Consider the following 101,671-nt stretch of genomic DNA (forward strand, 5'->3'; position numbering starts at 1 on the left):
TTGGGGAAGTAGTCAGATTTGTAAACCATTTAAGAATAGTCATAGCACTCACAACAGTTTCACGAAGCCATTGAAGGTTTTAAATGAATGACATGATCGAATTTATACTCTTAAAAAATTATCCAATTGTGAAAATAGTGGATTGGTTCACTAGTGAGCTTGGACTTTATTCTGAAGGGATAAAGGGGAAAAAGCCATTTAACATTTTAACCATGGGAGTGACACATTCAGATAAGGGTTTATAAATAGATCACTTGGCAGAAGGAGGTGAGAAGACTGTCAAAACAGTGCACAGGTAAGAACTGAGACGAGCGGGGAGGGAGAAGTGGATGTGGGGAGACATGGGAGACTGGCGGGAGGTTTCTGAGTCAGGTTTCAGGCCAACTGTCAGAGAAGCAGAAACTGACGCAGCCCAGAGAACAGCTGAGGGAGGCGGGGAGGGGGGCGCGGCCGCGCAGCGGGAGCCGCCCACGGCTCCCGGCGCCGGGGGCGGGATCAGAGCACGCACGGCGGCATGACGCAGGGCCGCAGCTGGCCTCGTTCTGGGCGCCGCCGCCGCTTTGAGGCGGAGTAGGATGAGGCCCGCGGCCGCGGCTCCGGCGTCGGCAGGGGCAGCAGCAGCTGAGGCAGCAGCTGAGGCAGCCGAGACGGCCGCGCCCCCCCCTCCTGACCTGGATTAGGCCCAGCAGCTCCGTGGCCGCCGCCGCCCCGCGGGGGGGCGGGGTGGGGAAGTGCTTCGTCTCCCCGCCCCCCCCCCCCCATTGCCGCCTCGCAGGAGGCAACCGCCACGACCCCAGCGGAGCCCGCGGCCCAGCCTTGAGCCCCCACTCCTGGGGGCTGGCATGAGCGGCCCTTCGGCGGCACCGGGGGGCGGGGGAGCCGCCGCCGCCTGAGCCCCGGCCTGCCGTCCGACCCCACCTCGCTGACCGAGGCTGACCGCGGAGCGTGCGAACGACCCCGCCACTGCTTTCTTCCTCCCCTAGATCACACATCTTAGCTCCGGAAGATGGGGAACTGCCTCAAATCCCCCACGTCGGATGACATCTCCCTGCTTCACGAGTCTCAGTCCGACCGGGCTAGTTTTGGCGAGGGAACGGAGCCGGATCAGGAGCCGCCGCCGCCATATCAGGTAGGGGAGGGTGTGTGTTGGGGAGGAGGGGGTGCGTGGAGTAGAGGCAGCTCCGGGCAGAGATTGAGGGGACTTCGGGTCTGTCACTGCTCCTGGTCTTGGCAAGGCCTGGCTTGAGGGGCGTCGACCCTCTTAGGCCAGGATCTGAGGGTGACTACTCCCTACTCCCAGTTGGGGGGGATCCTTCACCTCCCCTCAGGTACGGTGTGGGGATGGTACTCTCTGTCCTTGAGTTCTGGGATCCGAGTATGTGATCCCCTTGGCCAGTGACTGGCGGTTCGCTTGTGAATTTGGGAATGCCATTCTCCTTTTATGTTTAAATCGTGGAGTCTGAGCTGTGAGGTTTGGGGATGATTTCCTCATCGCAGCGCCAGCTGGACTGTGTGTTCTGGATAGGTGGTTGCCCCCACCCCATTTATATTATGTTGTATGTTCATCCTCTCCTCCCTCCTCTTTCCCCTGTGTGTTTGTTAATTGGATCTGGTAGGTGTTCATTTCTCCTACAAGAGAAAAGATCTTGAAGTGGTTTTATTCCCAGCAACGTTAAGAGTTACTTGTTTATATATACGTATTTTTAATCCCTCCTCCTTTTGCTCCACCCCTATGACACACCTTGTAAACGCGCTGGTTCAATAAAACTTGATTATCTTGAACTTTGGAAACCTCTAAACTTGACTTAAATGCCTTCTGTTAATCCCTTTGTGTCCAAGTCTTGCTCCTGAATGGTTTCATTGCTTTTTGTAGAGCAATCAGCAGTCCCATCTGTTTACACAATTAATGAAAAGCTAAGACCTCTTGAACTCAAAATAGATATGTAGATGTTATAGTCCATAATATATATAAAAACCTTTCCTCTACTTTTCACTTTTAAATGAAATTGTTAAAAACTTTTTTTCCAGAGGGCCTTGGATAGTTAAGTGGCTTAATTTTTTTTCTTGAAGGAGATTTAGTTTTCTAACTGGGCAGTCTCCTTTGTTGTTTCATGTGGTGACATCATTATCTAGTGTTGTTCTTTTTTCATTCCTGTGTAAACCAGTGTCTCATCACACCAGAAAAACCTGATCACATATGCTGGTTTTCCAAATAAAACCCACAGGGGCCTTTCATATACACCAGTAAAGTCCAGTCTTAAAATTGTGACATACAGAAGTCTCTATGACTTATCTCTCACTTTTCTGTATTCCAGGCCTACCAAATACACCATCCTGTTCACCTCTCTCTCTGCCTTTGCTCCTGTTGCTCCCTTTGCTAGGATCCCTTCCCCCAAGGTCGGCCAGGTGAACATCTAATCCTCTTTAAGGACTCAGCTCTCCTGTTACCTCTGTCCAGTCTCTGCATTCCCCTCCCTTCCTCTGTGAATCCATCACTCCCTTGTTTCCCTCTTTCAGACCCTCTATTCCATAAGCAGCACATACAACACTTGGGTGTTAATATCCTTGTTTAGTACATGAATGTTTCATCCTAAAGGCATTTCCCTCCTTACCTAGTGTAAATTGCATGCAGGTGGGGACCCTGCATCTGTTATTTCCCCAGCATCTGGTTCATAATACTCAGTAGTTTGAGGTAAGTGAAGACTATAAGCCCTTGAGAACAAGGACTGTGTCCTCAATGCTTTGTGAAATTACTGGCACTTAAGAAGCACTTATGTTGAATGAATTAACGAATTTGAATTCAGTACTGTGTGTTTTATAAGTTCATACACCTGTTTCTTCCAAACATTGTCACAGGGAAGTCTTAATCTTTGTGATTCTTTAAAGATTTCACTCCTCATTTCCCTCAAATACTATAGGACCGTATGCTTATTTCAGTCTCATGAGCAAATTTTTTTGAGGTATGATTTTTATTTCAAAATCTCTTTCCATGGTCCCTAATCCCTTTCCAGACAAATTTACTGTCTTGACTTAACTGCCCTTTTTCTCATCCTTATCATAATACAGTGTTATGGATAACTTCTGTGGAATTTATGGGAATTGTATTTGCCTTTTCCAGGAGGAAGAGATGATAATGAGAAGTTTTTTGGTGTCATGAAGGAACATTTTTTGAAACATGTTATTTGTGACTGGGAATTTTTGTGGTTGCCCTTTCCTGAAGTGAATGACGCACATACTGATAAGCCAGTTTGGTATCAATTGAAAGAAAATAATTTCTTTAAAAGATGGGAGCATTAAAAAAACTTGTAGAAAAAACTTTTTCCCCTCCCAAAGGAAATAAGATTTTTAGTAATGATTTATTTAGATGATCTAAGAAACACAAGTCCAAGGGCAATGATTTATATATTCAGTAGACAGAAGTAACATTTTTTTCTTCAAAAATAGTATATAATTAACAGAGCTACAGGAGTTATCAGCTTATTTCTTTAAAGAATAGTCTCAGGGACACCTGGGTGGCTCAGCTGGTTAAGTGTCCAGACTTAATTTCAGCTCAGGTCACCTCATGGTTTATGGGATCAAGCCCCACCTTGGACTCTGCACTGAAAGTGCAGAGCCTACTTGGGATTCTCTCTCTGCCCCTTGGGCGTGACCTCTCTCTCTCTCTCAAAATAAACATTAAAAAAAAGGTCTTAGCTGCAGTAGGATTTTTTAAAATTCAGAAAGGCAATAGCTGGTTGTAAGGGAACACACTTAGTATTTTTCTGTAGTTGGTAGTTTAAGAGATGTCCTTTGTAGTGCATGAGATTCATGTATGCCAAGAACTTTATATACTAAACTTCTCAGTTTAACTTATTTCCTATTAGCAGTATCTGATTTATTTATGTTTAAAAAGTAAATACTATACCATTATGATAAGTTTATAGGAAGTACCTGTTTCTTTCCTGGATTTGTTTAGTATCCTCCTAACTGGTCTCCCTGCATTCACCTTTGTCTTCCCTATAGTCTGTTCTTAACCCAGCAGCCAGAGTGATTCTGGTAAAACAGATCTTGTCACTCGGCTCAACCTTCTGTGGATCACCATTTCATTCACAGTAAAAGCCAAATTCCGTAGTGTCCCATAAACCCTACATAATCTTTATACCCCCACATATATCTCTTGACGCCTCTCTTACTATTCCTCCCCTGCTGGCTTCTCTTTTACCTTCTCTGGCCTGCTTGTTTCTAGGATACTCCAAGACGTGTGTATTCCTTGGTTGTTTTTATGCCTGGAGTACTCTTCCCCAGGTATTACTGTGGCTGACTCCCTCACTTCCTTCAAGTCTTTACTTAAATGACACCTTCATAAACCCTCTCTGAACACCTTAAGTTAAAATTACAACCTACCCCAACACCCTGGAATTCTCCCTTACCCTGTTCTATTTTTTTCCCCATAGTGTTTATCACTCTCTAACACACTGTCTTAACTATGTGTATTGCTTATTATCTGTCTTCTCCCACTAGGGCTAAGCTTCTTAAGGAAAGTAACAGTAACTGGCATACATTAGGCCCTCAATTATTGGTTGAGTGAGTGGATTTTTTTTTTAATTTATTCATTTTTTGAGAGACAGAGCGTGAGTGGGGGAGGGGCAGAGAGAGAGGGAGACACAGAATCCAAAGCAAACTCCAGGTTGTGAACTGACAGCACAGAGCCCAACGCAAGGCTTGAACTCAATGAGATCAGTCGGCTTAACCTACTGAACCACCCAGGCGCCCAGAATGGATTTGTTTTAAATGAATTAATATATTTTGAGGCCAATGCAGTTTAATGTCTTGTAGGAATTATGCATATTCCTAGTGCCTTCATTCTTTTATTATGGATCATTTTCAAGCAATCCTAAAAATAAAATTTCAGTAATATTAAATATAGGAATTGGTTTAAAATAATTATAAAATTATTTAGGGTTTTTTTTCCACTGTATTCTATAACAAAATGTTTTTTTATGAGAAATTATTTGAATTCTTGTCCTTAAAGAAATGGGAGGGAAGAGGTTAGAGCTTTTCTTGAATTATAAGGTAAAAACAAAGAAATTGGGCACACCCTATACCCTCTCCTTCCTGAATCTTTAAAAAGAATACAAAGGAAATCTGCCAATCAAAGACAGTCTTAGAACGGTTGTGAGAGGGAAGATAAATCATGAAAGGCTGGAGTATGAAGGTCCATAAGAGGAAAGGTCAGCTGGTAGCCCAATACTGAAAGGTATATATGAACAGGTTTAAGACCTCCCTCCATTTATCATAGGATAATTCAGGAGTAGCACTTTGTTAAAAAGCTTAATATTCATAGAGCAACAACAAAAGCTGCTTTACAGTATTTCTATCTTAATACTGTGTATATATTTATATAAATATAAAGATTGGTACCTCAGTTTTGCAGTGGTTAGTTTGGGACTTACTGATCTCATCATCCTGTCGTATACTTTAATTCATTTGGGATTTTAATATCAGAAGAAAATACATTATTGTTAATACAGCAGTGAGTGCAATTGTAGCTCTGAATTTGGAGTCAGATGGATCGGAGTTCCGAGCCTGATTGTCACTTACGTGTAAAATAAGTTAACAGATTATAATGTGTTTTAAGGAACTTCTTTCATGAATAACAACATTTTGGATATTTCAATTTTTTTTAATATTTATTTTTGAGAGAGTGAGAGTGAGTGAGTCTGAGTGGGGGAGGGGCAGACAGAGGGAGACACAGAATCCAAAGCAAGCTCCAGGCTCTGAACTGTCAGCACAGAGCCTGATATGGGGCTCCAACCCATGAACTATGAGATCATGACATGAGCGGAAATCGGACACTCAACCGACTGAGCCACCCAGGTGCCCCAACATTTTGGATATTTCAAATTGTGACTGAATAAAGCTTTCTTCAAGATAACTTAAAAAAAAAACCAAAAGGCTTAGATTTGTTTGGAACTCATTAAAAGTAACCCATCTCCTTTAAAAATCTAGAATATAATAAAATACTGCATTTTTAAGTATTAAAATTAATATCTTGTAATAAATTAATACCTGTAATAAAATTAATACCTTGTTTTTCTGATAACAGTATGAAGTTAAGTTTAGGTATTTGAAGATTTTTTTATGTATTACATTTTCTCTGACTCTTTGGTGGAAATTACCTCAATCTGTATTTCACACATCTTCATCTTATTATTTAACTTAAAAAAAAATTACTTTGTGTGATATTTTATCCCTCCCCTCTTAAAGTTTTCTTTTCCTTAAAGTGCAGATCAGTTCCAATCTCTTTGACAAAGCCTTCCCTGACCATTTTTGTTTGTAGTATTTTTGTTCATAATATTTATCTGGAAATCATGTATTGCTTGATTAGTTCTTAGTGCTTTAACAATGATTATTTTTCCAAATTAGTTACTTTAAAAATGAGAATGATGTGTTAAGATTTTAAAAATTTCTCAGTGGAGTGGAATGGCATTCTACACATTGTAGATACCTAGTGCCTAACTTAGAACTGTGCCTTTTCCCTTTTATACTGTCAGCATCATGATTGAAGTCCTCTAATGGTCTCCTCTCTTCCCCATTCATTTCATTCTTCAATGCTTGATAAACCTATCTAGATCAGATCCCTTGCCTCTTAATCCATAATGATTCTTCATGACTTACTACTGAAGATCTCTGTATTAGCAATCAAAGTCATGATCTGGCTCCTAACATACTTTTCCAGCTTTTTGTGTTCTTGTATACAACTTCTACTTGAGTCAGCCTGAAAAGTTTGCTATATTCTGTATATGCGTTCTGCTTTCTTGCTGTCGCTCTTCGGTTCCCATTGCCCAGAATTCTCTTCCTTAATTGTTCCTGGTATAAATTCTAGTTTTCAGGGTCCAGCTCAAATGCCATGAATCCTTTTCTGGTTTCCCCAATTTGAATAACATCTTACTCCGAACTCCTTTAGTACTTTACCACTATTAGGACACTTTACCCTTCCTATTTGATTTTATTCATAACAGTGTCATACCTCTTCTGTGAGACTACAACTCTGATTCATCTTTGCATTCCTAGAGCTGTGCTTTTCACATAGCAGGCACTCAAATACTTGAATAAATGTGAAAATCAGTTACTGGATTTTTCTGTTAAGTGGGAAGTTTTATGGTTGTTTGCTTCTATATGAATTGTTCCAGAATCCTGTGCCTTTGGCCTTTGTACTTTAAAGGATTCTGCTGTTTGTGTCTACCACATTATCTGTTTGATCTGTATACATTTTTGTTCTGTCACTTCTAATTTATAGAGTATATGAACTTTTTCATTTGAGATTGGTTTGTGTTCTGGTGGTTTAGCTTGCCTTGGTTTGTTTTTTTTGTTTTGTTTTGTTTTTAAAGATACTGCTTATTTGTTACCATTGTTGCAAACGTTTTATTTATTTGTTTATGCCTGAAACCCATTCTGGGTGTTCTTTAATTAAGGCTGATTCTTTGCCATTAAGAATGTACCTACCTTTAAGAGTAGGACAGTTTACATGTCACAGTTTAATTCTAGAGCTAATTATAGGGTAACTTGAGAAGATAGGGGTAATGAGTTACTTGTCCATAAGATCTGAGAGGTTGACTTCCTTAAAATATTGAGTTAATACTTTCTAGAAACATCCATATTTTGTAAAATTTCAATTTATTAAAATCTTAGTATAATACTTTAGGTAGAATGAGAGTCTTCTTTTTAAAGATCTTAATTTTATTTGGCTTCTAAATAGAAAAAGTGTCACAGAATGACTAGTATAAGTGCTCCCTTCAACTTGTGCCACTTTTTCTCTTTTGTCTTCTGTCTTTACTATGTCTTAGCCAAGTTAAATTCTGTAAATGAGGAGAGGAATGAAAGGAAGATAATTGTAAATACAATTAGAATTAGATGTTATATTTGTCATCTTGCCTCCAGCCATTTCTGAATATAATTATCTTCTGTGTATAACCTTCCTTCAAGCAAAGAGTTAGGGATGATCTTTTTCTGTCCTGTATTCAAATAGGCTATTAAATAGGCTGTAACAAATTTTTAGAAGTTGATTCCTTTCCAGTAACTTTTAATACTGAATATAACAAATATTTATGATAGTTAACATGCTCAGAATTCAGGATCTTTGCAATTGGTATATAAATGAAGTGGTAGAGATAATAAAGACTAAGAGTGGAAATATGAGTGAAAGAGAAGGCAAAACTGGCTAATAGCTAAAGTGTGTGTTTTTAATGGCAAAAGAGATTGCTACATGCAATTGAAAAGTAAAGTGATAACGGAGAACTAAATATATTCTGCTCTTGGATAATCTGGCTGACCTTTTGATTCTGATATTCAACTTGGCTTTATGATATGTTCCTTTTGAGTCTTAGAGTTCCTTATTTTAACTGATCAGGAATACTTTTGAGTTCAATTTAATATGAATGCATATATACGTATCTTTTAATTAAATAGCCAACATGGAGTGTGCTCCCAGAGGCCAGTTGAGTAATTATCTTGTTACTTAACCCAGAGAGCATATCTTAAAGTAACTAAGGGATATGAAATTGTGGGAACGAAGAAAGCAATCCTGCAGATATATTTGTTTCTAAATTTATTAAAACTTTTCTGAATTCTTACAAAACTGAATGGTTTTAAAAAGAGTGAAACTTGTATAACTGGCCCAGCTAGCTAAAATTACATGTAATGGGGGCCCATGGGTGGCTCAGTCGGTTAAGTGTCTGACTTTGGCTTAGGTCATGATCTCGTGGTTCGAGAGTTTGAGCTCTGTGTGGGGCTCTGTGCTAACAGCTCAGAGCCTGGAGCCTGCTTTGGATTCTGTCTCCCTCTCTACCCCTCTCCCACTGGTACTCTGTCTCTCTCTCTCTCTCTCTCTCTCTCTCTCTCTCAAAAATAAACATTAAAAACATTTCTTTTAATTCCATGTAATTTTGTATAAAAATTTCTTTTAAAATTTTTTTTTATTTTTGGAGTGGGAGCAGAGAGGGAGGCTCCATGCTGTAAGCACGGGGCTCAAACTCACAAACCATGACCTCATGACCTGAGCTGAAATCAAAAGTTGATGCTTAACCAATTGAACCACCCAGGCACCCCAACAATTTAATTCTTATATTTGTGGGGGGAAAAGCATTTTATCATAAACTGAGTAAGTAAGGCTTTAAAGATAAAAACCAGGACACTCCATAACAGTCTTTTTTTTTTTTTTTATCAGTCAGCAAGTTTATGTTACGCCCAAGGGGAAAGGAAAATGAGCCCTTTACCCCTAAGGAGCTACCATTTTATTTTAGTTAAGGGGATGAGATTAATGGATGTACAGGAAGCATTTGTTAGTCTGATGAAACAGTATATACTGAATGAAGTATTAAATTGATGTAGACTTTGGAAGTTGGGGGATCAATTTTGTGATACAGCAGTGAATCACAAATTTACTTTTTAGCTTCTGAAGATTTCAGGTGAAGTCTTACATGAACATTGGTGTAAGAAATGGAATAAAAACAAAAGAGTTGCCCTGAATAAAATATGAGTGGGGGATCTTGGAGCCAAACGAGTAATCAGTAGGTGGTGAACATGAATTTAGAGAGAGTTGTATAATTGTGTTACATTAAAGTAATAATATACGTGTGTAAATAAATTTTTTTATTTATTATGTACACTGAAGAGTATATCTTTAACAGTATATAACTAATAGTATCTTAAGTATATAGCCCGGTGAATTTTTGCATGTTATAGCCACCGTCAAGATACATAGCCTGTTTCTAACCCGAGAAGTCTCCCTCATACCTCCTCCAACAGTCAATATCCCTTTGCCAAAGACAACCACTATTTTTTTAAGTTTATTTATTTTGAGAGAGTTATCTTTAACATAACTAATAGTATCTTAAACTGTATAGTCCAGTGAACTTCTACATGTTATAACCACCATCAAGATAATATAGCCTGTTTCTCGGGGCGCCTGGGTGGCGCAGTTGGTTAAGCATCCGACTTCAGCCAGGTCACGATCTCGCGGTCCGTGAGTTCGAGCCCCGCGTCAGGCTCTGGGCTGATGGCTCGGAGCCTGGAGCCTGTTTCCGATTCTGTGTCTCCCTCTCTCTCTGCCCCTCCCCCGTTCATGCTCTGTCTCTCTCTGTCCCAAAAATAAATAAAAAACATTGAAAAAAAAATTTAAAAAAAAAAAAAAAAAAAAGATAATATAGCCTGTTTCTAATCCCAAAAGATTATACTCATATTTCCTCCAACAGTCAGTACCCCTTTGCCAAAGATAACTGCTATTTTTTCTTTTAAAGCTTATTTATTTTGAGGCAGAGTATGAGCAGGGGAGGGGCAGAGAATGGGAATGAGAATCCCAAGCAAACCCTGCAGTGTCAGCACAGAGCCTGATGCGGGGCTCCAACTCATGAACTGTGAGATCATGACCTGAGCCAAAATTAAGAGTTAGATGCTTAACCAACTGAGCCACCCAGGCGCCTGATAGCTGCTGTTCTGACCTTATCACCATATTCGTTTTGCCTGGTTTTGAACTTAAATAAAATAATAGTTCATTCAACATTCAATATATGAATAACATAAAATTCATTTATGTTATTTATGTAGCAGTAGGTTTATAATTTTCAATGCTGTATTCAGCTGTATAAATCTACATTTTTTTCAATCCATTCTATTGATGTATATTTGGGTTCTGTTAGCTTTTGACTATATAAATCTGCTGTGAACCTTCTTTTTATGTACATAATGTACATAACTATTTTATTTTGGGTATATAGTCTTTCCCACAGCATTTTATTACAGAATTTTTAAAAAATAAAGAAGTTGACAGAATTGTTTGAACACGCATATTCCTATGACTTAGATTCTGTGCATTTTGCTATTTGTTTTAACGCATATCCATCTCACCTATCAATCCATCTTATTTGTTGATGCATTTCAAAATAAATCAATAAGTAGTTTTCCAAAGTGGTTTATCAATTTACACTCCTATCAGCTATGTATGAGAGTTCTGTTTGCTCTGCATCCTTACCAGCACCTGGTAGTATCAGTCTGTTTTATTTTAGACATTTTGTTAAGTGTGTAGAAGTCTTTTCATTGTGGTTTTAACTTGCATTTCCCCAGTGAGAAATGCATACCAATATGCTTACTACTATGTGGTCTTTTGTCGCTGGCCTTTTTCACTTAGCATAGTTTTCAGGATTCATCTGTGTTGTAGCATGTATTAGGACTTCATTCCTTTTTATTGTGAAATATTCCTTTGTATGAATCTACCACATTTTGTTTAGCCATTGTTCAATTAATGAACATTTGGGTTTCCACTTTTTGGCTGTTAGAACACTGCTATGGACATTTGTGTAAAAGTTTAAAAAATTTTTTTTAACATTTATTCGTTTTTGAAAGGCAGAGAGAGACAGAGTGCAGATGGGGGGAGGGGCAGACAGAGAGGGAGATACAGAAACAGAAGCAGGATCCAGGCTCCGAGCTATCAGCACAGAGCCTAATGCAGGGCTCAAACTCACGGACCGCGAGATCATGACCTGAGCCGAAGTCGGCCACTTACCCGACTGAGCCACCCAGGCGCCCCTGTGTAAAAGTTTTAAATAAATGTCTTTTCATTTCTCCTCTTTATACACCTGTTAGTGGAATTGCTGTGTCATGATTCCATGTTTAACCTTTTCAGGAACTACCAGACCATTTCCAAAGTACTTTTACCATTTTATATTCCCACCAGCCGTGCACAAGAGTTCCAATTTTTGCACATAGTTGCCAAAGCGTATTGTCTGCTTTTATTGTAGCCATCTTAGTGGCTATAAAGGGGTATCTCATTGTGGTTTTGATTGCATTTCCCTGAAGGCTAATAATGTTGAGCATGTTGGGGTACTTGGGTGGCCCAGTTGGTTGAGTGTCCAGCTTGATTTCTGCTCACATCGGTGAGATTGAGCCCTGCATTGGGCTTTGCACAGGGCGTGAAGTCTGCTTAAGATTCTCTCTCTCCCTTTGCCCCTCTTCCCTGCTCGTACACTCACTCTCTCTAGAAAAAAAAAAAATGTTGAGCATCTTTTTATGTGCTTGTTGGCATTTGTATATCTTCTTTGGAGAAGTATTCAAATTCTTTGGCTATTTTCATTCTTTAATTTTATTATTTTTTTTGGAAAGAATGCAAGTGGGGGAGAGGGAGCAAGGGGGAGAGAGAGAGAGAGAGAGAGAATGAGAGAATGAGAGAATGAGAATATCTTAAGTGGGGCTTGATCCCACCACCCTGGGACCATGACCCAAGCTGAAATCAAGAGCCAGATGCTCCACCAACTGAGCCATCCAGGCACACCCCCTTTGTCTATTTTTAATCAGGTTGTCTTTATTATTGAGTTGCTTGCAAGAGTTTTTTATATATTCCAGTCCCTTGTAAGATATATGATTTGCAAAAAAGTTTTCTACCATTTTGTTGGTTTTTTCACTTTCTCAGTGGTGTTATTTGAAGCACAAAAGTTAATAATTTTTTTGAAGTCCAGTTTATTTTTTCTTTTGCCATTTGAATTTTTGATGTTGTGTCTAAGAAGTTTGGCCGAACCAACAGTCAAAAAGATTTACTCTTTTGTTATATTTTCAGTTCTCACATTTTAGGTATAGATTCATTTTGAGTTAATTTTTCTGAATGGAAGGACCAAATTTATTCTTTTGCAAGTGACTGTCCTGTTACAGCACCATTTGTTGAAAAGAGTATTCATCCCCTGTTGTCTTGTCATTCCTGCCCCTAATCAATCGTCATAAATACAGGGGTTTATTTCTGGACTCTTCAGTTATGTTCCATTGATTTTTATATCTATCCTTAGTGCTAATACTACACTAACTGTAATATGTTTTGAATTCAGAAGTGTGAATTTTCCAACTTTATTCTTATCATTCAACATTGTTTTGGCTATTCTTAGTCCCTTTTAATTCCATATGAATTTTAGGATCAGCTGTCAATTTCTGTAAATAAGCCAGCTGGGATTTTGATAGGGCCACTTGAACTTTTTTTTAAGTGAATGTACACTGAAACATAATTTTCATCCAAAGTCCATAGTTTATATTAAAGTTCACTCTTTGTGTACATTGAGTTTGAACAAGGGTATAATGACATAGATCCACCATTAGAGCATCATTCATAACAGTTTCCCTGACCTAAAAAAATCCTCTAGGCTTCACCTTCCCTCCCTCCTGGTCCCTGACATCTACTGAGCCTTTTACTTTCACCATAGTTTTGCCTTTTCTAGGATGTCATATAGTTAGAATCATAGAGGATGGGGCCTTTCCAGATTGTCTTCTTTCATTTAGTAATATAAAATAAAATTCCTCCATGTCTATCCATGGCTTAAGAACTCATTTCTTTTTAGCACTGAATGGTATTCTGTTTTCTTGATGTACCACAGTTTATCCTTTTACCTACTAAAGGACATCTTGATTACTTCCAAATAGTACTTATGAATGAATACAGCTGCTATGAACATCCACATGTACATTTTTGGGTGGACATAAGTTTTCAACTCCTTTAGGTAAATACCATGGAACACAGTTGCTAGATTGTATGTGGTTAAGAGTATGTTTGTTTTTGTAGGGAAACTGCCAAACTGTCTTATAGTGGCTGTGCCACATTGTATTCCCACCAGCAGTGAGTGAGATTTTCTATTGCTCCACATTTGATACTGTCAGTGTTTTGGATTTTACCATTCTAATAGGTTTTGTTTGTTTTAATTTGCAATTCTCAGTGCTTCTCAGTGTCATCCCCTTTACCCTTAGGTGGGACAGGATGGCAAGAGGAAGATGAGGTTGGATACTTCCCTTCCTCCATGTGGTAGGCTAGAACCAGTTGGATTTGAGTATTTCCATTTGATCAGATAGGTTAGGCTCTGATAAAACTTTCGCAGGTTGACTCTGGCAAAAGTTTCTCCAGAGTGCAGGCCGTGTTAAGAAGAATGCTCTGGTGTATATCAGAAGATCTTTTCCCTCCCCCTATTAGATGCATGAGGGGATTTTTCTCTGATATTTACTGTGGACCTGGTAGAGCTCTTGAAGATAAAGAGGTGGGGGCACCCCTGGAGTTTCTAACTCAGACTTGGGCACGCTAAACCTCTAGCAGTCTGTCAGTTACAATTCAAGTTTTCCTACCCTAGCACTGGTCTGCTTATGGATTTCTGCTCTGGTAAGTTTTGATTTTCTGTATACACTTGTCTGTCTAATTTTTGGGTCAGCAGTTTTCCCTGTGACCTCACTTCTCTGACAGATACAAGAAGAGTTGTTGGTTTTTCAGTTTGTTCAGTTTCTTTTGTTAGGATGGAGTGGTAGTTTGTAAGCACCTTACATGCCAGACCAGAAACTAGAAATTCTTAATTTCCATGATAATTCTATAAAAGTGAATATTATCCCATCTTACAGATAAAGAAACAGCTTTAGCAGTAGAGCCAGGCATCTATGAGATAGGAATTTTATTTTTTTTTATTTTTTATTAAAAAATTTTTTTTAACGTGTATTCATTTTTGAGAGTGACACAGAGCTTGAGTGGGGAGGGGCAGAGAGAGAGGGAGACAAAGCATCTGAAACAGGCTCCAGGCTCCAAACTGTCAGCAGAGAGCCCAACGTGGGGCTCGAACCCATGAACCATGAGATCATTACCTGAGCTGACGTCAGGCGCTTAACCGATTGAGCCACCCAGGCACCCTGAGATGGGAATTTTAGACAGTAGAAGTAATTGTACATCATGACAAAGGAAAATAGATGTAATATGCCAGATTTGGCTCAAAGGCCATGGGAACATGGGAGTCCGTTTCCAGTAGAGTTAACCTGTCAGGAGAATGGGATATTGGAATGAAGTGGCTTTCACAAGGATAATTGAAGTAATGGGGTTCCTTTAAAATGGAGTGGGTCTTCTAAAAATATTTCATAAAGGTAGGTTTCATATAGCACAACAATGTTCTGCTAAATTGACAAAAATACCCCTGTGCTTAACATCTGTTTTGTCATTTGAGGATAAGCAGCCCTGCCAGCTCAGTGTAATATTGAAGGTAGCAATGTGTGTTTTGGTGTTTCTGTGTCTTTTCTGTCAGTGATTCTCCTTTCTGTCTAACTTTTCTCAACCACATCAATATAAGAAATGGCATATTCATCACTGGTTGATATTAAGGCACCAGGTCCTGTCTATTAATTAATGCTAATTGCAGCATAGTGTGGATGTGTTTTATTTAGTGTTACCTTCTTGTCTCATGTGTCCTGGTTTCTTCTCTTTCATTGTGATATTTTTTAAATGTGGAAGTAGTAGAATTAAGGGAGCTAAGAGGGCTCTGAAGCCATAGGAACTAATAAGTAGTCAGTTCAGGGTAATAGTAATAGAGGAGCAAGGAGGTCCAGAAAACAAGTCTAAAAAAGAAATGAGTGGGGCGCCTGGGTGGCTCAGTCGGTTGAGCGTCCGGCTTTGGCTCAGGTCATGATCTCATGGTCTGTAGAGTTCGAGCCCCGCGTCGGGCTCTGTGCTGACAGCTCAGAGCCTGGAGCCTGCTTCGGATTCTGTGTCCCCCTCTCTCTCTGCCCCTCCCCCACTCATGCTCTGCCTCTCTCTGTCTCAGAAATAAACATTAAAAAAAAAAAAAAAAAAAAGAAATGAGGTAGTAAAGTCACACAGAATGTAATGGATTCAGTTGTAGAAAGTACAATTGCAATTAGATTAAAGTGAGATTTACCAGTTTAAACAGGGATTTATTTTGGATAGATAAGTCTTGGGTAGAAAACTTCCTAGAATTACACATTTTAACAATTTTGTCAAGATTTTTTGTTCTAGTATAGTACCTTTGGTAACAATGTCTTACTCTCAACTGGGTCCTTTTTCAAACTTCACACCCCTCCCTTTTCATTGTTACTCCTTCCACATAAATCACCGAAATACTGACTTCTGAGCAGATTTCCATCTCATCTTACTGATTCAAAATTATTAAAAAGATTAGTTTATTATACTCAGGAAGTAGTAACAGTATCTTCAGAGTCTTGAATTAATTATGTAGGACTGTTTGCATTATTTGATGAAACCTATTCTTTTAATTCTTGTACCTGCTTTTTATCATTTTTTTCCCTCATTTTCTATTCCCACTATCAGATGGTTCTTCATCTCATGTTAATGCATCTGCCCTTGCTGTGCCTCTCATTCTGCGTATTGGAAAACCAGATAATCAGGCTTGTCATAATATTTCCTAGCAGCTGCCAATAGAGATTCCAAAGGCAGTACTGATGACTAAAGCAGCATTTTTATTTGTTAATAAAGTATTTGGGGATTTGGATACATGGCACCTTTTTATTTTTTTATTTAGAAAATTTTTTTCAATGTTTATTTTTGAAGGATAGAGACACAGAGAGTGAGCAGGGGAGGGGCAGAGAGAGGAGATACAGAACTGGAAGCAAGCTCCAGGCTCTGAGCTGTCAGCACAGAGCCCAATGTAGGGCTCGAACTCATGAACTGTGAGATCATGACCTGACCCGAAGTTGGACACTTAACTGACTGAGCCACCCAGGCACCCCAATTTATATTTTAAATGTTTATTTAAACACTGCTTTTGTGAGTGGGGGAAGGACAGAGAGATAGGGAGAGAGAGAATCCCAAGCAGACATTATGTTGTCAGTGCAGAGCCCAATGTGCGACTCAATCCCAGGAACTATGAATGAGATCATGACCTGAGCCAAAATCGAAAGTCGGACACTTAACTGACTGAGCCACCCAGGTGCCCCCATGGCACCTTTTTTTACAAAAAAAATTATTTTACAGTTTCCATGGCTCAAATTTGTTTAAGTAAATAAACTCAATTTTAGCATGAATTCCACATACATATGAGACTAGAACAATTGAAAAAAAAAAAGGAACCTTAAATACTGAGGTAAGCTTGAAAGTGTTTCATTTTTCACATATGCCTTCTTCTCTCCCCAGCTGTTTTTCATTATCTGGAATTTTCTCTCCCTGTATTTTATTTCTTGATGCTTTTTATTTATCCCTTAAAACATGTTTTAATTAGCTGGGACTTGTTACAACATCTAAATTCTTAAGCTCAATGTAATCTTTAAGTTGATGAATACTTACCTTTGGTCCACAGATACCTATAAGGTCATGGATAGAACTGCAGTTTCCTTGGTAATACAGGTTCCAAGGTAAAACATAACTTTTTCTTGCTAATCTTACGTATTCATTCAAAAAAACTGAGAAATGGTCCATAACTTTCCAGATTGCCAAAGGTTTCTGTGCCACAAAGACCGTTAAGAATCCCTGAGAGGCCGTCTCTAGTTGCAGGTCATGAGTTCATATCACTGCTGCCAGAAACCACAAAGCCTTTGGGGTTTGAGCCACAGAGTTCTGATAGGTGTGTGGTACAGGAATTCAGTTAAATTTTGTTGTTGCAACACTGTTAGGTAAATTTTCAGACCTCATTTATGAAATGAGGCCATTTAAGAATGGCTGAAATTCTGAAATTTGTTGAGAAAATTAACTTGAAGTATCAATTCTTAAGTCATAGATGAAAAATGTATCACAAGGAAAATGACAGCATAATCTCAAAGTATAACAAGACTATGGGCTTTCAAACATTTTTTTTTTGGCACCTCACAATAAAAAGTATATTTTATTCCATACTTTGGTTTATAAAAACAGAGACAGGTTTCATAAAACAATATTGATCCTTGCTATATATTCTGTGTATTCTATTTCATTTTCTTAAAAGTCCTCGGACCTCTAACACTGATTTTACAACTCACGGTAGATTAGGACCTGCTGTTCAGAAAACATTCCAAGATGTAGAGCCAAAAAGATAAGATTGTGAAATACATTAAAATATTTTGTATGTTTGGCATCTCAAACAAGATCTCTTAGGAAATCAAACTTGCCTGTTGTAAAACAGCATTTTAGAGAAGTGGGTACATGTTTATACCCTGGGAGTAGTCATTAAGCTGCTTATGCCATGCCATTTATATTTATTATCTTAAGGATATCTTAGGGACTTTAGAGTAATGGAAAGCTAGCCACTAAATAATTTTAAATGGAGTTATGGGTGAGGTGATTATGTAAATTAGATTTGCATTTGAAAGATGTCTGAGAATAGGAAGGGGGTAGTAGACAAGGGAAGACTAGGAAGCCACTGCATTAGCTAATATTGTTGCCTAGGGTGTTGGCAATAGGGATGAAGAGTTATGAATGAATTGTGTTGATATTTAAGAAACAAACAATTTAGTAACGGATTATATGAAAAGAATGTATCCAAGAGGTCAGCTATAGAAACATCAAGAACGGGTTACTTTGGGAGAAGACTGGTTGCAAAGGGGTATGGGAATAGGACAATAATGGGATGTAAAATTGAAGGTGGAAGAGTTTGTTTTAATGAGAAACATTTGATCATGTTTAGGGGCACCTGGGTGGCTCAGTCGGTTAAGCATTGGGCTCTGTGTTGACAGCTGTGCCTGCAGCCTGCATCAGATTCTGTGTCTCTCCCTCTCTCTGCCCCTCCCATGCTCATGCTCTGTCTCTCTCTGTCTCTCAATAATAAATAAGCGTTAAAAAAAAAAAAAAAAGACTTGATCATGTTTATAAGCTGATAGGAAGGATCCAGTGAAAAGAAGAGGCTGAATAGGAAAAGCAGCAAAAATCTACAGTATAAGTTTTCTCAAAGGTGGAAACAATCCACCTAAAGGGAACAGGATTGACCTGTTTTTATGATTAAAATTTATAATTATTGTTTTAATAATTGATACATTCATGTAGTCATTCTATAAGCATATAGATGAAACATCTTATTTCTCTTTTGTAGCCACTCAGTTCCGTATCCCATAGGCAACTAATGTTAATGTTTTTGTGGATCCAAGAGATTTTATACACATACAAGCAAATACAGATAGTCTTTCATCACCCGTTTACACAAAAAGCCCACTATACACACAATTCTGCACCTTGCCTTTTTTCACCTGTCACCTATACGAAAAGCTTTATTCTTCCATAGGGCTAAATAGTATTAATTGTACGTAATGTTATTTAACCAGTTCCCTATTTGATGGACATTTAGGTTGTTATTGTACTTTTTTTATTTAAAAATTTTTTAATGTTTATTTTTGAGATTGAATGTGAATGGGGGAGGGGCAGAGAGAGAGAGAGGGAGACACAATCCAAAACAGGGTCCAGGCCCCAAGCTGTCAGCCTAGAGCTCAGCCCCGGGCTTGAACCCACCAACTGTGAGATCATGACTTGAGCTGAAGTTGGATGCTTAACTGACTGAGCCACCCAGGTACCTCTAGGTTGTTATTGTACTTTTGATAGTGCCTCTACTTTAACAAGATGGAAGACTTTTAACTGGAGATAGGTGCACACGTGGGCAGGGGTGTAGGTTTGACTCTGGGACATCTAAAGGGGCCTGAATGATCTGATTGTAAAGAGTGAGGTGGTCCATTTTGGGACCATTAGATAGAAATGGAATATTTAGGGTCAAGAGTTGATATGTGGAGATTTTTACTTGGTCAAATGAACAGAAATTCACTTAAGGAAATCTGATCTGGTCCATGAAGGTGAGGAGTCACTGGACCAGAGTTGGAAACAGCAGCCAGGAAAATTCCTGAAACTGCATAATTTGTCAATTGAAAGTCACTTTCAGAAGTCACCTTTTAATAGAGAAGTAGGACTACTTTTGGTAGCCTCAAATTGGAACTCTCTATTCAATGTTAAATGGATCTAGCCCATCTGGAGAGCAAAAACTGTTTTGGGTTTAGAAGCTGTAAGAAGACATTACTGCCGAATCTGAAGAATTTCAGTTTTCATTTATAATTTATAATATATATAATATTTATACATCATCAGTTATATAACTTATAATTTTATATATATATCAGTTATATAACTTGTAATGTTTATCTTAAATAGAAACATTGACTAAACCTAACTTAACAGTTTGTTTGCAGAGTGACTGAAGGCACCTTCAAAGTGGTTATAATTTTTTCATCAGCTTCAGTATGTGTGTGATACCACTTGCACTGGTAGATACCATGGACCAAGTGTAAGAAAAACATTTAACAGTACAAAGTCATAGTTGTGCTAGAGACAGAGAGCAAACAGGGGAGGGGCAGAGAGAGAGGGAGACACAGAATCCAAAACAGGCTCCAGGCTCTGAGCTGTCAGCACAGAGCCTGACATGGTGCTTGAACCCACGAACCGCGAGATCATGACCTGAGCCAAAGTTGGACGCCCAACCTGCTGAGCCATCTAGGTGCCCCCCCCCCCCACCATGTAAGTGTTTCTTAACCCTTTATTTGTTTAATAACTCTTGAGAAGTTGTAAACCACAAATCCTCTTTGTAGAAAGATGCACAGAATTTTGCATGCAATTTCAAGGAATTTAATAACCTCTGTTATGTTATATCAAATTTCTGTTCTACGTTCTTTCGTTGCCTTCTTCAATATATATTGTCTACCACTGCCAAAATAATAGCCTTTATGTTATACTCTTGCTTGATTCCTCAGTGCCTGCAGTTTAATATAAAGGCCAAATATTTAAGAATGTTTATCCTCTACTTTTGGAAATTTGAATAGATGTGACAAGGTCACACAGCTCTTTTAGAACACCAGACTGAGCCAGATTTTCTTGACTTAAGGTGCACAGCATGTTCTGTAATTGCATTTCATTACATAATTCTAAACCAAGAGTGGCTTATGTACTTTAAAAAGATATCTTGAAGTTTGTTAATCGTTTTTCTTTTGTAGTTTTATACTTTAAATGTAAAAAACAAAGTTAATTTCCACTGATTTGTAGTATACCTTTTGCATTCAAAATTGCATCGTTGAAACCAAATGCTGTTTAGCTAATAGTCATACCGTGCATTCAGGGGACTCTCAAAAGACATTGGAATTTACATATATATATATATATGATATATATGTGATATATATATCATTCATATATATTATATATGATATATTTGGTATATATAACATATATAATATATGTGATATATAATATATATTTGATATATGATGTATAGTATATATCATATATATGTAAGTAAATCTATATGATTGATTTACTATTTATATCTTAAAAATGAAGTAAATACAGTCTACAACTGATGATGAACCTTGAATACATTATGCTAAGTGAGAGAAGCCAGACACAAAAAGTCACATTCTGTGATTCCATTTATATGAAATATCTGGAATTGGCAAGTCCACAGGAACAGATGGTGGCCAGAGGCTGGGGAGAAAGGGGAATGGGTGGTAACTACCTAATGGGTACAAAGTTTTTATTTGTGAGTGATTAAAGTATTTTTGAAGTAGATAGAGGTAGTGGTTGCACAACATTGTGAATGTACCAAAGACTACTGAATGTTCTCTTTAAGTTGGTTAATTTTATGTTCTGTGAATTCATCTCAATTTTTAAAAAGTAGATTTAGTCTCAAAAAAAAGAATTAGACTCATCGGTGTATACCATATTCTTAGCAGAATTAAATGTACCTTGTGAGTTGTCTCTATGTTGCCTTCATTGTCTTTTCAGCTTACAAATTAGAATTTCTAACTTTTAAAATTAGCTATTTACTTAGTGATACCAACTTTTTTTACTTTTTTACTTAGCTATTAGTGATACCAAGTTTTTTTTCTTCTTATAATTGCAAATTAAATAGAATTACATAGAAATAAAAATTAACTCATATTTTCAATACTGTAATGTAACCATAGTTAACATTTCAATGGGCATGTCTTTATGATTTTTTTCAAATATAATTATTTTGAAATGTATACATAATAGCACTTAAATATTTTTGCATCCTTTTACTTTTTTAAAAATTTTTAAAAAAATGTTTATTTTTTGGGAGACAGACAAAGTGGGAGAGGGGCAGAGAGAGAGGGAGACACAGAATCCAAAGCAGGCTCCAAGCTCCGAGCTGTCAGCACAGAGCCCGACACAGGGCTCGAACCCACAAAGCGCGGCATCGTGACCTGGGCTGAAGTCAGACACTCAACTGACTGAGCCACCCAGGCACCCCTGCATTCTTTTACTTTTAATGTCAGTTTATAAGCATTTTTCATGTTGCCACAGTCTTCAGAACTCTAATTTTTAAAATCCATTAATTATTCTGTTGTCTGTATTATTCACCTGCATATTTACGTTATTGATATTCCAGGGTGAATTTCTTGATTCCTGATGGTGGTAAATGTAGAGGAGATGGTGGGGTGTGTGTCTCATGTCAAAATTGTAAAAAAAAAAAAAAAAAAAAAAAAAAAAAAAAAAAAGTGTGCTGTCAGCTTCAGTTGGAAAATAATTTGTAAATAGCTGGTCATCTCTGTTTACATAGCTGGATAACCTTGCTGAGAACAACTTCACATTTGGTTTCTAAGATTAATCTAGTAATCCTAACCTCTGTTTATTTATATTTGTACTATTGAGGTCAGGTTAGGAATCTTTGTTTTTTTGTTTTTTTGAGGTGCATTACTAAGAGGACTTAAGCACCCTGTATTCTATGTTCTGCTAATCTCCCATTTCTCTTACTAGTTAACTTTCCTGATGACCTGATCCATGGAATTGAGCTTGAGGAAGAATCTAAAGATTAAACCTAATTTTTCATTTTCAGACTTGTAGGAGCTGACATTTGGGACAATCTCAGTAGTCTAATGGACAAATACCAGCATCTCACTATGTATTCCATATAGTCTCAGCATTGAGATACAGGACATTCTCTCTATCTGTGTCTAAAAAGGATCATTGTAAGAAAACTAAGTTTTCTTCTTTCTTATGTTAGGGTGTGTTACATGAAACAACATATGAACGATTAGAAAGCAGGCATTAGGGATACTTGTATATTAGGGATATATGCTATCGAATAATGGCATTAGAAAGTAGGAACTACGGGTGGGGGGCACAGAGGCAGGGGCGCCTGAGTGGTTCAGTTGGTTGAGCGTCCGACTTTGGATCAGGTCATGATCTCATAGTTTGTGGGTTCGAGCCCCACGTCGGCTCTGTGCTGACGGCTTGGAGCCTGGAGCCTGCTTTGGATTTTGTGTCTCCCTCTCTCTCTACCCATCCCTCACTAGTACTCTCTCTCAAAAATAAAAACGTTAAAAAATAATTTAAGAAAGTAGGAACCACCTATGTAGAAGCTGCAGCAACTGACCTGACTAGAGGATGTAGAAAGTCTGTATTTGGTCAGACTAATTTTAGGCATCCTTGAAGCACCCTGGTTCTTTCATATAAAAAGTCCTGTACGATTTGTATACTCCTCTCACCTGTACCCCAGAGTATTTCACTAGGCTTCTAGGAAAAATCTCATGTAAAAATGTGAGCATTTTCAAAACAGTCTTCAGCAAATGGTGCTGGGTCACCTGCATTACCACACGGAATGTATTTGGACCCCTTTATCACACAGCATACAAATAATAACTCAGTTGTTCGTATACTTAAATATAGAGCTAAATCTACACAAGCTGTAGAAAATATAGGGACAAGTCCTCATGACCTTGGTTTAAGCAAAGCCTTCTTAGATATGATATCAAAAAGCACCAGTGACCCAAAAAATACGTAAGGGAACATCAGAATTTAAAACTTGCATGTCAAAGGACACCATCAGGAAAGTGAAAGACAACCCATGGAATGCAAGAAAGTATTTGCAAATCCTTTATCTGATAAGAGACTGATGACCATGATATGTAAAGAACTTGTACATCTCAGTAGAGACAACCCAGTTTCAAAAAAGGTAAAGGATATGCATAGACATTTCTACAAAGAAGGTAATGCAGATGGCCAGTCAGCATGTGAAAAGATGCTTAATAATCATTTGCTCTCAGGGAAATAAGAATCAAAACCACTAAGATGGCTATAAAAAAAACAAGGATTTGGTAACGGTGTGGGGTAAGATTGTAACTCTCATGCACTGCTGGTGGGAATTTGAAAATGGTACAAGTACTTTGTTGTTTTTAAGTTTTTAACTTTAATTCCAGTGTAAGTACAAGTACTTTGGGAAGGAGTGTAGCAGTTCCTTAAAAGATGGAACATAGTTATGTGGTCTAGCAGTTCTCCTAGGTGTATACCCAAGACACATGGAAACACATCCACACAGAAACTTGTTCACAAATGCTCATAGCAGTGTATTCATAGTAGCCAAACAGTGGAAACAACCCGGATGCCCACGAGTTGCTAAATACATTATATAACTGGTGATGTGTATATGCAATGAAATATTAGTCAGCAATTAAAAAGGAATGAGGTTCTGATACATGGTACAACGTGGGTAAATTTTTAAAACATGCTAAATTTTAGGCCTCCAAAGACCACATTAGTATGATTTCATTTATATGAAATGCCCAGAACAGGCAAATCTCTAGAGATACAAAGCAGATTAGTGGTTGCCTAGGGCTGGGGAATTTGGGGGAAAAGGATAAATGACTGCTAAAAGGTATGAGGTTTCTTTGGGGGATGATGAAAATGTTCTGAAATTATGATGATGGTCACATAACTCTTTAAAAATAATAAGACCAATGAATTGTATATTTTAAAATGGATTAATTTTATCTTATGAATTAGAGCTCACTAATTGTTATATTAAGTATAGGCTTTTTACTTTAGTGGTACTATATTTCCTCAGTGTGGGGAGGTACTTTTTAAAACTTTTCAATGCTTTTTGGGGGTGCTTTGGTGGCTCAAACAGTGTATGGCTCTTGATCTCAGGGTTGTGAGTTTGAACCTCATGTTCAGTGTAGAGATTTGTTAAATAAACTTTAAATACATTAAAAAAAAACCTTTTCAGTGCTTTCTGAAATCAAATGTATATTTTAATTGATGTGTGTACATTTAATGGACTGGTCTTCCATATAGCCTCAAACTGTTAGAATCCAAGAAATACACCTTTTAAACTATTTTGCAAAATTCTTACAACCGAAGTTTAGCAATCTTTGGAGGAAATTAATTTTTATTGGTGATATTAGCCCTGGTCCTTCAAAAAATAACTTTAAAAAAAGAAGGGTGAGGGTATCTGTTAGGGAACTTATTGCAGTAAATGTAATACCAGACTTCCTGAGCTCCAAGGCCAACTTTTGGCTGTTACAGACACATTCTTTTTGGAATTAGTACCTTTTTTTTAAAGCTTCCATCTTTTAACTCTTTAAAGGCTGTGCATATTCTGCCTCTAGTTGGTTTTGCAAAGAATTCTTGGGCTTATTACTCTTAGCTTTCAAGGATTCCAGTATTTTTTGGCTGCAGCAAAGACATGGTTCCAACACTAACTCATGCACTAAGTCAGAGGAATATCTCTTAGCCCACAACTACCCTGGAAATCTGTCCTACTGGTAAATAATTCTCTGTCAATAATTGGGTGCTACTTCCCCTCTGGAAACCAACTTGCTTGATGAGAGTCTAATTTAGGAAAGAAAATGGTGGTAAGTGCTTAAGAGACTCTTATTTTAGACAAAATTAACTTAGAGGATCATTTTAATGATACACATGGATTGGAAGCAGAAAGCTGTCAAGGAACCAAGGCAGCCACTCTCCCATTTCTCTTACCCAGGGGTTTAAGGATTTTTTTTATTTGTGGGCTCTCCTAATGTCTACTTCACTCGGCATCTCTAATCTGTTTTGAATACTGTCTGTTTCCTCATAACCCCAATTTATACATGCCTCTTAATTTGCTACTCGATGACCTTTTCAGGTCAGTTGATTCAGTTTTCCAATTCTAAGAGAAAAAAAGAATCTGATTGGTTCACGCTCTCTTCACCATTCAGGAGGTGCTGCAAGTCATCAAAACTGTTGGCTAGCCTATAGGCCTTTGGAATGTATGCCTGTCCCAGAAGCTGCCAGGTCATGGGCAATTTAGAGATAGTAGGAGCTGTGGGTGAGGTAGCTGTATTATTCACTTGTTTACTATTTCTGGATCCCTCTACTATAGGGTATTTAGGTTTCAGAAGAGCAGAGACCTTACTTGGTCATAGCTGTATCTCCTTTACCTAAAGCAGCATCTGAAATGTGGTTGGGTGTTCAAGAAGTATTTTAATTGGTGCCTGGGCTCAAAATGTGACCTTGATTTCAGTTGTCTTGAGCTTTAGATGAATAAGCTTGTCTAATGACTTGCTAATGCAGGGTACCGGTAGTGATAATGCCTACCAGTACCCTAATTAGGATATTGTAATTAACCCTGTACAGTAAGTGCTCAGTGAATATTATACAGTGAATGAAAGAAGTCAATCTTTTCGTTTAAAAATAAGCAAACAAATGCCAAACCACCTCCATGGAAGCAGTGTTCTTCCTTGCAGATCATTAGTTTGTATACTTTCTCAGTAAATATAACTTCATCATTTGTCAGTATCATAGATGGGATGCTGGCTCTTTCCCCCTCTCTATAAAATTGTTACCCTTCTATGGTTCAGGAATTACATTAATGCTAATCTTTGGGGTTTTTGTTTGCTTGGCTGGTTGCTTGTTTGGTTTGGTCAAGATTAATTGAACATCAGAGTTAGAATATGCATTGAGACCATCAATTCCAAATCCTCCATTTTATGGCCTTAAATTTCAGCCTGGCAAAATTCAGAGAAAACATTCCCAGTAGGAGACTGCAGCTGGGGAGGGGGTGGTGCCAGCAGCAGCTTGTGAGGCTATAAGGAGAAAATCAGAAGAGCTGACTCTTACTTCCTACTGGAGCAAAGGATACAGCTTTTGGTGACAAGCTGCATTCTTTAGCAGTGACTTTATTTTTCCTTTACCACAAACCAGACTTGTACTATTTCCAGCCTCAGCACATTATTTAGGCACTTACCCACTGCATTGTTTTAGTTTCTGAAAACTCAATTCCCTAAATTGAGTCCAACTTTTAATGCACTGCATTTCAAATAGACATGTTTACACTTTGATATGTTTCTTTCTTGGCTTGTACACTCCCTAAGATTAGTGCCCTTTATATTTTTCTGCCTTCATCATTTTATAGATGGTTCATTATATATTAACAAACAACTGGAATGCTTCAGAGATTTTTCTCATCAGAAGGTCAAACCTTGCTTTTTTATGTGACCGGCTCTGTGTTTTCTCTTTGCTCTGTCTCAGCATATTTTGTAATCCTTTGTTCTTTTTCTGTTCTACCCCCTTCTGTGATGCTGCATTTCTTTTCCTAACACACTTTAATTTTAAATTCTTTTTCTTTATGGCAAATGCTTTTTTTTGGCTCTCATTTTGTTTTTGTTTTGCATGAAGGCGTAGAGAATTAAAGTATTAAGGAGAAAAATAGTGTTTAAATTTATTTGAAATATATTTGCTTCTTATTGTGAATTCCCCCTTTATCAAACGTTAAGCTCACAGGGAAAGTACACGTGTGTCTCCTAACAACATTGAGAGAATGGTAGTTATAGATGATAGAGATAAAGGGAAGGGGGGAAAGTCAGAGGAATTAGGAAGGGTAGTGATGTTGTTATAGGAAGGCCCAAATTTGAGTCCCTATGTTAGTAGGTACTTTATTTATATTTTCTTAGTTATTCCTTGAAAAACTCTTTTAAGATAGGTATTCTATTCATTTTTTCTGAGGAGGAATCTTAGGCTTGGAGGTATTGAATAACTTGCCTAGAGTTGCATACCTGATAAATGCCAGAGCCGAGATTAAATGAGATGTCTAATCTCTTTCCACTGTGCTTCTCTATCAATAACCTATAGTAGGCATATAAATACTGAGTATGAGAAGGATTGTGGAAGTAGAAAGAGATCATTAGTTTGGTTTTGAACGTATTCAAGTTCCCATGAGATAGGTAGGTAGAAATTTGAAAGGGGCAACAAACTGGGTATTGTTACTTGGAGAAGGAATGTTGGTTATAATTCGTATTGAGTTTTCTTTCTGGTTTTATTGTTGCTTAATCCAAATCATTAGACATTTTTTCGTAGCATGTTTACAAAATCCTGGTATGAATATATGACATGGATTACAGGAACATCAGTGCTTTGATATAAAATATTCAGTTTTCCAATAAAGTCTGTTGAATCCCTACTATGTGTCAGATGCTGTGCTGAGTAAATAGTATATATTGGTAAACAAAATAGACACATTCCCTGCCCTTATCAAGCTTATATTCTAGTGATGAGGAAATAAAAATAATACACAGATAATCACGTACATTTTTAATTTTTAGCCTAAGCACAAAATACCTCATTAAGGCACCAGCATTTATGTTAATTAGCAGTTTAGTGATTGAGATTTTAATAAACTGATTCATAGTATTTATTTCTGTAGTAAGTGACTTTATACATTGGAAATGATTTTGTGAACATATTTCGGGAGGCATTCAAAATCATTGAGGGTTCACATTTCAGGAAGTGGTGAAGTAGGTACTATTATCAGTCATTCTTAGAGAATATACTTAGCAAAACAAAAACAACTCTAATCCCAATATTATGGCATATACACCAACTTTATTAAGTATTAAACACTTGGCTTTGGTGGTGGGGAGCACCTGGGTGGCTTGGTCGGGTAAGTGCCCAACTCTTGATTTCAGTTCAGGTCATGATCTCACAGTTCCTGATACCGAACCCTGTCAGGCTCCGCACAGATAGCATAGAGCCTGCTTGGGATTCTCTCTATCAAAATAAACTTAAAAGAAGCACAATTGGCTAGGGGTTCCAGGAAATGTAAAGAAGCACTAAAATGAAAAAAAAAAAAAACACTAGAGTAAATTAATGGGTGACTTTAGCTATTAGTATGTAAGATTTTTTTAATAGACCTTTCATCTGCTGGTTCAGTGAGGAGCAAAAACAATTCCTGTTGTGGATCTTATAGTCTGGTGGGAAAGACAGATACTCAAATTATAACAAAATGTAAAATTACAACTTTGACAAATGCTGTGAAGAAATGTTACTTGGTGTATAAAAGCCTCTAATAGAGGAGAATGGTTAGTTAGGTTTCTGAGAAAGTAGTTGGATTGAGCTCTGAAGGAAGAAGAGGCATTATTTACGCAGTGTGGTGATGGAGGAGAGTATTTTTTTTTTTTTTTTTTATGTTTGTTTATTTTGAGGGAGAACATGCAAGGGAAGGGCAGAGGGAGAGAATCCTAGGCTGGCTCTGCTCTGTCTGTGCAGATCCTGACACGGGGCTTGAATTGTGAACCATGGGATCATGGCCTCAGCTGAAATCAAGAGTCAGATGCTTAACCAACTGAGTCACCCAGGTGCTCCGGAGGAGAATATTTCATGTAGAGTACAGCAGGTACTATGACTCTGTAGAGATGAGATCATGGCATTTCAGAGGAGCTGAAGGAAAACCAGTGGGGCTAGAAAGCAGTGAGTTGTTAGATGAGGATGGAGGGCCAGCTAGGTAACCAGAATATGTAGGGCTTTGGAAATCTTTTAAGGACTTTGGCCTCCATCCTAAAAGCTATTAAATGTGAAGGGGTTTTAGGTATGTGTGAGAAGGGCATAGGGTTAAATTGGATCTCTGTAACTTCTGGATAGAGAACAAATTCAAGTTTTGCTAGCTAATACTGTACACCAGGGACAAAATGGGAGCTTAGGGTATTGGCAATAGATATGAAAAGACATAAACAGATTCTATCAGTATTTCAGTAGACAACTCACTAGAACTTGGTGATGTACTGTATATGGAAGAGTAATGGAGAGGGAGGTACGAAGGATGCCTCTGTCTTACAGAACTAGAACGATGTCATTTACTGACATAGGGCAACCTAAAAAGAGGACCAGATTTTGGAGGGAGTTCGTTTTGGACATGTTGAATTTGAGGTACTTTGAGCACATTGAGTTGAACTGTCAAGTAGGGACTGGAATTTAAAAGGGAGGTTTAGACTAGAATATAAATTTATGAATCATTTGTATCAAGGTGGTAATTTCCATTGTCAACATGGACTTAGTTATTAGGTGAAGACTATAGGACAGAAGAAGAGGCCAGGACAAAACCAGTCACATTTGTGATTCCAAATACAGTCACGTTCTAAGATGCTGGGGATTAGGACTTCATCATAAGAATTTTATAGGAGACACAGTTCAGCCCAAAACAACATCTCCATCTCCCATCCAAGTAGTAACCAGGCCCGGCCCTGCTTCGCTTCTGATATCAGACAAGATCGGATTCAGGGTGGTATGGCTGTAGACAACAACATCTCTATCTCAAAAGTGTTTATCTTTATGATAAATAATGTTCAAAATAATAGTTCCCTCAGTCTTTTTAAATATGAGAAAAGGAATAAAATGCAAGTACTGTGTAACCACCATTGTCAAAATGCACCTTTTTTCCTAAAGGAGAATTTCTTTTTTTCTTTTCCCCACAAAGGAGAATTTCTAATGAACATGGCCAAATAAACTTTGAAAACAAGAGTCAATGTGGGGAACTCCCCATCACTCTAAAAACATTTATCTAGATTATTCGTCAGTTGCATAGGAGGACTCACAGAATATAGTTGGAGGACAGAATATAGAGGAGGACTTAGAATATAGTTGTAATCATAGCTCTGATTTATTATGGCAAAAGAATACAAGTCAAAGTCATCAAAGGAAAAGAGGTGTGTAAGTCCATAGGAAACAGGCAGAAGCTTCCAAAAGAATCCTCTCGTAATACAGTCACACAATACACTTAATTTCCCCAGCATTGAATTTTGCTAGTATGTGTGAAGGGTTGTCTACCAGGAGAACCTGAAATTCTGAGTAGGCACCCACTGCCTACTACATACCAAGATTCCACACTCCCAGGAGGGAAGCAGGTGTTCAGTGTAAATCATACTGTTTACGCAAGGAGTTTAGATACAGTGAGCCATCAATTAGGGAATGGTGAGAACTGCCCCAGAATACAAATCTTTTTAAATTGCTGTTTTGGGGGCTCCTGGGTGGCTCAGTCGGTTGAGCATATGACCTCGCACTCTGGGAGCTCGAGCCCCACGTCGGGCTCTGTGCTGACAGCTGGGAGCCTGGAGCCTGCTTCAGATTCTGGGTCTCCCTCTCTCTGCCCCTCCCCCACTCATTCTCTGTCTGTCTGTCTGTCTCTGTCAAAAATAAGCATTAAAAAAAAAAAAAACATTTTGCCAACTAGAAAATACCATCGGATCCTAGTCAGTAAGCAGTAACTCATACATCAAGCCATTTTAACAACTATAATGGGATTAAAATTAGGTGTATGTGTTAAGAAGGGTGAGGCCATAGCATCTTTAAAATACCAGCAGTTCTTAGTCATTTCCTTTTCTCTGTGGCTTTCTGAAGAGTTGTATGTAAATTGAAATCAGAATGTTGAATCATTTTAAATATCTCAATGGTGCTTATTAGAGAGTTCCATTTGTTTAACAAAAAATAACAAAGAAAATACATTCATAATATGAATAATTAAAAGATAGGGTTTTAATTTAGTTTCTTCATAGAGCTTTCCTTTTCTGTTCTTTCTTTGTTCTCCGTACACATGTGAACCAGAAGACCAAGGAAATCTAGCCTCTTAAAAAGTACATGCTTAGAAATTACTAGTTCTAAAACAACTTAGAACAATTTAAAACAATTCTTTTTTGTTCGTAGTAGTAGGTACGTGCAAGGATTTTGGAGACCATTATTACCCATAGTCTTATACCAGTTGTTCTAGTGTGACTTCATATGTGTCATCTTGTGCCAAATTAGATGGATTGGGACTGAGAGTTAGGAGTGTAGCCTCACCTGGATGGAAATGGTAATCCAAGGGTAAAAAACTGAGCTGGCAGGGGTCACAAGAGAGGTCAAAGAATTTCTTGTATTCAGGGACAGGCTAGAAAGCCAGGACCAAAGCCAGGGGCAATAACAGCTTAAAGTCTGCAAACCAGAGTCATTTGGTGATGGGGAGAAAACAAATGGTTAGAATAACTTAGAAATGTTGACATTTACAAAGCTCTTTGATGTTATCTTATGATTGCATCATCACCTTCTAAAGTGGTGCTGTTACCTTGATTATTCAAAGGTTTTAAGGGACGATTAAAGATATTAACAGTCACCACAGTAAGTAAGAGTCCAGTCTTATGATTTAATTTTTCAGACTAAAAATTCCTTATTTTTAGATAGCAGCGTATGAAAAACTGTTCTGTTGATTTGTGTGATTCTGCAAACATGCCCCAGGTAGGGGGGTGGAGATGGGGATCCTCATCCTTCCCAGGTCACATTTCATCCCAGCCCCATTCCACCATAGTAGCTCAGTTTCAAATATTCTAATTATAAATAAGAGTACTCTGAACGAGATAGTTATATGGCTCATAAAACCCATTGGATTAGTATGCCATGTTACCTTTTTAGAACAGGTAGTTTAAGAAAGTGACACCAGAGAAAAGATATCCCAAAGTGAGAACAAGGAGAAACTGTCCACTAGTAGCAGAATTTGACATCCCAGCCTTATGGGAAGAACTACCTGAAACAGCCCTCAGGAGTGTCAAACAAAGGACAGACAGGAAGGTATGATCAGACTTAGGAGTTTATTTTTCTATCAGTAATAGAACCTATACAGGCATAGTTTCAAAGATGGATTTGATATTGTTTGAAATTCTTAAAATTTAGAAGTTACAAAAATTATAAAACCTTTATCACAGATGAAAAACCTTTATAGAACCATTTATTAGATATGCCTTTTTTTTGTGGCTTTCTTAAAATGTCATTTCAGTGTACTGTTCTTCAAAGTAATGTGAATAGTAATGTAAATAGACACAAGCCAAATCATTTAACTTGCAGAATCTCCTTGCTGTCTGGCAACCAGGAATGGTACAGTGGAAATTAATGACTTAAAAAGGAGACCAAAAAAAAAAAGGGAGACCTGAATTCTAATTCTGTTATTGTTAGTAATTATGTGATTGTATGCCAGTTTAGACCCATAAAATGAGAGTTGGTCTTAGTTGAATTCTTAGGTTCCTTTTTGAAAACTTTACTTAGCTCTGCCATAATCCAATCCATTTCTTCTTTTTTAAAAAATTAAATTTTGGGGGCGCCTGGATGGCTCAGTCAGTTGAGCATCCGATTTCAGCTCAGGTCATGAACTCCCACTCATGGGTCTGAGCCCCAGCTCTGTGCTGACAGCTCAGAGCCTGGAGCCTGCTTTGAATTCTGTGTCTCCCCCTCTCTCTCTCTGCCCCTCCCCTGCTCGTCCTTTGTCTCTCAAAAATAAAACATTAAAAAAAAACCTTTTTTTTTTTTTTAATGTTTACTTTTGAGAGAGAAAGAGCATGAGCAAGGGAAGAGGCAGAAAGAGAGAGAGGGAGACACAGAATCCAAAGCAGGCTCCAGGCTCTGAGCAGTCAGCACAGAGCCTGATGCGGGACTTGAACCCACTAACTGAAATCATGACCTGAGCCTAAGTCAGACGCTTGACCAACTAAGCCACCCAGGCGCCCCACAACAACAACAAAAAACAATTTTTTTAAAAATTAAATTTTACTTCAGCTTTGTTGAGGTATAATTGACATGTAAAATTGTAAATCCAATCCATTTCTTAAAATACTGGAATGTTGTTCCATAGTCATAATAGTAGAGCTACAGTGATAATAGCTAACATTCAGTTAGCTTTTTTATGTATCTTACTGTGCCAGGAATAATACTTGGAATTCCTATTGTATTCTTACAGTGGTCCTAGTACTTTACACATGAAGACACTAAGGCTCAGAGAGGTTTAAAAAATATGGTCAAGCCTTTTCTTATAGCTAGTAAGTGGCAGAGCTTTTTCACATTGAACCATGAAACTTTTATGCTATTTTAAGTTTGCCTACGAGGTAAAAAACCTTGAAAGGGTGAGTATTTAAACCAAAGATGCAACAGTCATATTTATGAGCAGTAATAACCACAGGGTCTTAAGTTTTATATTCACTATAAAGCCTGATCAGTTATTTTTCTAGTGCATAAACTGTGAATTTAATATACATGTTGCATGTAACAGATTCTGAATTTGGGCTATAGACTGAAAATTTTTTGTATATGTGCAAAGCTCATTTAAAAGGCAATACGCATTTAGGGGTGCCTGGGTGGCTCAGTTGATTAAGTGTCTGACTCTTGATTTCAGCTCAGGTCATGATCTCATGGTTCATGGGATCGAGCCCTGCTGTCAATGCAGAGCCTGCTTGGGATTCCCTCTCTCCCTCTCTTTGCCCGTTCCTTCCTCCGCTCGTGCGTGTGCCCTCGCTCTCAAAATAAACATTAAAAAAAAAAAATAGAAATATGCATTTAAAAAAATGTCTTTAAAGCAAAAATTGCCTGTGCTCGTAGTGCTGTAGATATACAGGGCTGAAAGAAAGCTTTCGAGCTGTACTAGAGAAATGCAGTCAGCTTGGTACTTACTGGGAAAGATGGAAGAATGGACAGTCTCTTTTTTTCACTTGATGACTGCACTGGTTAATTGACATTTTACTGTAATCTGTATAATCTTCCTATTTCTCTTATAGGTAGACAACACCTATGTAATTAAGCTGGGCTAGAGACAGACTCTAGGTGGTAGGGAGGAGGATTGGGGAAGGCTTCATGTCAATAACCTTCTGGGCAAGGCATAATTTGGACCACTGGACTGCAGGGAAAGGTAAGGGGAATAGCAAGAGCAAAGGCAGTAAAGTGGAAATGCATGGAACTTACAGGAAACAGCTAGTTTGCAAAAATAGATGATAGTTCTTTGAATGCACTATTGATAGTTATAATACCTACCATTTGAGTTCCTGCCATTTCAAGGCTGACCATTCCTCATTTTAAGCCTTATAGCAACCCTGTATTGTAGAATCTAATCCAGATGGGTTAAATAGCTTAAACGTGGTTACTCTGTTAAGTGGCATAGAGACAGAGTGTGAGAGGGGGGAGTGGCAGAGAGAGAAGTAAACACAGAATCCAAAGCAGGCTCCAAGTTCTGAGTTGTCAGCACAAAGCCCAACACGGTGCTCGAACTCACGGAACATGAGATCATGAACTGAGCCGAAGTTGGACGCTTAACCAACTTAGCCACCCAGGCACCCCTGGGTTTTGAGATTCTTAATTAAACATTTGTTCTGAATCTCAGAGAAAAGAATATTTAAAGTCTAATGTTGAACTGCCTTTGATAAATTCTAACTACTCTCAGAAAAGGGGCCTTATACGAATAAGGCCAGTTTAAAAGGACAAAGTGGTATGTTAGGAGACACTGGAAAAGTCTTTTTCCTTGAATCAAATATTCAATATTGGAGCCTAATTTATATGTATCTGAGACTTTCCACTAAAATTTCTTTTTTATTTCCACTAAAGTTTCTGTTTGGAAAGGATATTTATACTTGAGCCCTTAGAAAGTTTCTCATTATGAGTGCTCTCAATTATTTTATTTTCAACCAGAAATGCCATTAGTTCAAAGCAGTCTCAATTGATGCTAGTTCTGGATAATTATGGAGATCATTTCACAGAATTTTTTTAAGCTTAACACAGATTAAGCAGTTATTCCTGGAGGCATAATCTCACAGTTGCAAATATTAGTGACCTGGTAAACAAGTGCTTAAATTATAGAGATGAGGAGTGATCCTAAAGGATGAATGGAGGTAACATTTTCTAAAGTGAATTGGTAGTTGTGATTTGACGTAAAATTTCCCATGAAACCTCCATACATGGATTGGAAGTTGTCTGTCTATTCAGTAGAGATGTTCTCTGGAAAACCATTTTAGGTGGCTCAGAAATGGTGCCAGCCACAATGAAATCATTAGGTCACAGATGCACCATCTTCCTCATATTTCATTGAGGTCTCTTCTCAAATGTTGAATCAGAGAGGTTTGTTGTGAGCATCCTGTCTAAAGTAGCATCCCCTGGGGCACCTAGGTGGCTCAGTCAGTTGAGAGTCCAACTCTTGATTTCACCTCAGGTCATGCTCCTATGGTTTGTGAGTTCGAGCCCCACATGGGGTTCTGCACTGACAGCTCGGAGCCTGCCTGGGATTCTCTGTCTCCCTCTACCCCCTCCCACTTGTACTTTCTATAAAATAAAAGTAAAAAAATAAAATAATTAAAAATTAAATATAATAATTGGTCAGATATGCTATTAAGTAAAGGCAGGGTGAAATAATCTCATACGACTGCACACTAGCCCAGCATACCTCTCCCCAAGGTCCCCTTCCACCCACTAAGCCAAAAAAAATAAGAAATGGAAAACATTACCCCAGAAAACAGTGTAAAAAAAATAATCATTTTCTCCTTTTTTTAAATTTAGGAACAAGTTCCAGTTCCGGTCTACCATCCAACACCTAGCCAGACTCGCCTAGCAACTCAGCTGACCGAAGAGGAACAAATTAGGATAGCTCAAAGAATAGGCCTTATACAACATCTGCCTAAAGGAGTTTATGACCCTGGAAGGGATGGATCAGAAAAAAAGATCCGGGAGTAAGTTTTAATTTATACATGTTTCAGAGTTCTAGCTCCAGAGATTTGCTTTTGAAAAATATTCTCCTACATTTTATTTTTTTTTTCTCCTACATTTTAGAAGATGAATATTTAATTAGTTCATGCAAGAGACTATTAAGATACAGCAATTAAAGGGGCGCCTGGGTGGCTCAGTCAGTTCAGCATCCAACTCTGGCTCAGGTCGTGATCTCACGGTCAGTGAGTTTGAGCCCTGCGTCAGGCTTTGTGTTGACAGCTTAGAGCCTGGAGCCTGCTTCAGATTCTGTGTCTCCCTCTCTCTCTGCTCCTCCCCACACATGCCCTGTCTCTCTCTGTCTCAAAAGTAAACATTAAAATATTTAAAAAAAAGATACAGCAATTAAGAATTTTCATTAAAAAAAAAAAATAGCTATGAAATGGTGTGAATTCTGACCATGTTATATGTTGTCCCTGTCCATGTATCACTTAAAAATGATTCACCTGTGTAAGTGTGCTGGTGGCCTTGTCTGCTGGGAAAGCAGTTTGGCAATATGTCAAAGACTTTCTCAGGTCTATACCCTTTGAGACAGTTAATTCTAAAGCTCTATCCTAAAATGTGTACCTCACTCCAACTCTTAGCACTTTATACACAAGATATTCACCATGGTTTTATTTAGAGTAGAAGTATAGCTAAGTAAATTGTTTTATAGGAATACATTGGTAGATTATGCAGCCACTAAGATGGTTAAGGAGTTTTAGTGATAATTTGGAAAATCTTACACCTATTCTTAATTCGTGGAATAATTTTATTATGCCTGATGAGTTGAATATAAAATTTTACTTCTGGGAAGTTTTTGTCCTCAGAGCTCAAGACATAATTTAATTTACTATGTTGATGCTTGGCTCTTTGAGCCATAGCACTATTTAGTACTAGTACCTAAGATAATAAACTGTCTAGAATACGGACTTCTGAAATATTACAGTATTCGGTTGCTTCTTAAACCTGTAGAAAAATGCAGTGAACTTGAAACTAGGGTTAATGAAGAGATCTTTAACTATAACAGTCCAGTAAGTAGGCTGAATTTAGTGTTTGTTTTTACATATAGTTATTAAAATGAAAACTATCTTACTCTTGGGCTTACACTAAAAGCTGAGTTCAGGTACACAAATTTGATCTGATGGCTTCCTACCTTGAAGCATCACATTCTTCTTCAGGTGTCTTCTATAATATGTAGCTGCTTTATAAATGCAGTTCTAGGAATGGATTTGATCCCCATGTGGTCCATTCCTCTTTGCTCTGTTAGGTCTCAAACTTGGCACATTTCCAGGGGATCAAAGTAAGAGATTGTTGATGGAATAATGCTTATTAGGAAAAAATTCAGTTTGCATGCTCAGGTGGTAGGATTACAGGCAAGCCATTTTCATCTGTTCAGTTTAACACTGTCTTTGTAATGAGATTTTAAAGAGTATTTTAGATGACTTCTCTAAACATGCTTTTTCTGATTTCTCTCCCTGACCCCCAACAGGTGTGTGATCTGTATGATGGACTTTGTGTATGGGGACCCAATTCGATTTCTGCCGTGCATGCACATCTATCACCTGGACTGTATAGATGACTGGTTGATGAGATCCTTCACGTGCCCCTCTTGCATGGAGCCAGTTGATGCAGCACTGCTTTCGTCCTATGAGACTAATTGAGCCAGGGTCTCTCGTCTGACTTTAAGTGAACCATCATTTTTGGTGGTTTTGATCTTTTGTCACTGAGCCCAAAGAGCCAGGGATTAGGAATTAAGATCATGCACAAAAGTTTCCTAAAAATTCCTGAATGGCTGCAGATGTTGGGGAAAAAATACGTGATATTTTAGAAACTTAGGGGGAAAAGTAGGATGGTATTTTTATGTAAAGCCTTGACCCAGTGTTTAAAAACATAATTGTACTTAGATCTTGTTATTGCTCCAGTACATAGGAATTGTGTAAAGTGTTACAGCAGCTGTATATGTTTAAATTGTGTGTGTTGAAGATTAGGAAAAAGATAGTGGTTGTTTTTCCTACATGAAATAATTTTCTTTTTCCCCCACCAAAATTCTTTTCTGAAGTTGCTGGCATTTGGGTCAAGGTTTTATTAAAAGCTACATTTTATAACACTGGCACAAAAAAAAGTAGTTTTAAGCTTGTTTGCACAGTTCTTTTTTTCCATTGGAAATGGAATTCATTGCCTTAGGTCTTTTTAAATAGTGTATTATTATCGTTGGGGCTGGCTCTATGCTTGAAAACCAGTTTATTTATAACCTGTTATAAGTGCTATATCTGTTTGCAGTTAGGAAATGCAGAATTCAAAGTGATCTCCTAGCTTGTAAGCAAACTGAGATGCACTATCCCTTTTCTATAAAAAATGAGTTATGTCAAGAAACCAACTCTAGTAAAGTGGGGTTTACTATTACCCTTTCCTATGTGTTTTATCTAATTATTTTGGTTGTTAATATGGTAATAATTAAAAGTCAAGGTAAATTTTAAATATTAAGATTTCTGATTTATTGAGCTTGACTTATGCCACCACGCTTATGTAAAATGAAAGTGGCACCATGGTGAAACTGAAAAAAGTTGCTCAGTTGTAACCGTTTTGATTTATTCTTTCTTGTGACCTCTTTCCCTTATTGTCTTGAACCATAGCAAAAGGATACTGCATCTCTTAATAATTGTAGTGCTGAGGTTATTGAAGTTATATAAAACACATCTCAGTCTCTGTTTCTTAGAAAGGACAGTCCTGCTAGCTGACTGACAAGTCTAAGTCTAAGCAGGGAGAATTAAGATAAATGTATTTCATGTTTTGCACACAAATGCAAAATTTGTATAACCACGTGACTTCATAGTTGTGGTCTCAAAGAAGGAATTTTTCCTTTATCTTTTTCTTGCAGTTAATGTAAGAGCACTCTGAATCTCTAAGCTTCTGAAGTGTTAGAGGTAGAGATGGTCTAGTAAAGATGTAGTTTGTAATGTTTTATCCATTTAGCATGTGTTTATTTTTCCTTATGTACTCAAAGGTGACATTTGTTCAGCTCAGTGATATTATAGTTAAGAATCATTCATTAGCAAAAGGAGAAGCAATCTCAGTCTAACAAATCAGAAATGTTTATTTTATATTGAGTTGACTATTTGACTCTAACACTTTTCTACATACAAAACACAAGTATCTTGAGGGTTCTCCATTATTGCATTGTAGAGGAATTCAGTATGTCATAAAACCTTCTTAAAGATTTGACACTAGACTGTAGTATACATATGTTGGTTAATTTTCTTATGAGCCCCATGATGGAAAGACTTAAAGATGAGATTGAGAAAAACTGAGAGAAATTAGATTATCAGGTTCTTTTAAATTGTTACACGTATCTTGCTTAAGTTTTTGTTTATTAATTTATATCCACCCAATTACATAAAGCAAATTTGGAGGAAACACCTGAAGTTGTGCAATATTTTCAGTGATATATTACTTTTTTTATCCTGTGTTTTCTACTTAAACATGTCTGTGTCATCAAGTATTATAGTCAGACTTTCCTTTTTTTCTACATTGTTAAAAATGGTAAGTGAACTTTAAAAATATCATCTAATATGTTTCTGTTAGTTTTTATTACAAGGCTTCTTTCACAGAAGTTTGGCAGTAATATTGAAGGAACTAGTATTGAGCTGAAAATTTTAAGGTACTTTGTATTCTTTAATTTTGATTTCCATACATCATGTTAAGAACTATCAATTTTGGCTTTTACTAAAGTTAAATAAAGTTATAATACAGTTGTAAAGGGCTAGAGTTGATTACATTAGAATATTATTCAAATTATCTAATCTTTCTTTAAAACAGTGTATAAATTTAAAACAATGTACACATTCATAAATTTAATCTCTAGGTCTATATACTTTTTGGGAAGTATTTTTTATGGTGTGGCATTTAATACCATCTGATCATAACTTAAGCTTGATAGCTTCCAATTTTCTATAGCTAGAAATAATAGGTACAGCATTTAGATTTAGGCAAGATGTGTCCAGGGTTGGCTATAGGATTTGAAATATCTGAAAAGCCTGATCAGGAAAAAGTAAGATTCTTACCCTTTTAAGTGTAAACACAACAAGTTGTATTACTTTCAAATACTTGTGTAGTTGGGTAAACAAAAACTTTTTCAATTCTGAGTGTTCTTTATAGGAAATTTCTTAAACCAGGAGAAGATTCCCCTTACTGTTCGTGTCTCCTGTGTGATATAAACCAGTATGATTTTACAGAATACAGTGAGCATCGAGGTGACAAGTTCTTTGCGTACCACAAATCTCATAAGGAAGCATGCATTTTACAAAAGGAATAACAATAGTCAAGAGCAGACCTGTGTATACTCCCGAGACTGAAATGGTAAATAGTAAAGAAGGTAAGTTTCTTTGGCATAATTTAGAAATGTAGGCAGTTTGGTTACCTCTGCTTACAAAGGCATTATAGCAGTTTCCCATAGCCAATTGGTTACACTTGCATGTAAGGGCACAGTGGCCACTGTAGTAACCCCAACTAATTTGGTGAGCCTTTAATTTTGAAATTAGTGGACATGAGAGAAGTTGGATTGGTTACTATCTTCAAATATTTTTAAAGTTACTCACTGAATATAAAGATCATCTGCTCCTTTTTCTGGGTGGGAGAAAGAAGATTATAACCCCCTCTTTCTGTACCCTCTGTGCAGCTCCCTTACTCTAATCTTACACTCTTCAAAAAGCCACAGACCTGGCTGAGGATGTCCCCCTCATGGGAAGCGTGGGTATAAGAGCCATTAGCACCCAGAGCTGTCTTCCTGACAGCATTTATATTAACCCTTTGAGGACTTAGCTAAATTCCTTCTAATTTCTTCCCTTTTGGTCTTAGTTCTAAATTTTTTACCATTGAGGTCTCAATTCCATCAATTTCATACCTCTTTTATTCATGAAGGCTACTTGATGTTCCTGCTTCCTTCAGAAATGAATCAATAAACTATAGGCTAGCCTGCCTGTTAGGAGATTGGATCTACCCATTCATCTCTTTAAACACATTTTTTTCCTTGAAGACATACACAAATCTAGTTGCCTAATAAATGCTTGTTTAAAATATAGAGTAAAATGTCCAATTAGGAGATTTTCATTGTTGCTTTGAATATAGTGATTGACCTACTATTAGATGTGATTTTCCTGAGAGCCATTAAAAATGGTCTCTGAAATGATTTTTTCTTAGTTCTGTATATGTCAAAACACGTGGGGTGCCTGGGTGGCTTAGTTGGTTGAGTATCCAGCTCTTGATTTGGCTCACATCATGACCTCACAATTGGTGAGATAGAGCCCATGTTGAACTCTGCTGGCAGAGGGGAGCCTGTTTGGGATTCTCTCTCTCCCTTTCTCCCTCTCCTCTGCTCTCTCAAGCATTTAAAAATTAAAAAAAAAAATGTATTTGCCTACGGTCAGGCATTGGTGTAATGCTCACAACTCAGATTTAGGGCTTTTGTTAGTAGTAATTCAAGCGAAACATAAGGAAAGGATTTAATGGAATAACTGTAAATGATTGTATAACAAACATCTCAAAATAGTACTTTTTCTAAGTGGTTTGAAAGCCTAGAGTAAGTTGATTTTATGTATTTAGGGGAAGTTAATTGGACTGTTTATTAGCTCTGCACAAAGTATTTTTACTAGAGAAAAATGATTTTTTTTTAAAGATCCTACAACACATTAAGGCTTGTATTAAAATGATATATAGATGTTAGTAAATGAATGAGGCACATATATTTTGGCAATATTAATTTAAATATACTTCGTAAATTGTTTCCTGAGAGCCTATGGATCTAATAAAAACATCCCACCAAAAAATTTAAAAAAAAATTAGCCCACTTAATTGTACCCAGTCCTTTTATAAATTATATAGTGGTAGTTTTAAAAATAACAGCACAACTGGGTACTCACTGATTATTCAGAAGTTGATTGTCCAGATAGTAACCATACTTTGCTTTTCCGTTTGTCCTTTGGCTATTTTCCTTGCTTTTTAGCAAGTAGATAATCCACGAATCCCTTCACACCCATTTCCTGATCCATAAAATTGTTGATAGGTGCTTCACCAAAATTGTACAAAAGGGATTTGGATTTATCTGCTTAATTGTCCACATTGTTTTTTGCTTTATCACTCTGAGCAATAGGCATTAGTTCAGGAGCCATCTGATTAATGTTGCTGATAGACTAAAACCATTTATTGTTTTCATAAAGTCTTTAAGGCAACTTTAAGAGAGATACTAACTTTCCTTTACATTTTTTTTTTCTTGAGAGAAGTTTTTGTCCACTGGAAGATTTAGTCATCTTTGGATGCTTCCACAAAGTTTGTTTTTCTCTGCATATGAACGAAACAGCATTATGAGTAACGTATAGACTTTAAGCATCTGAAACTGATTGTGATCAAAGGAGGAACAGGACCTGTTTGGTTTGGACCCCTTCTGTAACATCAGGGCTTGTAGGCTCCAGATTTCTTGGCCTTGAGAAAAAGTTGAAAAGGTAACTGAGGGTTTGTCTTAAGAGTCTGGTCCTAGTGGTGAACCGTGAGATTTGGTTGATTTTGAAAAAGTAATGAACCCCATTTCTCAATTGGCCTCATAGTACTTAATCTAGGCCTTCCAAAAGCAAGTTTTAGGCATTGTGTAAATTCGGAAACCTGGATTATGCTATCAGAAAGACATAGGAAAAAGAAACCATTGAGATTGGCCTCTGGCACTGTCCATTCTAGAGGTGTGGTAATAGGCTACATTCTGCCAGTTCCAGAACCATGTCACATAGACAAAATGCTCCATGTGTTCAAGCCAAGGATTCTGGTGTTTGAGCTATTATCCAGTACTTTTTCCACCCTTAATAGTGGCCCAGGGGCCAATATAAGTCAGACCCAGCTTTAAACTGATAATTTTACAGTTTGACCAGCAGTTCAGCAAAGGATGGGCTTTAGAATTCAACTGCCTGGCTTTAGATCTTTCTATTGTATAATACCTGTGTGATTGTGGGCAAGCTATTTAATCTGTGTCTCAATTTTCCCATCTGTAAAATGGCAGCAATAGCCCCTTATCATAGGGTGGTTATGAGGATCAGATACACGTAAAGTGCTTAGACTAGCAACTGGTAAATAGCGAGCACTTGATATTAGCTGTTATTCTTCCCAGAGCATATGGTATCTGGTGTTCTGACCAGTTTGCTAATGATGTGAGGAAAACAAAACCCAATCCAGTGAATTGTGAGGTATTGCCTGTGGTTTGTCTGATTAAACTTGAATGTCAACTTTTAGAAGTCCATAGCAACCTTCAATAACTGTCTTCCCAAAGGAAGGGCTCTACTGTATTTTGTCACTTAACAGTTGGCTTTATACAGTAGAAGCAATTCATAGATTGCTCATTTAGAAATGAATTTCTCAAGGCCTAGATTTCAAAAGAGCTTTGCTAACCTAAACAGAAAGGCGTTTTCCAACCTTGGAAAGCTGCATCTGAGAGGTGTGTGTGTGAGAGAAGTTCCCTTTTTTGCCTGGTATCCAGGTACCTCTCATTTACAGTGAATTAGTATGATGGTGCTAAGGATATAGACAGTTGTTGAAAAGGCACACTATTAACGCTTTAAATTTAAAGCAAAGGAAAAGACTTGTCTACTCACCATGATCTAAGAAACTTAGGAGTAACTCCAGAGAACTCTCTGGATGTTTTTTTCTTTGATTCTAGCACTCAGCAGGCCGAGGCTTTCTGAAAACCTCCTGGGTGCTATTCTTCAGTTGCTGGGACTCTTCCACCTGGGCCTCAGCCAAGTCTTGGGTTGGCATTGGCTTTTTAAGGGTCCTGGCTTTGCTGTCAGGTTATGACTTTTTGCTGTGAATGACGAAAGCTGTCTTGGAAACATTCCCATTCGGACTTGAGAGATAAGGCTTAAGGAATCCTGCCAACACATGGGAGAGCTGATAGGGACCAGCATACTGCTGGAAGCCACTTTGCCAGTCCAAAGGCCTATGACCAGTGAGAGGCAGAGGTAGACTTTCCATTCCCAGGGGCCTGTTTAGATCATATTAAATAGTTACTACTTCCTAACAATGGAGTTCCTTTGTGTAACAGGATTTAGGTTTTCCCAAAATAAAGATTATTTGCTCTCCAAGTGTGCTGGGCTATTACAGAGGTCTTTGATTGAGAAAGCCAGTCATTCCTGGTTAAGTTGCTTGGGGATACAAGGCTTTGGCAAAGGATGGGGAGGTATATATCTTGCCTCATTTTGGAGATGAAAAGCCAGAAATGTACTTGACCAGAGTACTGTTGACAGCAGGAAAGAGCTTTAATCTAGTGCAAATTACTAATTTTTAGAGGATCCATGACTTCCCAAGGTCACTCTGAAAATTGGTAGCAATCCAGGGACTAGAATTGAGGTCTCCTTCTCGGCCAGAATTCTCCACCTGATGTCTGCCTCTCCAGGGCAGATGTGCTGGAAAGCTGCACTACTACCAACCAGAAATGGCTCAAATAAGACAGAATGAGATGCCCAGGACAGAATTTTCACCTTCAAAGCCTCTGTACAAGGATATGGTATTAGACACCTGATGTTTTCACCCTACTTCCCAAACATGTTTTTAATAGACTATCTCAAGCCGCAGGGGGCATAAGGGAGACAAAACCCACTGATTTCACTTACTAGTCAGACTGCAGCCGTGGCAACAGAGATAAGGTGATGTAGGCTAATTAATGAAGCTCAGCAGGAAATCAGTAATAACATTGACAAGAAAAACATCCTGGCATAATTTTAAAAAAAAATAAAAGTGCCTAAAATGAAAAGTTTTTGTTTTGTTTTTAACTGCAGTTTTTGCCAACTGTGCTTGGTATTCTGTGACCAGTGCTGTTTTCTTTTTATACAGTAGTATTAGTGTTCTAATATGTGAGGGAACCACAAAAGGCCACCCTCATTCAGTAGCCTGGTTGTAGTCACCCCTCTCACACTACCCTAACAACCTAGAAATAGGCTGATCTCCCAGAATCCAGGCTGTGGAGGAGAGAGAACCTACAAAGGACTTGCTCTTGGTGTAGAGCATTCTTGTGTCTAGTTCTAACAAAAAGTTTTCTTTCATGACATTTCTGCTTTGACAGCACTAAGTGCTGCAAGATGATCTTGAATGAGGGTTTTCCGCTTTGTTTTTCTAATGACAATCTGCTTTGCTTAAAACCTAGGACTTCATTCGTATTAGTCACAGAAGACTGGTTGGCTGTATGTTAACCTGCCCCTGGCAAGTGTTAAGTGTTTACTAAAAATCCAGCAATGCTGGAAGATTGGAAAAGCTCTGTGGTTTCTCCCTTACAGAAATTGCATTCATCATGTATTTGAGGAGTCACGTTTCACAGATGAATATTTTTACTGTGTACATGATTTTTCCCTCCAGGGAAATGGTTAAGTTGAAGTATGCTGTCATTAGCTTGTGAATAGTTAAAACTTGGTGTTGGTCACTAAACTTGAATTCTCCCTGTAACAGTCCCAGAGTTTGAAAATTCAGATGCTTTTAGGGGCCAGAAGGGTAATATAAGTGTTTAAAGCAGTCCCTACTCAGTTCCAACTGATTGTTGCCTTATTTTCTTATAGGGATGAGCCCAGTGTTGCTAGATTGGATTTTCTTTTTAAATAAGAGGCCAGAAACCAGATTTTTAGTGAAATCTCCCCATTCTTAAATGTTAATAACTTACTCTAAAACATTTTAGACATGTTGTCTAAATAAGACAGACCTGGGCCACATGGCTTCTGATCCAGACTTTCTGCCTTGCCCAAGAATTCAAGCAACATATTTTACTGAAATAGATGTTGCATGATCTCTTAAGTTGTGTAAGTTTTATTAAATATCTTTTTTTCTCTTACTAAAAAAATCTAAAACATATACAACAGGCCAAGAATAACCATTCTAAGAAAAATGCTGTCAGTAAATAAATGTACCTTGGAGTGAAATACAGAAGATTTTTGTTTCGTAAATTATTCCCAGTTGTTTCAGTTTGGCATACAGTGAGGATGCAGACTTGTGTCTGAGAACCTCCCCCCAACAGAAGGGCCACACAGCTCCCCTTCCATCCCCCCGGGCAACCCCTATTTCTTACTGGTGAATATTAATATATTTTTTTCCTACAGATGGACTCACATGTCTTTTTAGTGAGACAACTTTCATTTTTTTTAATTGGAGAGTTACTGAGGGAATGAAAATGAAGTGTAAGACGTAAGGTAGAGGGTGTCTGTATGCAACCTCTATGCCCACCCCTCAGAAGCCTTGAAGCTTTTGAGGTACAGACCCTCCGAAGGGTCCTTTCAGCCCTGGAAGCTGAGACCTTGCTGAATTTTGAAAAGCAATTTGGTCCTGGACATCATAGATTTACCTCCAGATTAGAATGGGTTAAAACAGATTTACAGGTGGTTGGTTACTTTTTTTTAAGCCAACTGTGATACCATTACTGTATTTCTAACATGTAAACTCTTCATACATTCTTTTAAACATCACAGTGAAAAACAAGTACCCGTATGTGTGATAGGGCAGGCAGAGGGCTCCACCTGCTCTGTCCTTGGTAAAGGCCCTTGGCCACACTGGTGAAAATGCCGACTTCTCTTCTGCACGAATACAAATGTTGTGCCATCCCACTGGAGCACCGGTGGACCCCGAAGGCAGGGCAGGGGGAGGGGATCTTTTTGAAATGTTTCCAGCTCTGTCCAGCTGTCTTCCAGCCTGGGAATGCTGCATAAAACTATAAGGACACTGATGAGACCATGGATCTGTTGCCATTCTCTAGGGAAGACTTGGCTTGGAGTATGGCTGCCTGGATTCTAAAATGTGTCCTTGACTCCATGGAGTAATTCTTGTAGTTTTGCCTGGAAGAGACCAGAGAATCAAACATAAAAGGCTGCTCGAGGAAGTACTTTTCCTTCAATCTGAACTATAGGAACCTACTAGGCCAAGGAAGATTTTTAGAAGCTTAAATCCTGGTCTAAAAGAGTTGGGCCTTGCCCAGTAGGGATTAACAGAAAGGATGGGTAGTCCCTCACCCTCTGGAACCAGTCTTATTCCTGTTGAGTCCCCAAGCTTGAGGGAATGATTTGAAGAAGTAAATCCATGAGGCTGGAAGGCAGGAGACCTGGGTGTGACCAGGTAGTTGTGCTGTGACCCTGGGTAATTCACTCCCTACTTCTGGGATTCCAATTCTCACTGGCAGATAATGAGGGAATTGCCTTCTACACCAGGTGAGAGCTGGGTACCCAGGGACACAGGCCTGGCTTCTGGACTGCCATAATGCCCTTGCCAGCACCCTCTCTTCCTGCGCCTGTGCTCCTCTGCCACCAACCAGGGTGAAGCTCCTGAGGGGGTAGGAAGACCAAGGCTATTCAAGCCTCCAGCCTTACTTGGCAGTTTCCAAGAGTTTGACAGCCTCTTCGTTTCTGCCTTGCTCCATGAATAGCAGGGCCAGCTCCAGCAGGGCATTTGGGATCAAGTAGTGGTCATACTTAATCTTCTTTTCACTGTGGGACAGAGGAGGACATGTCTTATAGGCTCTGCCCTTGAGACATCCTATAGGTTCTTGAGCCTTCCCCCAGAGGGAGGATCTAATCCATGCCCTCAAGTGGAGTTCCTGATAATGAATTCTGGTTGGAGAAGGTTTCCCTTCATAGCCATAGAAAGGCTTAAGATTCACTGCAGAGGCTTCCAGTCCTCTGCACCTAGAGCCCCCAATTCCCTAACAACTTCTGGCTCATGCCATGTATTGCCCATGCCTGCCTCTGTTCCCAATGCCCTTTGTCCAGGTTAAATGATTTACTAAATTGGGAAGTCTGTGGTCTCCATTCCGGCCCTTCTGACTCACTCTCTTTGGTCTGCCAGAGATATCCTTTTGAAGCCCAAATCTGCCCTGCCCAGTCACCTTCCTGGATCTTTTCTGTCTACAGGATTAAGTTCAGCCATGTAAGCAAAACATCCAGGACTTTCTCAGTCTAGTCCCCCTTATTTCATCTGTACCTTTTCCCTCTATAACTTCACCAAGGCAGCAGAGGACCTAATCACTGTCACCCCAACCTCAGGTATTTTTCCTGTGTCCAGGCTTTTTTGCAGAATGCTGTACCTACTCTACTTAAAACTCCTGCCTTTCTTTCTCTGCCTGATGGAACTTCCCAGTTAAAATGGCATCCCTGAAAAGCCTTTCTTGGTATCTTACTTTACGTATAGGTCCCTCCTCAGGGCACCTGCTGTCCTCTCTGCTTTCCTGTAATAGCCCTGGTCATACCAGATTGAGTTGCCTATAGCTGTCTATCTGTAACATTTGTGCTCCTCAAAGGTGGAATTGAATTACAAACTCCAGGAGGCACCATTCACCTGAAACTTTTGTGTGGATGCACCCCTGTAGTTGGGCAATCTGGTGGCCCTAGGGAATGAGGTCTGAATGATCTCTGCCCAGCAAGGATCCTGGCATAGAAGAGACACTAGTAAAAGTGTAGTGAATGGGGGTAGGCTAGGGTCAAGCACTGGAATGCATGTGAGGAAGGAGAAACCCAATTCTACCCAGGAGATGTGGGCCCAGCAGTAGGCCATCTGGAGTGGGAGCAGCCTCAGAAGCACTTACTTGGAAGAAATGCTCCTGAAGTTCTCCTCAGCCTCCTGAACACGGCCGAGGTATTTCAGACAGAGGCCTTTCAGCAACTTCACCAAGCATTCATCATCCACTGAGTACTCATTCTCTAAGAACAGGGGAGTGAGGGAAGACAGGCTTGTTTATTTCTGCAACAGTTCCTGCATGGAGCCCCTACTCTGCTGGGCCTTGGGGACAGAGAGTTAACTCACACATGGTCCCTGTCCTCAGCAAGCTCACATCTGGGAAGTAAAGACAGATACTGAGACAATGACCGTACAGTGAGATTAGGATTGACTGAAGGAGGCCCAGGGGTTGTGGGAGCCCAGAGGAGGCCTTGACCCTACCTGGGGGACAAGGGACAGCTCAGAGGAACTGCCACTGAAGCTCAGTCTAGAAAGGCAAAGGTTCATTACCTGGGTAGAGGAGGAAGGACATTTTTGGTAGAGGGAAACTTTAAAGACCTGTGGTCTGACTCAGCCTAGCAAATTCAAGGGCCTGAGGGTAGTCACCTGGGCCCTTTTCCAGCGTCTCTTCAGCTTTGGTGATAATCTCAAGTATCCCATCTGTGAGTTCAGGCTGCTTCCCAATCACAGCGTAGCCATTCCAAATGTACATCATTTCCTGAGGGTAGGGGAGCAAGTCAGTCAGGTTTCCTCCCCAGTGGAGCCTTGGTTTCCCCAGCTGTAAAATGGGCAGCTCAGATTAAAAGCCCTTATAGTTTTAATCTTTTATGCCAAGTCTCAGCCCAGCCTATGTAGTTGTGGACTTGAAGGGATCATGGCAGGGAGCCTCATCACTTTTTGGGATCTCACCTTACACCAGTGTGGATTTAAGATGGGCCCATATCCTTGATGTTCTGCTCACAGCTGCACATAGGTTTCAATTACTCTTCTGTTCATAGCTTCCCTGGGTGTTCAGCTCTTTCCCAAACCTCTCTGTCAAAACTCTTTCCCCATACTTTGAGGACCAGGCCTTGACCCACACTCTCCAGGAAGTCCTCCCTGTTCCAGCTGGCAGGATAAATATTGGAGGAACCATACTTACTTAAGCACTTCAGGATTTCCAATAGCTCTTAAGACTGTGTCACCTTCTCTTTTCCCCCAAGGCACTGGGCTTGAGTTACCCACATAAATACTATGAAACACATCTGGATTCCTTTCTTTGCCTCAACTCTCAGGAAGCTCAGAATACTAAATTAAATATTCATTTATAGTAAATGTGTTAGCATTTCCTAAACTATGAAACCAGGGAATAGATGTGGAAGTGATTTGTATACAAAAAGTTCTATAAAGATGTTATTATGTTTCTTGTTATACTCCAGGGATGGAATTTAAGTTTAGAACCAGTATTCCTCAAAAGGTTTATATGGTCCCAAGTTAGCAAATATTCCATTAAAAAAAGAGGCCTGTGGCCAGTTAAGTTAGGGAAAAAATCATCTTCATGCTTATTCTTGAAGACTTACAACATATTATTACATAAAGGCTCCAAAAGGTATATACAGCAAATAAACTTTTTTAGACTGTCTTGAATACATTTAATACACAAAACTATTTTAGGCATAAATAAACATTTTGCAGATTACAGTTTGGGAAATTCTAAATTTTTGGTATAGTTGCTTCCCCATTCCTTTCCTTCCCATACCCCCCCATATGATAGTTTTATTATGCATTTCAAACTATAAGCAGTTTCAAAATTTGTTTAAAGATATCCAGGATATAGAAGTTCTGTATTAATATTCAGTTTTTTTTATTTATAAAGTACTTAACACATTTTATCAGCTAATTCTCTTAACTGCTCTATGAAATGGGCAAGGTATATATTTTACATTAAGGGAAAGGGAACCCTATCCAAGGTCACACTGTCAGTGAATAGTGGAGCCAGGACCAGAAAAAAGCAGTGCCCTTTCTACTTTTCGGGTTACCTTAGTATTTAAACAACACTCTTAACAAGCTGGAAACTTCTGATGCCAGCTCAGATCATGCATGGAATTAGCATCATACAACACTGGTTCAGAATATGGGCTCTGGAACCATTCTAGATTTAAATTCTAATTCCCAACTCACTAGCTGTGTGACCTGGACAAGTTATTTTTATATTTATATCTATTTATTAGACATCTTTCTATTTATCTATTAGGCATTATTATCCCCGTTTCTAAAATGAGGATAACACCAGCACCTACTCTGAGTTGTTTTAAGGACCAAATGAGGCAAGGGGTGTAAAGAGCCTTGATCACACAGCAAGTGCCCAATAATACTGTCAGCTATTGTTATTTCAGAGGCGAACAGAACACGGTCCCAGGCCTCAAAAGCTTGGTCCAGTGAGGGGGACAGTGTAAACAATTATAATCATGTGACAAGACTGAAACAGACTGGGTGGGAACAGAAACAGCTGAGTGATGCCCCTGCCTGGGCACAGGGGTGTGAGCCTGCTCTTTCATCTTGAGGCATCTGAAGCCTGCTCACCTGTTTCCCTAGCCCCACCAGACCAGTACTTTCTCAGGCAGGGGATGGCTCAGACTCATTTGTATGCTTCCCAAACAGTCTCAGATAAACTGAAATCCTTTCCAGGCCCCTGAGGTATGAAGGTCTTGCTTCCTCATCCACTTCCCCCTTGTCATAGCTGTATCTCTGGCTCTCAGATAATCCCCACAATCCCAAACAAGTGCAGAGACAGTCAAGACCTTCCTACTTACCAGAGCAGGGATTGGCAACGAGATTGGTTTGGGAGAGAGGTAGCGTCTGGACTTCCGGATGGCAAACTTCTCTGTAGGTAGAGATTTCCCAGCAATCTTGAGCTTCAAGCCTGGCACTGCTCTGTGAAAGAGATGAGGAGGGTGAGAAAAAACTAAGGACCGAGATCCTCAACCTGCCCAGCCTCTGCTTCGCTCCTCTCTGGGCTTTGGTTCCCCAAGTTTATAGGATAGTGTTGGACTCAGCCTGTGGCTATGGCCTGCCCACTTCCTGAGGCTAGGCAAGGGGCCTCCTCCACATCAGCTGGCAGACATGAGAATGTCAGCAAACTCCCCAGGCCTGCTTTGCTAGTTGTCTCACCACTCCCAGGCCTCATTTCCAGAACGCCAGAGAAGCCTGACCCCAGTTTCACAGGGAAGACTAATACCCAGAGAAAGGGAAGGACCTGCCCAAGACCACACAGCTCAAACCTTTAATTAAGTCCTGCCACGTGAGTTGTGCCCTCAGCTGTTTCCAAAGGCAGAATAAAATGTGTGCAGCTGGGCAAGCCTCCACATGGGGGGGCTGGGGGAAACCTCACCCATTCAGCTCCATCCCACACTCCTGATTTGTGCCACAGGCACTGGGCGTGGCTGTGACCCTCAGGCTTCAGCCATCCAGGCCCAGGAAACAGCTGGATCTAGTTGTGACTGCCCTGCCAAACACCTCCCCTGCTTATTCACTATGGAACCTCTCTGGGCCCCAGTTTTCTCATCTCTAATTGGAGATAATGATATGAAGGGGAGTAGAATTTGTTACCCCAGAATATGCCTGTGTGACATAAGGATTATTTTAGGCTGATTAAGAGACAGCAGATACAGGAAAAGCTCTGAAAACTGAGTAGAAATTTCTCTTTTGTAAGAGATTTTTTTTTTTTTAAATTTTAATGTTTATTTTTGAGAGAAAGCACATGCATGAGTGAGTGGGGGGAGGAGCAAAGAAGAGGGAGACACTATCTGAAGCAGGTTCTAGGATCTGAGCTGTCAGCACAGAGCCAGGCATGGGGCTGGGCTCAAACTCACAAACCATAAGATCATGACCTGAGCTGAAGTCGGACACTTGGATGTTCAACCTAGTGAGCCATCCAGGGGCCCGAGACAATAACATTTATAAGGGAGACCTCCATTTGTAGGGGCATCTCCTCTGTACCTGGAAGAGGAGGAAAAGCCCTAGAAACTCTTAAAGGAGGCAGAGACTTAAATCTGCATAACAACCTTATCCCTCCTTTACTGTGCTTTGCCTGGAAACCTCCCATAACTGGCTCCCTGTCTCCAACATCTTTTATCTTTAGCTGGAGATGGTTTGGGTGATTTCAGTTACTGTTTTTCCAGAAAAACTGGGTCTCTCCATGTGTATAGGAGGTATACATGTTATTAAACTCTGGTTTATTTTTCTCTTGTTAATCTTTTATTAATGGGGGGCGGGGGGGGGGCGGTGGTCTCAGCCAGTCTCTAGCTAAGAACCTAAAAAAGTAGAGGGTAAAAAAATGATCCTTCCTCCCCACAGATACTTAACCTCACAGGCTTTCTGGAAGAGTTATGAGATTGAGAAGTGGAGGCACTGGATAAATGATAAACACCCTACGACTGTGACAACAGTAGCTGAAAGCTCAGGTTACCACAACTTCCAGGTCTGCAAATTAGGGTCAACCCTCACCCATGGCCAGAGGAAGGCCCTAGGCTCCATCCTCAGCCTGCTGAGGCTGAGCCCTGCTCTAGACACTTCGCAGAAGGCAAACAGCAATACAGACTAAGAAAAACAGCCAACATTTAGTGGCTCCAGACCTTACACCAATGTCTTAAATATAGTCTCTATTTCATTCACAAAACAACTCTGCAAGGCAGAAGTTGTTATTCCCATTTTATAGCTGCTGAAATGGTTCACAGTGACAGCTAAGAAATGGCAGAGGGTGGATTTCATCCTGTTTGACCTCTTTGGACAGCAGTGTCCACATCTGTCCCATTGACCAGAAGAAAGAGACTCAGTGGAAAAGATGTTGACAAACCACTTTCATGAAGTGGGGGGAAAGGCCTCCGAACAGATTCAAAGAGCTGGAACAAGCAGCAGCAGGAGATGGTGGTTATGGAAGGGAATGGGGCACATGGGGGAATCCTGAGTGAGGGTCAGGGAGCCCAGAGCCAGGGGAATTAAGAAGCCCACCACCACCCTCCCTAGTGCCTACAGCTCAGGGCAGCTGTGGGCAGATGTGGCTGAGGCGTAGGATAGAGTGCGTTGGTAGGACCCACCTAAACAACTCCACTTCATCATCCCCGAACGGCTTGTAATCCTCCTTCCCAAACATGCTGAGGTAGGCGGCCTTCATGTAGATGTAGGTGGCCTGTGCAAGGCAGAGCAACAGGTGTGAGCAGCCGGCCTTCCAGTCAGCCCCAGATTGGCACAGATACCTCATTCAGACCTCACTAGGCCAGCACAGTAGCCAAGCCCCAGGGGAGAAACTGAGGGTAAGGAAGCTGAAGTACCTTGAGGACTTGAGCTGGGAGCTAAGTCCAGGAAAGGCCCATGTCTACTTAAAGTAGCTGCCCTCCCTCTGAAGCAGTGGAAAGAAGGACTCAAGCAACTAGTGGATGTGCAGTGCAGGGCAGGGCAGGGCAGGGCAGTGCTGAGGCAAGGATAGATATACAAAGAGGACAGTAAGAGCTTTGGGGAAGCAATTACTTTAGATTGGACCCCTGAGAACCATGGGAAGATTCACAGAGATCTGAAAAAGGACCTTTCAGGCAAGGGCAACAGCCTCAGCAAAGCCAGGGAGGGGCAGAGATGTGTAGTAAGAAGCATAAATCATAGCATAAATCATAGAATGTGTAAAAGAGATGTGAGGCTGCAAGAGTGTGTCAGGGGTCGGCTCAGGGTCCCTGCCTTTCTGTGTGCCAGGCACTGTACATACACCACCCTACAGGATTCAAAAGACCATGTTAGAAAGGAATCTTCACCTCACCTCTGCTTCCTGGGACTGCAGAACTTATGGGGGCGGGGGGGGGGGGGCAGCAGCAGAGCTGGAAATGACGCTAAGTGTGTGTGGCTTTAAGGGCCTTGCCCACTGGATCCACAGCCAACCCAGACAGGGAAGATGCAGTTGTGCAGAGACCCCTATCCCCACCTCCAGATACATCCCTTCCCCAGAAGTCCAACACCAGAGGAACCTGGTTCTGTACTGCCCTCCAGTGGCCAAGCCTTGAACCTCAGCTCCTGCTAGCTGGGGCTGTTGAGGAAGTACCTGCGGGTGGTCTACAAAGAAGTGTAGGGGGTGGAGAAGGAAAGGGAGCAGAAGATCCTGGAGTCTAGTCTCAGGAGAAGGCAGAAAGCAACCTCCACCAGGGGCACCTCCCAGGCTGAAGCCAGGGTTACTCCCAGTTGCACTCTGCCCTCCACACTTTCATCCACCCTTCAAAAAATGAGGAAAAGCTGGTCTTTGAGGGGGTATGGGAAGAATCTACCCCCTCTGAAACTGTTGCCCATCCTGTCTTTAGCCTGGTGTCATCCCTACCTTCTCCCTCTCTGCCCTGGAACTGAGTCACCAAGTCATGATGATCTTACCTCCTATAGCTCTTGAATCCCACTTACTGCAACCAGCCTCCACCTTGGGTCCCTGCTCCAGGCCACCAGGGATGTCTTTCTACTGCCCTTGTCCATACGGTCTCCTAACCCATCTCCTTGCTCCCACCCCTGTCCCTGCAAGCCATGTCCACCCCATTGCCACTCTGATATTTTAAAGTCAGATCATGTCAGTCCCTCTTTGAAATCTTCATATCCCATCATGCTTAGGATAAAATCCAGACTCCCTGTCAATGGACTATGAGCCCTCACCCTGTCTTCCTCAGTTTCCTCTCCAACTTTATCTCCTGTTGTTTCCCCCTCACACACATCACTAGCCACAATGGCCCCGGGGCTGTTTCCAGAACATATCAAACACACTCAGCTTCCCCCTCCCTCACGCTTGCATTTTCAGTGTCCTTGGCCTGGAATGCTCCTCATTAAGATACCCACATAGCTTTCTCCTGCACTTCATTCTGGTGTCTTCTCAGACAGGCCTTGCCTGATTTTTCTTTACTACACATACCAGCCTGACATATTACACTGCACATCTATTTGTATGTTTCTTGTCCCTCTTCCCATTAGAATATGAGCCTTGAGATGGAGGGGTCTTTGCTCTGTTCACTGCTGGATGTCTTCGACCTGGCACATGGGGTGCCAGCAACTGCAGGAGGGATTCTTAGAGCACAGATCCAAGCCACACACATCAGGGGCTCCCCCACTGTTAGACTAAAGGCCTAACAGCCACTTAAGGCCCTCTGCTTGTCTGGCTCCTCTTGTGCCATTCCTTCCCCATCAGTCCTGTGCCATCTCTCTGCCTGGGAAGCCACTCTCTCTTCTCACCAGGCTCAGCCGCGGGCTTCCTCCAAGAGCCTTCTCCTACCCCTCAGCCACCCAAAACAGCTTACCCTCACTGAATCACCAGAAGTTAGGATGGATAAAGTAACCTAGAGTTCTGAGACCCACAGACATCCAAGTTATCAAAGGATGCTATACAGCCACACCGCCGCCTCGCCTGCTGGGAGTCCTGTCTCCCAGGCTTATCTGACTGCCCAGTGACTCCACACATTTATTTTGCTGCATTACTCTACCAGGGTCTGTGTAAACAGACAGTACTTGTCCTCAAGAAGCTTACAGCCAGTGGCCTGGGGGAGATCCCTTTGCAGCCGCCTGCACTCCCACCCACAAACCCCTTCATCTGGTGACACAGAACCTCTTGGCAGCACCCTAGCTCCTGAGCCTCTGTCCTTGCTGTTCTCTTGGCTCCACTTCCTCCACTCTGCCACCCTAATTCCTCCTCCTCTGTCCTCTTGGCTGGGCTACCCAGGGCTGCCTGTGAGTTCCCCTTGGATTCCCCCACTACAGCCCTAAGCACACCACTGTCACAGAGCACAGGAGTGAAGGCTCCACAGGGATGACTTGGCACAGTTCAGGCAGAGGAATGCAGAGCAGAGGGGCAGGTGCATATGGCAGTGACCATAAGCTTAAGTACCTAAAGCTGGAAGTTGGTGGACTCTGATGGCCAAATGCTGCAGATTAGGAATGAATGAGGCCCCGAACTCGAGGCGCTACAACCCCCACTCCCAGAAAACACTTCTGAGGGAAGCACTGGAGAGGGAAGGGGACCAACCACCTCAAAGTCACACAGCAGGCTGGAGATGGAGCTGACTCATGTCCAGATTTCCTGACACCTGGGAGGCTGGCGCTCTCTCTGCTCCTCACAGCAGCTGTGAGGCCACCCCAGGCCTCTTCCCTATGTAGGTGAACCCAGCTGCCTGCCTTCCACCATAGGAAAGCTTCTAGGTCACTTCAGTTCAACAAGGTTCCTTCCCTGATGTTGTTTTTCTCATTGGGAGTGGGAGGTGAAGAGGAATGAATGTCAGGCCCACAAAGGCTGGGTCTGAGAGTACACCTTCAACAGCAGGGTGGTCTCAAGGCAGGAGGGGCCTCCTCCGTGGGACTTAAGGAACAAGGGAAAAGCAAAGGCCTCTGAATCACACAGAACTGTCTTCAAATCCAGTGTCTGTCACCAACAGCTGTGTGGGCCAGGAAAGTCACATACCCTCTCTTGGCCTCCAGGTCCCTTGTGCGTCCAATGCAGATAACTTCTACCTCAGTGGGTGTAGTGTGGAGGAAATGGCAAATGCTGGGCACACAGAGCTCAGTGAAAACCTGCTCCCTCCTCCAGCTCTGCCTGCCCCGGACCTAGAGAATTTCCTTTCAGCTTGGTCTCCAGGCAGGGGTACTGAAAAGGGACTTCCATGCAGAGGTGGGGAGGGATGAGAGACAGGGATTTAAGGTCACTGAGACACAAATTCTATATATTTGCCAATACCAGATTGGACGCTCTCTGATGATCTCTATGATTCTGACTCTTGGTTCAGAATTCTGTGCTATCGTTACTATGATGGTAATATCTAGTACTTATTTTACCACTTACACTAATGTAAGTTTTCACCTATGGTAGACATCTATCTGCTTTGCTTTACTTTGCCTTCATGGTATCTTTTTAATGCTTCCCCCCAAACCAACACTTTTTATAGGGACATCACCTCATTTTTTTCCGGAGAACCACCCTTCTACTCTTGATCCATGAGGAGTCTTCCCACCCCTGTTTCCAGGCACTGAAATGTGATCTATGCTAGACCCAAGAGCCTCTGTTGTGGGACTATGGTTGAAACTGAAGGGAAGATGTTGAGTTAGGAGCAGGCAGTCCTTGGCCACCCTGCCTATCACATGGAGAGAACCTGCCTGCATAGCAAAGATGTCACAGAGCAGAGGACAGCCACAGATGGAAAAACGCCAAGCTGAAATGACATAATTTGAATTCCTGGATCCAGCTGTACCTGAAATCAGATGTGCCTAGAATGTTTAGTTCTATGAACCAAAGAACCTTTTGTGTTTTTTACCTGCATAGTCCAATACAGTGGCTACTAAACCCATGTGACATTTTAAATTTAAATTTGAACTAATTAAAATTAAATAAAATTGAAAACATCCAGTTTCCCAGTTGCACTAGCACACTGCAGGTGCTCAGTGTGCCCATGTGGCTGGTGGCTACCACAGTGGACAGAGCAGAAATAGAACATTTCCATCATAATGTCAACGTTCTGTTGGACAGCACTCACCTAGACAGTGTGAGCCATGCTTCTGTCCCTTATGACTAAAACTGTTGACTGATGCTTTGTAATTCTAAACTTTATCTGCTCCTCATGGTCTTTAGTTCCTTCCAACCTATTAGAATTTATGGTTCTATTTAAAATTCCAGCTGATTTTCAGGTTTCAGTTAAGGGTGTGGCTCTTATGGTCTGGAGTCTTATGGCCAGGCTGTGTTGGCCCGGTCCCCCAATGACCCCAACACTTGGTGTCAGCCCACCTTAGACCAGGAGTTCTCCTTGCTGAGCAGGTCGGCATAGAAGTAGGCCATCTTCCACTGGCCCTTGTAGGTGAAGCACCACATCAGCTCCCAGTAGCACATGTGGTGGAACTGCTTCCAGTGCTGCTGGGCCTCACAGCACTCCTCGAACCGCTGGATGGCCTGTGGGCACCTGCTGGTCAGCCTCATGGCCCCACCACCCCACCACATCGCATAGAAGACCCAGCCTTTTCCACAGGTCTAGTCTAGCCCTGTGCCAGGCTTAGGGAGGGAGGGCAGGCCGCAGCACTGGGGAGATGGGACAATTCTGGGCTCCAGTCCTGGTTCTACCCACTAAGTCTCACTTCCTGCCCAACTCTGGGACTCTAGTCTTTCAGCACAAAATGAAAGGATGGGATAGAGCTATAATGGAAGGATAGGAGACAGTGGAAAGTTATTAATATTAAAGCAGCATAATAATGTCTGCGCCTCAGAGCAGACTCCAAAGTTTCCAGTAGCTCTCATGAAAGGAACTGGACCTAGGGCATCTGTCCTTCTGCTTGAGGAATCAGATCCAGGGCCAGCTGGAGACCCCAGAACGCCACACTGTAACAGTCCATCCTGGGTATTCTGCCAGACCCATGACCCTCCCCCTCTAATCCCTTCATTGGCTCCATCCCACCTATGGAGTCCAGACTCCTTAGCCAGGCCACCAAGGTGCCAATCTCACACCCTGGCACCACTACTGTGCCATTCACAGTGCCCATTGTCATGCCCTGAGTAGGCCTTCCCACCACTCTGCCTCACTCAAGGACCTCCCTCTGCAGGGAGCTGCAGTCTTACAGCTCCTTGCCAGATCCTACTCACCACAAATGCCACCTCCTCCCTCATCTTCCTAGACTGTCTGATTCAGAATTGCTTCTCCTACCCTGCTGTCTTGTTGGTTCTCCCTTGGAGCACTCCTCCCAGTCTGCCCTGTCTCTAGTGTGTCTGTGTCTGTCTGCTTACTGGTCTGGGAGACCCCAAGGAGTCGCCAGCACTGGCCCAGACTCCCATTACTCACTGTGTCAACATTGCCTTTAATGGCTTCAATCCGCCCCGCAAAGAACAGGAAGATGGCGCCCTGCAATGACACGCACGTGGGTCTGTGTGGGTCCACAAGTCACACATTGGCTGGGGGTGTTGCAGCAGGAAGCAGGGGCTCACCTTAGGATATCGCTTCAGGTAGGGGTTCAGGAGCTTCTCTGCCTCCTCAATGTTCACATTCCCAGTACCTAAAGGAGGTTGAAGGGACAACACACATCACCACCACCGGCTCTTGTAATCCCTCCAGCAACCCACTAGGAGCTTCTCAGGGCCTCTATTTCCCTCTCTGTGAAATGGGGATGATAATTCTTCTACCTCCAGGATGATGTGAGCATTAAATAAGATGATACAGATATCATCCTGGGACATCACAAGATTCAATAACAAAGAGCCATGCCTGCCAAGGTGGTGCCCAGAACCCCAAGGACCTAACTACAGTGCCCTCACACCCTGCACAAGGTGGGCATGGCCATCCCCATTTCACAGATGAGAAAAATGAAGTTGGAACCTGGTCACATTGTGAGGAAGTGAGTGGTCAGCAAGCCAGGCCCGAAGACAGCTGATGCGGCTCTGTTGATTCTGGTGTCAGCGCCCCATCCCCAGTCTTGTGGACCCAGCAGGGTCTGCAATCCCTTGCCATCTCATCCCCTGCCCTTAGAGCCAACCAAATCCCAGAAGCCCCAGCTTTTGCCCAGGAGGCGCACCTACCGAGCACAAAGGTGAGGAAGGTGTGGTAGCAGAGCAGCAGCATGACACAGAGCACAGCACGGAAGCTGTGCCCGGATGCGCCCTCCTCCAGCTGCAGCAGCCCGTAGTCCTGAGGGAAGAGACCGACAGGCTGAGGCCAGCCCCAGCGTGGGCAGGGGCCTGGGAGGTGGCTGGACAGCCTTGAGAGCAGTGCTGCTGGAACGGGGGTGGGGGGGTAGTGGGAGGGGACAGCGCTGGACTCCAGACACATCTGGAATCCTGATGGCCAGGCCTCCTCTAGGGGCCTCAGCAGCCTTCCTGGGGGGCAGGGGACACTGCTGCCAAGGCCAGGGCAGAGGCCTGGGTCTAGGTGTTCCCTATTTCTGCAACAGCCCCTTCCCTGTTCCTGCCTTTGTTCACCTGCTTGCCCCATGGTGGGTACTGAGCCCCTGAGCAGCCCCTGGTGGGGGAGGAGGAGGAGGCCAGATTCCATTTAGGCAAATAATCCTAACCACAGTCTCAGGGCATAGATGGGGCCAAGATGACTGCAGTCTGGGAAGGCTTCCTGGACAAGAAGACTCTAGAGCCTGGCTGGGGAAGAGGAGAAGCCAGATTCCACTTGTATCCCTTCCTGTAGTCTCTGCCCATCCTGTCTGTTCTCCAGGGTGTTCTTGTTCTTTCTAATACACAAATCTGACTTACCTCACCCTTACCTCAAACCCTCCAAAGCTTCCTTGCCTTTAGGATAAGACAAAGCCAGAGCTGGTGCCTGAGGGCCCTCACACTCTGACACTGCCTCCCTCTCCTCCTGGCCAGGCAGGCCACATTATCCCACCTCTTGGCCTTTCTCATCCTCTTCCCTCCTGTCATCATCCTGAAATCCTTCTCGTGACCCAATGGCCTTCTTAAGAAAAGAAAACTAAAAGGGACCTTCAGAGCCTCTGGCTGCTGTTTCCCCGGACCAGGGCCATGGACCACAGATGGCAACCAAGATTTTAAAGGTCTCCAGACAGACATGAGGCATGGAGTCCCAAGTAAGGGTCTTCCCCTCTCAATTCTCTGTCTTCATGGCATCAGGGAGAAAGCCTCAGTCCCATGCTGGTGTGCGTTCAACATCCCTGTTGCTCTAAAAACCTCTTCTCACAGGAAAACAGCCTCTACAGATCATACAACCTGCTTTTGCAAGATTGCTTGGCCCTCACCATATCTATGATTATGTTCTTATCGTGCCAAATAATGTGGGTTTTCTATGTAGTAATGTTTCCTTTAGATAAACTTACATAAAAAATATGAACCATTTTTGGGAAGAATAATACATAAATAATAATACAGAGGTCTGCAGACATGGCAAAAATCAGGAAAGGTCAGAGGAAGTTCAAGTTGAGAGGCAGTGATCAGTCAAAAAAAAAAAAAAAGTCCCTTGTTACACCCAAAAAAGGCCCAGAGGAGGTTGGTTTTTGCTCTAAATCACAAGGAGAAGGAGATGAGGCTGGAATGACCCAAGGCTCCTAACTTCCAGGCCACTGTTCCTTCTGCCACATGGGGCCTGCTCCACCAGGGAGCTTCCCCTGATCTGCTACCTAGTACTTAGACTCCTGCCCTTAGCAGAGCCTCTGGGTGCTTCAGTCCTCTGGTTTCTGCCCTCAAGGTCTGCAGGGCTTCCCTCAGGCATTTCCCACACAAGAAAATGGTCCCAAGGGAAAGAACCTGCTTAAGGTCTTCCAAAGGGAGGTGGACCAGGATCCTGACACCGGTCAGGCTGAGAACATGATTCCAGACCACTGCACGAAGCTGCCCTTCATACCCACCCTTACCCTAGAGCCTCTTCACTCTGTGTGAGGCCAGGCAGGTATCACTGGCCCCATCTGATTGGAAAGGAGACTGAAGCTCAGAAAGGCCTGGGCCTTGTCCAGGGCCACATACTGAGGGGTGCTGTGCCATTACTGGCACACAGATCCTGCAGCCCCTCAGCCTCACCCTGTTCAGCTGAGCCACTCAGAGGTCCCAGAAGTCAGGTGGTTACCTTGTTTCCTGAAAACCCCACAAACTCCAGCAGCCGCAGGATCCTGGTAGGAAGCATGGACAGCGTCTGCAGGAACAGAGGCAGGTGGGCCTGTGGAGGGGCTGGAGCTGTCCCTCCTACTCCCCAAGCCCCCAGAGTCCTGGGGGTAATCCTGGGGGAGTAGAACCTATCTCCAGAATGCCCACAAGAAAGCCCCAGGTTTCCCATAAAGCCAACTTCCCTAGATAGAGAAGCACTACAGTGTGACATTTAGAAGCAGACTGTGTCTAAATCCTAATCTCACCATGCCCACTGGGTCACCCTGGGCTAGCTACATATCCCCTCTATGACTCAGTTTCCTCATCTGGGAATAATAATGCCCCCTACCTCCTCGGGGTCCTGTGAAGATGGATCAAATTAATATATGTAAAGCATATAATGGAGCCTGCACATAATAGTTAGCCATTATTGTTGTTACAAAGAATCCCTGCTCTGCACCAGGGCTCCATCATTGCATTTGATCCTCAGAACAGTCCTGCAAAGAAAGATTACTGCCCCTTTTGACAGATGGAAAAATAGAGGCATGGATAAGTGACAGGACATGTCTAAGGCCCCACAGCTCATCAGAGGGGAAGCCAGTTCTTAAACCCAGGACAGTCCAGCTGTAACATGCTAAAGCATCCAATGAACTCTGCCGTTTGTACTTCTCAGCACTTGGGCCAAGATCCCCGTTCTCATTTTACATATAAGGAAACTGGAACCCAGAGTGGGGCAGGGACACCCCGCCACCCAAGGTCTGCTCTTGGAACAGGCTTTGCCTAGAGAGGAGAGAGCCATCCCCTGCCACACACACTTCTGGACAGGTCTGTGGACACCCAGGGCCAAGAGTCTAAATTTTCAATGAGCAACTCCTCCTCCCAGGAGTAGGCTCAGAACCTCTCTCACATTCCTTCTGCCTAGGATGCCCTTCCCCACCTATAGATCCTTCAAGATCCAGCTCAGATACTCCTCGCTTCTTGAAACCTTCCCCAGCTCCTCTAGGAAGGGGTCTTGGCTCTGTCCCTGCAGGTTGCCTGCTGCTTCCAGGCCTGTCTCCCTCCCCACTACTGGTCAATGTTTAACCACCAGCTCTCCAGGATGGAAAAGGCCCTGATTTATTGTGTTTGTCTTTTTCTGGTCCTATAAATACTGCCACCATGGTGCATTTCAAGCTTTCAACTTGACTTGGGAAGAAATGCACAGAGAGACTCTGAAGCACCTCCACCCCACCTCCATCCCAGCTCTGAGCTCCCCATGACATTGGCAATGCGTCTGCTTTATCACTAGGTCCCAGGATCAGCTCAGCGCCCAGCACGGTAGGCCAGCAGAGACCACGTGAAGGTGAATTCCCACTCACCAGGTTGAAGGCTCCCACGCCGAGCTTCACCCCTCCTTCAAAATGCCTGTGGTTCTCTCCCTTACAGTATTGTGAGGACTGCACGAGGCTGTCCAGCTCCCTGTGGAGACAGGCAAAGTCCTTTTCAACCACATAACAGCGGCTAGGTCCCATTCCAGCTGGGACTAAGGTTGTCCCCCACTCCCAGCTGATCTCAGAACTCCCTGGTGGTAGGCTGATAACAGTTCTGGCAATCAGAGAGCTGACATTCAAGGAATTTCTGACCCCGTCTGCCTAATAACATAGTCCTTGCCCCTGAGCGTCAGCTTTATCAGCCCCAGCACACTTGCCTTGTCCAGCATCTAAGCATTTTCACATGCTCTTCATTCTGTCTAGAACAATTTCTCAACTTTGGCACTACTGACATTTTAGGCTGGATAAATTCTTTCTTCAGGTAAGGAGGGGGCTATCTGTATATCATAGGATGTTTGGCAGCATCCTTGGCCTCCACCCACTAGATGCCAGACACAACCTCCCCCCAGGTTGTCACAACCAAAATGTCTCTGAATATTGCCAAATGTCCCAGTGAAGAGCCACTGGGCTAACTATAACACCCCCTCCTTCAGGAAGTCTACCTGGGGTCTCTTGGTTGAAATCCACCCTTCTTTTTCCTGGTCATCAATTACACAGAGTCCATATCCCAGCCCGTCTTGGGCAGGACAGAAGCTTTAAAGATGTGCCTGCCTCTTTCCCAGGCTATGAGCATCTTGAAGCCTTTCAATCATCAAACACTGACTGAGGGCTCCCTGTGTCAGGCACTGGACGACAGCTAGAAGCAAAGCCACCAAGTGGTTGCCGTCACAACTCTCCCACTCTAGGGAACAGATCCTCCCCAACCCCACCATCAAGTCACTGTGGGGATGCAGGGGGGCTTCAAAGGAGAAGACTCCTGGGGTTTTACCCAGTCTGGGGTTCAGGGAAGGTTTCCCTGAGAAGCCGACACTTGAGCTGAAACCCTAGGGATGGGATGGTTAGCCTGGCACAGAAAGAGTGTTCCTAGCAGAGATATAAGCATGTCCAAAATCCCTGAAGTAGGAATGAGCTCAGCATGTCTGAAAAACTGAGGGAAGGCACAAATGTTTGAGGCAGAGTGGGGTGGAAGCTGTTGCTAGGAGGGCTAGGAGGAGCTCCCGGAATGACTCGGGACTTTATCCTAAAAGCAAGAGGAGTGTCGGGAACTGGTAAGGGGGTGACCTGACAAGGTTTGTGCTTTGGAAACATCGCTTTGGTAGCTGAAGAGACTGGAGGGGGCAGAGCACAATTCCAGCACAGACCCACAAGGCCATGAAGTGTCCATATACTACATGGTGTGTTATATCCCAGTGGTACCTTGAAATCACACTCACAATCTCTCTCCAGGGAAACAGTCACATTAGATGGAGAAAATAAAGATGATAAGTAGTCTCAAGTCAATTCAACTTTTAATAGAAAGTGAGTTTTAATGCCAAACTTGGGGGAAGAAACTGGGCTTTCAAAGCTTTTTTTTTTTTTTTTTTTTTTTAATTTTAGAATTAGAGACAAGAATTGTGGTGCCATGTTGAGTAGAAGTGTTCTGGACTGAGTCTTATTTCTTTCATCCCTAGACAAAGCCTGTGCTTGGCCCAGTGCCGAGATGGCATGGAAATGATCTGGCCCTCAGGGAGCTCCCAGCTTGGGGAGGCTGTGTGTGTGGACACCATCCCTGTGTACTAGAGGGGTCCAAGGAAGGCTTCATGGGGAAGGTGGCATTTGGATTGGGCCTTAGTGGATACACAGGGGTTCTGCTGCTGTTCTCAAAATTACTGTTCCTGTGTCTGTCTCCTAGCCTCTACCTCATCAAGCTATTTGTGCAGAATCTGTCTTATTTTCCCCAGGGTCAGGCATAGACTCAGGGGAACCAAATGAACAGATATACCCAGGAAACCACGTAAATAATATTCTGGAAAACTGAGGTCCCGAGGGTGAAGAAATCTGCCTGAGGTTACATGGCATTCTAGGCATCCAGCATCCAGCCAGTGCTACCTCCCACAAAGCAGCCTAAGAGGCACAGGGTAGTAGATGCTGTGGCCCCACGTTCCCCCAGACCAGCCCCACTCACTTGTAGGTCTGGTAGCTGTTTCGAACTTTGATGCCGCCCTTGATGAAGCTCACCATGTTCTCATCCTGCAGGAGGGAGAGACGCTAAGAGTCAGGCTGGATGGGTAGCCACAGGCTTGAGAGGGATCATACAAGGCTCTGGGCCCGGCCTGCCCCACCTTGGGCCCAGCTCTATGAGGGGTTCTGGGTGGCACTCAGAGGTTAGCCAATCCAGTCCTCTGTAACCCCTGGGACTTGAGATGAGGATCTGCTTGCCAAACAAGACCTCTAAAACGTCCAGGGCCCGGAGGAGGCACTCCCGGTGGTTAACAGTGCCTCCTCCAGGTAGAGGAGTTGTGGGAGAGCAAGAAGGACACTCAGTTTTGGACTATTTGTGTTTTCTACAACAAGCATCTATTTGTCACATTTGTAATTTAAAGCACTAATACCTACAGCCCACTTGTAGTTCCACTCCTGGGAGTACATGAGTATGCCCTAGAGAAACGAACAAACATGGGCTACAGGAGTTACCTTCAAGAATGTTCACTGCACTACTCTTCACAGAGTACAGAACCAGAAACAACCCCAATGCCCTTCAGCAGGAGACTGGATGAACAAACTGCTATACCCATAGAAGGGAATATTATACAACTACATAAGGTTGGGTAAAGAAAGCAAGTCCCACACAGCTTGAGGCCTTAAGAAGCCTGAAGCTAACTAAAATGTAACAGTATGCTCCTCACACATGAATAGGAAGCTGAGAAAACTGTTTTTTAAAAAATAGGTTGGGGGATAATAAAACTCTAGCCAATGGTTTCCCCATGAAGGAAGCAGGGGACAGGGTGGGTAGAAGACTCGCCAGCAGTATTCTGTTCTCTAATTGGGTGGGGGAATTCATGGGTGTTTATTATGTGTAATAATAGAATAAAAAAGGCCATACACAATGCAATTATTAACAGTGATCCTAATGAAGAATTAGGATTATCTAATTCTAATTATGTGAGGTACAAAAAGGGAGGACAGCTAACAAAAGTAAACAGTACCCCAATAAAATTCTTATGTGCCTGTATACCCCAACACACGTATTTACATGATGATTGTTATGTTATAACCCAGATTTTCTGGTGAAATCATGAAGTGATGGTTCTCATAATTACCACTGTGTGGTGAGGAGCACAGGCTCCAAGTCAACCAGACCTGTATTCAAATCCCAGCTCTGCCATTTGCTGATCACGTGACTCTGTGAAAGTGGCTACTCCCCTCTAATCCTCCCCTTTACAAGCCTATGGTGAAGATTTAACAATATATGTACATTTATGTAAAAACAACATGCAATGTGTGTAAGGTATGTAAAAACTACATACGTACAATATACGCATAAAGCCTGGTATGTCGTAGAATCAAGTTTGATTCATTCAAACTTGTTTGTTGAATGAATCAAGTACAAAGCAGGCTTTGTGCTAATGCTGGTCACCCCACGTGACCCTCAGCAGGAAAACAGCAGTCGTGAGGTGGAAGCACATCCTAGTAGTGGACGGAAACATGTGTGCTGAGTGTGGAGGGGGTAAAGCCCATCACCTCTGTCACTGAGCCTGGCTAGGGTTGGGAGTGTTGGGGTGACTGAGCCTCAGTCTTCTCCCGAACCATAAGGAGGCAGACTGTGGCTGCTTATAGACCCTCTGGCTTGTATTTGGTGACTGATCTTCTGAAATCCCCAGGCTGCTTGTACAAGAAGAGGGTTCCTACCTGTAGAAAGGTCAGAGCTGCTCTCTGCAGCAGGCACTCTGCATAGCAGACTTCAGCATGGATTTCCTCTGCGGGGAGAAAACCAGCCCTGAGGCCTCCTGGGACTCTCAGCAGGCAGCACAGGCCAAATCCTACCCACTCTGGGAGGTGGTCTGGTTCCTTCACAGCTATCAGCACTGTCTAGAATTTTCTCACTCCTTGCACTTGCCTTCCACCTGGTTCCCCCATCCCACCATCCAGAATGTCAACATAGGGCCCTAGACCTTGTTCTCTTGTTCTCCACGCATCACAGTGCCAGGCAAGGAGAAGGTGCTGGGTTGAACGGATAAACAAAGAAGATCCTAATCCAGGGAAGCCCACAGGCTGTAGGAGTAAGGGAAGGAGAACTCACACAGCCCAGGGAGTCAGGAGAGACTTCCAGAAGAAAGGACATTTGAATTGAAAAGGAATGGAAAGGCGAGGCAAGAAGAGCTTTCTAGGCAGAGGCCTGGGAGAACCAAAAAACTCTGATGTTTGGGGACAGCCAAGCCACAGAAGGTCGAAATGGGGTTAAGGTAGGGAGAGACTTAGGGGACAGGTAAAGATGAGGGGCAGAGGTCTGACTGCAAAGGGCCTTATACATGGGAGGGGGGGTGCAGATTTGGCCCTGTGGGTATCAGGGAGCTATGGAAGGCAAGAAGGAGGAATGGTCTTGTCAGGTTCATTGTCTTATGTTAAAAACTTCAAGGGCTCTTGAGGCTAGAGAACACCATTTGCTCCTGCACTGAAGAGCCCTACCTTGCTCCAGCTGGCTGCTGCTACTTCCGCGACTGCTGCATGGGGTCGCTGCACACAGGCTCTGGCAGCCTAGACCATCTCTCCCACTGCCTTCAGCTATCTGATCCCAGTGCAGGCTCCAAAACCATATTCCCCTCCAGGGCACTTGTGATCACTATGATCATCAGGCCAGTAAACCTAACCAGACACACAATTCTAAGCCCACCCTAGCCTGAAAAGCAAAGCTAATGACCTCGTGATGGCATTTTCTCTCCCCAGCTTCCAGGTCCTCAGCAGGTAATGCCATCAGGTAAGTGAGCCTCCCCTGCTCCCCAGCTCACCTGAGAGCAACTTCTCAAAAGGGCCCAGCCCACTCTGTGAAACTGGGAGATTAACCGCCCCTTTCCCCACCCATTCCTGGGCTGGGGACAGGGCTGCCTGGGGTCAGCGGGGTTGAGAGGACATTGAGATGCCACACCTTCCGTGAATTGGTCCATAGTGGGGCGATGCACCAGGTTGCTAAAGGAATCTGTTACAGAGGACTTCTTCCGGTGCCTGAAGAGGAAAAAGGGGCCTCAAGTCATTCAGTGAGGGTGAGCCAGGGGCCCAGGTGGGCTCAGATGCATCTCCCACCCTTCCCATGGACTCCACACACACTGAACTGGCAACTCTCCCAAGTCCAGGCTTTCTCACACTCTTGTTTCTGTTGTTACCCCTTCTTGGAGCCCCCTCCCCTCCTTCCTCTGCCCTGGCCAGTTTCCAGTCAACCTTTCAGGAAGCAGCTTCGGCATAACCTCCTCCAGGAAGCCTTTCCTGCTCCTCTGACAAGAACCCTACAGCCCCTGACCAGGCAGTTCAGGTGTCAGAGGTGGCCAGTGCCCACCCAGCACAGGGCCTGGCCCAGGGGTGTGCCTAGTGAAAGACGATTCCAGCTGTGCATAAACACTGAGGGTCCATTTGTTCATTCATTCACTCAAGTGGTTTATGTGTACTGAATACCAATTATGCACCAGGCCCTGTGACCTGTGTCTTCATTCAGTCCCCACAACAGCCCTACCTTCATACCTATTTTACATATGAAGAAAGTTGAGTCCAGAGAGAGACTTGCCCAAGATCAAAGAGTTACCACTTGACAGAGCCAGAATTCATCTCCTTAAAATCAGGCCTGGCCCCTGGAAGCTGCTTAGAGACTGGCTCAGATCATAAGACTCCTGAGGCAGAGCTGACAGGGACAGCTCCTAGCGCTTGGGGACACATCCTCTTAGCCAAAAGGAGCAGCATTAATAGTGGCATTTAGGCACTGGGATAGGCCAAGAAGACAGAAGGACAGACCTCATGACCCCTCGTCCCTGCCCGCCCCATGGCCCGGACCTCTGACACAGCGTCTGCGCCTCCTTCATCATGTTGCCAGCAAGCAGGATGTCCTGAGGGTCAAAAGTCATCATGGCCTGCATCTCCAGGATGGTGGCATATGTCAGCGAGTGGTACATGCTCTCCTTGGTTCTGCCAGAGAGAAGGGACATGAGAGCGCCAACCCCCAGACCTCCAGAGGTAGCTGGCCTGTGCCGATCACCGCCATAAACTACCCACCCAGCATGGCAGGGAAACAGAGATTCAGAGAGCGGAAGAGACTCTCCCAAGGTCTGACCCTCCCATTGCTGCTCAAAAGGCCTCAGATCCCAGCTCCTCTCCTTCCTGCTAGTGGCACCAAGTGATTTTCCAACTCTGAGCCTGTTTCTCATCCATTCTGTAGGAATGGCAGCAGCAAGAATGTTGTGTGGACTAAAGTAGGACTTCAGCAACCTGTTGGCCTGAGACCGTATGCCCAGTGCCCAGGGCCTGCCTCTCACCTTCTGCCACACCTCCTAGAGCAGAGCCCAAGTCCCTTCTATCCTCAAGCTCCCCTTCCCCACCCTGCCCCCTGAGCTTGCCCTATCCTTGTTCCCTGGGCCTTATTGGCCTCATCCCCTCCTGCCTTTCCCCATCCCATCATCTGACCATGTGGCTTTCTGCTTAAGTTCTCCCATGGCTTTCATGTCCCATGATATAATGCCTGGGCCCAAGGCTCCACACAACACAGGTTCTGCTGACCTCTCCAGCCCAGCCCTCTTGTCACTTCTGTTTCTGCCCCATGACCTGCCCTCCCTGACTCATCTATCAAGGCTCTCAACTGCCTCCAAGGCCACTGGGCATCCAAGGCTCCCTCCTCGGGGTGCATGTGTCTATAATGAAGCACAGGTCATACTGAATTTATATCAGCAGAGGCTTAGCTCTCTCCTCAGACTGAACTGTGGGCACCTCAAGGACAGAGCTTGTATGGAACTCATCTCTGTCCTCAGTACCAGCACCACAGGCCCTTTGTGAGCAGCCTCAGGAAGCCTTCTCCTCCTGCCATCTTGCTTCTTCACAGCCCAGACCTCTCAACAGAAAAGCATATGGCAGGGGCTTTTAGTCTAACACATGGAAAGAAAAGCAGGAAGGGAGGGACAAGAAAAATGCCAGTTTCCCTCTGCACTTGGGGAAGTTACAACGTGTCTCAGCCTTGATTTATACTTCTGCAAAATGGGGACAATAATTCTGGCCTGTCCAGGTCCCTATGGGATTGGCAGGGGATCACTCTTGCTCGTCACATGGTAGGAGCTACAGCAGTTTTCACTCCCTTCCCTACACATCCCCTCATTAATTATTTACAAAACTCCTCAGTGCCAGGCTTATGCTGGGAACTTCAGGGGAAAGAGATGACTGTTCTATTGTAAAATCACATGACTTCACCCCTTTTCATACCTTTCTCATTCATAAAACTGTAAAATTAAAAACGCTTTGTAAATTAAGTGTAAATTCTGGGTGACCTCTCTGCCCAGGTAATATTATCCTGGGGAGCCAAAGGTTTTTAAAGGAAACCAAAGGCTGGCCCACCCCTCACCAGCCCTGGCAGCTGTCCCAGGTCTTTGCTAGAACTCCTTAATCTGAAGGCAGTGGCTTGTGGAAAAGAGGCCACAGCCTGAAGTGGAGACAGAACTCAGGCTTCAGCGTCCCTGAGACACAGGCTGGAATCTTGGCTTTGCCAGTTACCAGTTGTGTGATCCTGGTGAATCTTATAAACTCTCTGAGCCTCAAGTTTCTCCTCTGTAAAATGGATACAATAATCATTCGCTCCCAGGGCTCTGGGTTGCTTAAATAGGACACCCAGGCCAGAGCCACATCATTGATGCTCAATAAACGTGAGTCTGCCAGGGTCAAGGGTCACTGCCCTAGAGAGAAACTCTCCCCTTCAGCAGACGTTTCCCTGGCAGTACCCAGACCCACTCCTCCAGATAATCCCCTCCCACCCCAGGCCTCTTGAGTTCTCAAGCCCCTGCCCCTCTCTTCCTCTTTCCACACCAGTGAGACCTGGGACTTAGCCCTAAGCACCCAGTCTGATACTGGGTCCAGAAGGAGGGGCAGCCCCACGTGGGCAGCTGGCAGGCAAAGTGGAATTTCTAGTCTGAGGCCAAGTGCCCAATATGCACCTGCAGCTAGGAATCCTGGCTCTTCCCCAGCCTACCACTGGAAGGCCCTCAACTGCGTTCTGGACTAGGACTTGTGGTACAGGCATACATGGAAGGTACTGAAGGTTTGGTTCCAGACCACTGCAATAAAGTGAAGCAAGTCAAATAAATTTTTTTGTTTCCCTGTGCACATAAAAGTTTAATTAAGTATGTAACAGCATTATGTCTAAAAAAAAAAAATACAAAACTTAATTAAAAAATACTTTATTGCTGGGTTATTGGGTGGCTCAGTCAGTTAAGTGTCCAGCTTCAGCTCAGGTCATGATCTCACAGTTCATGAGTTCAAGCCCCATGTCGGGCTCTCTGTCAGCACAAAGCCCGCTTTAGATCCTCTCTTCCCCTTCTATCTCTGCCCCTTCCCTGCTCTCTCAAAAATTAAAAAATAAATAAAAAATACTTTACTGCTAAAAAAATGTTAATCATTATTAACATTTCATTGAGCTGTAATAGTTTTGCTGGTGAAGGATCTTGCCCTGATGTTCACTGCTTCTGACTGATGAGGGTGGTGGTTGCAGAAGGATGGGTTGGCTGTGGCAATTTCTTTAAATAAGACACCGGGTGCCTGGGTGGCTCAGTCAGTTAAGCATCTGACTTCAGCTCAGGTCATGATCTCATGGTTCGTGGATTTGATCTCCACACTGGGCTCTGTGCTGACAGCTCCAAGCCTGGAGCCTGCTTCAGATTCTATGTCTCCTTGTCTCTGTCCCTCCCCCACTCATACTCTGTCTCTCTCAAAAAAATAAATAAATAAAACATTAAAAAAAAAGATGACAATGAAGTTTTGCTGCACTGGTGGACGCTTGATTTCACAATTTCACAATTTCTCTGCACATGTGATGCTGTTTGATAGCATTTTACCCACAGCAGAACTTCTTTCAAAATTGGAGTCAATCTTCTCAAACCCTGCTGTTTTATCAACTAAGTTTATGCAATATTCTAAATCCTTTGTTGTAAGTTCAACAATCTCTACCAGGAATAGATTCAATCTCAAGAAATCAAGATCTTTCTTTGCTCATCCACAAGATGCAACTCCTCATCCGTTCACGTTTTATCATGAGATTGCAGCACCTCAATCACATCTTCAGGCTCCACTTTTTTTTTTTTTAAATTTTTTTTTTAATGTTTATTTATTTTTGAGACAGAGAGACAGAGCATGAACGGGGGAGGGGCAGAGAGAGAGAGAGACACAGAATCGGAAGCAGGCTCCAGGCTCTGAGCCATCAGCCCAGAGCCCGACGCGGGGCTCGAACTCACGAACCGCGAGATCGTGACCTGAGCTGAAGTCGGACGCTTAACCGACTGAGCCACCCAGGCGCCCCCAGGCTCCACTTTTAATTCAAGTTCTCTTGCTCTTTCTGCCACATGTGCAGTTAACTTCCTCCCCTCAAGTCTTAAACCCCCCAAAGTCATCCATGAGGGTTGGAATCAACTTCTTTCAAACTCCTGCTCATGTTGATATTTTGACCTCTTCTCATGAATCACAAAGTTCTTAATGGCATCTAGCATGGTGAATCCTTTCTAGACGTTTGCAACTTACTTTGCCAAGATCCATCGGAGGAATCACTACCTATGGCAGCTCTAGCGTTATGAAATAGATTTCTTATGTGGTGAGACCTGAAAGTTGAAATCACTCCTTGAACCATGGGCCACAGAATGGATACTGAGTTAGCAGGCATGAAAACAACATTAATCTCATTGTACATCTCCATTAGAACTCTTGGGTGATGAGGTGCATTGTAAATGATCAGTAGTATTTTGAAAGAAATCTTTTTTTTCTGAGCAGGTCTCAACAATGGGGATAAAATATTCAGTAAACCATGTTGGAAACAGACATCTGTCATCTAGGCTTTGTTCTTCAATTTAAAGAGCACAGGAAAACTAGATTTAGCATAATTCCTAAAGGCCCTAGGATTTTCAGAATGGTGAAGGAGCACTAGCTTCAACTTAGAGTCACCAGCTGCATTAGCCCCTTACAAGAGCCAGCCTGATCTTTGAAGCCAGGTCCTGACTTCTCCTCTCTAGCTATGAAAGTCCCAGATGGCATCTTCTTCCAGTATAAGGCTGTCCCATCTACACTGAAAATCTGTTGTTTAGTGTAGCCACCTTCATTAATGGTCTCAGTAGAGCTCCTGAGTGACCTGCTGCAGCTTCTACATCCTGTCACTTCACCTTGCACTATCATGTCATGGAGACAGCTTCTTTCCTTAAACCTCACAAACCCACCTCTGCTAGCTTCCAACTTTTCTTCTTCAGCTTCCTCACCTCTCTCAGCCTTCACAGAACTGAAGAGAGTTAGGGCCTTACTTTGGATTAGGTTTTGGCTTAAGGGAATGTTGTGGCTGATTTGATCTTCTATCCAGACCACTCAGACTTTCTCCATATCAGCAATGTGGTCAGCAATCACTTTGTTATCATTCTGTATATTCACTAAAGAGCACTTTTAATTTCATTCAAGAACTTTTCCTTTGCTTTCATAACGTGGCTGTTTGGTGCAAGAGGCCTCCCTTTTGATCTGTCCTGGCTTTCAACACATCTTCCTTACTAAGCCTAGTCATTTCTAGCTTTTGATTTAAAGAAGGGACATGCAACTCTTCCTCTTACTTGAATACTCAGAGGCCATTGTAGGATTATTAATTGGCATAATTTCAATGTGGTATGCCTTTACAGAGGTAGGACAACTCCCCAAACCTCAGACACCCCAAGTTTAGTTTATAATCCAAAGTTCTTGTTTGCTTACAAAATCCTGACCCCTGAAAATAAGAGTCCCTCACCTCTGAGCTAAACCCAAATCTGGGACATGATGCCCATTGGGGTCCCACTTTCTGGGCCCAGACCAGCTGTCAAACTGGAGAGGGCACTGGAAGAGCCATCAGAAAAGCACAGTGTTGGGACCTGGGGACTCCTTGCCCATGTGGAGATCAGCTAAGCCTTGGGGCCTCCAGCTCTTCCCTCCTCTACCAAAGACAAAGTAAAATAAAGCTACTCAAAGAAGTGACAAACACAGAAAACAAATGCCCAGGCTGGGGAGGAGTGGGTGGTGGGGCTGGAGCTTGATGAGCCCATTACTCTCTGAGGGCAAAGTATGAATAACAATTAAATGAGACACTGCATGCATAATGAGGAACAGTGAATGAAACTGGACCCCAACATTTTTTGAAGCTTCAATGGCTACAAATGGAGAGGAAAGGTCATTTTTTAGCAAGAATTATTTCCCCTAGGGGCACCTGGGTGGCTCAGTCGGTTGTGTCCAACTCTTGGTTTTGGCTCAGGTCATGATCTCATGTTTCATGAGTTTAAGCCCCTGTCGGGCTCTGTGCTGACAGTGTGGAGCCTACCTAGGATTCTCTCCCTCTCTCTCTTCCCCTCCCTGACTTGCTCTGTCTCTCAAAATAAATAAATAATTAAAAAAAAATTATTTCCCCTAGACCAATGGTTCTTAATAAAAATGGGGAGATATTTTTCCTGTCCTCCTCACCCCAAGCCTCCATCCCAACCTCTAGCATCTGCCAAATTTCTCAAAACATGTTTTGGTTGTCACAAGGTGGGTGTGGGTGAGAAGTGTGTTAATAACATCTACTGTTTGGGAACAACACTCTTAAACTGAAAAAGAAAGAAAAGATTCTTTTCTGGAATGGGACAAGAGCTAAGATAAAGAGTAGCTTCACTACCTTAAGTGTGAAGTTAAAAGATACCCTCATGGAAAAACTGGTTTTCTCCATGGTGCCTCCTTCAGGGCAAGAATTTCCTCTTTGAGGCCTGAATTGTAGGGCCTGAGGTGTAGGACTCCTGAGGTGAGGGAATGAATGCCCTACTGAGGTGAGGGAGGATGAGGCAGCCCCTCAACATGCAGTGGCTGTGGGGAGGGGGTGTAGAACATGTGGGGGAAGGTCGGCAAGGAAGGTGGCAGGGAAGAGCCTGCTTAGGGACAGGTAATGACCAGAAGGGAGGTGGAGCTGGGGAGTCTTCCAAAATACTGGGAGGGGAACCTAGATGTTCAGGGATGGAGCAAGACAGAGCTTGGCCTGCCTCAGACTGTGGCCACACTCTTGCTGCAGACCCAACCCCTACCCCACCTCAAGCCCAGATCCCCTCAGAGGGTGGGGATGAGGTGCGGGGACTGCTGCAGAGGGATCATTATAAGACTCATGATCATCACATGCTGGAATCCCCACTGCCCCCAGAAACTGGGCCATTAACTCCAAACAGGACAACAATGGGTCAGTCAAGTCTACAGAAATTGAACAGGTCAGGCTTGTGAACTCAGGGGAAGCAGTCCCCGAATCAGCATTTGCCTTCCCTCAGAACTTGAGGGAACCAGATGTGGCAGAGGACAACCACAACCTAGAGCTGAAAAGAAGGCGTTAGGCAAGTAGGCAGCACACGTGATTAGCCCCCAGGCCCCTCACCCCTACCCCAATCCCAGAATTCAGGCAGCCAGGGGTACTCTGACCAGGCTGCGGAACAGCTTCTCTGGAGAAGCTGACATCTGGGGCCAGGTCATCCAAAAGCCAATCCCAGCAATTACAAGGTCAAGGAGCCAGGTGCTTCCCTTCTGGTCATTACCTGTCCCTCCTCCCTGCCACCTTCCTTGCCCACCTCCCCCAATATCCAAAAGCCAATCCCACCAATTACAAGGCTAAGAACTGGCTCTTAAATATGACCAGACAGTCAGGGACCATCAGGCATTTGAGGAAAGCCCCCACCAGAAGATTCTCCCATTACATAGAAAAAGGGAACCTGGAAAAAAATGGAGATTATACAGGAAAATAATAAAGCATTTAAAAGAGAAACATATTCTGTGATAAAAATAACAACAAATACTTACTAGAGTGCTCACTATATGCCAGGCCCTGTCCTAAGGACTCTCATACTCCAAATATAGATATAAAGAAGAGAATGCACCCAGAAACCAAGAATAAGATGTTGTAGGGAAAAAAAGAACATTCAGAAAACAATGAGTCTGAGGAAATTAATCATATGATCTCAGAAAAAAAGAAAATAGAAGGATCTCTTCTAACTCAATAGAAGGATTTAATGATAAGGTTGAGGAAATCACCCCCAAACTAAGAGAAAACAAAAAGAGAAAGAAATGCAAAACTGAGCAGAAGGTAGGAGGCTTAGAAGAGGACTAGCCCAGGAAGTCCAATGTTTGACTTAAAGAAAGCCTGAGAAAGGGAGACAGAACATGGAGGGGTTGTGCTAGACAATGTCCTAGAACCAAAAGGCAGTCTCCAAATTATTTTTAAAAATACCTACATTTCAGCACATTATCATGAAATTTCAGATTTGCAAGGATAAAAGAGACGATTCTAAACATTTCTGGGTAAGGAAAAATGATCACATGCAAAGTTAGAAAAAATTAGGGTTCCTGTGGCTATAGTAGATGCTAGAAAACAGGGATGCAATGCCTTCAAAATTCTGAGGGGGGAGAATTATATTCATGTAACTCCTTCCTAGGAAGTTTCTAAAGCATATGCTCTGATAAAATGAGGGAGGGTACCAGAGAAAAAGCCAGGTCAAAGAAACAAGAGAGAAGTAAAGAAGTAAATAAGAGAGAAGTTCCAGGAGATGGCTGGGAGATGCCCAGTAGACACAACTATCCTCCAGGGGACAGGTTTCCAGGAAAAACGTTATAAAGAGTTCAGGATGAATGTACAGTAAATTAGGCCAATGAAAAGACAAGGCAGGGGTACCTGAATGTCTCAGCCAGTGGAGCATATGACTCTTGATCTCAGGGTTGTGAGTTTGAGCCCCACATAGGGTGTAGAGATTATTTAAAAATAAAAATAAAAAATCTTAAAAAGAAAGACAATTAACTCCAAAAAAGAAATGTAATCTTACAATGTATGACTCATCTCTGTGATGAGCATTAGTTACCTAATTATAATAATGTAAATACTATAAATTTTTCCAGACACTGTAATATAAAGATAAGAGAAAGGATGAGGGAAGGGGAAGGGAGGTAGAGCAGGGGTGTAAGAAAGCTAAATTCTTGTCTACCAATAAATGTTTAAAAGTAAAAGGTAAAAAAATTAAAAATGAAAAGGAAAAAAAGAATTTTATGGAGTATAAATTCTTAATGTTTTTAAAAAGTAGAAAAAAGTGATAAAGAGCAATATAAGCATATCATTTAGAAATAAGGCAGCAAACACTAGAAGAAATGGCTAAAAGACTTGAGTAAAAGCAACTCAAATCTTGGGTATTCTGGGGAAAAATGAAGAAAAGCAGCTGTGTTACAGCTGACAGGGGAAAAACCCCGAGTGGATTCAGTGGGAACAAGAAATCAAACTGGGAAAGGCCATAAGAACCCAAAAGTAAGGAAGTCACAGTGACCTTGGGGAGGACTGGGCTGCTCAGGGCTGTAGAATGGGGAGCCCGAGCCCCTATTTTTATGGGACTCCCAGGGGTCATGGTGACCCAGAAGGCTGAAGAGATTCAGTTACATGGAGTTCCTCTTACATAAGACCTCTGGTTCTCCATGACCAGACACTACACGTAGGCTCCCGTGTATGTGCACACGCGTGTGCACACACACACACCCGCCCCCACCCCCAATCTGGGCTTAAGCCTCACCTGGGCTTGAGGTAGCTGAGTGCTTCTGAGAACTGATTGGTGAGGAAGAGGTCCAGGGCAGTCATACACTGGTCCAGGGCCTCATGGAGGCTGCTCACAGGAGTCCTGCTGGGAGAGACACGGAAGTGACCAAGAGCCCTCAACCCCTGTCCAGGCTAGAACAAAGCCCCACAGGGCCCATGCAACCTCCCTGCCAGCCTTGGATGCCTGTCAAAAGCTCCTCCAGGGGAGGAGACACAAAGACACAAAGACAATTTGGACATACCTCTAAGTGTTCCTAAAGGTGGGAGAAAAGAAGAATGGGGGTGTCATCTGAGATCTGGTGGAGGGGTTTGGGGACACAAAGACAATTTGGACATACCTCTAAGTGTTCCTAAAGGTGGGAGAAAAGAATGGGGGTGTCATCTGAGATCTGGTGGAGGGGTTTGGGGAGGAGCAGAGGATGGAGAGCAAGGAAGCCTCAGGAACAAATTTATCTTACCCCTCACAAGGTTAAAGGGAGTCTTTATGGCCCTTCTGACCCATCAGGCTTTTTTGCCCCACCTCCCAGGGGGGCACAGCCCACCCTCTAAATCCCACTTCAGTCCTTTTCCTCTTCCTCCTTCTCCAGGACTTCTCCTGCCCATCTTGAGCCTGCACTCTAGAACTCCAGAGACACTGTCACAATGGGCTGTGGTGTGCAGGCCTCTCAAAGGCCACCTTCCCTGTACCTGACCCTCTTCCAGCCCTTACATTTCTCTATAGCTTTTATCACTCTCTGACATACACATATATATTTCTTTCTTTCTTTCTTTTTAATTTTATTTTATTTTGTCTGTCTCCCTCCACTAAAAATAAGCTTCCTGAGGGCAGGATTCCTTCTTCTGTTCAGTGCTGCATCCCCAGAATCTAGCATCTGGTACAAAGTGGGCTTTTGATAAGTATCTGTTAAGTGAATGAAAACTGATTGAATGAAGAGTCTCAGGCTGGAACAAATCCCTGAGCTGTCTGGGTCTCAGCTTCCCCAACTGAAAAATGAGAGATTAAACTATGAAATCCCCAGAGTCCTATCTTGAGGATGTCTCTTCTCAAGGAGTCTCTTCTGAGTGAGAGAAGGTTCCAAAAGGGGCCTTGATGACCTCACTGAAAGGAGATCCTTTCCCCCAAAGTTAGTTAAGAGAGTCCCTTTCCACCTGGCAAACATCTACACATAACTTTCCCAGTTCTAATGTCTCTTCCTCTCTGATGCAGCAGCAGATCTTCCTGGCAAAATGAAACAAATTGAAACATGTACCTTGTTCAAAATTGAACTCTTGTTCATTCTCTCAAGCCTGTTCTCCCCCAGTCTTTGCCATCTTAATGAATGACATCCCTCTACCCAGTTTCTCAGGCCAGAAATCTGACAGTCAGCCTTGATACGTCTACCCCATCACTAAGCCCTATCAGTTCCGCCTCTGGAAAATCTCTTAGCCCAGCCCCTTCTGTGCCCAGTGAAGGCCACCAGCACCTTCACCCAGGGCTGATGGAAGACTGGCCCTTCCACTCTCACTCCTCCTGCCCCTGTTCTCTCTCTGTTAAATCGTTCTGCTCAGTATTTCAGGTCTCTCAACTCTCTTCTTTGCAATCTGTTTGAATCTGTTACAGTCTAAGTGATTTCTTCAGATCTTTCATTTCACTAATTCTCTATAAGGCATGTGTGATTTGCTATTTTTCCTGTCTACTGAGTTTTTAATTTCAATGATTATATTTTACATTTCCAGAAATTCCATTTGCTTCCTTTTCAAATCTGCTTGGTCGTTTTGGGCAGTATTTTGTTCCCTGTTATTATTTCAAGTCCATCTTGACTCCTTTACTTGTTTTAAAAACATTTATATTCTAGATCTCATAATTCTAGCATCTTTAGACTCTCAGTGAAACAAATTCTGTTGTTTCTTGCTTTTGGTGTCTACTACTCACAATGACTTGTTTCCTTGTGTGTTTTGTAATTTAACCATGAGTTCCTATTTGGCTGATCCCAAAGGGATCTTAGGAGAAGGATCCATTCCTCCAGAGAGGATTTTCATTTACTTTGGCCAGATTCCCTGGGCTACTACCATCCTATGATACTTAAGTTACTTTTTTAGGTTAGTATTTCTAGGACCACAAAAGGAATAGGTTTTCAAACCCAAAATTTGTGTGAGGGCAGATTAAAATTTATAAGTTTCTAGGGAGCCTTTTTTCTCCACTAGACCTGTCGTCCCCCTTTATGAAAGGGTGTCTACCTCTTTCTGGTCAATATTCCTATTTGTTGGGGGGATAGCTCTTTGGAGGTCCTAGATTCATGTGGTGGTATAAGGGGGACAAGTTTCAACTCCTCACACTATCACTGGGCTGGTCCATCCCTTGAATGGTCATTAAAACTCCAGGCTCTACCAACTTCAGCTCAGGTCATGATCTCGCAGTCCAGGAGTTCAAGCCCCACATCTGGCTCTGTGCTAACAGCTCAGAGCCTGGAGCCTGCTTTGTATTCTGTGTCTCCCTCTCTCTCTGCCCCTCCCCACTCGTGCCCTGTATCTTCCTCTCTCAAAAGAAATACACGTTAATTTTTCTTTGTAATTAAAAACAAAAACAAAAACAAAAACGAAGTCCTCCAGGTTTTAGATTTCTGGAATTTATAAATACCTTCACATTGCTATGGCTTCATCTCATTTATCAGCATGATTTCAGCTTTTCATTCTTGGCTTTAGAAGATTTGTTACTTTGTGGAAACTCAGGAATGTATTTTAAAGCATGTTTGGAGTAACCCATCCAGCCTCTAGGTAGTTTTTATAAGGGAGAATATTGAAAGCATTATTGCCTCTAACCCATCCCTCTCATAACAGCCAAAGTTCTCTTTTTAAAACCTGAATCTGACCATGTCACTTCTGAACTTGAAATCCTTCACTGGCTTCCAATTCTCTTAGGTAAAGACCAAGTTTCTTTCCATGGCCAAAAAGGCCCCATCAGAAACAGCCCCTGCCCCTCTCTTCATGAGAAGGGCACAGTGTCTTCCTTTGTGCCCAGGGCTTAGCCTAGTGACTGGTGTTCAGTCTGCCTATTCTGTGAGCACTTACTGCCCTGGGTGTTTAACTGGCATTCTCTCCTTGAGTCTTCACAAAGCCTGTGAAGTAGGATTATTATCCCCACGGTAGATGAGGCACCGAGGAGAGGTGACTAGGCCAAGATCACATGCCCAAGCATGGGTCCTAAACAAGTTTCTGCCTGAGCCAGTGCCCTTCAGCTCAGCCCCAGGAAGACAAGTCTGTTGTCCTGGCTTATGACTACCTCTAAACAATTCCAGAGCCAAGAGCCTACCTCCCATTTCTGTATAAACACCACCACCACTACCACCACCACATCCACCTCCCATCAAGAAAGAGGTTCTGGGGGCACCTGGGTGGCTCAGTCCGTTAAGCATCCGACTTCAGCTCAGGTCATGACCTCGCAGTTCATGAGTTCGAGCCCCACGTCAGGCTCTGTGCTGACAGCTCGAAGCCTGGAGCCTGCTTTGGATTCTGTGTCTCCCTCTCTCTCTGCCCCTCCCCCACTCATGCTCTCTCTCTCTCTCTTTCTCTCTGCTCTCAAAAATAAATAAACATTAAAAAATTTTTAAAAAAGAAAAAAAGAAAGAGATTCTGCCTGCTTGGTCCACATGGAGAGAAAGATGCACAGACAGATGGACATAGAGCACAGAGGTGAATTCCCTCCCTTGGCAACGCTAGCACCTCTTCTGCTGAACCGTAGTGAGGTGATTCTGAGGTGACTCTCCAGACTGGGAGCTGCTTTGGGGTGGCCCTGGGGCTGATTTTCACCTTCCTTTTCTCCCACAAATACCCTCTAATCTCTGGTTCTGGCCCAGCCCTGGCCCTGCCCTTGAAGACTTCACGGTCTAGCAGAGAGACAGAGGCAGACAGAGGCATTGACAGCCAGAATCATCAAGGCTGCATCATGGGAATCACTGAAGGCTAAGGACGCCCAGAAGTGGAAGGGGAGCACTCAACAGAAGCTTTCTGGAAAAGATGGCACTGAACTGAGGACAAGATGGAGAAAGAAGTCCATGAAAGGGAAAAAGCCGAGCAAGGAGCTAGAGTCATGATACCACAGTGACAAGGAAGCACAAGCTATAGGGGCAAGGTGGCAAGACAGGCTCTAGAAAGCCTCCTCTGGAGGGGTGAGGCAGGGGTGTCCTGGCTGGCTGGGGAGCTCAGGAAGGCTGGGGACACTGACCCCATTTGACTTAATGACTGCATTAATTCACCACCACTGAGAATATCACTCCAAGTTCTCAATCCTCCCACCAGCCCAGAGGCAGACACGCTTATCTGCATTTGACAGATAAGGAGATAAAGACAGTGAGGGCAGGGGCCTAGTCTCCTCCACCCAGGAACCTAGGAGAAGGCAGAAATGCTTTCCATAAAAACAAACTGGCCAAAAACATTTTTCTTCCCCTGACTGTGACTGAGGTCCCCACCTCTCTGCAGGCTGTCCCCATGTCTTCAAGACCTCTATGCTCCAAGTCACCTTGCCAAGCCCAGATTAACACATTACTGAGCTTCTGAGGGGTTGATGGTGGCCTTTCCACTGTGCCTTGGAGAACCTGAGGCATGGAGGTGGGGAGGGGGGCGCTGAGCTAGATGGAGCATAGAGCAGGGCTGGTAACCGATGCCAGGAGCTTTGGCATCACAGGGGAGGGATGTTTGAGGCCGGAGTGAGAAGGGAGGTGGAGTAGGGGAAGGGGTGTCAGACAGCCTGAAGTCACCCCATTCTCCCTTTTTTTAGATTTAAAAAAAAAAAAAAATTATTTTTTATTTATTTTTGAGACAGAGAGAGACATAGCATGAGCAGGGGAGGGGCAGAGAGAGAGGGAGACACAGAATCTGAAGCAGGCTCCAGGCTCTGAGCTGTCAGCACAGAGCCCGACGCGGGGCTCAAACTCACAGACCGTGAGATCATGACCTGAGCCAAAGTCAGACGCTTAACCGACTGAGCCACCCAGGCACCCCTCCCCATTCTCCCTTTGCCTCCCCCTCCCCACTTTAGTCTGCCTGGAAGCTGCTACCCTGACATCTGATGGGCAGAGCTGGATGGAGCAGAGGAACCTCTCATTCCCCACGGGGGCAGTAGAGGCAGTGCAAGGAAGTCACTTAGGGAGCAGAATGGAACCACAGCTGGCTTTTCCTCCCTGCTTCACCATTCAAGGGGAACTGTGGCTGAGGGGAGCAGGGGGATGATCTGTGCATGGGGACCTATCGCTTCCAAAGTGACCTTTCTTCTTTTAAATTTTTTTAGAGAGCACAAGCTGGGTGGGGAGCCGGAGGAAAGGGGCAGAGAGAGAGAGAGAGAGAGAGAGAGAGAGAGAATCTCAAGCAAGCTCCATGCTTAGCGCAAAGCCTGACACAGGGCCCAGGCCTCAATCCCACCACTGTGGGATCATGACCTGGGCTGAAATCAAGAGTCAGATGCTCAACCGACTGAGCCACCCAGGTGCCCCCCAAAGTGACCTTCCCAAATCGCATATATGATTGTGACTCTCCTTCCAGAGAGTCCCCTTAGCTGTGAATAAAATTGAGCATGATGTGGCATGGAGGGATGTGACGTGGCCTAGTACAGTGTGGCCTTCAAGAGTATTGAAGGTGGATAACCCTGGTCTCAAACTATAGCTCAGCAGTTACTTGTTGGAAAAAGTTAGGAAGGTTCTTTAACCTCTATAAGCCTCAGTTTTCTCATCAATAAAATGAGAGTGGCAGTACCCACCTCCTAGTGTTGTTAAGAAGAACAACTAAGACAATGTAAAGCACAATAAGAAGTATTCAGGAAATGTTAGCTGTTGTTACTTTTTTTCTACGGTTATGTATTTCCATCATGTCTGGAGCAACATTACGTTTATTATTTTTTTTTAATGTCTATTTATTTACTTTTGAGAGAGAGAGAGAGAGAGATAGCAAGCAGGGGAGAGGTAGAGAGAGAGGGAGAGAAAAATCCCAAGCAGGCTCCATGCTGTCAGCAAAAGCCCAACACAGGACTCCATCTCACGAACTGGGAGATCATAACCCAAGCCGTAACCAAGAGTCGAGCACTTAACTGACTGAGCCACCCAGGCACCTCTGCAGCAGCACTACTTTTATAATGAAACCAAATAACTTCAAAATACTGAATGTCCATATCCTATAACCCAGCAATTCCACTCCTGTGGGACAACCGAAAAGATAACTCACGTGTGTACAAAGGACAACCCTATAAGAATATTAACTGTTTGAATAGCAAGATGCTGGGAACTACCTCAATGTCCATAAAGAAGGCCGATAAATAAATGGGGGACTCTACATCGGGTGGTATGCCATACATCAGGGAAAGTGGGGACGAGAGCTGCAAGAATCAAGAAGGCTACATCTCAGAAACCTGAAGCTGAGTGAGAAAAAGCAAGCTGTAGAATGATTCATGCTGTATTTATATAAAAATTTTAAAGTCAGAACAGGCTACATTTTTTTTAGATTTATACACACTCAGCAAAAGAATAAAAACATAGAATGACAAAACCAATAATACTGTAACAGTGTTGTAGGGTGACAAATGGTAGCTACACTTGTGGTGAGCACAACATAATATAGAGTTGAATCACTATGCTGTTCACCTGAAACTAATGTAACACAGTGTGTCAACTATACTCAAATATAAAACATTTTTTAAAAATAAAAAAATGGAAGTAACAAAACCAAAATTCAGGACGGTGGGAGAAGGAAGAGGGGATGGTCCACAGGGTTTTCAACAGTCTCTGGTATAATTTATTTCTTAACAAGAAGAATATGAAATAAATGGGCATGATGTTAACATTTAAAAAGTTGGATGACAAGGGCATGGAGTTCATTTTATTATTTGTTATATTTTTCTGAAGGCTTAAAAATATTTCATAACTTCTGAAGTGGTGGAGATTTAAAGTTCAGTTTGTTTACCACTGACCCTCATATACTGGGTTGGGCCCAGAGCAGGCCTCAGGAGTGTTTGTTGAGTGACTAAATGAGTGTCTATGGTGTAGGTGGAACTGCTTTGCCTCTGCTCTGCTCAGACCCCACCAAGATGGCACTGACCAGGGACAGGGGCAGACAGACCTGTGTGGCCTCAAAGAAGATTGGGACCTGGAGAGCATGCAGTGGAGGCAGGTATGGTTCAGTATGAGGAAGATCCACTAGTGCTAGGAGACTGAGCTTGCTGCCCTGGAGGCCCACGGAGGGGCCAGAGGAGCCTGGAGTTGTAGAGTGGACTCAGGCAGGGATATAAGTGTGCAAGGAAGAGGATGAATGTGGCTTCTAGCCTGGGAGTTCAGGATTCTTTGATAGGTACCCTGTTCCATGCCCGCCTTCTCTCCTGGAAGCTTCTTTTCTGGGCCCAGTAGGGTGGTGCTTAGTCAGGGCTGGGCAGAAGGGACCTAACCAGACTCCAGATTTACAGACTTCAACTCAGAGCAGGAAGAGAGCAGCCAGGCCTGGACTCCCTGTATTTTCCAAAGGAGGGACCAGAAGTCTAGGGAGGATACAGAACGTGGCCAAAATCATACAATAAACATGGTCAAACATGGCAAAACTCACCAGGCAACCGTCCCCCAGGCTGGGTGGGGGGAGGGTGTCCCCCAGTGACCCAACTTCTAAGCCTTCACCCAGGATGCACACACAGGCCCTATGGAGGCCTGCAGCTGCAGCTGGCACCAGCCTCACCTTCCTGTTCATGTGTTAGTCCTGAGGCCCTTGGCAAATATTGTCCCTGGTGGTGAGGCTCCAGGTAGGGCAGGCACCTCCCAGCTCACCTGAGCCAGATCTCCACCCAGCAACCTCCTAGCAGTCAGGGCTTCCAGCAGACACCCCCTACCCACCCAGGCCCAGGAAGGGGAGAGCTGCTTCACATCTCCCAGCACCTAACATCTATCACTGCTAACAGGGGCAGTGCAGGGATTCTACACAGTTCCTCAGTGGGGTGGGGATGAGCAGGAGAGCCATATTGAAAGTGACAACACCCACCTTTACTACCCCAGTTCCTGCTGCACCCAGTGGGCACAGCTGATTCATATCTTAGCTTTTCAATTCCTTCAAATATCCCAGAAGATGAAACAGTATGGCATGCAGGTGGGGGCTCTGGAATCAGAGAGAGCTGGGTTCAAATCCCAGGTACACCCTTCACCTCCCAGGTGAAGGGATGCAGGTCACCCAAGAGTTATGCCTCAGTTTCTTCATCTGTAACGGAGATGATAATAACACAGCCCACCCACAGGTGTAAACGCCACGAGGGGAGGGAGACGGCTCTGACGTGGCCGTTACTACAGCCAGCTTCGTGCGAAAGTTGGGACCCAGAGCTGAGTGATCGCCCCTGGGTCCCCGGCGCTTCCACTCTCCTCGCGCGAGTGTCCGCAGCCCTCTCCCACTCCCCGGCTCCCGGACGCCGGGCGCGACGCCTGGCAGGGGTGAGGGGCTGGAAGCCGCAGTGCGGGCGGTGGGCCGGTGGCAGAGGGAATGCCCGGCCCGCGCCCGTCCCCCAACCACCCACCCCACCCCGGGGCCGCCCCCACCGCGCACTTACCCCGCCGGCAGGGCGTCCGCGGCGCCGGCCGAGCTCATGGCGGAAGGGGGCAGGCAGCGTGCCCCCGCCGGACGCCAGCCGCGCGGCCCAGGTGCTGCCGCCGGAACCCCAAGGCGGGCGCTGTGCGGCCCAGCCGCAGACGCGGCGGCCGGGGAGGGGCGCGCCGGGGGCGGGGAAGGCGGCGGGGCCGGGCCGGGACTCGGTCTGCCCGCCCGCGCAGTGGGGCCACGGCAGCCGCCCGTCTGTGGCCGACTGGACGGTGGGGCTGGGCGGGGGGCGGCCTCGGAATGCGACCCCCGCCCTCAGCTCTCACAGGGTAGAGGCCCGGGCACCCCAGGTCCGCCGGGCCCATGCCGTGTGCCCTCCGTGCGCAGCCCCAGGGGCCGGAGCTCGCCCCTGCCTCACACAGCCCCACCTATCTGTGGCCAGAAAGTTCGTAGGCCCGAGGTCCACCTCCCGGCCGCTCTCCCCTCCCCCACAGCTCCCGCCTCGCTGCGGCCCCCACCTGAGCCCTTCGTCATCCTACTGCATTGGTGGGGGGCATTCACGCCAGGAAACACGCGGCCTCCGGAGTCAGGCTTAGGTTTTAGCACTCCCTTTTGCCCGCTGCATGACTGTGCGTGCGGCAGCGGACAAGAAGATGGAAAATAGCGTGGTTTAACACTCACTAGTCAGTAGTTCACACTCGCCTTCTCAAATAGTCCCTATAGCTGCCATTTTACAGACAGAAGTTGAGGCACAGAGTTTATGTGACTTGCTCAAGTCAATTCACCTAATAAGTGGCTAGTTGTGATTGGAGCCTGGCCCTCCTGACTCCAAGGTGGACACACTCTTGCCTTTTTTCCCCCTTGGTGCCCTCCCCTCTGGGTCCCCAACCCGTATATGGGATCATCCATAACACTCCTCAAATTCTGTGTGCTTAGCCCTGAGGCATATGTCTAGGGCCAAGGTTGAAGCCCACCTGGCCTTCTGACAGAAAGAGCCACTGGCCCATGAAGAGTTAACCAGCCACGACTTCCAGGCCCCAGATGCTCTTAACCATGACTCATCAGAGCACGTGGCTGCCATTAGAACTGTCCCTTCACAAAGGCAGGGGACAGGAGGAGGAGGGACTCCAGGCCCCTGGATCAACCCTTAGCTCCAGGATGTCAGAAGAGGAAGCAGGAGGAGCCTGTAGAAGCAGCCATAGTAGGAAGATGGCTCAGACTAGGTTCAGGGAGAGCCAGGAAGATTGGGCCTTGCGGCAGAGGGGAGAGATTAAGGAGATTACTGTTAAATCTAGACGGGCTTCCTGGAAAGGTAGTGAATTCTTATCCTGCCCATATGTGAGCAGAGGCTAGATGTTCACTTTCAAGAATCATTCTACCTCTCTGATTCTCAGGCACAGGCACAGAAAAGGTAATTAAATACAAGAAGCAGACTATAATGACATCCATAGACTGGAGGGGTGGGGTGAGGGTTTCTTGGAGAAGGTGGGCACAGAGTTGAGCCTTCAAGTTTATATTGTTTATACACAATAAAGTCGTGGAAAGGGTGTACCAGATGGAAGCACAGCATGGGTGAAAGCAGGGAGGTGGGCAAAGGCACACAGATGTCAGCTGGAGTTTGTGAAGCTTGTGAGAAGACCAGCAATGTGCATGAAGAGGAGACTCAGTAAAGAGGCTGGGGCACCCTATCACACATCATGTCCTTTCAAGTCTCTGGGCACGTGTACACGCTCTTCCCTCTGCCTGGGACACACCTTCCTCCCTTGTTACTTATTATTCATTCATTTAATCAGGGTTAGATCCAGAAACTTACAATTGGAAGCCTTCTTTAAAAAAAAAAAAAAAAAAAAAAAAAAAGAATACAAATTTACCAACATACAACTTCCAGGATCCTGTGAGAGCCCTGGAAAGGGCCGAGTGAGGGGTTCTGAAGCTTTGTGCTACATTAGCTACAGGTAAATCTTTGTTGTATTTGACCAACATTTATTAAGGGCCTGACATATGCCAAAACTTCTGGCCCTGCAGGTTTCAGTTCAGGCACTACATCTAGCTGGGTCAGGGGCTTCCTAGGCACACACTGCCCCAACCCCCTCTGACCTGCCCTCATCACCCTGGGCTGACACCATCTGTGTGTGAGAGTGGTAGAGTGAGGTTTGTATGTGACTGTCTCTGCCATCAGACTGGGAGCTTTTGGAGGGTCGAGTCTGGTCGGACATCTCTGTATCAGTGTCTGATTAATCACCAAATACCAACACTAGGCCTAGCACTTTACCATTTCCCTCTGAGGTAATTATAATAATGACTGATGTTCACCAAAAGCTTATTACATGACACACATGTTAAGTGTATAACATGGATTATCTCATTTAATCCTTTTAACCATCTCTCTGAGCTTCAGTTTCCTCATCAGTAAAATGGAAATACTGCCTGTGTCAAAGGGTGGTTGTGAGGATTAAGAATTCATGTATCTAAAATCCCCAGCACGGTGCCTGATGTGTAACACAGTTACATGCAGTGCTCTGATGGTGGTGATGGTGAGGTGGATGCCATTATTCTCAACCTTTTACAGATGAAAACTGAAGCTCAGCAAGATAAGCAGCCATGCTGCCTTTGGAGCTGGAGCTGTCCCCACACAACAGTGGCAGTGATGCTAGAGCCACTCACCTCATGAGTCAGAGCAGCAAAGTGGCCCACCCCTCAGGAGGGCTCCACCCAGGCAGCTCCCAGCCCCCAGGAGCTCTGGGCCCAGCCGGAAGCCTGAGCAGCCTAGGAGTCATCATTATTTCTGCCTCCCAACCCAGGTGACCTGCCCATCCCCACCTGGAGCTGACAGCCAAGCTGTGGGGACCAGGAGAGTAACCTGAGTCCTGGGTCCCTTCCTTCCTTGCTGGGAGAGTTTCCTAGTGCTTTGTGCATGCAAGCCGCCAGGCCTGCTTCCTCTCTTATTTTCTCCCTAACGTGCAAGAAAAATCACTGGGCTCACCACACCTGAAGGCCCTGAGAACCATCTCTCAGCTTAAGAAGGGCCCCAATAAATATCTGTTTCATGAGACCTCCTCAGGATGCTCCAAAAAGCTCCACAGTGGCTTTATCTCCCATCCCACAGATGAGAAAACTGAGGCTTGGACCAAGTGTGATTTGGAATCAGGTCTTGACTCTTTATCCTGTAGGAAAAGTATGTGGAAATGGGAGGGGGTATCATAGAAATAAGGCTGTGAGCATGTGAACAGTGATGCCATTGTTGTAGAAACAGCTTAAGTTGTGAAATCTGCTCTGCCTCTCTCTCTCTGATCCTCAGTCTCCCCATCTGTAAACCTGAGATAACAGTGCCAGCCTTTCAGGGATGCTGTGAGGCTTACTGAACATTCCTTGGGTTGACCCTTGGCACCTTCCCCTTCATCCCCCCTTCTCAGTCCCTTCCTCCAGGCCTTTCCCTGGCATGAAGCACCTGTCCACTAGCTGTCTCTACCAATCCAGAACTAGCCAGTGAGACTTCAGAGCTACACCCCCCCAACCCAGCGGGCTAGTGACTGTAAAGCGGGTTTTCTTAAAGTGAATGGGCCCCACCCAACAGATTACAGGCTTGGGCAGGTTAATAATTCACAATCAACAGGCCCATCAAGAAAGGGCCCTTGAACAGGTCTGTGACAGTCACAGTTCTGAAATATTCCTTGGCAGGGACTCTTAGGGAGGACCTAGGCCTACGTGTTGGGCCAGCCTCCTCCCTCTCCATGAACTCTGACTCCCGCTAGCTTGGGAGTAACCTCGGGCAAGTTACTACCCCACTCTAGCCCTTAGGTTCCTTTTCTCCCCATATAAAGGGGAGAGAAGGATGGACCAGGAGCTCAAAGCCCTTCCTTGCTCTGACGATCTTGGTTCTGGGATCTGAGCTCTTCTACCAAAGTCTGGTCTCCAGGAGCTGCTGAAAGTGGATCTAAGGAAGGAGTCACTCATGAGGGACCAAGAACTGTTTTGATTAAAAAAAAAAAAAAAGGAGGCAGAGCTCTAATGAGGTGTTTCAGGCATTGACTGGCATCCTGTCGGGGGTTAGAAGTTGGACTGCAGAGCCAGGAAGATCTGGCTGGATTCCTGGCCCCACCATGTCCTAGCTGTCCAGCCCCAAGAAAATGACTGTATGAGCTTGAGGCAGGGCAGGGAGTGATTCAGAGAGCAGGTGAGCACCCCAGCTCTGACACCCTGGATCAGTGACTTCAGCCCTGAAAGGGGGATGATGACAGCACCAACCTCATGGGCTGCTGCAAGGACTGAATGACGTAACACACACAAAACACTTGGAACAGGGCCTTATTATTGATCTTTGAGTTTTAGTTTCCTCCCCTATAAAGCAGGGATAACAGGATTGCTGTGAACATGAAATGAGCAAATGGACCCAAAAGAGCTTTGGAACCATATAAGGCTGTCCAGAGAAGAGGGATTTCTTCTAAGATGTGTACACAGGCCTGGCCAGGACCACAAGGACATCCAATTGGACGCTTACTACATACCTTCACGGCAAATGTGCTACCTCACACACTGCCAAAGGGAGCAGAAACTGGCAACATCTTTCAGAAGGGCAACTGGAATTTTGTCAACGTTTTTTTTTTTGTTTTTTTTTTTTTTTGTTTTTTTTTTTTGGGACAGAGAGAGACAGAGCATGAACGGGGGAGGGGCAGAGAGAGAGGGAGACACAGAATCTGAAACAGGCTCCAGGCTCCGAGCCATCAGCCCAGAGCCTGACGCGGGGCTCGAACTCACGGACCGCGAGATCGTGACCTGGCTGAAGTCGGACGCTTAACCGACTGCGCCACCCAGGCGCCCCTGGGGCAACTGGAATTTTGAATGAAAACCTTAGAAAGATGATACAGTAACACCTAGGTAACAAATGTGTCTTTTTTGTTTGTTTGTTTGAATTTTATTTATTTAAGGGCGCCTGGGTGGCTCAGTTGGTTAAGCGTCTGACTTAGGCTCAAGTCATGATCTCATGGCTCGTGAGTTTGAGCCCCACATCGGGCTCTGTGCTGACAGCTCTGAGCCTGGAGCCTGCTTCAGATTCTGTGTCTCCCTCTCTGTCTGCCCATCCCCCGCTTGTGCTGTCTCTGTCTCTCTCAAAAATAAATAAACATTAAAAAAAATTTTAAAATTTGTTTATTTTGAAAGAGAGAGAGAGAGAGAAAGTGTGTGAGCATGCAAAAGCTGGGGAGGGGCAAAGTGATGGAGAGAATCCCAAGCAGGCTCCCCACCCTGGGCCCAGAGCCTGACATGGGGCTAGATCCTAAGAACAATGAGATCATGACCTGAGCCAAAATCAAGAGTCAAGTGTTCAACTGACTGAGCCACCCAGGTGTTCCAGACAACAAACATGTCTTAAGAAATAGTCATGGATATAAAGATTTCTGGTACAAAGATGTTCATCATAGTGTTTTCTATAATAAGGACACAACTGGAAATAACCTAAATGCCGATCAATAAGGAATTAATTCAGTGAATTATAGTGAATTTGTAGGGTGAAATATTCTGCAGATATTTAAATTATGTTTATAGAGAATTTCCTTTTTTTTAAGTTTATTTACTTTTGAGAGCAAGAGAGAGAAAGAGAGAGGGAGAGAGAGGAAAGAGCATGCACACATGGGGGAGGGGCAGAGAGAGAATCCCAAGCTGGCTCTGCCCTGTGGGGCTCAAACCCACGAACCAGGAGATCATGACCTGAGCTGAAATCAAGAGTCATATGCCCAACTGGCTGAGCCACCCAGGTGCCCCATTTATAGAGAATTTCTTTGTCTGGATTACTACATTGTCTCCCAGGTAGTTTCTCTGCTCCTTCCCTGGTCCGCATATTATCTTTTCCACATAGCATCAGACCCATTTGATCTGATCATGTCACTTGTTTGTTCAAAACTCTGCAGTGGCTCCCCATGGTGTTCAGTGCAAAAGCTAAAGTCTTCACATGGCCCGAAGCCCTGAATGACCTGCACCCCCATATCTCTCTCTGACATCATCTCCCTTTACTCTCTCTTCATATTCAGCCACTCTGGCCTCCTTGCTTTTTTCTAAATATGCCAGGCATGCTCTCACCTCAGGCCCTTTGCACTTGCTATTCCTTCTGCTCTTCCTGCAGATATTCATATAATTACTCCCCCACCTGCTTCACATCTCAGCTCAAATGTCACCTTCTCCATGAGGCCTTCCCTGACCATTCTATTTAATGTAACCTTTGCCCTCATGGTCCCTATTCCTTTACCCTGCATACTTTTTTCCATAGCACTTGTTATCTGACATCCTGAATATTTTGCTTATTCATTTATTTTCTGTCTCTCCCCATTAAATTCTATACTCCACAAGGGCAGGGCTGGTATTTTTCTTTTTTTCATTTTGGTTCTCTAATATATTTCCAGTGCCCAAAACAGTGCCTGGCACACAGATGTTCAGTAATTATTGCCTGAATATGTTTTCTGGAAGGTGGGAAAATATTTAAAAAGCAGAATACAAAATTAGTACTAAAGAAAAAAACCCCAGTGTGTATGCATTTGAGAAAGCACACAGAGGCTCTATTTCCTCATCTATTAAAATTGCAGACAACAAGACCTCCCTGGTCAGAGTTGAGGTGAATGGAAGGTGATGATGCATGTCAAATCAGGGCACAGCCAAGCACAGATCTCGCTGTTATCAGATCACTGAGGCAGCAGGGTGGCAGGGGATGGGGATGTTGTAGAGGTAGGGGCCTAGTTCAGAGGGTGCAGGGGAGAGAAGCTGTGGTTGGAGGGAGCAGTAGTAAGTGAGGGAGAAAGGAGAGGGTAGTGCTGGGCACTGAGCCTGTGGAAAGATCATCCCTTTTTTTTTTTTTTAAGTTTATTTATTTATTTTGAGAGACCATGTGTGAGCAGAGAGGGGCAGAGAGACAGGGAGGGAGAGAATCCCAAGCAGGCTCTGCACTAACAGTGCAGGGCTCAATCTCACAACTGTGAGATCAAGTTCTGAGCCAAAATCAAGGAACGCTTGGAATGCTTACCCAACTGAGTCCCCCCCACCCCCCCAGGTGCCCTGAGAGGTCATCTTTCTTTGACTGGCCTGTCTTGTGCTCAGGGACAGTGCTTTTTTGTGCCCTTCAGTCACCTACGTATAAAGGAAGTATCCAACCATCCATCTACTTGGAAAGGCAGCAGAGTTACCTTCAATCTGAGACTTAGATACTCTATCTGGGGGAGGGTGTTTATTAGTTGGAGATGGATTCTTGCAGGGATGGGTCTTGCCAGGGCAGACTCTGCGAGGGAGTAGAGGGACACCTGAGGCTGTGGGAGGGAATGAGCAGGGACAAAGTTCATTCCATGAGGAAAAAAGGGAGTCAAAAGGTATGGAGCATCTAGCACAGGGCTACCTGGATGGGGCACCTGATGTCCCACTCACTGTCATAAGTCCTAATATAATTGTCCTGCTGAGGGACATGGGACAAATCCAGCCACTTAGTAGGGTGGGGGAAAGATTTTACCTAAAAGCAATAGATTTCTTCTTTGCTGTTCATCTGAAGAGGGCTGATATTGGGAAAGGAAAGGAAGGCCTGGGAATCTTGGCTTAAGAGAGAAATTTCCTCCTCTCTCCTGGGAAGGAAGATGTGGGAAAACATATACTGCACCATCACAGAAGTAGAAGTTCTATAGTCAGGCTCCTATCAGGATGGTTGAGGGACTTGATGAGGGGCCACAGAATCATAAAAGTCCTCTGTTACTGATTCCCTGAAGTGTTTTTTTTTTTTTGTTTCTTTTTTTTTTTTTTTTTTTGAGAGAGACAGAGAGAGAGCGTGCACGCATGCATGAGTCAGAGAGGAACACAGGGATAGAGATAGAATCTTAAGCAGGTTGTATACCCAGTGCAGAGCCTGATGCAGGGCTTGATCTCACGAACCATGAAATCATGACCTGGGTCAAAATCAAGAGTTGGTCACTTAACCGAATGAGCCACCCAGGTGCCCACCCCACCCCACACACCCCCGCCCCACCGTAAGGTGCTTTAAAAAGTTGCAGCCTTATATATACAATGGAATACTACTTGGCAATGAGAAAGAATGAAATCCTGCCATTTGCAGCAACGTGGATGGAACTGGAGGGTATTATGCTAAGTGAAATAAGTCAGAGGAAGACAGATATCATGTTTTCACTCATATGTGGAACTTGAGAAATTTAACAGAAGACCATGGAGGAAGGGAAGGGGAAAAAATAGTTACAAACAGAAAGGGAGGGAGGCAAACCATAAGAGACTCTTAAAAAGAGAGAATAAACTGAGGGTTAATGGGGGGACAGTGGGGGAGAGGGGAAAATGGGATGGGTGATGGGCATTGAGAAGGGCACTTGTTGGGATGAGCACTGGGTGTTGTATGTAAGTGATAAATCATGGGAATCTACCCCCAGAACCAAGAGCACACTGTACACACTGTGTGTTAGCCAACTTGACAATAAATTATATATATATTTTAAATTAAAAAAAAAGTTACAGCCTGGTTTTAGGTCAAGCTGGAGAGGAATCGGGAAGGGTGTGTCCCACCCTTGGGATGGGGTGATACAGTGAAGAGCCTCAGGGACCATTGCTCTCTAAGTCCCCCCACCCCTCCTGGGCCAGTGTGGTGGTGGTAGTCAGGCTGAGAATGGGGCTGGGGTTGGCAAAGTCACAACTGCAGGAGAGTGGTGGGTGGCACAGGCCCCCAGAGGGTGCTACAAGGGACTAGTTCCCAGCTCTTAGGCTGTCTTAGGCTGAGCTGGAAGACTCTCAGAGCGACGGGCAGGGGTGCTCTAGGGAAATCATATTTTGGATACTTCATGAAACTATGACTTTATTTTAAAGGCCTGCTCACTGGCCACATTTACCTTACAACACTGAGCCCCCCTAACTTGTTTTTAGGGACCTACTTCTCCTTCCCTCCTTTCTAGCCCCATTGGCCGAATGGTAGAGCCTCTTATTTGATTCCACCTCTCAGGGCACAGTGATTAGTTGAAGGAATGGCCAACTGGATATTTCCCTGAGCTTTTTCAAACTAGACTGGTGGAGAAGCCCCTTCTAGCTGAGGGACTAATGACAACAATCAGTAACACTCCTTGGTTACACTGTCTATGTGTTAGGCACTGTTCTCAGTGCTTTATTTACATAAGTTAATTCACACAATCCTCATAACCACCCTGTGACGCAAGTCCTAACATCACCCTCGTTTTACAGATGAGGAAGGTGAAATACAGAGAAGTTAAATAACCTGCCCAAAGTTACACTGTCAGAAAGTCCCAGAGTCAGGATCCAAAATCAGCCTGTGTGGCTCCAGGGTGCTTTTCACTGCTTTGTCTTACTGTCCCAAGCCTTAAGCTTGGAAGCTGCTGGTAGCCAAGCCTTGCACAGAATGGAGAAGTACAAGAGAATGACTTACAAGAGAATGGAGCTGACCGCAGAGAGAAACTGAATTGAGAAGCAGAAATTTTCAGAAGGACAAGCAACTCAAATCACAGATTTGGAGATAAATCAGGAATTGGCATGCTGGCAGAGCTAACACTGCAACCTACATAATCTATTTCCAATTGACCTCAAGACAGGACCAAAAATGTCCTAAGTCAGAATCCTTGATAAAAAGGGACAAAGGTTACCTGGAGTTTCCCATGGTATCCTCACCAGAGATTGAGGATTTGAGGGCTGCAAACCCTCTCACACCCTGTGCAGCTGTCCTTGACAACAGAAGGTAGGTGGGAACCTTGGGACCAGAAACTTCAATAGTGTAGAACCCTGGAGTTTTAAATCCTGAGTCTCACAGTTCACCTGTGAATTATCACCCGAGCCTTAACTCACAGAATCTGAGAATCGTAGAGGTGAACACTCAGCACTGGTCTCCAGTCCAGATCCTGTCCTGAGGAAGGGCCCCCAAAGCTGCTCCAAGAATCCAGTCACCAAATTCGAAACTGCCTGCCTGGAGGCATCTGACAGCTCCTGGAGCTCAGGGCTCAAACTGACAGCAGGAATTCTGTTGATGGCAGTCCCAGGAAGCCCCAGCCTCTTTGGCTGGGCCCCTCCATTCTCAGAGGGGCCCCTCCCTCCCACAGCAACGCTGCTACTTAATCACTCTCTCAAAAGCAATCTGCCTGCTACACTTTCCCCTTTGCTCCCAGTGCTGCCTCCTACAGGAGCAGTCTTGAGTGTGGCAGGTTACTGGTATGGCTAAGAAGGGGCCCTGTTTGTAGTGCCAGCAGTTGGCAGTCCCCACTGTAAGATGTATGGGCACCATTTCTCTTTCCTAACACTTCCTGGCTACCCAATTCTAGTGCCTGGAATCCTACCATTGGCTACCAAACCTTTCAGAATCTCCTCTGTTCCCTAGTTCCCTCATACGAAGGCTAAGAAGGAAGTGAACTCACATTTACCGAACACCAAATATGCCCCAGTGGCTGTCTGTTAGGTCTTTAACCAATGGGACTTCATTAGGTCTTCCCACCACTCAGTGAGTAGCTATGATTTTATAGGTGAGTAAACTTAAGTAGGCACAGACCAAGTAATTGAATCAAGGCCATAGAGCTAGTAAGTGGCAGCCTAGGGGCTGGGCACCCTCCAACCTCTTCACCCTTTGGCCAGGCTGTGGGAGACCAGACAGAGTGGTGGATGAGGAGTGAGGGTAGGGAAGTCACAGCTGGGAGAATGGAAACCTGGTCTTGTGCCTCAGGTATGAGACTTTGTGGGGACAACTAGGAGTATTCTCTGGATATTTGTGTCCAGCAAGTTCCACCTGAAGTATAAAGGCACATGTGTTCAGGCCCTCCTATATACTCCCTCACCCAGGCCCAAGGAGGGATGCAGAGGCCTCTACTTGGCCAGTCTCCCTTCCCCCTCCCATCATTAGTGATTCTGAGTGTTACCTCCCAGTCTGTCTATTCACCACTTAGCAGTTCTTCCTCCTTAGCTTCTTTCCCCTCACCACCCTGCATTCTCCTAATCCGCACCCCAGAATCCACCCTGGGTCATCATGCCAGCCTCCCCTCTGGTCTCCCTACCTCCCTCCACACTGTGACATCAGCAGCATGCACACATTTGAAACTCAGAAGGTTCCTGGTGCCTACAGGACAGAGCAGAACCCGATTCTCACAGGCAGGGCAAGCTTTGGGCAAGAAATTCATCTGGACATAGCCATTGTTCCCTATCCCAACCAGGAGATCTCACTGTCCTTGGAAATTATTCCCTCATGTCCTCATCAAAACTGAAGCACACTCTAAGACCCTGTCTTCTGTCCATATGTACCGGGGAGACAGAAAAGGATGACACGGACTCAGTGTTGAAATGGTCTGTCCCTCAACAAATCCTTTCTCCCTGGGGTAGCAGGGTTACCTTTTTTTTTTCTTTCTTTTATTTATTTTGAGAGAGAGAGAGAGAGAGAGAGAGAGAGCGAGCACGAGTAAGCGAGGGAGGGGCAGAAAGAGAGGAAGAGAGAGAGAATCCCAACCCAGTTCTGCACTGTCAGCATGGAGCAGGGTCATCTTTAAATATATAAATCCTCTCCCTGATGCCCTCTAGTGGCTTCCCAACACACAATGAAATCCAAACTCCTTGCCTTGTTCTGGAGCAGCCTGCCTCCTGGATCCGATCAGACACTGATCCTCAAGGACTCCCTTTCTGCTCCCCAGACACAAATCACACTTTGACATGAGCTACCCTCACTGCTGGGAATGCTCTGGAAATGATATATTTTATTGTCCATCACATGGCCCTATTTTAAGCTTTATACAACATTGTTTATTTGCTTGTTTATTTGGTTACTTGTCTTTTCCACTAGAACATGGTCTCCTGAGATCAAGGAGCTGTGTCTCTGTAGTAATGCCATATCCACAGCACCTAGTACAATGCCCAGAGCATGATACATGCTCAAAGTTGTTTGTTAAAGGAGAATGAGAGAACTGAATGAGAACCATGAGAAGGAAGCATAGAAGCTGAAAGCCTCTGAGTCTGACTCAAGATTGGGGTCAGAAAGGCTCTCTAAAAGAGGTCACCCTAAGTTGAGTCCTAATGGGCTGAATGTCAGGAGCGGAGGATGGCATTCCAGGCAGAGGCAACCTGGAGAAGCCTGGAACAGTGCAGTCAGTGTTGCTGGACCAGAGTGAGCACTGGGGAGTTACGGGCCTAGGCAGGTCACCACCTCTCTTAAGAGCCTTGAACTTTAACCTCTAAGTGATAGAGAGCCATGGAAGTTTAGAAAAATGACATGGTCTGTCTGTGCTTTAGAAAAGTTCAGTCTGAAGGGTGCATGGAAAGAAGACTGGAGGAACTGGGAAAGTTAGGGGATGTTGCAATAGTCCAAAGGGGAATGAATAGCTTTGAGAGACACCAGAGAGAAAATCAACAGGACTTGGACACTGGGGTGGAGATGAGGGAGGGAGGTGAAAGGGATGACTTCCAGGTTCCGGGCTTGGGCAACTGGGTGGATGACTATGCCATTCACTGAGATGGGAAGAGGAACAGGTTTAGGGGTGAAGATGTGAAGTGTGATTTGGGGCTTGCAGAGTTTGAGGTTCTCATAGGACAGTCAGATGGAGGCACTGGGAGGGCAGCTGGATTGCTCTTCTCCAGGGAGTAGGAGGGTGAACTTTAAGTATGCAAAGGGAAGAAATTGGGGGGAGGGGGTGTCAAAGCTCAGAAAAGAGAGGACTGTCCCCTCTCCTCTTTCTTAAGGGAACACATCTGGAGACACCAACTCATCCAGGAGGTGGGGACAGCTAGGTAAGTGGAGGTGACACACAGGAAACAATGACACATCCCCGAAGGGCTGACCTTGGAGGAGCTGTGGGGGCACCTAATTCCACCATTGACCAGCACTGGCACCCAAGATTTCCCCCGACACTGCTGCCCCTAGATAGGAACAACTCAGGGTGGGGGTGGATGCTGTGCCTGCTCTCACCTGTCGGGACACACAGGGTGCCCACGGCTCCCCTCTCGCAACGCTCTGGAGGACCAGGTGCGTGAACCGTACCTCTGAGGGGAGACTCGGCAGCCCAAACCTGACTCCCAGCCCGCCCGAGGGCCAGCCCACCTGAGCACCCTCGCAGGTGGCGCGCAGACTGCGGCACCGGAAGCGGGGCTCGGGTGCGGCCGGGGTGGGGGGTGGGGGCGCATCACCAGTCCCCCGGTTCAGCCCCAGCCCGGCTGGGGGCCACGACACGCGAGCAGCGGGCACGTGAGGGTGTGAGAGGCGCTGGGCTGCCCCTCCCTGGCCCTCCGGCCGTTACCCCGCGCCCAGCAGCCAGCGCGTTGCGGTCTCCAGTTGTACCCCCACAGCCGTCCCTCCCGTCGGCTGCCGCCCGCCGCCCCTCTGTCCCAGGCGCGCCTCCCGCCGAGTCCCCGCCCCTGCCTACTACCTGCGGTCGTTCTTCCCAGAGGCCGCCCCCTTCCAGGCGGTCAGAAAGGCCATGGACGCGGGCCGGATTCGGACCGCGGCGCGGGCGGCCCCTCGTGGCGGCGTGGGCGGTAGCGGCAGCTCCAGCGGCGGCACCTGGACCCGGCGGGCGGGGCCGGACCGGCGGCTCCTCCCCGCCGCGGCCCAGCGCCTCCCAGTCCCGCAAGGACGTCGGTGTTCCCTGAGCGGACCTGGGGTCCCAGGGCAAGCCCACTCTCGTCCAGAGCCGTCGAGACCCATCGTTAGTCACAAGGAGAAACTGAGGCCCAGGGCCACATAGAGGGCCAGTGACAGCACTAGAACATAATATACACCAGACCTCTCCAATCCCAGTCTAAAGCCAGTCCACTGAACCGAGGGGCGATGATGTCACCAACGCCTTTCCCTTCTGCTTAAGTACAGAAGTCTGCATTGCCAGGGCTCTACGTGAATGGGGTGGGCGGGTTGGGACTGTAGGAGTGGCAGGTAGGGGAGCAGGGAGGGAGGTAGGAGCTGCCTGGCCTGGGAGTGGAGGCTGCTGGCAAGCAAGGCACTGGGACAGGAGGCTGTGCACAGACTTCTGCTTCCCAGAGCCCCCGTGGGAGGTGTGGGAAAGAGAAGGAGCCACAGCCTGTCTCCAGTACAAACTTTCTTTGAAACCGCGTATTTTGTCTTTGGTTATGCGCATTTAAAATTTTCACTTTATTTTTTAAAGTAAGCTCTACACCCAAAGTGGGGCTTGAACTCATCACTCTGGGATCAAAAGTGGCATGCTGTACTGCGCCAGCGAGGGGCCTGCAAAATTTTCCCTTTATCCAGTAGATGAATCTGCTCTGGAGCAAGGTGAGCCCCTGACAGTGCAGTCCAGCAGGCTTCCACAGGAGACTCAGCTAAGGACTAGGAGCAGGGTGTCTTGAGGAGGATCACTATAAGTCCAGCATGAAGGATGGATTCAAAGGTCCCTGGAGACTTTCCTGTGAGAGGATGGAGGTTGAAAACAGGATGGGGCAGGGTGGCTGAGGGACCATTTCTGTCTCCCTTTGGCCTGGGTTTGTATTGCAGGCACTTGTGCAACACAAATCATGTATCTACTAAATGGTGACTGATTCTGACAAGTCTGAGCCCTTCTCTAATGTGCCAAGCCCTAAGCCAGGTGTTTTTACACAAGTTCTCATTTAATTTCATCTTATTAAATACTTACTCCCATCAGTTGATTAAACTGGGGCTCAGAGGGGAAAATGGACTTCCCTGAAACTAAGCTGTGGAGCTAGGTCTTACATCCAGGTCTGTCTGCTTTATCTGCTGCTGGCCCCCCAACCCCACCTGTGGTTGCACG

At 43.9% G+C, this 101,671-nt stretch overlaps 2 protein-coding genes across 11 annotated transcripts; one reads left to right on the plus strand and one right to left on the minus strand.

The window, feature by feature from the left end:
• The first annotated feature begins 522 nt into the window (after nt 1–522).
• Nucleotides 523–40,049, plus strand: RNF11 (ring finger protein 11). The gene is made up of 3 exons (XM_042951206.1): nt 523–1,129; nt 36,107–36,276; nt 37,782–40,049. The coding sequence occupies exons 1-3, from the start codon at nt 1,007–1,009 to the stop codon at nt 37,951–37,953; spliced, it is 465 nt and encodes a 154-aa protein (XP_042807140.1). The 5' UTR covers nt 523–1,006; the 3' UTR covers nt 37,954–40,049.
• Nucleotides 40,050–46,101: 6,052 nt separating this feature from the next.
• Nucleotides 46,102–100,764, minus strand: TTC39A (tetratricopeptide repeat domain 39A). Of its 10 annotated transcripts, none has more exons than XM_042951208.1 (18): nt 100,319–100,764; nt 78,412–78,516; nt 69,662–69,793; nt 68,769–68,845; nt 67,535–67,602; nt 65,811–65,875; nt 63,695–63,794; nt 62,320–62,385; nt 60,318–60,426; nt 59,730–59,797; nt 59,587–59,646; nt 58,545–58,706; nt 53,863–53,954; nt 51,580–51,700; nt 49,394–49,505; nt 48,876–48,990; nt 47,665–47,781; nt 46,102–47,136 (listed from the first exon to the last, which is right to left on the minus strand). In XM_042951208.1, the coding sequence occupies exons 1-18, from the start codon at nt 100,594–100,596 to the stop codon at nt 47,013–47,015; spliced, it is 1,971 nt and encodes a 656-aa protein (XP_042807142.1). In that variant the 5' UTR covers nt 100,597–100,764; the 3' UTR covers nt 46,102–47,012. The 10 variants fall into 10 exon arrangements, with proteins under 10 accessions (XP_042807142.1, XP_042807141.1, XP_042807143.1 ...); XM_042951207.1 differs by having other exon boundaries at nt 78,412–78,519; XM_042951209.1 differs by lacking the exon at nt 100,319–100,764 and adding an exon at nt 99,862–100,176.
• Between the last annotated feature and the right edge of the window lie 907 nt (nt 100,765–101,671).

The sequence above is a fragment of the Panthera leo genome, chromosome C1 (assembly GCF_018350215.1).
Source record: "Panthera leo isolate Ple1 chromosome C1, P.leo_Ple1_pat1.1, whole genome shotgun sequence".
In the NCBI taxonomy this organism is placed as follows: Eukaryota; Metazoa; Chordata; class Mammalia; order Carnivora; family Felidae; genus Panthera; species Panthera leo.

Coding starts and splice junctions, on each gene's coding strand:
- RNF11 (XM_042951206.1), top strand. CDS start 1,007: ATGGGGAACTGCCTCAAATCCCCCACGTCGGATGACATCTCCCTGCTT. Junction 1,130..36,106: donor AGCCGCCGCCGCCATATCAG/GTAGGGGAGGGT, acceptor TTTTAAATTTAG/GAACAAGTTCCAGTTCCGGT. Junction 36,277..37,781: donor TCAGAAAAAAAGATCCGGGA/GTAAGTTTTAAT, acceptor GACCCCCAACAG/GTGTGTGATCTGTATGATGG.
- TTC39A (XM_042951207.1), bottom strand. CDS start 100,596: ATGGGTCTCGACGGCTCTGGACGAGAGTGGGCTTGCCCTGGGACCCCA. Junction 60,427..62,319: donor TGGGGTTTTCAGGAAACAAG/GTAACCACCTGA, acceptor CTCTTCCCTCAG/GACTACGGGCTGCTGCAGCT. Junction 53,955..58,544: donor AGGAGAACTCCTGGTCTAAG/GTGGGCTGACAC, acceptor TGCCTTGCACAG/GCCACCTACATCTACATGAA.